The following is a 144,179-nucleotide window of genomic DNA, read 5'->3' on the forward strand; positions in this document are numbered from 1 at the left end:
GAATGGTGAATTGAAGATCACTCGATGGAGACAAATGGTTGCAAGATTGAAGGCTAAGTTCATACCAGGAGACTATGAATTGGAGTTGTTCAAGAAGTTGCAGAACCTGAAACATGATTGTGAAGGAATATACTGAGGAATTATACAAGGTGGTGATTATATCTGGACATAGAGAGATGGACAGAGAAAAGGTGGTGAGTTGCATTAATGAACTTGCTTTTAACATTCAAGATGGGATGAGTATCTTGAAGGTTTCCATAGTTGAAGAAGCTTAGTAGCATGCTTTGAAGGCTGAGGAGAAGGTGAGAAGAAGACAATCGAATAAGGGAAAGGAGAAATTCAAGATGAATGATAGTATGAAGAAACTGGTTGAAGAAGAGGAGTCAAAACCTAAGTGGAGTAAAGAACTAGAACAAAAGACACCGAGGAAAGGTAGCAACAATATCAGTAGAGAATTTCCTCGCAAATGTTTCAAGTGTGGAGAAACCGAACATAGATTCTATGAATGTAAGCAAGGAATGGCAAGAAGTTGTGTGGCAAATGAGGAACCAGAAGGTGATGGTATCGGATCTGACTGTGCATCGGAGCAAGGAGAATCCCTCGTGTTCAGAAGAAAGGATACCCGATCTACTCAGAGGAAGAGTCTTTTCTAGATTGTGTGCAAATTAGGTGGTAAGTGTTGCAAGGTCATTGTAGATAGTGGAAGTATTGATAATTTAGTATCTGAGGAGATGGTTGTGAAGCTTAGGTTGAAGAGGCTTAAGAATCCTTGTCCTTATGAGGTAAATTGGTTACAAGATGATTAGAAGATAGAGATAAAGGAGCAGTGTTTGGTGAGTTTCAATATTAAGCCTTTCCGAGATGAAGTTTTATGTGACGTTGTGTCTATGAGTGTTTGCCATGTCTTGTTGGGAAAACCTTGGCAGTATGATAGAGGGGCTATTTATGTCTGTAGAAGAAACCTAGTTACTATTGAAAAGGATGGGCAAAAGTTCACATTGATTTCTTTGAAGGAGAAAGAGAAGGAGGTAAAGAATCCGAGTCTTAAGAAAAGTTGCAGTACTGAGAAACCGGTGGCAGAGGTTATACCAAAAGATTTGATAGAACTGGTTGTAGAGGTTATACTAGAGGGTTTGAAGGAAGACCTGATAGAACCAGTTGTAGAGGTTAAATCAGAGGCTGACATGAGTTTACAGAAGGATCTGACGGATGAACCTGATGGACAGATGGAACCAGTCGACATAGAGCTGATGGTGACAAACTGGATGAAGTCTTATGGCAGAGCCAAATCAGAGTTGCAAAAATAGAAACAATGTGCAAATTTGAAGTAAAGAAAGAGAAACAAAGGGAGTCAAAGGTTAGAGAAGCCGATTGAGGCACCAGAGGAGTTAAAGCAGAGGTTGATAGATATGGAAGATGTTTGGATTAAAAATGAGCATGGGATCTTCATTTCGAATCCTTTTAGATGTTCATGAGTTGCCTCTCATGGAACATCTTTTTTTACCTGGTTTGTCTAATGCAAGAGCATCCCCGGTCGATGAGCAATCTTGCATCAACCAAAAAATTTCCTTTCAGTTTTGTTCTTATTTAGTTCTTTGTGCAGTTTTCTATGTTCTTAACGATTGGTACCAACAGTTGCTTGTTCTTTGTGGCAGATCTTATTTTCGGTTTCCAGACGGTTTCATGTGCTTGATTCCATATTTTCAGTTCATTTGGGTTTTTTTCCGGTCAGTTATCACTTCCAGTTGACTGTCTTTGGGTTCTGGGACAGTTCCTGTGCTTACTAGTTGGTTTTCCTCCATTAACAGCGCGATTCTTGTCGTGTGGATCCATCTTTGGTCTTGTCTGATGTTTTTTGGTGTGTGAGCGACCTTCCTGCTGAACCGCATCACTTGGTTGTTATTTTCTGAAAAGATTTATCTAATTCTTAGGATCGAACTAATTACATGTTTCATTTTCCTGCATTGGTGAATGTAATCTTATGAGGCCGACTCGGATGTGTTTCGACGAGTATAAATATATTATTATGTAATCAATTGTGAGGCAAAGAAAGTAGAACTTATAATAAGGATTGAGATTCGCATGTTGTGATCCGGTTGATTCTTAGAGTCCCAGTTGGATTGTATCTGGCTTGAAGCCTGCATGTAACTAGTTAACTACCAGAGGTTCTTTGATGATAATATGATGATTGCTGGATGATTGCCGGAAGTCCTAAGACTTTAATATGATTTGTTTATGTGAATTTGTTATGTTTTCTTGTTGCTTTCATTGTGTCTCTCTAGCTGCATAAGCAGGTTGACTCTTTTGAGGGTTTTTACTGGTTATGGCTGCATTGCTTGTTCTCAAGACCAACCTTGCACCCTCCTCAAAACCGAGTGACACAACCATAAATTGACAAAGTTGAACCTCACTTACACAGAGTTTTGAAAACTACATCACTAATGAAAATTAAACAAAATACTTGTCCATACAACTAGAGAGCTTGAATCAAATCTATCTTTTTCTCTTGCGTGTTTTCACATTTCAACCTCTTGCATGATCACATTTTGCAAATTCATTGTTATTAGCTTTGCGAACTATAACATATATGATGTGAATTAAAGCTTAAATAGAAACATTCATTTCACCACCCTGCAATACAACATTAATTTAATGAGCTAGTTGCTTATCAACTTGCATATTAAAATTTTCTCTCACACAACATACATACATAAAAATATCACAAAGAAAAAAAAAGGAAACAAAAAACATAAGAACATTAGAAGACAATTAATTTTTTGCTTGATGACATTCAATTGATTTACCACAATGCAACTTATACAAATTAGACATAAAAAACCATTAACTAAATTACAACATTCTAATGAAAAAGAAATAAATACATTATATTTGAAATCATAAAATACCAAAGAAAAAACACTGACTTTAAAAAAATTGTTTAATTTTTAATTTGTACAAATTTAAAGACAAAATAAATATAAAAAGATAAATCTAAGAGGGATGAAAGAGTGTAATAACTCTTATCGACTAAATTTACATCATTTATAATTTTTTTATTACATAAAATAACCCAACTAAATTAAATCCAAAACTAAAGGAAACATTAAAAGCATGAATTTTCATCATATACGTAATCCATCCATACATTAATTTAGCTATAAATTCTCCTCACCTACCCCAACCTTCTACCTACCATTCGTAGGTGTTAACACTAAAACACAATCAAATAAATAGTTTATAAATATTATTTCGTGCTTTGACATAACATATGATATCTACACATTTAAACATATTTTTAACTAGTTAATGCACACCATTAGAACTAGCAAAAGTCAAAATCTAATTTTCAAATCCTCATCATGCAATGCCCCAATCTTACTCTTGAGTTCAAGACTATTGGGATAAGGTGACAATAACCTTGCAATCCTAAGCCATTCACATATATTTTAAGTTCTTTGGAAAGTGTTCCCTAGGACACATGAGCAAAATATTTAATATTTGTACTTTATAGCTAATTTCAATTGCATTTTCAAGAGGTGAACATTAAGATGTGATAAATATAAATTAAAATGGACAAAATCCATTCTTTCCCAATTCCACTTTGAGACATGAAGGTCATGCATTAGGTGCTAAGTTTGGGAAGAGAAAAGGTGTCCATTTGGGTTTGGTGCCCAAGGAGGAGTCACTTGAAGAGTTTTATTATTTTATCAACTGACTATTCATTCTCCAACGCATGATTTTTTGCAAGTGGCTTTTGCCCTTTATTTTGGGAAAACAATAGTGGGTTTTCTCTCCCATTTGGCTATAAATTGGAGCCAACACAAAGATGTTTCATCACAAGTTTCTTTGAGGTTTCCAAGTAGTTTTGACTTTAGTTGGAGAAGTGAAGTGAAATGCATTATTGCTATGGTCTCTTTTTTGAAGATAAATAATATACTTGCCCTCGTTCTTTGGTAGACTTTTTCCAAAAAAAGGTTCTCCACGTAAACTTGATGTCTCTTTTGGTATTGCGATTTTGTATTCATGTTGAATTGTGCAATCACATCTTTATTTCAGATTTGGTAACCTTTTTAGATTTGTAATCACATGAGAAAGTTAATATTGTGGGCTTTCTTCACCTTGTTTCTCAACAAAGATGAGCCATGCACTGTGTACAAAAACAAGAAACACAACCATAAATACACATAGCCAAACCTTACTCACACAAAGTTTTGAAATCCACATGCACTATGAAAATTAAACACAATACTTGTCTATGCAACTAGAGATATTGAATCAAATCCATCTTTTGCTCTCATGTACCTTCACATTTCAATCTCTTGCATGAACACATCTTGCATTCATTTCTATTAGCTCTATGAACTATGACATTTATGATGCGAATTTAAACTTAAATAGAAACATTAATTTCACCACCCATGACACGACAATAATTTGATGAGCTAGTTGCTTATCAACTTACGTAGTAATTTTTTTCTCCCCGACAATATACATACATAACAATATTACAAAAGAAAAAAGAAACAAAAACATAAAAACATAAAAACATTAGAAAACAATTATTTTTATAGCTTGATGACATTTGATTGATTGATCACAATGCAACTTACACACAATATACATACATATAAACATTAGAAGACACTTTTATTTTAAAAATAAATAAATAAAAACCCATTAACTAAAGTACAACATGCTAATGCAAAAGAAACAAATAGATTATAGTTAACAACATAAAATACCAAGAAAAAAGATCGACTTTAAGAAATTCGTTTAATTTTTAATTTGTACAAATTTAAAGACAAGAAATATAAAAAGATAAATCTAAAAGAAATAGAAGAATAATAACTCTTATCAATAAATTAAAATGCATCATTTATAATTTTTTTATTACATATTCAATAACCTAACTAAATTAAATCCAAAACTAAGGGAAACATTAAAAGTATACATTTTCATTATATACCTAACCTATCTTGTATCCATTAATTTAGCTGTAAATTTTCTCCACCTACCCCAACCTTCTATCTCCCATTCGTCCAACTTCACACTCAAAGAATAAAAAACACAAACTTTCGAACAAGTGATAATTACAATTTACAACGTTCAAAATCCCTTTTTTATTTCGTCCATAACACTGAAAAAGAACATAATAGCCAATACTCTCAATAATCTACCCACCAAAATTGAACACTTAGATTTTAAAAAGGACAAAAATGAAGCATTTTTTCAGTTTCATAGCAAAAACTCAAATTTGACCGACCTATCAGCCCCCAGCTCCACGTGGTCGTCAGGAAACCCTACACACCAGAGGTCAAAAACCTCGAAAATCAATACACAGTGTGTATTATCCATCGGTGGGTATATACAACGCCCTTTTTTGCGGTCTCCCTGTGTTGTATCGCTCGAAACGGATCAATGGCAACGGTGAAGTATCTGCTGTTGTTATTATTCGTGGGATATGTTGGCCAAATAGCCAGGGGAGACGCAGGGGTTGAATCCCAAGAGCCCCAAACAATTGTAGCAGAAAACCCTAATCCTGCGCTGTTGAAGGAATTGGAGAGTCTGAAGCACGAAGTAAAGAAACTCGAAGACAAGGCACATTCTTTAGGTACACTTAATTTTTGGCTGTTTTCTGTCCAATTCAGAAGTATTCAGTGATTGTTCTTTTGTGATCTAAGTAGTAATTATTTTCCTTCTGTTCGTTGCTCCAGAGGCTAATAATTTTTGTTTTAATTTTACGGCGAATCGGTTTAAATCGTATGATCTTGTGTTTACACAATATAACAGTAACCTGGTATTTGTTCGTAGTTTAATTTATTGAAATACGGCAATAAATGTTAATGGAAAAAGGCCTTTGGAAAGGAGCTTTGAGCGAAATTTAAAACTATTTGACTTTTTGTCCATCATTGGGATGGAGATATGTATTGAATTACAGATTAGACCCCTTTACATATTGTGAAAAGCCTTAGTTTGGGTCTTGGTTATCTGTATCTTTCCAGGAATAAACATATTTCAGATCGTATGAAGTTCGGTTCATTAGAGAAGGTTTGTTTTCAATAAGGCATAGGTAAGGTGTCAACTTCACTGAATTATGATTATACAAGCTGATTTTTTCACGTGACAGAAAAGTGGGCGAGGTTCAATTCATGTAGAAATTATAGTGGTGTTTTTGGGATTCCTACAACTTTTTATACTGTTGTATCGAGTCATTTCAAATCTTTGGAAGGGTCAATCCAGAATCAAACAATCACTTATTGATTTTGGAATGCATTCTTATACGTGGATTTATGCTTTTTATCATGATCGAAGGATAGGGTGGGAGCAAAACCCTCATAACTGAAGAAGCTAAATAGAGAAAAATGTGATAGAATGTTAGGATTTAAACTAGTAAACTGTAGAAGACAGAATGTGCTGGGATGAGTGGCTTCCAGTAAAGTCCAGTTGCTTCGCCCTTTTGTTTGCAGGTCTGGTATCACTCGTGCTGTGATTAAGTGCAATCCCTGGGCTGCCAGGATTGTCCGCTGGATGTGAATTAGTGGCTATCTCCTGCTGGCCATTTTATCGAGCAACCGACCATGAAATAGGGTGGGTTAGAACCACGGGCGTGCATTAGAATCTTGAGTCTCTCTTTCTCAATATCTAAACGTGATTATTTTTGGAGTGAGTTTCCCTCCCATGACATTTTACAATCATCATTTGAGTGCCGTGTTATAAATGATTGTTGTGTTACATATAATTTGCAAATCCAGTTTCATTCGCCACACCGCCCTTGTATCAAGGATTTATTATGAGATAACTATTCTCACACATCCACAAATTGATTTCATCACATAGAACTCAGAACATAGTGGCACACCAGCTGGGCTTCAACTTCAGTCGTTGTTGCAATGAGTGCCCCATATTGCCAAGCCATGGCTCTACAAATGCTTCCAAGGGAAATTAGATCTCTACCAGTACATGAACAAGGCTTCCGATGGGAATATATTACTTGTTTGGTTTGGTGTAGCAGAGGATAACCGAACCACAACATTGAGATGCCGCACATGGATCGGCATTGTAAATAAAGATTCATAGTACCTGTGATACCATTATTTTTAGAAAGTGTCTTATCACAGAAACACATCAATGTGGGTGGGCATTGTCTAATGAATGAGTAGTTATAGTCTTTAGAAGGCCTCACAGATCAATTGGTCCATCAGTAGATTATAATTGTTCATTGTTGAAGGGCTTGGGCTTCTTGGATTTTGCTCTTGATATCTGTTTTACCTTTATTCTCGTATTTTAATGTTGCAGAATCGACAATTGATGAGAAGAATGATGAGTTAAGGAAGAAGGACTCCACCATTGCCGAAAAAGAGAAATTTATTGAAGAAAATTCAAAAACTATCAATTCACTGCAAAATGACATCGAAGCAATTCAGGTTGTACCCTACTCAAGAATTAATGAAACACTATTTTTTTATTGTAATGTGCATGTTTAAAGTTTTTAAATATGAATTATTCACATGCTTTTGATGCTTCAATTTGTGCTGTTCCTCTTATACTCAAGATCGTTCAAAAATACTTTTGGTTTAATTTTGTAAAGATTTAATTCTAGGCGTTTATCAAGGCTTTTCTTTTAAGAAAAATAGAAAGAAACTTGAGCATATTCATGCACAATATATTGTTGCAACATAAGTTTGATTATCAACTTATCTGTCTGACACTCAGGAATGACCCTGCATGCTGAAGTGTGAGCCAACTACTACTTGGAAAAATTGGGCTGTCCTTGTTTAAGCAGAACCCTACCAAAGAAATTGTTGCCTAGTGAAATCTCTGCAAAATATTTTTCAAAATTCATGTTTATTATGATTTGAAGAATGAATATATGTGAAAAATGCAAACAGTTTGTGTCTGGATTGAAATCTTTTTAGTGGCAGTGAGTCAAAAGATGAGTCTATTTAATGAAAAAATGGTTGTAAATTGGAAAGATCTGTGAGTCTAATCATGTACTGCCAATAATAATTATGGTTTTGTCTAGTTTCAACTTTTAGAAGGATACGTTGGATTTTGAGGCTTAAGTTGTTGCTAGAACCTTGTAACTATCTGTAGTGTCTGAATGATATGAATACTGAGAACAGTGGGTGTCAATCATTCCTTGGCCCACCAAATTCGGAATGTTTTATCTATATTATTATTGTCAAGAGACATGTTAAAGAGTATCTGAAAGTGGTTAGCCTGCTTGGATTTTATCTACTGTGGATGCTATTTATGGAAGCTTACACTGTTTGAACCTTTTTCTTATTTCAAACAATTGCAACTATAATTTTTGTGGTCTGAGGACCTATGGTCATTACAGACAACTGTAATGTATTTTTGAATATTTTTGACAACATATGCCAAGCTCATATTCAAGATGTATTACTAAACATTGTAGGCAGTTGACTACCCTGGAAAGCTCTAGGATGACCTTAGAGATTGGTATGAAACTTTATGAGGGTAGAGATGATCACAACATGGAGATCATACAAATGAAAAACGTGTGCTTCAAGAACTTTCCAACGATGTATGATATTGAGGAACCATGAGAGCTGAGCACATGTTTAATATGCATAGTGATCTGGAGTTGAGATTCTCTGGTAACTGCAAACAATACTGACTCCAAAGTGAAATGGAATGAAGTTACATTAATGTTCACTAGCAAACAAAGTCAGTTGGAGTTGAAAGTGTGGCCAATAATGGCAGAAACGAGGGTGTGTCTAAATGAATTCAGGAAATAGGAAATGAAGATTGACCAAATTCAAAACTTTTAATGGCTTTTACTTAGAAGGCTGAACCCTAGACCATGTACTAGAGACACAGATAGAGTAATAATTGAGTAGACCCTAACTTGGATCTAAATTACAGGGGGTGACTGTATCTCCGTCAATCCACTGAAAGTGCTAGTACTCAGTGGAAATGAACATTATAACACACCTCACTATGGCAGTGAGAGTATAGAGGGACCACAAACATCGGCATGATGAAGTTGCTGACAACCTCAAGCCAAACACAATGACTCTGCCCATTTAATTCAGCTAGCAGTTTGTCCACCTGTGCAAAATGCACCTAGGACACCAATTTCCCTTAACTTATCCTCAAGCTCATTGGCATTACTGTCAACCAAAATAGGTATGGAGGCAAAGCCTCCACCTTCCACCCTTCAAGCCAAAGACTTTCCTCATGCCCTATCTCTGCTTCTGCATTTACCAGAGAAGTAATTGTGAATTGATCTAGTAAAAATAGCTGCAAAAATTATAAGAGCATAGCAGCATTAGTGAGATGTTATTCTAGGTTAGTGATTTAGTTGCTACAAAGTGCAGACTTTGAGTGCCTTCCTATAGTGACAACTTGTTCTCCGAGAATGCATTTAACAAGTCCTAGAGCAACTGACTCATTCCAAGAGAGAATGCATTGAAGATGTCTGTCCAACATCCACTTGCACACCATTGCACTCCTCCATTTGCTTCTCTACCATGCCTTGCCATAGATCAACAGTACTCCTTGCCCATATGCCAAACAACTAGAAACACTTGGACCACCACCACTCGACCATAGCTACATCAACACCTCTAAATAATTGCTTCTTCCCTAGACACCACAGGCTTACATGTTCATTGTTGCACTATACAGCTGCCAATCAATATATGCCCTTCTTAACAACTTTTTGTCTTCTATATCAAACCTGCAATCGAGCAGCTTTCATTCCTAAGATTCTAAAAGATTACCTTCGCTAAATAATATAATTGAAAATGTAAACCTGCAAATCTTAGCACAAAGGTCAACCTATTTTGAATAGATGTTTTTTGGCCAAGGAGGCCTAAAAGAAAGCAAAAATCATATATTTTTCCACATATTCACTTATGACTTTATATTGGTGTTATTGGCACTTGTTTGATGCCTTTGTTGACCAAACGGTCTGCTACCATATTGAGATTTCTTTTACAATAATTGTAATTGATCAACTTGGAATTCTCCCTAACCTTTTCACCTCCTGTAGTTTGCTACCATATTGAAATTTCTTTTGTAATTATTGAAATTGATCAATTTGGAATCCTCCCTAACCTTTTCACCTCCTGTACATATTGATTCAATTTCCAGCTTGGACTACACCCCTTGTTAATAGCATTTATCACAAACGTAGTGTCTCCAACTATTAGCCTGGACTATTTTGAGTAAGTGTTCTCAGCCTGGTAATTAAAGCTTTCCATTCAGCTTCATTATTTGTGCATATACCTTGAAAAAGGGAGCTTTTGTGTAACATTTTCCTTGACGATCCCTAATCACAAACCCACCACGTGGCCATGTTTTCCTTTGTAGCACCATTTAATTTTAATTTGGTTAGACCCTTAGGGGAGGATTCCTCTTCTCCTCACTAGGATCTACCAGACTTTTGCTTTTTTTGAGCTTTTCTATTATTATTTTCTCCAATCCCTGGAATGGGAGATACTTGCGCCTGTTACTTCCAAGGGAAATTATGTTTTAACCAGAAGTTGGGCTTTTTAGAATCCAAAAGGCTCACATACCTGACTGAACTTGGGGAACCTCATCCTGATAGGCTTCCCAGATTAAGAACAATTTGAATTGGATGCTTTTACATCCTATCGTTGATTGAAGGAATGCGATAAATTTTCCCTCTTGAACTCTTGCTCCACGCCATTTTTTAAATCTAATTAATATTTCTTATTTATATATTTCACATTTTTTATTCTTTAGCAAATCTTATATTATATATATGAACTTTTTTGTGTTTCCAAGTATCCATTTCCTATTTTAAAAAGGGTGTACCGGTACTGGTATCTCTAAGTACTCATCTCTCATACTAGTACTATGCAATGTCCCATTTTTCTCAGAATCACTCATTGAGACATTTAGTCTATTTTAGACTAAATTGAAGTAATAAGGGAATAATAATTAATTAGATGTTATTAATCCTAAGTTATCTTGGGTTATAATATTTAATTAATTAGGCTGGACCTATTTTAATTATAAAGTGAATTTTAATATGAGTGGAGAATTAATAAAATAAGTCACTTTATGAAAAGGGAAAATAAGAAATAAAATAAAATACAGTGAATCTTCTAGAAAACACTTCTAGAAAGTTCAGTCATGGATATATAACGATGAGAAGGCAAAGTCATTTTTATTATTCTTGACTTGTTATTTTTGAAGGAAACTTTTCCTTGAGAGCTTGAGAGCTTAGCTTGCAGGTTCAGTAAAACCTAGGACGGAAACCCTAGAGGATTTGGCTGTTTGGACGAAAACTTAGATCAGCCCACTTGGTGAATTCATCTCAGAATTCACATTTGCGCTTCATTATTCAGTTTGGAGAGATTCATGGAGTTTCAGAGTTATATCATTGCTGGTTGACATATTGCCAGAAGGGTTTTGAGCATCATTCTATTTCATTCTGGTATGTACAAACCTATTGATAGGTCTGATGTGTGATGGCAGATTTCTGTGTTGTATTTGGTCATGTTTGGCCTTTGTATTTGGTCATGTTTGGCCTATGTATTTTGATGTAATTGCATGTTCAGAATTTCTGATTTGTAGTAGCAGACTGAATAATTCTGAAATCAGATTTGTTCCATATATATGTTTGCATTTTTGATGTCATGTATGGTTGCATGAGTTCTTGATTGAAGATATTATCATAAGGGATCATTATTGGCATATGTGTTTGCTGTCCACATTTGTTGTAACCAGAAATATAAATCAGAATTCTAGGGTTTGGACCAGGAAACTAAAATGCAGAGAATTAGGGCAGAATTCAGGAAATTATGCTCAGAGTTATAGTGCATATCCTATTCAGGTTATTACATACTAGTTTCCTAGCAAATATTGATGCAAAGCATACAACACATATCCAATAGCTATGTTTCCTACCTGAGTTATTGATGGCAAGTTTTGCTCTGGTATAAACTCTCACTTGTTTTTTAGTGTTATGTATACTTCAGCTAGCTTGTGTTGATGCTAAGAGAGGGTTTAACAATTAGCTCTGTCTTACTCTGCTGTAGAAAAAAGGAGCAGGTGATTATGAAGCAGAGGCAACAAAGGCCTATGTAAGGATTGGTGAATTGGAGAGACAGGTGAGGTAACAGAAGATATAGAGAGATAATTATGACTTCTCTGTTGAAGGAGGACTAGATTCTATAAGTTAAATGTTCAAGTTTTGTAGCTTTTTTTTTATGGCAAAAGCAATGGATTCTATGTTGATTGCAATGTTACAAGTTCTTTTTGAAAAATTTCAGGTTGGCAAACTTGAACAATCTTTAAGTCAGCAAAAGCAGAAGCGAGAATCCTTAGAGTTGCAGTTGAGTGAAGCTGAGAGCAGAGCAAGAGAATTTTCTGTAAAATATGAAAAGGTGGGAATATGCATCAGAAGGCGATTGGGCTACTTTCTGATAAGTAGTGTCATATACTGTATTATAGCTTGAAATTACTAAGCGTATGCATAAATTTTTTTGTTACACATAACAAAATTGGTGGGAATGAAGACATTAAGACTTTATTTTGTTTCGTTGCATTAGCATGTAAACTAGTAGTGTTCTCTCTTTCATTTCTTCACCTTTTCATTTAAATTTCTTCTCATTCCAAGGGAAGGACTATTGTCTTAAAAATGTTGGCTCATTTGTAGTGTTAGCAATGCAATTATGATCCATTAAAATAAATTTTTCAATTATTCTGATTCTATTTTTTTTTTGTTTTGTGTGTTTTTGAAATTATTATTATATGGTTTTTTTAATTAAGAATATTTGATGAAGAAATTCTGTGGTTTATTTCAATATTGATATTTGTTTTCATTTCTAAATATGCATTAAATCTCTTCTATAAAATATCATTGCACCAATGTTTTTATTTTTCTTTAATATTCTTTTGTTATAAGGACATAAGTGATAAATTAATATTACATATTATCACTTGGTTTCAATGCCTTTTATTTATTTTTTCTCGTCTCTTTTGAGTGGACAGCAACAAAGATGAAGACACAGACATGCCAAAACCAAAATTTTTAAATTCTCCATTATTTTGTGCAAATTAAAAAATGCTTGCTGTCATAACTTGTTCCAGATGATTCCATTGTTCTAGTGCAGGTCTGTCCGGGATTAAGTTTATAAATTTTCTATACAAATATGAGTCTTGTGCCATGCACCATCCTAGGCTAAGATATTCTACTTGCTACTATGGAAATAAATTGACTACTGTTTTTGGGGTGGTTCACTTTCATTTTGGACACGTTGTTGGAATGGCTTCTGTTTATTGATTTAGTATTTTTGGCTTTTTGTGTAAGAGTTCTTTTAGCATAATTTCCTTTTTCCTGTTACAGCTGGAACCATTGCCAATTGTAGTGCTTGATATTGAATAGTGGCTATATATTATTTTTTAATTTGGTTAGTAATTGTAAATAGAATCATGGTACATGAGAAACAACCACTACCCCCTTGTTTTATGAATAGTTTTATTTATCATACCTACAAACTTTCAAGATTGAGTGTAACTTGATTATCAATTCATGAATGTGCAGCTGCAAAAGGATCTTGCTGAACAAAAGACCCGGGTGCAAAAAGCTGAGAAGGCTTTCAAGCTTGCTGAGGTCTTGTCCCTGCACGACTTTTACATAAAATAGTGAAGATGAAATTTTTATTTCTTAATTTTGAATATGTTGTGTTTACAGACAAAAATGCTTAAAGCTCAAGCAGAAGCTAAGCTGAAGGCAGAAGAGATGAATAAGGTAATAAGTTTTTGCATCTTTTTTTTTAAACATATTGTTTATGATTCAAACTATTTCTTCTTCTTGAATTTGTTTCATCTCGTTGATATTCCATTCCTTGAGGAAGTTCTATATTTTATCAAAAATATAGGCTTTAAAAATGTTTTGTAGTCTCTTGAATGATGGGTCAGAAAGTTCACTAGAAACAACATACCAAGAAGCTTCAAACAAACTTTTCATATGTTTTGGGGGTTGATGTATGCAGTGTAGTTACCAGAATGAGAAATAAGAAACCACAACTGCAACTACAGCATGACAGTGACAATGTTTTGTAGGTTGTGGATAAGAAATGGCACACACAGATATACTGAATTTAAATATTTTTTATCATCTAATCGTGATAAAATATGTTGAATGAACATGAGATGATAAACAACATATGCCAATGTTGTCTGATTTAAAGATGAAGTCTACAGATCTTATTGGTATTTGGAGTAGTTTTAAGTGTGATGGTAAGAGGAAAGGGAGTTGGAGTAAATACTAAATCATTATGGAGCATGGAATTGGGGAAATTGGATCATTAGCTCTAGATGATTTTCCAATCAGTTTCAAACCCGTGAATAACAGAAGGAAGTAGAAGGGCAAAAATGTATTCAAACCCGTAATGTACTGCTGAAATCAAGATTTCCATTGGATTTAGGAGTTGAATAAGCACATTAGTAAAGGAAGCAATGTGATGAAGATATTTATTACCAGCCACTGATCTGATGGAAATAATTGATGGCTCTTCTTATTTTGCAGGTTTATAACGTACATGCCTATTTGCAGTTGGTGAGCAAAGTGAAAATAAAGAGGGAGCCTTGATGATAGAAAATCTGAAGCCTTAAATATTACCGTTTTACTTCCAATCTCTGTCAACGTGTCACCAAGAACCTGCAAGAATCAGTATTCAACTCAAAATCCTAAGTAGAAGTCAGCAAACCATGACCACTGTCTTTAGCAACACATAATAACACTATCTACTGAACACAACATCAAAAAAATTAAAGAAACAGAGAGCCATACCAACTGAAGGGTACTCAGGACATAGAAGCATAGAAGTTCAAACTGTACTGCAACAAAATTAACATAACAGTAAGAAAAAGAAACCTAGATCAATCTCATCTCTACAAAAACCCAAAATATCTTAGTGACTAGCTAGACATTACCAAACTCCTGCATCCAACTTCTAGTCAAGCTCTCTCAGCTCCACTAGCTTCTTGGAATCCACTGGCAGCGTATACTATCTATATCTCTCTCTGAAGGTGTAATTATCGTGCAATTCTGAGCCTAGTCTGCATTAGCATGGTTATGACTTAAGAGTTGTCCTTTACAATAATTGATCAGAACTTCTTTGAGCTGCCAATTTTAAACCCTCCTACAAGGCCACTGCCTCCTATTTATTATTTCTCAGCACCTACCCATCTATAATGAAGATTCCTATCTGCACCTGCAGGCCCCAGTTTGCCTCTTTAGGTGTCATTAAAGTTCAATTTCAAGAAACCAAGGGGCAAAAATACCTATTTTATAAACTCCTGGTTATAATTGAGGGAATTGGCAAGAGTCTAGTGTTCTTACAGCTTAACAAGCACGACGCCTATAACCTCTGGGCTAACAACTTGCCCTGTTCCAGTGATCTTTGCTGGGTTTTGAACTTAGAACCATTTTTTTGCGTCTTCCAACGAATTAACCACACAGCCTAAACCCTGGGGCCATTCCCCCTATATTTTACCAGGGGGCATGACTTTTTATCAGGAAAAGTATTGGATTTACTATCCATTATCTTAAGTGATTCTGCTTTCAACCCTAGCCTTCAAATACATTGATAGTCGTAATATTCAGTAGTGCTAGTTTTTTAATAGGTAATTAACACAACTCTAATCTTTCTAGTAATTTCTACTGATTTTGTTTTTGTTAATGTCTCATGTAGCACTTATAGTAAGGTCTTCATATGAAATATCTAGGGTATATCACATGGAATGAGACATTTTGTATATTACAAGAATACCAATATATGAAATACAAATTCCAAGTCTGTCTCAAGTCCTTGTATCAAGGAAGCTATGTGACATTTTCAAACTCAACTTGGCATTGACTTACTGTTGTGACGTTTTCACACATCGCCCCATTGCAAATGGGGACCCCTACTTTTTTTTGCTTTTTAGGGTTTGTTTTCTAGGTCTTTCAGGGTTTTGTTAGTTGGCCTTTGCATTTTGAGTGTCGCCAAGGGGATCACATGGATAGCAAGTCAGGCTTGAGTGATGAAGTCTGAAAGTCCTGGTCCTGAAATTTTAATTCTGAAAGTCCTGATCCTGAAATTTGGCTAAGCCTGGAAAGTCCTGATCCTGAAATTTGACTAAGTCTGGAAATTGAAAAACCTCCAAAAACTAGATTTTGCAATATAACTCCTGGAGGTCTGAAACCACTCTCAAACATCTTGAAAGTATATATGGAATATAACTTAAAGTATAAGAACTTATACTTAAATGTTATATTCCATAAAATTATCCTGACGGAGAGTTCAAAAAGTCAAATTTCGCTCCTGACCCTTGCTGAGGATCCAGAGCGAATTTCGCTCCTAACCCTCTCAGGAGGTCCAAGGCGAATCTTGCCCTTGACCCTTCCAGAGGGTCCAAGGCGAAAATCAACCTAGGACTCATTCCTGGCCTTATTCGACCAAATTTTGATTTGCAAAGCATTTTGTTTGGACTTTGGAATTGATTGAACACCTTGAAGAAAATTATGAATTTTGGCCAAGGAAGGCAATTTCGCTCCTGACCCTTGCTGAGGGTCCAGAGCGAAATTCATTGTAGATTTCGTTTGCCAAGTCGCTTGAATTTGAAACCTTGTTCCTGGCCTTGAAAATGATCTTACCTTGCCCTGTGAAGTGATTTGAAACTAAAAGATTGAGCAATTTAGCCTAGATTGTAAATTTCGCTCTTGACCCTTGCTGAGGGTCCAGGGCGAAAATGTTGTTTAAGCTTATTTCTCGCTAATTTTGGCTAACTCGTTTTGTGCAGGGTTTTCCGGAGAGAAGATTGGATGTTACTGGATGCATTTGAAAGTTTGAAAGTTTGAAAAATGGTGAATTTTGGGCAACAAAGAGAAAATCGCTCCTGACCCTCTCTGAAGGTCCAGAGCGAGATTCTCAAAAGTACATTTTTCTTGCAAAGTCAAAGCAATTTTTATGGTTGGAATGGATGCGTAGAGGTATGTTTTACCCATTGAAGAAAATTTGGAGGGCCAACAAGAGGTAGATAAGCTTGAAATTGAAAAATCGCGCCTGACCCTCTCTGAGGGTCTAGGGCGAAATTCTCCATGAAGGTCATTTTTAGCATTGTTGTGATCAAGATGAGGTATTAAAGGCAAGATGAGCGGTGGAATGAGCATGATGAAGCCCCCAAACTCGCTTAAAGATCAAGAGATGATGTTTTATACCTTAGAAGCGATTGGGAGTCTAAAGAATAAGGAAATATACCAAGAGGCAAAAAAGGCGCTCCTGACCCTCACTGAAGGTCCAGAGCGATTTTCTTGAAAGACACATTATTTTATCACTTGTTGGGCTTAAAGATTTATTCATAGCATGAAAAAGGAAAGTTCTTCATTATCAAGGTGATTTCAAAGGGAAAGGTGAGAGAAAATAGCTTAAATTTGCAAAAGCGCTTTGCAAAAGCGCTCCTGACCCTCACTGAAGGTCCAGAGCTAGATTCTAAAAGTATAATTTTCTTGCAAGGACAAAACAAGTTTTGTGATTAAAATAAATGGAAGAGGGTGTGTTCTATCCGTTGAAGATAATTTGGAGAAACAACAAGGCATGGACAAGCTTAAATTTGCAAAAGCGCTCCTGACCCTCACTGATATGTGATTTCTAGAGGCATATCAGATATGGCTGTTGCGAAAATTGCATAATCAACTGATTAGAATTTGATGGAGTTTGACTCCCTGCAATTACGAAATCTTTTCTATTTCTATTGAAAATGAAAAACTGCTTTGCACTCATTTTCCTTGAATGAAAAAATGGGCAACCATAGTGTTATGTGACTTCATAGTCTACTTGTTCTTATGCTTTTTGTTTTGTCTGTCTTTATTCATTAAATAATAGTTCACTGGATATGACTTGTAATTATGTGCAAACAAAATCTAGATGCTTCAAAAAAGATTGTTATTTTTTCCTTAGGTTCCAATTCTACATATTTATATTTAAAATGTGACCTGAAATAATTGCAATTTTGTGCCCCAAATTTCTTAACTGATACCTAAAATATTGTGATACTGATCAATATACTAGCGTCTGGCCATTTTGTTATTTCACTTATTTTTGGCCTATACGTTTTTCTTCCTATTACCAAAGGAACTAGCATATCTATTTTAAACATAGTAGCAAAATATTTCTTGGGAATGATTTGGCAAACCAAGACATAAAGATTTATTTAAAAGTCAGGAAACCCAAAAAAGCAAGAAAAATAGATAAAATTGCTGTCTTTTTATTTAAAGGCAATGCAATTGCATAGAGACAGAGACATTGAAGAGTTTATAGTTACACCATGAATTTAGAGTATAGTTTTTTTCATTAGCTTTCAGTTACATTGCACAATACTACATTAGTACATAGTTTTGTTTTGAAGTTCGAATGTGAAAATGTACACAAGCTTACGTAGAAAGTACAGGGTAGGTATAAAGTAAAGCAAAATGGAGTGAGCCAACGACTCTTTCTGCCACTAAGCACACTACAATAGATTGTTGCAGGTCCTGATGATGGAGCCCTTGGGGCATACCCTTTCCTAATCATCAATGTCATTAGGATTAGATTTGGCATCTCTTGAGATATCAAGTTCAAATCCCCTCATTTTGGGATCTGGACATTCTCAGGATGTAGGGACTCGAAGGGGAAGCCCCTTTGTTGTCCTACCGCCACCACTTGATATTCAGGGACATTTCTAGGATGGCCACCTTAGGAGGGTATATTTTCGAGATGTCCCCCCTTTTGGGGTTTTTTGATATCCCCGAGACTCCCAAGATTTTCTTGAACATCTTGGAGACTTCTAGGCATCCCTCGTGGCAGATAGCTCTAAAAGTTAACTTTTTTAAAAAAATCAAAAAGTTTTCTTGAATGGTGTGCCACATGATGTAACCCTAATGACCTAAGGGCTGTATTAGAACCCTAAACAAGCACAAAATTTATAAATAGGCATCTAACGCTCATCCTGACTCACTCCAAAGCTCAATAACAAAGTATAAAGTTGCAACAATCTCTAAGAGTGAAAAAAATTGCAAATAAGGGCATTAGGATTGAGGAATAGTGAGAGGAAGAGCAAGAGCAAGAGTGACATCAATCCTTTGTTGATTCAAAGGGTTCAAAGCATTATTGCAGCCTCAAGTTAGGCTTTTTGTTCACGACTTCTTAAATATCTATTTTCCATAGTTCAATTCAGTAACTAATTAGTAATTACTAATGCTAGTTGACAAATTGTTGTGACCATTTCACACATCGCCCCATTAAAATGGGGACCCCCTCTTTTTGCTCGTTGTTGCTTGCCTTTCGCTCTGCTTTTTAGGGTTTTGGTAGTTTGTCAGTTGTCTGGATTTAGGGTCAAGCCTTAGGGTTTCTGTTTTGTCATTTTCAGGCCAAAGTCCAGTCAATTTTGAGAGTTTTTTTCGAGTTTCCTTTCGTGGGATGCAATTTTGAATAAAGTGAATTCGCCAGAGGTTAAGTGAGTTGGTTTATTTTCAATTGGAATTTTGAATGAAGAGTCTAAATTTGTCTAGGTGTGAATGATGAAATTGCGAATTTTGTCCAATTGAGCGATTTTGACCAAATTTTGAAAATTTTGATATTTGATCCCGGGCATTGAAAATGACTTGTTTTTACCTTGTGAAGTGATCAAAATCCCGAAATCATGATATTTTGGCCTGTAGGAGCAAAATCGCTCCTGTTCCTCAGTGAAGGACCGGAGCTCGTTTTCAAAAATCTTAGTGTCCCTGCAGGATCAAGATGATTTTTCGAGTGGAAGTGGTAAAGGGAGGCGTGATCTTTCCGTTGAATATAATTTGAAGAATTTCATGAGCACGGAAATGCCCCAGGAGTGAAAATCGCTCCTATCCCTCAGTGGAGGACCGGAGCTCAAAATCGAACATTGCCTTGTCCTTGCAGGATTTAAACAACTTGACGATTTGAAGAGATCAAAGGAGATATGTTTTATCAATTGAATATAACTTGAAGTGCCTTCGTGAAGGAAGACGGACCAAAAATGCAAAGTTCGCTCCTGTCCCTCAGTCAGGGACCAGGGCGAAATTCAGTGTAGTTCCCGTCCCTCTCCCAGGGACCAGAGCGAAATTCCTCATAGGGCAAAATTTGGGTGAAGATTGAGCAAGTTTTGAGTTTGAGGCAAGAAAGGAGGATGAAATGAACCCATTGAAGACAAATTGAAGATTACAAGACATCAACGAGAGACTCAAATTGACCTAGGCGCTCCTGTCCCTTAGTCAGGGACCAGAGCGATTTTGCCTTAGGTCAAATTTCTCGCCAAGTTTGAATGAATTCCAAGCCATGGATAAATGAAGGGATGCACAACAAGATCGTTGAAGATAAATTTTGGGGTTGGCAAAGTGTAATTGAGCTTGCACATGAAAAATCGCTCTTGTCCCTCAGCCAGGGACCAGGGCGAAATGTTAGTTAATTCGCCTTTCTTCAAAGTTTAAGATCACTCCAAGTCAAGATACAAGGAGGCAAGGACATTTTGAAGCGTCTTGACGAAGGACGAAGTTATGAAGATCGCCAAAATGAAGGATTTGCACTAAAATGTCTAAATTCGCTCCGTCCCTCAGGCAGGGACCAGAGCGAAATTTTCAAATGAGGCCAAATTTAAGTTGCCATTCACATTTTAAATGTTTGAAAGGGAGTAAAAGGCATCGTTTTGCACTTTGAAGACAATTACAAGTTAATATGATGAAGATTTTGCACTAAAAGCCCAAGTTCGCTCCTGTCCTTCAGTCAAGGACCAGGGCGAAATTCAGTGTAGCTCCCGTCCCCCTCCCAGGGACCAGAGCGAAATCTTCATGAAGGCCTAAGTTTTGAAGGTTTATCAAGTTTCAAGTGGCCAAAAGAGATCAAAGGACCTCATTCTTCATAGTGAAAGTGATTGCAAGTTGGTAAGAACAAGGATGAGCCCAGGATGCCCAAATTCGCTCCTGTCCCTCAGTCAGGGACCAGGGCGATATTTACCATATTGGCCAATTCCTTCAAAAATCATGCCAAGTCAAGGTTGTACAAGGTTGCACAGGTGTCCAGGTGTCTTAAGAGGATGATATACAAAGAAATTAAACATCAAAAGGTGATCAATTGAGCCAAGGGGACAACATCGCTCCTATCCCTCAGTCAGGGACCAGGGCGATTTTCACAAGATCATCCATTTTCCTTCAAAATCATGACAAGGCAAGGATACACAAGATCAAGGATATCGTTTGGAAGGCAATGAACAAGAAACAAAGGTTACAAAGCGACAAATTTAGGCCAAGATACAAGGTTCGCTCCTGTCCCTCAATCAGGGACCAGGGCGAAATCCATCTAAACATCAAAGTGCCTTGTTAACGGCGAGTAGAACAAGCATGGAACGAAGGGATAATATTGTTTCTTCCTCATGATGAAATTTGGTGATCATAGAAGCTAAGATCAAGGAGAAAACACCAAAATCGCTCCTGTCCCTCAGCCAGGGACCAGGGCGATGATGGTCACAAGAGGCATTCATTTACGAAACCAAGTTAATCAAGTTCGAGATTCCTTGCAAATATGCTAGTTTCAACGTGAAGATGATGGTTTTGAACGTCGAAAGCACAAGAATCAAGGTCAAAAGGGTAATTCGCTCCTGTCCCTCAGTCAGGGACCAGAGCGATAGGTTCGTATCTTTCCCTTCTCCCATTTTTTGGCGCTAAAACAATTTTTTAAATTTTATTAAATGCTAGGAAAAAATCGATAAATCAATTGATAGCATTTAAAAATTGCGCATAAGCATTAATTAATTAATTTTGCCTATTTAAAAATCGAATTAATTAAAAAGCGATGGCATTTAATTAATTGATTATTATTTTAAATAATAAAATGGGGCGCTTGGTGTTTATTTGTTTATTTTATAAAAGTCGGCCCTTGTTATTTATTTAAAAATCATTTTAATTTCTTTATTTTGGCAAAGTCGGCCTAGAGGTAAGTGGGAGGTGAGCGCCTATAAAAGGAGGGTGAAAATTTTCATTTTCACATTATCATTTTATCATTTTCCAAGTGCGATTTTGGAGAAGTGCGATTGGTATTCAAGTGGAGCGAATTTCCATTCCAAGGAAGGCGCAAACATCATCAAGGGAGTGCGAACTTGAAGTTAAAGTAAGGCGAACTTGCCAAAGACATTAAAGATCACATCTAAGGCATCCCAAAGGTGGCGAAGTTGCTAGCTTGAGAGAGATCACGTTGAAGTCACCAAATTTCGAGTTTTGCCTAGGCGATTTTCTTCATTTTTGCATTTTAGAGTTAAGCTCTCAAGTGAGGTATGGCGATGTGATCCCTTGTTTTAAATTTTGAATTTTGATCGTCATTGCTTCAAATTTTTGAATTTTGAAATTTTGAATTTCAAATAGCTCGATCGTTTTTTTAGGAAATGATAACTCAAAGACTTATCATGAAGTTTCCTAAAATTAATCTTTAATCTAATCTATGTTATGCATTGCAATATCTAGTTACTTATTGTGAAATGTTGTGTAGGTATGGCGACCCCAAAGGCGGGAGCATCCACCAGTCGTCCAGCTCTCATGAAGGAAGATCAAAAGACCGAAGAAGTGGAGACCAAGATCGTGTCTAAATGGAGCAACATTGGAGATACCAACTTAGGCAACTTCAGTACGAAGAAATTTTGAGAGGTCCCCTACATTGGCAAGCCATCACCTGTCGCCCGGAGGATAATTGAAAGTGGCATCATTAAGGCGGCCGGCTTCCCTCCAGCAGTATAGTGCCATGAGTTGATGATCGAGTGTGCTCGTCATTATGATCCCCAGTCCAGAACGATCGTGTCCAAGGAAGGAAACACTTTAGCTTATCTTTCAGAGGAAGCTATAAGTGAGGCTTTCCATCTTCCAGAGCACAGAGATATGATCTACAAGAGCATAGAAGGAGCCAGGTCAATGTACGAAGATGATCCAGATGCTTGCCTAAGCATCATCAACAAGAACTGGTTACTCAAGAGTCGTCCTCGCCTGAGCAAGGTACCGAACACACCACACAGGATTGATTTCCAGGAGGAGTACAGAGATTTGATTACAATGCTCAACCGAGTCACAGGAGCCCCTCAGGCCTTCTACTTTGAGAAGTGGATGTTCTACTTCATCCAAGTGATAGTTCAGGGAAAGGGAACAATTCATTGGGCTAGAATGATTAGCCATTGCTTGGACGTACAGTTGAGGAGACTCAAGGCTACCAAGTCCTTCCACATGAGTTCATATGTTATATATGCCTTGATTAGGAGTTTCGAGTACGCAGGACTACCTCACAGAGGAGTGATTGGAAGAGGACCCGGCGAGGTCAAAGTTTGTGATTCCTATGTTCACTTGCATCATCCGCCAGGAAGCAACTACAAGCTAGTTAATGATACCTTCACAATGAACATTACGAGGACGTTGCAAGGCGGGATCCACAGTAGATTATCTCAGGACGCGCAGGAACTAGTAAAGAGGTACGGTGCTTGGTTTATCCAATTTCCGAAGTTCACTTATATCAGAGTTCATGGATGTCCTTCACCTCCATACATGTTGCCGAGATATCCGACAGACAGAATTGTGTTACTTGAGGTAACAAGACAGTTGGCAGCTTATGCGAAGGCATTCAGACACAGGCATGGGAATGGAGTTCCGGTACCTATCATATTGGGCAATTCAGTTGAGGTGTGTCCTAATGCTTTAGCCATGGATGACGCAGAGAAGGAGTTAGCTTTGTATTCCTTTTCATTCTTTGCTTTGAGGGAGAGCTTTGATCCACATGGATATATAGAGGAGACAGTCGGTAGGAAGTTTAAGCATGAGTTTCAGATAGAAGATTTTATGATGAATCTCTTAGACGATCTTGAAGTAAAAAGAAAGATGCATTTTAGATTGCCTTTGGATTTCATCAGGAAGTGCAAGATTTACAGAGTGGCCGACCAAGCTCAGGACAGTGGCAGACATCTCCAGTCATCCTATGATCGAGAAAGTAAATCAGTAAGGTTAGATTGGAATGAGCCCGAGGTTGTGGATCTAGATGCTTTGATGGCTCCAGTCTTGTCTTGTACTCGCAGATGGGTTGATGTGCAGCATCAGAAGTTGAGAGAGCAAGGCATAGCTATGACTTTCACTTTGGAAGAGAAACCAGCCGAAGGTGGAGCTAGTGTAAGCGAAGGTAATCCTAATCCCAGAAATGCAAATGAAGGCAACCTTCGAAGTGCAAGTGAAGGCGATCTTCATCCAAGAGGCTCGAAGAGGGAAGAGAGACTGGGAAAGAGAGAATCTTCCAAGAAGAAACAAGAGGCCAGCCGAGATCGTTCATCCGGTACATCTTCTCGACAAGAGAAAAGGACACTTGAAGTGGAAGAGTCTATGGAGTCGATGGTTCAGAATGATAAAGAAAGATAGGTACCTCAAGGGTCACCAAGTGGATCTCTCCAAGATTATGAGTTGCGTGAAGACAAGAATAATGACGAAGTAACATCTCCTCACAGAGAAGAAGAAGTATTGCATAAGGAAATACAGGTCAAAGAGACAAGGTCAGCCATCTCAGATTGGTTGAAGGAAAGATTAACCAAGGTGATCGTAATAGAGGACGAGGACAATGTAATTGATTTAGAGAGCCTTGTTGGACATTCTCAGGAAGTGACGGAGAAGAGAAAGGCTACCAAGATGTCCAAGATGATTAGAGATGAGACTGGATCTAGAAAATTACAGATAGCTACACCGGCAGTGGACAAGTATGAAGGTGAGATCTTAGCAGAGGAATATGATATAGAGACATTTGAGCTAGGTCCATCCACAGCCGAGCAGACACTAGATGATGCCACCGATTCGTTTGAGGCATTGAAGGACAAGCTTAGGGAAGAAATGGAGAAGAATAGGAAGCTTGAGAGAGAGGTCGGTGCATGGAGAACATATTTCAGCCATCTCAATCAGCCTTTAGGACGTCAGGATCCAGCAAGATCACCCATACAGGCACTTCCCCTTCAATCAATTGGTGAGGCAGAGAGATTCAGGAGTATGGTCCAGCGTATGAGTACTTGGATGGATAAATCTCATACAGTTGCCGTAGAATTTGCAACAAGGATGATGCAGACCATTCACCGAGCTATTCAGGTTCTTGAGATCATCCACAATTTGATGATAACGGTAGCTGCTTTTGCTCATACCAAGGATGTTATCATTCCTGTCTTGAAAGTAATTAGACAGGCATCGAGGAAGGTCTTAGCACAGGAAAAGATAATGGATGGAGGACCTCACAGTTTACTTCAGTGGTCAACCTTACTCCAGATGAAGGAAGTTCTCTTTGAGGACATCAGTACTAGATGCAGTCATGTTGAGGAGGTGATCAACCCGATCCAGGACAGAGTATTTGAGGTACTTCGTACCATTCTCGGCAGGAGGATCGAAGTTGAGACAGATGTGGATTTACAGGAATTGGAAGATAGGATCAAGGTCATCTTTTGCAAGGATGCTAATATCACAGATGAGCAACAGGACCAGATGTTTGCTACCATGCTCTTGATCGAAAAGACCAAGGAACTTGAACTTACATGGGACGCAGCTCTTCTAGATGCATTTGATCAGGTCATCCACTTGGAAGAAAGAATGAAGAATCTTCCCGAGATTCCAATTGCTGAGATCGAGGGAATCGTATCAAGATTCATTGCATATGCTAAAAAGGAGCATTGGAAAGGGAATAAGATTCTAGATGAGAGGTTGTTATAGATGACATGGCACCTTAATTGTCATTGGTCTATGTCCCCTAGATTTTCGTGCCAAATTTAATAATTGGCTATGCATTTAATGTTGTGCAGTAAAAGGGGAACTTTTGTAATGAAACCCTAATTAGGGTTTAGGTGTCATAATCTTGGCCATTGATCTGCTTTTGATCTGGACCATTCATTGTAATTGAGGATGCTATTTATACCCTCATTTCATTTCATTTTCATAATTAGGTGTGAGAAGAAGATTAGATTATTGATGCATTAGAGAGATTAGAGTTTAGAAGCAATTTACTTTTGTAGCAAGATTGAGTTTTGAGGAAAGAATTCAAACAATTGTTGTACATGATGACTTTGGAATCAATGAAATATTGAAGTTATGGTGTTTTGTTGCAATTCTCTTGGTTATCTTCATGGTTGTTCATTTTTCTTGAAACATTCTCAATCAAAGTAGTGTGTTAATTCGAAGGACAAAGTGTTGGACTTGATCTTTGGTAGGATTCGCTTTCCAAACCACTAGCTTCTTGCTGATTGTAGGAATGCCTTGCGTGGTCAACTGGAGAATACTTGAATCACTTAACCTTCAATCATTGTTGTATCTTGGATATGTACCTTCGTGGCAGTGTCTTTGATCTTTGATGTATTGAAAAATTATTTGTTATCTTAGAAGATCGCATCAATTTCAATTGAGTTGTTACTTTATGGCAATGTTGAAATTGGTTGAATATCACCAAGTATAGTCCACATCAAGTCATTCTTAGGGTTAGACTAGATTAGACCTCTTGCAACCCTATCCTTTTGTTATTTTTTGGAAAGCTTGTTTAGTTTAGCAAAATCTTCGGCAACGTAAGGCCCCTTGAGGACACAGCAAATCACAACGACCACTGGTGCTTATCCACACGTAGAGACCCTACTTACAAGAACATTGGAGTCATCCTAACTGATCCTTCTTGCGATATCTTCAGCAGTTAGCGACTTTATTCAAGAGAGGATAAGATGCCTTTGGGTATTTTATTCTGTGTATGATTGTGTATAAAATACACGTCAACACAAATTTAGTAATTTATTTAGGGGTTTGCAATTTATATTGTTGCAAATTTCAATTTAAATCCATTATTTTAGTTCAATATTTTATTATTTAGATTCTCAAGTTTTGTCAAATTTGGCCTTAAGCTGTTGTGTATCCTTTGCATTTGTTATTTGTGCAACCTAAAGTAAGAAAAACAAAATTGAAATCCTTGTTTGACAAAGGTTAAGAATAAGGATTCTTATTTGTGTGTCCTTCGCTTCTATGGTTTGTGTGACTGAAGTAAGAAAAATAAAAATAAAATCTTTATTTCTTAATCTTTTGTATTATGCATGGTTTGAATTTTAATTTTAAATTATAAATTTATAAATTTAATGTCTTTTTTTGTAGTGTCTATGAGTATGAGTTCTCATAGCATGAGTGAGGATAAGATTGAGCCTTGAGAGATTGAAGAAGTTGATTACGCACTCGATGAAAGTATAGAAGTAGAGAGGGGTGAAGCCACTAGTTCCATTGGGATTGCAAATGTTAGTTGCCTTTCCAAAATGTTGCAAAATATGCTAAGGGTCACTTTGATCCTAAGTCTATTTTAAACAATTCACAGCTAAGTTAGAAGTAAAACTTAGGACATTTGGGGGCAGTAGACTGTGGAAGTGCCACTTTGTAAACTTGAAATTCAAGGCAGCATTACTAGAAGTAAATTTAATGCGCACCTCCTTCATATTCAAGGCAAAGGTTTAGAAGTATGTTAAAATTTGGCACAAAACCTGAAATATAGAGTTAAGTAAATTATGAGGTGTAAGTGAAGAAATGACACCTACATTAGCTTCTTTGAAGGGGGAGGAGTCTTTAGAGTTCTACTTTTACTACTTTGCAAAGACCAAAGTGCATATTCAAGTTTCTTCTAGTTTAGGGGCTGAAGTAGCATAGTCTAAGGGGAAATGTAGGGTGACTAGTGATGCTCCAAACTTGCTTGCAGATGTATTCAATGTGCAATTGAAGGATGAGGTAGATGATGCTATTGGCAAATTCTTCTTTGCTAATGTCATTCCATTCCATGTGGTTCACTCTCCTTATTATAAGTAGGTTGTGGCAAAGATAAATAATGGTGGGACCATCATATGTGCCAATAGGGGAGATTAAATTGAGGACAACAATCATGGATAAGAACTATTCCAAGATTAATATTTTAATGGTCAAAATGAAGGAAACATTGGTCACAAGTATATGTAGCATAATCATGGATGGGTGGATGGATATTAGGCTCATCAATATCATGGCTACATATACAAAGGGCCTTTATTTTCCTTAGCATCATTGATTGTTTAGGGCATCACAAAGATGCCAATTTTCAGTTTCAGATCTTTATAGATGCTATAGAGGAGGTTGGGCTACAAAATGTGATGCAAGCATTGATAAATGTGGCTCATGTGTGCAAAGTTGCAAGGAAGTTAATTGAGGCAGCCTATATACATATTCGGACTCGTTGTAGGCATGTCATGAATAATGCACTCAAGGACATGGGAAAATTTGGTTGGATGAAAACAATTGTTAGCGGTGTTAGAGATGTTGTAATGTCCCCACTTTGAAATACAAGTTAATGGTAAATAATAATAATAAAATTTAAAATTAAAATATACGTATAATTGAATATAATTAAATTTTAATTAAGTTAATGAATGGTCAAAAGACATGAAATGAAAAGTTGTGACTCCCTCAAACATGAGGTATAAAAGGGAGAAGAGAACCTCATTTGAGGGGGATAATTTGGGAATCAGAAGTGCAGATCTGATTTAAATAAGGAGTGCAGAACTGATTATGAAAGGTTGTGTCCCTTTCAAAGCGCAGAAATAATGAGTCACACTCTTTCAAAGGTTGCTGAGGGTGAAAGGGTGTGTCTCTTGCCAAAGTGCATACATGATGAAGAGGTGTGACCTCTCCCCCACATTGAGTGATATCAAAGGAAAGGAATCAAAAGCCTCCAGGGATATGACAAACGATGAGACCAAATCAGCACTGTTATTAAGTTACGGGCATTAACATCCTGGTTCTTGGTGGTATGCATGGGGATGTGCTTAATGTATGAAGCCTGATAATATTCTTATGCAGAATTTAATAGTAATATCAATATAGACTGCAATATGAATGACAGTCGTACTTAATTCTATCTATATTCATAATACATTGAATTTAGTACACTTCTAGCCCATTCCTTAATTTGTCATGCTCCCGACCTGATATGCAGTGAACAACAAACCGATTGTTGAAATTGTCTTACAATGTAAGACTTCACAATTTCATGAATCAAACACAATCGCTTATCACATGAAGTTTGGTTTGTTAGACAGCGTCACAGCATCAGCCTAAAGGATCCGATCTCTTCTATAATGCAGCGACCATATGCATCATAATTGATTTAGAGGTGTGATTACATTCCTAACAACTGATTAGTTCACATGGATTAACAAAGGGGCAGCTGTCAAACCATGAAAAGGTGCATCCCTCACAATCATTGCAACCAGTGGAAAGGGTCACGACTCTCCAATGTCCAGGGAAGGATATAAGGGATCAATCCAGCACTCAAATCAGAGCATGGAACAACCTTGTAAGAGAAGAGAACAAAGAGATCGAATCTGCAACTATTGTTAGGATAAGTCGATATTCTGGATTTCCTACTTTCAGAAATAAAGGTATTCCTCCCTTAACCCATCCATAGCTTTTAAGAATCAAAATCTAGGGTAAACTAGGGCTTTTTACAAAAGGGGACATTACAGATGTACAAATGTTTATCTCCTATCACCACATTTCACATGCACTTGTTAGGATCATCTCCAAGAAGGAATTCTTGAAACATGTAAAGATTAAATATGTATCATGTTTCATTCTCTTGGAGAGATTTCTTGAGTTGCAAGAGGCATTGCAATTAATTAATATGATGGCAGAATGAAATCAGTGGCGGCTTGAGTCAAGACAAAGTTGGGGAAAGCTTGAAGTTTTTTGCATTTTTGCTAGCAAAATACTCTAACCCAAAACTTTGAATTTTTTTTCAGCTTTAAGGTTAGGTTTAGGCCATTAAAATTCTGCATTTAGGGCTAGGATTAGGGCATAGAAACTCAAATCGTAATGGAAAACTTTCAACATTTAAGGTTAGGGTAGGGGTCTTTTTTCTAAAATTCTAGCCCTAACCTTAAAAGCTATTTTTTAAAGCATTTAGGTTTAGGGTTAAGGCATCGAAAGCCTAACACTAAACATCGGAAAAAAAATTTAGCATTTGATGTAGAGTTAGGGTTTTTTATGTCCAATTTGCTAAATGCTGAATTTTTTTCAGCATTTAAGATTAGCGACAAGCTCTTTTTCTAAAAGCATTGAGGGTTAAGATTTTGAGGTAAAAGCTTGGGGAGTTCTAATTTTAAATGCTGAAAACACTTTCAAAATTTTTAATTAGGGCCAAGGCATATTTTATTTTTTATAAGCAAAACATTCAAAAGAAAATCTATGTATCTAGAGGCCGAGCTCAATCCAATGTAGCACAAACTTCTTGTCAAGATCCTGCTTTGCATCCTAGTGCACTAAAAATCTAGAGAAACTGTCAAGAAAAGCTTTAAAATGTCAAAAGTGCTAAAAAATGTATGTATATCCCAAACCTTCTAAAAATCACCAAAAACTTGTATTTGATCAGAAAAGGTGAGTTATTGGTGAATAAATGAGGAAAAATTGGGATAACTGATAAAATTGTGGTAAAATAATCTTTTGGGCCTTTTTTTCAAAGCAAAGAAGTGGCTGGTGTTTGGAGTTGCAATAAATAGCATTTTCTCACGATTATTTGAAATTTATGCTACTATGATTTTAAATATGTCATGCTGTAGCTATCCTAATTATTATTTTATGCTACTATGATTTTAAATATGTCATGCTGTAGCTATCCTAATTATTATTTTATGCTACTATGATTTTAAATATGTCATGCTATAGCTATCCTAATTATAATTTTACATAAGGTTTGTGAAAAATAAATTGAATGAAGAATGATTCAATAATCGGATAATCTATTCAACAATATACAAGCGTATATAAAGAGATTACAAGGATGATGTTCTAAATTAAGAAAAAGTCGTTTAAAGTGAACTACTAAAAAGCTAAACGCTAAATAAAGCTTAAAAGTTAATTAACTAAAAAGAAAAAACTAAATGTTAAATAAAGCTTAAAAGCTAATTAACTAAAAAGCTAAATGATCATTAAACAAGGAACTAAATATAGGTGACTAAAATATAATTAAATATTCCAATACCCTCCTTTAATGGTCATTCTATCTACTAACTACCCTGCAGAAGACTTTGCAGGTCTTTTGATCACAAACGAAAAGAACACTCTGCTGCGGTGGAGACCCTCCCTAGATTTGAAAAGTGTTAATGACCAAGAATACCAGAATCCATCCAACTTGACATTGGGTAACCAAACTGAAACCTGAAACCATGATTTTGAGGAAAAATCGGCAAACCCTCCAAAACTGAAGATACAAATCATCATTTTTGTGGAAAAAAATGGTAAAAACCCTTGAAACGATTTTTGTGGAAAAAATCGAACAAAACCCGGAAACTTAGCATGGCAAGACCCAAAACACCACATGGTAAGACACCAAACATCATGCGGTAAAACATCAGACATCATGCGGGAAAACACCAGACAACATCACGTGGTAAAACCCTGATTTTTGAGAAAAAAATCAAGCAAAACCCTCCCATGATTTTTTATGGCAAAAAATCAGAAAACCCAACCAATGACAAAATAAAAAAGCATAGAAAGGTTGATGACTCTTCAAAATTCTTTGCAACATGAGCCTATACCTGCTCCTGAGACCCTCCCTGGTTGGACTTTTGATCAACCAACCTCTTTTTGCAGAACTTCTGGATATGCCCAAATCTACCACAATAGTGACATGTGAATCTTTGCGTGAACCCCTCCTTAGAGTTGTGCTGCCCTTTCTGCTGTGCATACTCACCTTTGCCCTTTTCCTTGGCAGTAAAAGCTTGTTCCACACTGACACTGTTACTACCAAACTGCTGCTTCCATCTATCTTGTTGTAGAAGCTTGGTGCAAAGATCAGGAAACTTCAAATCAACACTAGTAGAAGAGATATTGAGCATGTCAATGAAATGCTCGTACGAGAGGAGAAGACTTTTCAGCGTTATCACTACCATATCCTCTTCCACCATGGTACGACCAATAGCTTCCAACTGGTCACTGATCTCCTTAATCTTCGTAAGATGTGCCTGGATGGATGTCTTGTCATCCATCATGATAGAAAACAACATATTCTTCAAGAAGAAAGCTCGGCTCTTGTCGGACGTTTCATGAAGATCCTTCAAAAGATCCTAGATCTCTTTTGCTGTTTTACCTGAAGGCACCTGTAGGAGTTGATTATCTGACAGAGAGTTTGATAAGCATGACAGCCTCTCGATTCTTCACATCATGTTTATCTTGATCATCACTTGCTGTTGTAGGACGAGATTCCTTGCCCAAAACAAGCTGATCAAGGCAACGATACTCAAAGATGGTAAGCATACGCTGTTTCCAAGTGTTGTAGTCGCAGCCGTTGAACTTTTGACTGTGTTCGAACATGATGTTGGTTAATGATGCCATCACGGAAATTGAGGATATTCCATAGTTTAATCAATTAATTTATTAATAAGTAAATTGTTCATCTATCACACATCCACAATAAGTTTACAGATCCAAGCCCTTATCTATCTTGGGACCATGCCCTCAAGGTTTATGGGTTGCTGATCCCTACTTGTCTTGGGATTAATCCTATTAATTGGATTTAGACCTCCTCTCTTTGGAACATCTCAATTCCCAACCTTGTGAATACTGACAGCAGATGCGAGGATTATACCCAAATATAATCCTACTCGCCCTGTAAAGTCCCCTACTTGGTTTAAGCTTGTTTTGACCATTATTTATCTATTTCCATATAATAATAAGTCAAATCTATCCTAACAAGAATGAAATCGGTGATATTCCATAGTTTAATCAATTAATTTATTAATAAGTAAATTGTTCATCTATCACACATCCACAATAAGTTTATAGATCCAAGCCCTTATCTATCTTGGGACCATGCCCTCAAGGTTTATGGGTCACTGATCCCTACTTGTCTTGGGATTAATCCTATTAATTGGATTTAGACCTCCTCTCTTTGGAACATCTCAATTCCCAACCTTGTGAATACTGACAGCAGATGCGAGGATTATACCCAAACATATTCTTCTTACTGTTTATTATCTTATGAGTTCTTTCTGATTTAAAATCTAATATTTTTATTTGTCTGATTACAAAATATTATTTTCTATATATCTATATATTCATTTATAGATATTATTATTATTATATAAGAAAATCACTGTAATAGTTATAATTATTATATTTCCATCAATTATTATTAAATTCTTATAATTATTAAATTACTATTAATTATTATTAGATTCTTATAATTATTAAATTCTGTATAAAATCATCAGCGGGTTTCATAGATTAAGCATACATATTAAGCACGATCCTATGCATACCACCAAGAACAAGGATGATACCGCCTGAAACTTAATGACAGTTCTGAGCTGGTCTATATCCCCGAGTGTTCGTTGCCATGCCTTATTTTTCCCTTCATGTTTGTTGATAATGAAAAATGGCTCGCAAGACGTTCCCGTATTTTTCTTCCTCCCCCTTCAATTAATTACCACAAACTCTTTATATTGTGGGAGAGGAATCATTCAAAAGACATGTTAGCTTCTTTTAGGAATCACTGCCTTTAATCTAAAGTGCCTTTTCATAATATACTCAATGACGTTTGTTATCTCAATAATAACCATGTATCAGTTGTAACATTGATATGTTGATAGGACACATCTGATCTTCTTCATAATAATTGGTTTGCTAATCAGATCGTGTCTTTTGGGTAATATAGGAGGCATTGGTGATTAGTTTGCTTGTGTAATTGTCTCCCATCGAAACTTAGTAAACCACTCCCTATTATTGCTGATGATTAACATTAGACTTACTTAACCAATTTATTATTGATACTGACTAATTATCATTGTCTACAGCTTAGGGGACAACTCTGACACCTGCAGTCCCCTTAGTCTTTATTTATTCTGCAGATTATTGATGAGGATGAAGGCAGTTTTTATATTATTTTTGTTACATATATTTTCTGAATTTATTTATTATTATATTTGTTTATAATATTTCTAAATGTTTATAATATAATATTAATTTATTTTATTTGGATATTTCAAAAATATTATTTATTAATAATATATAATAAATAAATATTAATAATTTCAAATAATCATTTGTTGATTATATTAATTTGTAATATTAATTGCTTCATTTAGGTTATAAATAACGATCAAGGAGGGGACCTGACACACCCTGATTTCTACAATTCAAATTGGTCCAACTTACATTCAATGAACAAGGTGCCTTTCTTGCCTCTAATGCCCCAATTGTATCCTTTAAATTGCTCAAATGCCTATATATTCCTTGTCATTCACAATTCCTTGGATTCCTTAAGAGTCCTTGTCACCTTGAGACCAGTAATTTTCACATTTTTCACTTGGATGTGCTTATTCATTAGCTTTATTTGTCAAGGAGAGCTCTCAATTGATTGGGGAGATATTATTAGTGACAATATTCATAATCAATCAGTCAATCTTGAAAAACCCAATAATTTTATACATCGTACCTATTTTATGCAATAGTGAACAATAAGCCATGGCCAATTAGGACACAAGGTGTTTTTGATAACTTGATTTAGATCTTTGATTATTAATTGCAATTTACATTGGAAGAAAGCAATAGAAAGTTTAGAATGTTGGTGTTGGAAATAAGCCACCCGGACCGACGATGGACTGGTCTAAGAGGGGCCAGTAGCTCAGTGGTAGAGCACTCCAGCAGCGTATGGACAGTCCTAGGTTCGAGTCCTAGCTGGTCCATGTCTCAACATGGTATCAGAGCCAGGTCCAGGCTAGGAGCCCCAAGCACACGAGAGGTGTGGCTTAAGGGGGGGTGTTGGTGTTGGAAATAAGCCACACCCGGACCGATGATGGACTGGTCCAAGAGGGGCCAGTAGCTCAGTGGTAGAGCACTCCAGCAGCGTATGGAAGGTCCTAGGTTCGAGTCCTAGCTGGTCCATGTCTCAACACAGAAGCGTAAATAATGCATTTACCATGTTAACCATGCGAGAACTAAATGGAGATATTGGGATTAGGATCTCTGCTTCAGCAGCCACATTGATAACATTGGATGGAAGCTATTTCAAATAATTTCCAAGGTTTACTTATACCTGCATAGGTGATTTTGAAGGTACTCAATGCAAGCTCCCACATTTTGCCAATGACAAGACTCTTCTCATTTAGGTATGTAGACAAATCAAAAAAATTAACAAGAGATGTAGGGAAAAGAAGTTAGTCCTTATTCCTTTTTCCAAATAGTCACAAGCAAGGGATATGTGAAGAGTCATCTCAAGCTTGGTCCACAATATTATCACACATCATATGGAAGATTATTGGGAAGATTATGAGAATGATTTTGAAGTTAGAAAGGGGGGGTTTGGAGGAGGATTAATTTGGACCAGTTAAAAACATTTGCTTCAGAATAGATAACTTATGGATGATGGGAGTGACTTGGTTGATCCTATCTTCAAGAATTCAATCTAAATGCTATTGCTGCCACCTATTAAGTGGGCTGGTAAAGAATTGACAAGAATTGAAGAGAGGACTAGTTATATATTGCGAAGATCAAAGGCATGACTCAACAAGTGGGTGGTTGAATATGCTGTTGGGAAGAATTCTAACAAAGGAAAATCATCACAAAGCTCAAGACAGGTGGGGGCTTCCTCAACCCACATTTTACTTCTATGTATATAACTTGTACAAAGAGTGGTTTAGCAAGTGGTAGAGATTTGAAGACCCAAACAAGAAACAAGTTCCCATTGACCCTTGTGGATGGGATGATATTCCTAGGAGGAAGCTAGAAATAAAGAAGCCTCAAAGTGCAATGCCCAAGGGAGGTTAGCCACCTCTCCCCGTTGTTGGTTCTTTGGAACAAGCTGATGGCACCACCTGATAATTTGTTACACCAGATCCTGTTTCTCTCGCATCCTCCTTGTCAACTCTGCAACAACCAGCTTTACCATCCCCTTGTTTATCCCTTCCTATTCCATCTAACTCTATTCCTCCCTTGGAAGTTCCCATCTTACTCCATCTTACACAAGTTCACAAATGGTTGTTTCCTATCCACCTCCACATTGGGTTCAACAAATGGTCTCTAGAAAGAGGCAAGTGTCAAATGCTGTTGTACCTAGTTTTGATGCTGTCAGTAACTTTCTCCAAATGATCCCAAATCCAAGAAGGCCAAATTTGCTTCTAGATTAATGAATGATACCTCCTTGAAGCAACATCATGTGGAGATTGCTAAAACTACCTTTGACAAGAATGAATAAAACACGACAGTACCAGATTATGAGATTTCCAAAGTGGACCTTGGTTCATCAACACATGAAGGGGATATCCATAATTTCTAGGTATCCACTGCCAAGTTAGTCTAGAGGACTGAAGAGGAGAGGCAAACTAGAGAGGCAATTGAAAGAATAGGTAAGAACTTTTACAGTGTATAGCATCAGATTCATTGTGGTAACAAAAAAGCGACATGCAAGTGTAACTCCTGTAGCTTCTATTGTAGTAACCACACCTAGCAAAATAAATAAGATACTATTGCCAACATAAATAAATATCAAAGTTATGGCAAGGTAATAGAAAGTTGGGTAGAACAGGTTATTTTAGATGGCCTTAAATTCATTGAAGAAGCAAGGAAAATTTAGATCATAATTGAGGCTGATGAAAACAAAATTACTAAGAAATGCATGCAATTAAGAGAGAAGAATCTTTATGGCAGGGCATGATAAGAGATTTGCTAGAGATGATGGCCACAGACAGGAACTTCTAGCTGAACAAGTTTTTACCAAAATAGAAGAAAATATTTCACAAGTGTTGTTTAAAAGTGTTGAATAGAAGTTATCAGTCCTTCAAGGAGCTCTTGAAAATTACAAGAAACCTGACAAGCTTTGTGGACAAATTAAATCAGAAGTTTGAGCAGACTTTTGGGCTATTAGCTCAAAATTCCTGAAAGAAGGTGAAACCAAACAATTAGATGTGGTTGAATTAAAGAAGAGTTTTCAGAAAATGATCCCTGAAGAATTGTTTAAGAAAGAAGTGTTTAACCTTGAAGTTATGAAGAGCCTAGACACTACTTTGCTCAAAGAATATCCCAAGAATTTGCCCAAACTTTTCAAGCAGAGTGTGGAAATGAACTACTCATTAAATACTTGGAAGGTTTGTTTGATGAACATTGTTGTCCCTAAGAGCAAAGTAATAGCTCAAGCTACTTGGCAGTTCGAAATTTGTAAAGCTAGGTTGGCCTTGCAGAATTCGGGAAGTCGAAGTTCTGAAGTAGGCAAGCTTTTTCTTTCTCAACAAATTTCATAATAATTTCCTTGTAACTTTATTGTAATTATTCATTTTACACAACCTGCTGTTATTACCACTTTAGGAAGTCGAAGTTCTGAGGTAGACAAGCTTTCTTTTACTCAACAAAGTTCATAATAATTTCCTCCTAACTTTATTGTAATTATCATTGTTACTTTATTTAACCATATATGGCTTAAGTTGTTTCTTTTTACGACTTAAAGTGGGTTTTAAAGTAGATACTATAATTTCAAGAATTAGTTATAGGACAGTTACAAGTTGGTCGAAAGGGAAGATGTGTATAGATACAAGCTATTTCTAAAAGAGGACCTTTTGCTCCTATTTCATTGTTGTACAAGAGTTTTGAGAAGACTTTGTGCTCTGGAATCCAAAGTAGTAAATAAATTTTTACTGAATTTTGTGTCTATTATTCTTTGTTGACCGTAGACTTCCATAGGTTTGTTCCACAATCTTTCTTTGTATTTTTCTTTACATGTGGATGCAATTTGTCAACTTTTTGAATTAATTTCAAATAAATTCTAATATGATTATCTCTATTTGTATGTTGGAAGTATCCATATTTCCTTACATTACTTGTTTCAAGTTATGTAAAATCTTATGTTGTTGAATATGCAGTGTAAATCAGAGAAGACTATTTTTGGCCCTTCTACTCTGTCCTCACTTCTTTCTGTACATGTAATCTAGTCTTTGATAAATCCTGAAAATTGTCTTGTATAAGCCTGTGCAGGATTTCCCTCTTCCTTATCTTCTTTTTTCTTTTTTGCCCCTTTTGTGCTTTTAGGTTAAAAGCAGAAAAAAAACCTAAAAACCCCAATCACACAAGGGAGCTGCCCCTCTCAAATGCATAGGGAGATTGTTAATTGTACCCATGGTTGCCACTTTACCATGTTACTTGGTTGGGACAAATATCATTTAAGTGAATTATTTGGTTCTTTGTTCCAACTTCACATGAAATGTAGTTCTCAGCTATTACGGGTATCACTCAGCTCTGGATATATAATAGTCTTTAATCCTTTAGGAGATTTTATGTAGTTATTAAATGGCACATAACATGGAGTAACTTCTCATCACCATCAAAACAGTATTATATTTCTTGGCTGAATAATATTCTTGTTGAAGGAAAACTGTTTTGATAGGTCAGTCTTCTTGAAATGTAGACCTGATGGTATGCATACCATTGCTGCTTATCAGGTGCACGGAGCCTGGTTACCACCTTGGCTTGTAGTTCATTTCGGTAAATTTCAGGTAAGTGCATCTAAATGAATTCATGTTTTTGACTGTTATAGCAATGCAAAATTAAATTTGCATCTGGTGCTTGTTTTAAATTTTTAATAACTTTCGTCTTTGGATAGGCATTTGTAACATCATATTGGGCAAGCCATGTGAAGCCTGCTATGGATACTGTGCTGGATAAGGTAATTTATTTAGCGAGTTTGAAAATACTTGCTTTTGATTTGTTCATATGATGTATCATGGTAGTGCCGTTTTTTTCTTGTAGACATTCAATTGACTATCTGTTGAATATCAGGCATCAGAAAAGGCTGCTGCTGCTCATGACTGGGTGAAGCCACATCTTGAAACGACACAGACTGTATGTAGATTCAGTTCTATGTTTATTTCAGTTGCCTATAGTCACAGTGGTTAATAATGTTGCATTAGTAAATAGAATATGTAACTTAAAAAAAAAAGTCTCGTGTGTGCATATCTCTGGTCATCCAAACTGGCAAGATCATGATTGGTTGGCCTTGCACATGATATTTTATTTGCTAAAACTGACCATCAGAACCAATTTTTCATTTTTTAATCACATCTTCGATATAGTTTTGAAATATAGACAAAACGATATGCATGTCAACATGTGGCAAATGAATAGCAAAATTGTAAGTCTTTTCATATAAAAAGTGCTGCTAGGGAAAGACCTTACACGTTTGTGACAATATTCGAGTCTTGCAATTCTTGAACTATTTTTAGCACCATTGGATATATTTGTTTGATACCTGCAAATTTCAACAGGTTCATGCAAAGGCTTAGATTAGATTCTGTATATGGTTTCTTTTTTTTTGGGTCTTTATTCTCCATGCCTTAATCATACTCTACTTTGTGTTGTTGAATTAAGTTTCTGCCCATTGAATTGAAAGATTCTCGTCAAAACTTGTAGCAAAATGTTGAACTGGGAGGATTTCATGCCTACATGAGATGATGAAATGTATAAACTTACACAAAAGATAGCTTGAAATTATTGTGTTTACCCTTCTGATTATAACATCATAAATGCCAGAATTGATCATTCAATGCCATTTCTAGTTTATTTGGCGGTCACGGTGGCTGGTTACCATGCACTGTAATGAGATGGTTTGGTGACTTCAGGGATACTTGAAGATGGTTGTTGCATTTGCAATGGCTGTTTTCCATGCACTACAATGAGATGGTATGGTGACTACAGGGGCAATTGAAGATGTTGTTGCATTTGCAGCATTTCTTAGTCGGGCTCTTTGCTCAAGAAATAAACAGATCTACAGGGAGGTAGAACCCTTTGGTGCAATGATGCCTAATTGGTTGTCACTAGTAATCCTATGCATATACTTACCTGATAGGTAGATTACAACCTTGAACAATGTAGAAAAATGAAAGGTATCTGATATTACTGTCAGCATAACAGAGATTCTTTTAGTTTTAACAAGTTGATCAACTGAATACAAGGCCCCTTGAGAAATGCAGGTTTACGTTGATGATTAACTTAAATGGATTCTCCAAGATGTTTTTAATTGATTATAGAATCCTTATTTTGCAGAAAATAGAAATTTAATCAAAGAAAATTGATCAATTAAATGTAATTCAGACAGGTGCTAAAATCTACTGGGCAGAAACATAGAAAGATCATTAGATTATCAAGAGGATTACTAATTACATGCTTAAAATCATTTGGTTGCATCACAGAACATTAGATCTTCATGAAATTAGAAATATATTTTACTAGCATTCAAATTCAAGTTTCATGTAGAAGAACATAACTATCAAATCAAAAGGTACATCATCAGCATTGAAAATTAGCCAAATGTTGCTGTATTAATGTGAAAAGAATTTTTGCAATTAGTTTTGAGTGCCTTTCCTGCAGGCCAACAGAATAAATGACAAATCATAATCTAACACATGGTTAACCAAATAACTTTGGATCAATAGCTCAGAAATGAGCTTCCTAGGTATAGCTTAAGGGAACGATGCTTATCCAATGGGTAATTGACATTTGTACCTTTTGTTCCATTTACATATATGGTCTTTCTTTTGCACAGGCACTTGTTTACGTCTTTTAAAGTCACAGTCATGGTTAAATATTTAATGTGCCTATGCAAAACACAAGACTTTTGAGCCTAAAGTAGAATAAGACAAACACATAGAAGAATAAAGAATGAGGTACACGATTGAAAGAATAAAGAATGCTAGCAAAACATCTTACCTAGGTCCACTTGGGAAAGGTATGCTGCCATCTTTTCCCACTGTGGATTAGAAGGAAAGTACACAACAATGCCTTGATGAGTTCACTCACTGGTGCCCTCCATGGAGCCTTTGCAATTGAGGTGAAACCCTTCACAACCATCTCAACATGGAGCTTTAGAGAGATGATTCCTAACACATTGTTTGCTTCTTGAAATGCTAGGCGATCATTTTCATTTATACTCTGGCTAAAAACATGAATCAGTTATTTTATGTCTCTAGCCATTCAGGCTTAGTTCTTAACAATTCCATTCTTACCAAAGAGTGGTTGCATTCTAGTGCTTATCAGACCATTCGAGGCCTCCATTCTGTTCTCTGTGTTTGAAATATGTGCCTCTACCCTGTTTATTTGTCTACTGCTCTTCTCAACGGCCTTCAAGGAAAGTTTGAGGTGCTGCCCTGAAGGGTATCCCGTTTCTTGACTTACTTCATTTGCCATGTTTGTGAACAACCCAAATTTGGGAGACCACATGCGCTTAATACTGGCCAATTAGTAGAGGCATTCTTTTCCTAGTTGGAGATCATTTTGGCCTTATTTAAAAGCAAAAAAGAATTTGCAAGTTTCTCAATTTATGCCAGCCTTGGCTCTAGGAGATCTGACATTGTCTTTTTAAAATGGGCTTTGAGGGATTCCTGCTTCACTCACTTTCACCCTAACCTTATCCTTTCAATAATTAGATCCTAATGATATTTCTAAGCTCCTTAATTTTGATGTATTCATCATTGCTAATTAGTGCTTGAAGCTCTACTGGCTGTTGGTTGTACAGCTCATAAGTTTTTGCAACTTAAATAATTTCTAGGTTGTTGTGTTGTTCATTCGGCTTATTTTTCCTAATGGGTGGTAAGAATAAATTCTCTCTGCCACTTCTACAACAATAAGGGTCCCCTTGGTTTTTGGCCTTGTTGTTCATGAGGCTCTTGCTATTTGCATGGGCTTCTCTTCATAATTGTGTAAGTCTTCCCTTCCTCCAACTGTTTGTTGCTCTTGCTTTGGGTGTGATCGATATATTTATAGGGGCCATTGAAAAATGTCTCCATATTGTGAAGACAGCTATCAATTCATGTGAATGCACCATGGTAGGAATGATATTCCTTATTTTTGGTGGTCATTGTTTAAAATCTTTCTCAATATGATTTCTTTTGCAAACTTAGATTAGTCAATATAGTTATTTGATGAATCTTCTATGTCTTCAAAATCATGGGGAAATCCACTCCATTGACCTGTGGCAATCCTTTTATATTAGATTTTTTTTGGTTTTGCCTCTTGTATGTCTAGGTCTCCAAACAAAACTTTTGCAAAATTTAGGTCATCACTTCAAGAGCACATCTATGCTCCACTGTAAAATCCTCCATTCCTAGTGTAAAGCCTATCAATGCTTGTTTGCTTGCACCTGCAAAGTCTTCATCTGCTGACCCCAATTGTGTGATGAACTTGCACAAAATTCTCAAAGAGATATGCAATGGTAGTGCAAATGGGGCCACTTCTAATCCATGTAGTAGAGCTAATCATCCCAATTGTTGCTTTGGATAAAATGGTGTTTAAAAGTGGTAGTGTCTTGAAATTTTCATGGAAGCACGACCCAACCTAGCTCTATCAGCCAAAAATGATCTTATACAATGGGCCTCAAAATTTCTATACTCAATTGTTCTTGTTGGAATTTTTGTCGTTGATGTCAAGGTTTATTTGAGCTTTAATTGAGTTGCTTGCCTTCTTGGTTGAGCTGCCTACTTGTCTGCCTGGTTGAGCAGCTTGAGCTGCTTGGTTACCTGCTTGAGGTGCTTGTATGCTTGCTAGAGCTGCCTGGGTGTCTGGTTGAGCAGGGTGTGTGTCTGCATCAGCAGTGTGTGTGCCTACTTGTCTTAGTCAGCAGCTTAGTCAGAGTTTATGCCACATCATCAGTTGAATTTTCAAATACGACAACCTTTCTTTGGTTTCATCAAATATTTCTTTTTCCATGACCCCACAGCTGGAGTGTTTTGTTTTGGGAGACCGCTCCGATAATTCTTTTCAAAAGGAAAAATCGATTCATTCTTATTGTGGGAGACAGAATCTTTTACATGTGTTGTGCGAGCTGCATGAGGTGGAAGACTTTTTTTTTGCAGAGTTCGTGGAGGACGTTGTTTGCAGAGTTTGTGCCTATTAATTTAAAAAAAAAATTAAACAGAGTCAATGTTTTTTTTAAAGACCAGAAAAGACGGCATTAAAAAAACTAACCTTTTTCAGATTATTGGTGCTGTGTAATCATGTCATTCACATTGAGGTGGCAGAATTAAATTCATTGTCTTCATAAAAGAAGATGCTCTGAGATGATGCTCTTTTTTCTTGACTCCACACTAAGCTGAATTTTAAATGTGTCGGCAAATTTCCTCTTCAGCTGGGGATGCACAATTAGAAGATTTATTCAAATCACGTTTTTTTTTTCCAGATATACGTTTTGAAAAGAGAGTTATTCAGCATCTTTGGAGGAGACAAATTTGTCTTCAGCAGATTTTGTGCTCTTAAAGCATTTTTAATTTGTTTTGATTAACATTTATGAGAGTGCGTAGTGTATGTTGTAGCACAGAAGTTACAGAATTGTTTTATCGTTTTGAATAATTTTGGAGCTTTCTATTAGAATATTTAATTATATTTTAGTCACCTATATTTAGTTCCTTGTTTAATGGTCATTTAGCTTTTTAGTTAATTAGCTTTTAAGCTTTATTTAGCATTTAGCTTTAGCTTTTTAGTTAATTAGCTTTTAAGCTTTATTTAGCGTTTAGCTTTTTGGTAGTTCACTTTAAACGACTTGTTCTTAATTTAGAACGTCGCCTTGTAATCTCTCTATATATGCTTGTATACTGTTGAATAGATTATCCGATCATTGAATCATTCATTCAATTTATTTTTCATGGTATCAGAGCGGGTCAATGGGATTTTTTAAAGTTTGGCGAATTTTTTAATAAAAATTCATGCCCTTCTTTTTGGAATATTTTCCAGATTTTTTTATTGTTTTTTTATTAAAAAAAAACGATTTTGCTTTTTAGAAGGCTTTTTGAGGGTTTCTGGTTTGTGGGCGAATTTCTATGTTGGGCAGCAGTTCATGTTTTTTTTAGAGTTTTGGAGATTTTCAGGCCTGCAACTTGGAGTTTTTTTTTGCAGATTGAAAATTTTCCTAGGGTTTCTGCAATTTTCGACTAGGGTTTTGACCCTTCAGTTCAAGTCAAAATCTTATTTTTCTTGCATATTCTTGGTGGGTTTTTCAAGACCTCAACTGGGTTATCATCAGATTTTTTTGGGTGCATCGTTTTTCGTGCCTCAATTTTTGAGCCGTCGGATCTGCATTTTGTTTTCAGATTCTTTGTGGGTTTTTTGAGAGCTTTTCTAGGTTGGTCTAAGATTTTTCTGGGTGCCTCGTTTTCCGCACCTCGAATTTTGTGTCAGCAAATTTGCCTTGGAATTTAAAAACAGTTCACAATTTCTGCTATTTCTATGGACGTTGGGATTTTTGCTGTTTTTTTGGGCACCATTTATGCTATTTTAAGTTTGCAGAAATTTATAATTTATGGATTTCTTCCAAACCTCGAAATTTGCACCTTAGAATTCGTGCCAGAATTCTCCTCCAGGGTTTCAGATTTTTTTGTGCAGCTGCTTCTATTTTGATTTTTGAATCAGATTCTTTTGTCTCATGCTTTCACTAGGTTGACCTTGTTCAACCTCCATTTTTGTGATGGCATCTTTGACCAACATCATGTTGGAACACAGTCAAAAGTTTAACTGCCACAACACCTGGAAACAGTGCATGTTCATTGCCTTGATCAGATTGATTTAGGCCAGACCTCGTCTTACAAGTCCCAAGGTTTTCACGATTTTTTCATGAAAAATTGTTTGTCGGTTTTTTGATTTTTTCCCAAAAAAATCATGGGAGGGTTTTCACGATTTTTTACTCAAAAATTGTTCGCAGGGTTTATAATTTTCCCTTAAAAATTATCTCATCTGTAATCCGCGATATTCGCGTAAGATTTTAGTTATCTGGGTTTTATCGTTTTTTCCCACAAAAACGATGATTTGTAACCTCAGATTTCTTGGTTTTTCGATTTTCGATTTTCTCCACAAAATCGTAAATTCTCTTTTCGAAGGTTCCTATTTCAGGGTTTGACGGTTTTTTCTTCAAAATCGTGCTTTGTTGCAGTTAGTTTGGGTCGCACCTGCCAGGGCGAACATCTGCAACTGTGGTATCTTGCAGTCAGTTTTGGAGTTGGTACTCTTCTGCAAAAGGGTTTGCCGATTTTTCCTCAAAATCATGGTTTCAGGTTTCAGTTTGGTTACCCAACGTCAGGTTGGATGGATTTTGGTATTCTTGGTCCTTAACACTTTTCAGATCGAGGGAAGGTCTCCACCACAACAGAGTGAATGACCATTAAGGGAGGGTATTAGAATATTTAATTATACTTTAGTCACCTATATTTAGTTCCTTGTTTAATGGTCATTTAGCTTTTTAGTTAATTAGCTTTTAAGCTTTATTTAGCATTTAGCTTTTTCTTTTTAGTTAATTAGCTTTTAAGCTTTATTTAGCGTTTAGCTTTTTGGTAGTTCACTTTAAATGACTTGTTCTTAATTTAGAACGTTGTCTTGTAATCTCTATATATACGCTTGTATACTGCAAATGATTTGATGAAGATATACGTGTTGGGGGGTGAAGATATCGGGTTGGCGGATAATATTTTGGGCGTGTAAGGTTTCTAAGAAAAAAGGCATCGAAAAGCATTTTTGATGTGTTTTTATGTTTCTTTTGGCTATACGAAGCTTCCTGTAGAAGATATGATTTAAGATATCGGTGTTGGTGTTTTGTTTTGGTTTTGGTATGCTGGGCAACACTGATGATGCTGTGTGACTACGTATCGGGTTGATGATTGGTTTGGCGGGAGTGGTGTGTGTGTGCTGTACGTTTTGCATAAAGGCTGGGAGTTATTGTGTTAAAAAATATGGGGATGCAGTTCTAAAATGAGTGATCATAGAGATCGTTTGTATGTGGAATTTACTTTGATTGTTATGGATTGTCTGGGATTTTTTCTAAGTTGTGGCTGGGAATGATATTACTACAGTCTTCAATTATATGGAGGAGGAAATCGAATAAAGGTAGTGTTTTTAGTGTGCTTGTTTCAGATAAAGAAGAGATTTTTTTAAGTGGTATGCAATCTTTATACTTACTGTGGTGTGAAGACAATTTGAAAAAGGGAAGAGAAGCAGTGAGTTCAAATCTTTAGTTTTGTTTGTCCTATCAGAGGTTGGTGCCTTATCATCTCAGAGTTGGTGCTCTTACAAAGGTTGGTGCCTTTGTTGTGAAGAGTTGGTGCTCTTGGAAAGTAGCTCACTTATGTAATCTGGATTGTAGCTCATTATTTTGAAGCGAATAGAATTCTTTGTTGCTATGGTTTTTTACCCGAAAGGGTTTTCCACGAGAAATCTCTGTGTTCATGTTTGCTGCTTGTTTCTCTTATGTTTCATTTGGTTTAATTATGAAAATTGGTCATATTAAAGGCTCAAATACTGATTCACTCCCCGCCCCCCTCTCCATATTTGCTGTGTGCTTCTCAGTTCTATTACATTGGTGACACATATGCTTGGTCTACATTAGAAACAGTTTTTGAACAATTTGTGAAGTTGTGGTATCATTGTCAAGTTGGAATACCTTATCAAAGTTTGACAATGCCAACACTTGTTGCTCATTGACCTTTCCAACAATTCAAAGCTTTTTTTTCTCCTATTGTCTATGTAAATTCTCTTTTGTCTCCTTTCATGGTCTCACTTATTGTCAGACATTCAATTGAAATTTGTAATGAACTTTCTATAAAAGCTAGCCAAGCCATGAAAACTTCTAATCTTTTCAACATTCTCTAGTGTAGGCCAACCAACAATAGCTTTTACCTTTTCTGGGCCCATTTGTAAACCTTCTTTTTAGAGCACAAATCCTAAGCACTCTAGTTCTATCCTCATGAAACTACAGGTTTCAATTTGATCAACAATTCTCCTCTCTCAATCCTTGCAATACTAATTTGATGTGTACTAGGTGTTCCTCTTTAGATTACTTCTCAGTTATTGGGTTTGTCGGTTTTGGCCTCCAAACGCGAACCGGGTTTGCGCGGGTCCAGGTCCACGTCCACGTTGGGTTCGCCCTGGGTCCGGCTAGGGTTCACCCTTTTGATCGTCAAAAGGGTGAACCCAGAGAGAACCCATAGTCAAAAGGGCGAACCCTGGCCAGACCCGGGCGAACCCAAGCGTGGACCCAGACGAACCCACGGGCTGGGCCAGTCAAGTCACCAAAAAGTGACTTTTCCGTATTAAAAAACTATTTTTTTTTTTGCCTTTTTGGGGCCAAAAAGCCTAATTTGCCCTTGCAAAATGCATTTGAGACCCAAAACAACTTCATTTGCTCATCTACTCTCTCTTGGTTTCATTTTGGCATTTTTAAGGGCAAGTGATTATTTTTGAAGGAGATTGTTCGTGGAGTGCTTGGCAAAGGTGTAGAGCTTGCACAAAGGAGATTCAAGCACTGAAGGTAAGCATTTATCCCTATTCTTTGATCTTTTAACGAATTTTTTGAAGTTTTTTTTTTCAATTTTTTTTTAATAGAAAAAGATAAACAAGTTCTTTTTTTTTTAACAATGTTTTTTCATACTTGCATTAACTTCTACATTGTGTAATATTGCATTTTTTTTTTCTAATTTAAAAATGTTTAATTTCTTATAACAGCAAAAAAACAAAATGGCAACAAGTTCGAGTTCAGTGGGTGGGGGTTACAAGACAATAAACCAAAAATTTAAAGTTGATTGAGGATCTCCTTTATGGGATTATACTACAATGCGTCAACAACTTCCAGGAGGTGAGGATTTGAATGGGATTGTAATTTTTGTAAAACCAATTATAGGTGCTCGTATTATCGAGTGAGGCGTCACTTTTGTGGCCCTGCTAGGAAAGGGATTAAAATGTGTGAAGGGTCAGATGGGAATGGGTTGTCTGCAACACAAATAGCAGCATTCATCAAAGAACAAGATGTTGATCAAGCTATAACAAGACAAAAAGAAAAACTAAGAGCTAATCCATTTGCAAGAAAAACACCAATGACTTTACCTGATGATCGTAGAATACCAGAAAAGGCCCCCAATCACCCTTTCTTGAATATACCCGCCATGCAAGATGAAGTTGAAGTATATAATTCCCATTCTCGCAAAAGAGGCCCATTGGAGAAAGCATTCAAAATGGAATCAAGAGATGTTGTAGAGCAAAAACTTGCACGTTGCCTCTATGCCAACGGTCTTCCTTTTAACTTGGTAAGATCACCATATTGGCGGGAGATTGTGACACAACAATCAATGATGCACCTACTGGTTTCACAAGTCTTGGGTATGAAAAGGTGCTCACCACCTTATCGGCAAAAGAGAAGAATTTTGTAGAGCAATCACTGAAACCGATTAAAGATTCTTGGGTTGAATCAAGTGTTTCTATTGTTTCTGATGGATGGAAGAATGCCATAAACCGTCCATTGACAAATGTTATTGTAGTGTCCCCCAAAGGGGCAATGTTTTTGAGGGCAGTTGATTGTGAGGGGCAGCTCAAAGATGCAAAGTACATTTCCAGAATCCTCTTTGATTCCATAGATATAGGACATGAAAATGTTGTCCAAGTCATCACAGACAATGCAAAGGTTTGTAGGGCTGCAGGTGCTTTGGTTGAACAAAGATATTCACACATTTTTTGGACACCATGCACCGTACACTCCCTCAACTTGGTGATGCAAGCAATTGGCACTCAAATAGAGTGGGTGAAGGATATCTACCAAGAGGGTGAGGAGATCCAAATGTTTGTGAGAAACCACCATATGTCGCAAGCCATTTTCAGGAGCTTCTCGAGGTTGGAATTTCTGAAGGTAAATTTAATTTATATATTTAAATTTATTTATGCCATGTTTAATTTTATTTTATATTTTTAAAAATGTGTTAGACATATTTTTAACATGAAATTAGGTTGCTGAGACCCGATTTGCGTCACATACAATAATGTTGAGACGTCTTTTGAAGGTGAAAGAGGCATTGAGTGCCATGGTTATTAGTAACCAATGGAGTATTTGGAAGCAATCAAATTCAGAGAGGGCCAATAAGGTTAGGGATTTGATCTTGAATCTCATTTGGTGGGATAATGTGGAATATGTATTGAATTTCACTGAGCCTATCATGAGTATGCTCAAGTATTCTGATCCAGCTACAACATGTTTGGGGGAAGTCTATGATGGCATGGACACCATGGTTGAAAAAATCAAAGTCATAATAGCACAAAGAGAGGACCCCCAAGAAACATTTTTCAAAAGGGTAGAACAAATCATTCATCATTGGTGGAACAAGATGACCACGCCATTGCATCTCCTTGAACATGCTTTAAATCCCATGTACTATAGCAGTGAAGTACTCTCTTTGCCAGGGAGAACTAAACCATATAGAGATGTTGAAGTTGCTAGTGGGTACAAGCGGGCATTTACTAGACTCTACAGGGATCCTGAAGTGGTGGACAGTGTTAGGAAAGAGTTTGGTTTGTTTATTTCAGGAAGAAGTCATAGTCCTTGTGCCATTAATGACCAATCCAAAATGGATGGAGTTACATGGTGGCACCTCCATGGTCAAGATTTTATGTTCCTCCAACCTCTTGCAATCAAGATACTATCACAAGTAAGTTTTTTTACTTTTAAATATTAACATTTGTATTGTAGACTTTAGCTTTTAAGTTTTTAACATTCTTTAATTTATTTTGCATTTTTTTAATTTTAAGTTTCGTTGGTTTTCTCTCCAATTTCAACATGGTGCAAGTTCTTCCGTTGCTGAACGGAATTGGAGTACATACTCCTTTATCCACTTAGTGAAGTGTAACAAGTTGGCTTCATAAAGAGCAAAAGACTTGGTTTATATTCATTCTAATTTGTGTCTTCTAACACATAAGGGAAAACAATACAAGGAAGGGACAATGAAGCTTTGGGATGTAACCCTCGAGTGTTCCAACTTGGATGCAATTGTTGAAGATCTGGTTAGAGTCACATTAAATGATGATGATGAGATACCTACAACTGATGGAGCTAGTGGGAGTGGCACTTGTTTGGGTTCAAATGATTTTGAATTTGAACTTGGAGCAAATAATGATGATCTTGATCTAGATCCTTTTGATGATTGATGAACATTGAAGATAGAAGACAATTATTATTTTTGATTGTCAATTTTGTATTTGTAATGATTTTCGTTTGAATATTGAACCTGGACATATATGAATTGGTGATACATTGATATATGTTATATGGCATATGAGTATATTACATAATATGATATTATTGAAATTCTGAACTATTAATTGAAATGGCATTTGGCATTGATCAATGATGAAGTAGCATACTACTAAATGTATTTAGATTTGTAGTTTTTCCCATTTCTTTAAATTTTTGCATATATATATATATATATCAAAGAAACGTGACTCGGACTCGGCAAGGCCGAATCAACTTGGGAGCCGGACCTGGGAGTCAAAACTCAACTGGACTCAGCAAAGTGAAAAACTCAAGAAATTTAGAGATTTTTAAAGATTTAAAACTTTTTTCATGCACCCTTAATTAAATACACCTTAAAAACACATTAATATCATCAAATAGAAGCTAATTTGATTACATACACAAGTATACATCAATCACATAAGCATAAACGCAAATTTTAGCTGAAGGAAATAACAAACGTAGATATTTAAATATTGTCAAATGTATACAATATTACAAAACTCACGGAATAAAAAAATCCATGTCATCATACGATCAAATGTTCCATACAAATATCAATAGTAAAAACAACTACGAGCATATGGCTCAGAGGAGCTTGCACCCCCCTCTCCTGGCCTTGGCCCCCTACAAAGGCGTCTAAGGTAGGTCTTGGATGATTTGGCAGCCATAGCCTCTCCCTGTGACACCATGCCACCCTCACCATCATCAGGTATATGAATATCTGTGTCACTGTTTGCCTCTGAATCTGCTGTCTTTGCTCGTGCTCTCTGCTCCTCTGCCATGGCTACAACCTCAGCCTCTATATCTGCCTGGTCGACCCAATCAATGTCGTCATCACTAAAGACAGGTTCTGTCTCAGTGGTCTGCTCGGCTTCAGGATCAACCTCCTCTAGAATGATAGGGGAGATGTCAGTCTGTGCATTCCTTTTCATTTTGAGGTGGAGGTTGTAGTGAACAAAGACAAGATCGTTCATCTTCTCCACAAATAATCTATTGCGTCTCTTGGAGTGTATGTGCTCAAACATTCTCCAATTTCGCTCACAACCAGATGCTTGCTCAAAATGTGAATGGCCAACTCCTGAATATTTGGTGTTCTTGGGTCAAAAAAGCTCCACCAATTATCTGAATTTGAAATGAGAAAAATAAAAAAAATCAGTCTCACTCTCGACTCTCATTTAACAATATATAATAAAATTAAATTTGTGCCTTAGAATGTATTTTTACCTGGCATCATAGTTGTCGTACTTTCTTTGCAGATAGTATGAGAGAAGTTCTCCCCTCGAGCATTAGAAAACAGCTGTATCTCTCGCATAAGTTTAGTCTGAGTACAACCAACAAGTGCCATCTTCTCCATGACTGAGTACAGCCCACTAAGAACCTCCTCATCCGCCTTGAAAGTAGGGCTGAAATGGAATGCAGGATTCAGATAATATGCTGCTGCATGGATGGGCCTATGAAGCTGGTTATGCCATCGCCTATCAATGATATCCCAAATGGGATGATACCTGCTTTCATCTCCTGCATAGACGGATTTGATGGCCTCCTTGGCCCTATCCATGCCCTCATATATGTAGCTCATTGCAGGCTTTTCCCCTAAGTTATCGGTTCCGGTTCGGATTCAGGTTCGGATTCGGGTACGGATTCGACAATTTTTTTTTTTGGTACGGGTACGGGTTCGTCCGTACACATATATATATTTTTTAATTTTTATATATATATATATATATATATATATATGTTCAAACTTCAAACATCAAAATTATATATGTTCACAGTTCAAACATACAAATATGAAACATACAATGTAACTTTCCCATACAATGATACATGTCATAAATGATAACAGATAAATCATAAATCATAAATCCATAATTGCCAATGCCAATAAATATTCGGATATTGATATATCATAAATCATAAATGTAATATCATATTCATAATTTGCAAAAAAGATAATATTCAAGTTTCAAGTTTCAAAATGTGAAAATGTCATGACACAATAAAGTATAAAGTTAAACATTCAAATTACAAGCCATCTATGGGATTTAAATTCCATATTCATCTTCATCTGAAGCATCCAACCCAAGCCCACGGTCATCAAGTGGTTCAAATTCAGCATCAATTGAACCAATATCAAATGGAATGCCACTCCCACTAGCTATGTCTCTCTCAAATTCCATAACCGCCTCGTCTATAGAGACTCGGCAAAGTTGTGCAACTGTAGCATCTAAATCAGCACACTCAGGGGCTAGATCCCAATTCCTTGTTACACCCTCACTATATTCAGGGTCCTTATGTGACAACAAACGAAGGTTGGAGTGTACGTAGACCAAATCCTCAGCTTTCTTTGCACCCAAACGATTACGTTTGACTGAGTGGATGAAGGAGTATGTACTCCAATTCCTCTCAGCTGAAGAAGAACTTGCAACCTGTTAAAAGTTAAAACATAATTAGAAATTTATAAATTAAAATGATAAAATAAAAATATGATAGCATCAAATGGAATTGGAAAACTATAAAAACAAAAAATAAAAAGATACATACTTGGGAGTTAAGTTTAATTGCAAGAGGCTGCAAGTAAACGGAGCCTTGACCATGTACATACCACCACTCATCAGCATCCATCCCATATCTAGCATTAAGAGCTACAACATCATGATTTTTTGCAGATACAAATTGGCCAAACTCCCTCATGACAATATTTCTTGTCTCCTCATCTTGATATATCTTTTTAAAGGCAGCCCTATAGCTAGAAGCAACCTCTGCATCTCTATATGGTGGCACCCTCCTTGGTGTTGCAAGCATCTCTGCACTATAAAATTTTGGCGTCAAAGCAAATGCTAAGAGATGTAAGGGGGTGGTCATCTTGTTCCAACGGTTAACAACAATTTTCTGCACAACTTTGAAAAATGTTTCCGTTGGGTCATTTTCTTTTCTATTTATTACTTCTTTTATTTTTTCCACCATGCAATCCATGCCATCATAAATCTCGCGCATACATGGGCGATCAGTATCAGCGATTAGTATCAGCATACCTGATCATGCTCATGATGGGCTCAGTGAAATTCAAAACATATTCCACATCATCCTACCATTTCTCACTAAGGATCAATGCTCTTACTTTTAGAGCTCTTTCTGTGTGGGACTGCTTCCATACACTCCATAAGTTGTTGATGACCATAGAACTCAAGGCATCTCGCACCTTCAGAAGTCGTCTTAAGACGAGCGTGTGAGATGCAAATCGTGTTTCAGCAACCTAACATGACATAACAAAATACACAAAATATATCAAATGCAAGTCTATAAAAAATACAAATTTAAAACTAAAAAATTAAAAAATAAAATTTAAAATTAGTAATTATAAATTACCTTCAACAACTCCAACTTGGAGAAGGTCCTGAAAATGGCTTGTGACATATGATGATTAGTCACAAACATTTGAATCTCCTCGCCCTCCGCATACAGTTTTTTCACCCAATCAATTTGTGTGCCAAGCTTTTGCATGATTAAATTGAGTGAGTGTACTGCACATGGTGTCCAAAAGATGTGACCATATGTAGCCTCCACTATAGTCCCTGCTGCCCTACAATTTTTAGCATTGTCAGTTACAACTTGGACAACATTTTGAGGCCCCACCATGTCAATGCATTCTATCAAGATATTGGCAATGAAACTTGCATCTTTCACTTGCCCCTCACAATCCACTGCTTTCAAAAACATTGCCCCTTTAGGACACACTGCTATAACATTGATCAATGGCCTATTTTTACAATCTTTCCATCCATTAGAAACAATGGTCACACCTGTTTCCTGCCATGTATCTTTGATGACCTTCAACTGTGACTCTACGGATGCTTTCTCCTTTGCCAATAAGGTGGTTCTCACCTTTTCATACCCTGGACAAACATAATCAGAAGGTGTATTGCAAAGAGTATGCACCATGTCCCAAAAGTAAGGTGATCTAACAAGGTTGAAAGGAAGCCCATTGCCATAAAGGCAACGTCCAATTTTGGAATCTGCAATCTCTCTCAGTTCATTTTTGAAGGCAAAATCCAATGGGCCTCTTTTCCGTGAAGCCACAACATTCTGATTCTCTACTGCATCAGCTGGTGGGTTTTGCATGAAAGGATGTGAACCAGCTGGTCTTGTGGAGCCAATGCTACTAGAAGGCCTCTTAGACATTGAGCTTGGATGGACAAGAGGATGATCAGTCTTTGCTTTGCTACTTCTCCTATCAGCTTTCTCTTGTTCTCTAATATATCCCAAAACTAGAGCTTTTGACAGCCCCTTGCCATCTGATCCCTTACAAAATTTTATTCCACGCCCAGGGATGAAACAAAGGTGGCCTTTCACTCGAAAGTATGAGCTGGTATACTCAGTGCCACAATGGTTGTATTGCCAAACAAAACCCCCACCACTAGACACTGGCTTGATCATTGTTGTATAATGCCAAAGTAGTGAATCTTGATCAATTTTAAAGGGGGTATTTTTAGTTCGGACATTTGCAACTGAACTAGAGCTTGCACTTGCACTTCCAGTTCCAGCCGTTATATATGATTATATGAATAATGCACCTAAAATGAAAAGAGAACGCACAACATTATTGAAAAAAATTATTAAAATTTCGGTATTATAACCCCATACTATGCATACAAAGTGTAAAAAAATATACAAGACTTCTTTAAAAAAAATTAAAAAAACTTCTAAAAAAAATTTAAAAATTTGAAAAAAATTCAGATTCACTTACCTTTAATGGCTAAATCTTTCTTCTCCAGTGATTCCGATGCCTTTGATGCGTGTCTCACACCTTCGTAGTCGTCACCTTCGAAGAAAAATACAAAAACTAAGAAGCCTGATTGTAGAGAAAAAATCTTCAAAAATGCAAGTAGAATAGGTTGAATGCATGTTTTGATGCATGAAATGCATCATAGAGGGGCGGATTAGGGTTTAGATGTAAAAATAAGATTAAAAAAATTGTTTTTTAATTGTTTTTAATTGCTTTCTAACCCGTGGGCCCCGTTTTTGGGAACCCACGGGCTTGGGTTCACCCGGGTCCTCCTGGGTTCGACCTGGGTCCCACCTGGGTCCTGCCCAGGCGGCTGGGTTCCCTGTGGGTCCTGGGGTCCCACCTGGGTAAGGACCCACAGGGAACCCAGCCGCCTGGGCAGGACCCGGGTGGGACCCAGGTCGAACCAGGCTCGGACCAGGACTGGGCATGGACCAGGACCAGGACCCAGCCATTTTTGGCAAGAACCGGTAACTCAGCTTTTCCCCATCCGCAACTCGCAGGAGAACCACCAAAGGCTTAACAAACTGCAAAATTGCAAATATTGTGTAATTTATAAAAATGAGCAAATAAGATGCCCAAACTCGGCCGGCGTAAGGCAACTTGCACCTTTTTAGTTTTAATTCTTGAAGAAGGCTGACATCGGGGAGTACATTCCCTCTACTTGCAAATCTGACCGTTTGAATTTCAAATTTGGGGCCAAACTGCCTGGACAGAGGCACTAGGCGTCCTAGTCTAGAAGGATAGGGGTGCTAGCTGCCCTAGTCCCAACAATCTGGGCTAAAACAAAGGTCACTGGGTAGGGGATTGCACTAAGCTTCTGGAAATGGCCATGAAACTGAACAAAATCAGGCATGAATCTGGGGCATAGACACAACCACCAACGTGAGCCCAAAATGAGTGTGAAATCATAGTGTGTTACAGTTTATGACACTGAAATTATATAAGGATCTTCTCAGTTTAACTTATAAACCATTTCATTTGACACTAGATTATCTGTGCTACCAGTATGAATGATAATTTTACAACACTTAATTTCTGTCTTGCGTACTGTTTGGGAGAGATTTCTTCTTTGTGCTGGTCAATCTCTGTCCATACGATGAGATTTTAACAGAACTCTTTTCATTATCATTGATTTGTCTCTTACTGGTTAATCTACTTGTTTTTGTGATCCATTTGATTCTTCATTTACATGTGCAACTCTGATTTCTTCAAGTCTTCTGCTATTTCTTCCTTCAGACTAGGGACACTTAAATGCTCCGTGTACTTAATTTTCATAGTTAAAAGTAAAACAAGTACCTTGGAATGATCTTCCATCATCTCTGGAATATCTTCGTCTATATCGATCAAATCTTTCACTGTGGTATGACTTGTCACCTCCTTTTACTTCAGTGCCTCTGTCTTCTATCAAAACCTTGATGCCTACATCTTTGAAATCTACCACCTCTTTTTCTTTGTCTAATTCTATCTTTATGTCCAGCTCTAATTATCATTTTATAAAATTCACGAGCATAATCTTTCACATTCTTCTGTGTCTGCCTCAAATTTTACAATTTTTTTAATAGTTCTAATTGATAATATGCAGATATAAGCTTACTTTTCAATCTTGAAATCATTTTAATCCCATTGCTCTTTCATTTCTTTACCTCTCTTGTTTCTTTTCAATTGTATATCTCTCCATCATATTTCAGCATTTCCCTTTAATTTCATCTTCAAATCTAACCCTTTCAATATCCGAAATTTCCTCATACTTAAAATATTCTTCTAGATCACTTATCCAATCTGTTAACTCCATAAGTTTCAAAAGAATAATCAACTCTAGGTCTTTTACCAAATTTTGAAATGGTTTTCAATATCTATATAATTTGTTTTTGATTTATATCTTCTTTATATTCTTCCACAATTAGTTCAATAACACAGTTCTTTCATTCTATATATCATCGCTCTCATCATAACTAGGGTTAAGACTCTTTATCCTATTCTTGACAATAGCATCCAATTGGATATGTACATTCCTCATTGTCTTGAACATTTCTTCTATTCTTACAATAATATTGGCAACACATAGACTGTTGCTCACTCATTGTGGAGGCATCTTGATTTTTGGATTTGATGCAAATTGTCTCAAGTTTGATAATCTGTTTACAAACTTCCTTTGTACGTATCATGGGCAGCAATTCCTGAAGACATTTAATTAAAGTAAAGAGGTTCAAGACAGCGATTAATGATGAATAGTTGTGACTCTTTCAAAGGGCAGAAATCATGAAAGGTTGTGACTCCCCCAAGAACAAAATATAAAGGGGAGATCATTTCTTGGGAAAGGGGGGATCATTCAAGCATTCACCTACCAATCCATCAAGAATATCAATCAGCAAAAAGAAATCAAGCAATCAGCAATAAATCTAGCAAATACATCAAGCAATCAGTTCTGAATTTGAGGAAGTATCTTGCAAATAGGGAGGATGAAAACCCTTCCAAGTCATGAGGGATTAAGGACAAAAACCCTTATTTCTCTTAGCAAGTTTGGATGAAAACCCAAGTCTCGTAAGGAGGACGAAAACCTTCCAAGGTGGACTAAGAGTTCAAAGGACAATACTCTTAAATACTCTTGGCAAGTTAAGGATGAAAACCTTTGATATTGCCACTGTTGAGTTAGGGACAAAAACCTCTAATTGAGCAGATTTGATAGTATTTCCAAATAATTCAAGATATGATTGATTTTGAGAATTATGCTGACATAGAGATCTGAATATTATAATCTTTGACAAAGCTATTATCATTTTTAGTAAAGATTATTGTTTGAAGGCAAAAATCAGGAATATCCCAAAAAGGGGAGCTACATTTATTGTGGTTATAGAAAGAACTGCGTCAAGGTGATAGGACCAAGGAGAATTGCTAGGACTCAAGCCCAAGGTGCTCCAAATGAAGTATTTGTGTGGCTCAGGCAAGTTGGTAGCTTCAGTGACTTGAGGGATGAGGTGGTCTTTGAAGTAGCTTGAGAGGAAGGCATTTTTGGAAACTGGTAAAAAATTGTTTGATCTTTGATGTTAAGGCACTCAAGGATGAGTATAGATGAGTAGTGTTCGGTGAAGAATGTGAGTTTGAGGTGTCTGGAAAAAATACAGATGATATAGATCATATTCGCATCTGGGAAAATAGTTAAGAGATGGATAATGACATTTCCATCAGTGGGATGTTTACGGAGGAATTGATTTGCTGCAGTGAAGGTCATAAAGAGCCACCAGACATTTGACCATGGTTGTGGTGTGCTATAGAGCTTTCATTGAGTGCATGTCTTGGACAACTTGAAGGCTGCAAGAAGATTCTTTGGAGTCATGTTGAGGACAGGGGAGTATCATTGGATAGCGTCAGGGGTCAAGCAGTCATGAAATTGATGCAAAAATACCCTTGGAGGGTATAAATTGGCCCTACATTCTTTTTAAGTCTTGAAGTTACAATAAATTCATTCTATGGAGCTCAACTAAATGAATATGCCAATACAGTTTGTGTTAGAATTGGTCACTCAAACAACAAAAATTTCAAGACAGATAGACAAATGTTGCATGTGGAGTCTTAGCCAAGTAAACCTAATATTTAGCACCATTTCTAATCCACTCTGTTTTTTCAGCATCTCGCTATCCATGCACTTCAATGAGATGAAATGGCAACCATAGGGACACTTGAAGATGGTTGTTTCATTGTCTACGATAGCTTCTGGTTCTACACAACAACATACTGTCCATCTTATGAATAAATCTTGTAGAGTGCATTTGATTGCATCATTAGTGGTGGACATACTTGATAATATGTGATATTGGTATCTATCATTATAGATTGGTAGATTAGAACGTTGCATCTTTATTGCAAATAATAGATATTTTAGGAGTTTGTTGAAACCTATGATTAAGCTATTGACCTATAAAGGCATTAGTATACTGTTATAAAGGTCCATGGATTAAATCTTAATAGTTTTTTCTGTGCCTCAATTTGCTCGTAGAAGCAACCTGTGGTCAATTATTCACCTACAAATCAAGATTGAGATGCAGAAGCATATGATAAACCTTGTTAAATTGATCATTGTGCTGAATCAAGGTATTGTTTGCTTTGTCACTATGCACTTGGTGCTCACAATTTAACTTGAGAGAGACTGAATCTTGCCTGGTCTTTGTGAGAGGGTTCATACGCTTGGGACAATAAAATCAATGGTGAACACTTGAAAGCTTTCTTATACAATGTTTAAGCATTATTGGTTGAATGCTCATAGATTCAAATTACTGATTGTTGATGAACCGTACATATTCTATGTTGTAAAATTTCAGTTATCTCATATGATGTTCTTACATGCTTAAACCCTAGACAGGAAATTGTTAAAATGTTTTGCTGAATGCTTTACCTTTTCTGCATGCATGCATGTTAGTTTAGGTCATTGAGTTTTTCTCTGATGCATAGTAACTATGCTGCGATTCACATCTTTATGTTAAATACCTGTTTTTTTGAAAGCAGTATGTGCATAAATGGAGTCCTGTTGTGAAGGAGCAATGGCAACAAGTCATTGTTACAGTTGCACCACATGTGGAGGTCTTTAAAGCCAAGGTAATCAGCAGTTATGAGGTTTCATGGGATAAGATCAATCCACATCTCATGAAGGCTGAGGAATTTCTAAGGCCTCATTTGCAGGTATGGGCAGTCTTTATTGGTACAAGAATAATGTGAAGTATTTGTATTGACTATTAGTTGTCAATGTGGTTCGAACATTTTTTTTATTCATATGCACTCTTGTTATTAGTTTTCTTAATAATGATGTCTTATATCTTCAGTTAATGTAATGTTTGTCCTGTATGTGAAACAGACTGTTAAGGATCTTAGTGGCCCGTATATTGATCAAGTTGCCTCTGTTTCACAACCACATATCGATAAAGCTAAAGTTATTTTACAACCATACCAAGACCAAGCTATTCATGCCTATCGGAGATTTCTCACAACTGCAACAGACTACCACCATCAGGTATCATGTTTGTATAAGTTGTCATTATCAGCTATCTTGTTTGCATAAGCTCTTATTTTAGTAACAGCATCAGAAGATATCAGACTACTTGAGCTACAATTATAAAAGTATGAATTGCCTTATGTTCTTATGCAGTAATGCTTCCGTGATTTAAACTATAGGCAATTTAATATCTAATTAGTCATAGCCTGATGATTTCTCAGACTTCACAACTTGATATCAGATAAGTAGTTTGCACATGATCCTTTACATGCGCCTCAGTCTTCACTTGCCCATGCCATGAAAAATCATATTCATGCTTGGCTTATTTAGAAATGGCTCTTCTCGAATTGTTTTGTTTGTGTAAATTCTTGATGGATAAATATATACAAGTAATTATTTTTACAGTATCATGCATCTCCCTGAACAATAGTTTTATGATCCTATCCATTGCAGTTACAGGGCCATGTGAGAAAATCCTTAAAGAAGCACGAAATTACAGCTGCTTTGGCTACCAAAGAGCTAGTGTGGTTTTTGGTGTGTACAATATTTTATGCTGAATGTAGTAATATTTTTTTTTATGTGATACCAAGCAAGAAACTTGTTTACTTCTTGGTTTACATTTATTAAGTGGTTATGTGTATACTTCATGATGATTTGTTTCTTTGTGAGATTTGTATTTGTTATCCTGATAGCTCCCGCTTGCACAGGCATCTGCACTGTTGGCTTTTCCTGTGCTGGGCCTGTTCATGGTGTACTCCTCCTTTTTCAGGTAAATATTAAAAAGCATTTGTTGTTAGATGTGATATTTGAGATGATTATTTCTGAGCTATAAAATTGTATGGCAACTTCTAGTTATCAATGCAGTTTATGGTGTTTGAAGTAGTAGCAGTAAGAAAGTTACTTGATCAATATTACTTGTTTGGGTTGATGCAGTAGCAGTAGGAAGGTTCGTAAATCTGGTCGAAGCAGTCATACTAGCAATGCAAACAAGAAACATAAGCGCAGGCATGTTGACAAGTAAATTGGGGAAATTAGGTGGATCTTTTCTGCAATGTTGTTTTGTTGTATAACTTAAGATGTGTGGACTTGAAGATCAGAATCGTAGTTTCTGGATTAATCAAAGTGGCTTATTGGAAATGATGTACTCAGAGAAGTTGGGAGCATGTCATTTTGATTTATTGCTTCTGCAAATGAGGACTTTTAGTTTCTCGCAGCTCTGCATTGCATTTTTTATTTCATTGTAACGGTGAAAAGTTGAACTGTCTTCACGGCATGAAATGCAGCAGTGGGTTTGAAGGGCATAACAGATTCCGCTGCTTGTTTTTGCGTGTTCATATCAAGTGTTTAGTTTAACGAAGTCGGTAACAAGTTGAGAGATAATTCTTATTACCTTATGCTTTTTATTTGGATAAAGTTTTTTAATGTTGTCAAGACTCATTATTAACTAAGCGGTAAGTTTAGCAGAACTTCAACTGTTCGGTGAATAGGTGCAGAGGTGCCCTAATCTATTATTGACTCTTACTCATTGTAAAGAGAATGGTCTTCTTTGAATGTGTTCTAAGTTCTATTAGCCACGGCTAGCTAGTTCTTCATTAGGGGATCTTGCCGCTATTTTTGAAGAGAATATTTGGTAAAATACTGCCCCATTCAAGAACAAGTAGGAGACTCAACTGCAGAGGAAAACTACTGTGATTTATGATATACCGTATAGCCATTAATGCAAACAAATTTCAATTGGTTATTTTGAGTACATGTTTGTTATCTACAGGAATTGCCCACAGACACAAACCATCAATTCAGGTTATTATCTGCCTTTTTTCTGCTTTTAAGGTGTAAGCACACTTGCTCAAACTCAAAATTTAATTTCATTTGGCTAAACAATATTGAGATCATTTGGCTAAACAATATTGAGATAAATGAGTGATTCCATACAGATTTTTTAGGGTGTGATTATAATCATAATATTAAGTTTGATTCTTTTTGTTGGTAGATATTTTTTAAAGCTCCTGTAATCTGTATGTAAATTTTCATTGAATTTCTCATGCTATAGAAAAGTTCTTTCATGCTAAAGCTTGCTTGCACCAGAGTAGTACTGGGATAGGCAGCCTACTGGAAATCCCAATGCTTTGCTGTATGCAATTCATTCATGTTCATTTTGAAATAAGAGTCAAAAGACATTTAAAAATTATTTAGTCAAATTTTGAAAAATTTCACATTAGTCTTCAAACTGCTAAAACAGCATCTGCATGGCAGAAAAGTAGCTTATTCTTGCTGTTCCTAGTTGTTAGAGTCCGTTGCTTTGAAGGTTGTGTATTTTCTTTATAAAGTTTTCTTATTACACATCTAGTATTATCTTTGTATTTATTCTTTTTATGAATTTGATGTAAAGAGGTTTGAAAGTGTTGGTATTTGCTTTATTTATTTGACATTTGTACAATTTGTTTGTTTTAGGAGATTAGTGCATAATATTCAGAATGACCAATTCATTTCTTATATAATCTCACGAGGGATGAGGGAAAAGCACGCATGGAAGTTTACAAAATATTCATAATCTAAAGATCAACTAGACAAGCTACACGATAAAAAGATATATATTTTTGGGATAACTCTAATACAAAGAAAAAATTGAGTTTTCAATAGAGAAGCTACAAGATAAAAAGATATATATTTTTGGGATAACTCTAATACAAAGAAAAAACTGAGTTTTCAAATAATCTATGCCATAGTATTCACCAATAAGATATTACAAAGCATTTATAAAAGTATCTATATTTGCTTTTGAAACATCAATCACACATTTGATGCCATGTTTCACATATGCACTCACAAGAACTAAATATAATTAATATCTACTCATTCATCCAATTTTAACCCAACTTTAACCATTGAATATGTGCTAGTTTTTAGATTCAAGTTCACACAAATACAACCGAGTGATAAGGTAAAACCATGTGCGAGTGCACAAAACCATTCTCCATATTTGTTTTATGATACGAAGTTTTCACAATTAAATATTAATTTATTTAACACAAAATAATTAATCTAATGTTACATTTAACTTTACAAGTTGACCCAAATAATATTTAGTTTGGCTAAACATATTTCATAGATTTATAAGATATAAATATTTATTTTACTTAAATAAAACATCTCATCTTTTAACAAGGTGTACAACGCTTTTTAAATTTTTTTTTTTTTTTGTTGGATTCTTAAAGTTGAGATTATTTCGTAGGTTTGTAATAAATGTGATCTAGAGTTTGTAATATTTGAGTTCTAAAAATTACATGTTAAACTAATGTAATGTTGAATTTGTACGTTACATTGTTTAATATCTACAAATTGTGGGGTTTTGTGGGTTGACTATACTTGCACATTATATAGATAATGAGATGTGGGCTGTTTATATTTATAGATCTTTTATTGTTATGGATTTTGTTGGTTGGCTTTTTTAGTTCATTTAGTGCAGAAGAATTTTGGGTATGAGACATTTCAAATTTGTTTTCAGACCTATATTTGTAGCATGGAAGGCTTTGGATCATGGTTCAATGAGAGTTTAGCGCAGTTATAATTCTATCACTCTGGTTGAAGGCTGAAAATTTATTTTAGGAGGTTATCAGTAATGTAGTTAATGTTTTTTGACTTTGCGAGTGTCATTATTGTTTTTAATTTAGGAAATGTTTATCATGATGTCATGAGTAGCTTGATATCACTTTTAGTGGGAGCTTTGGTGGTGATTAGATTTGTTAGTTTGGTAGACTATCCTTGGTTTAGAGGATGGGTGTTATTGTGTTGTGGTGGACTCGTGATTACTAGGTGAAGTCTTTGACATGATATGGGTGTTGTTGGGAGTATAGATTTGTCCATTAAACATAAATGATCCATGAGGAAGATGCAAATTAAAATACAATGGTGAGTTCCTAGATTATGTATTGATTATGCAAAGGTGGTTTTGGTAGCGATTTGAGGGGGTTTTGAGGTTTTGGTTGTGCAACACTCATTTCGGTGAGGGAAGTTTTAGATATTGCATTGATATAGTCGAAGTTCAAATGGCATGAGATGGTCAATTGGGTGCTTCTTGATGTTGGATAGACTTTGTGAGGTTTAATATTTGTAGCATTGAGAGAGCACGTGTTAGAATGGTGGTGAGGTTTCAATAAGAAGATTGAGGAGCTAGACATAGGTTTAACATGGATTGATGGGATTGTTAACAAATAGAATAGTTTCGTTTTCTACTGGGACCATTTGTCACAGTATCATTTGATAGGTGTCACACACCTTGTTTTTAAAAACATTTTTCTTTCATCCTTTTTCTTCTGTGGGAATGAGTTCTGAACTAAAGATGTCAGTTTTGGAGGGATAGTTTGAAGGGTTATTGGCATGGTTTCTTTTTCCTTTGTCTCCTTGTGAGTTTGTTAGGAGGAATAATTTTGAGTGTAGAGGATAGTTTCATACATTCCATTTTCTTGGGAATGCTTGTTAGTTTGATTTTCCTTTGCTTGACATACTTGCTCCCTAGTTTATTGATCTAATGTTATATTTGACGATGGGGTTGAATTGTTGGATATTGTGAAGGCTTCTCTATTTGGGGTTTTGGGAGGATATCTAATTTGTCATAGTTAGAGCACTTGAAGGTGTTGGTAAGATATGCCATACGGTATGGTTAACACATTTTTTTCTCTATCCTATACTACTTCTTGGAGTTTTTTTATTCACATGACATTGGAGTTGAGGTTTGTGGGAAGCTATTGTGGTCACTATTTGTGGCACTTTACTATTATCGCACTTGGGCTCTTTAATCTCTGTTTTTTTGATGTAGAGAATTTGGCAAAATTGTGGACATCAATGGTGAGAGAGCAAAAAACTATTTGGAGAAAGTACGGTTTAATTTGTAGTAGTTTGGTTGAATTTGTAGATCTTGTGTGCTCTTTGATACTAGATAATTTTGATAACTTGAGGTGCACACTACATGTGAACGTTTTTGGACTTTGGATGTTGTGCTTTGCATCATACTAAATATTTTCCAGGCAATGAGGGTCTTAGGGAGATATTGTATAAAGGTATTTAAGTTTCTTGTAGATATTGTATAAAGGTATTTAAGTTTCTTGTATGCTTGTGTTTGTTATTGATGGAGATAGATTTACATGCGAGGAAATCTATATATAAGGACTTTAGATTGTAGTTTGGACTAGGTATGTCAATAACATGGGTCTACTACATGGAAACTACTCAAGCCTATTTGTAAATATTTGGATTTGATGTTTGTGTTTAGATATCGAGTTGAAGCAGGATAGAATGACACGGTGAAAATTATGTGTCATAGCATAGCTAGGATCTTATTTTTCACGTGTTAGTATGGAGGAAGAGAGGGCATTGATTTAGATGGTGGTCACCTTGGTTGATGTTGTAAACGCTTTGATGAAACATGAGCATAGTGGAATTCAAATGGTTTATTTTTCTAGGGAGATCATCTCTTGGATGTTCAAGTTTATGTTTTGATCCCTTATGTAACATATATAAGAAGAGAATATTGAGAAAGTTGTGTTGTATATCTTCCGTAATAATTTAATATTTTTATTTTGTTGTGGTGCATCTTAGGGTGTGCTTATTGTTGCCATGGTTTTAGACCCCATTTTTTTAAACGGTTGTTTTGCTCATTTAGTTTGACAAATGCCATTCTACCTCAAAAGCCCCTTTATGACCATCAACACTTAACCATTTCATGTATTATTGGGCTTTTTCGTTAGTTGCAAAATAGTCATTGAACTTTGACGAGTTTCTCTCAACCCCTAGGAATCATGACATGGTTTAAGACTAATCAATGTTCCTTTGGTTTTAGAAGTTTAAAGTCTTTGTCGGTCTACACTCAAGGTTTTAGAATTGATGTCGGGGCCTGACGAGGTTTTCACAACTCGTCTTGGGCCTGACAAGTCTTTTGGATCCTCCAAATAATTTCAGTGTCTTTTCCTCTTTAAGTGTCACTAGTAGATTGAGTTATAACAACTATGTCAAAGATCACCACAATTTTCACAACCCAATGTGTTTCTGAAATTGTTCTTTTTTTTTCAAAAGGAAAAGTTTTCTCGTTAAAAAGGAAAGAGGGAGAGAAAAGGAAATTAAAAAGGAAAGTTTTTCTTCAACCTTATTGGGTTTCAACATGAAACTCATAACCCAAGGGAACATGATGAAGAAGGAAAAGAAAGAAAAGACAAAAAGAAGAAATGGGGAAAGGAGAGAAAAGCGAAATTTTTGAGGATGAAGACTTAGAGGTTGTGACAACCTCATCGACTATTGACAAGGTTTCCACAACCTAGCCAATGGCCAACATATGATCTAAAGCCTAACTTACAAAGGTTTCAAAGTAGATAAAATTAAAAGGTAAATAAAGAGGTAGAAAAGAGAGGATGGTTTTTAAATCTATCGGTTTTGACTGGTTTGAAAAACCCAATGAAAATCTGATACTTATTAAAAAATGTGGAATTTTTATTTTGCACGAACTCATCCCACATTAATGGTGTGCTGAATTTGTTGTAATTAATGCACAAACATAAAGAGAGTACTATGCCCTAATAAGTCAATTTTGAAGGGAATTGCAAGTGACTGAGAATATTTTAGAGAGCTCTTGAAACAAAATTGAAGTGCAAGATTGTGCATTGCTGAAAGCAAATAATTATTGCATTTACAATCATGAAACAACTATCCATTGTTAATTGCTAGAAATTTAGTGTTACACTAGTACTGGTGATTCTTTTTCAAAATTCTCAACACAAAATCAACCAAAACAAGGGGAAAATATCAAAATTTCTCTAGAAATGAAAACCATTAATTTTTAAGATCAAATATGTGAAGATGAAATATAAATATTTGGGATACAAACATATTTTTGGTTTAGAAAGTACATTGCCCGAAATTGGAGACACCAAATTGGGCACATTAATTTAGATGAATTATGGGAAAGGGTTAATCGCTCAAATAGACACCCCATTACATAGAGGTTAGTGGTTTTCTCGAAGTCACTGCATTTTCAGTTGCAATGCAATGTACATATTTAGTTCTCAAATGCATAAATAGGTATAACCTAGAGACTAGGGAGATAAAGAATAATGATGACAAAGTCCTAGTTACTCTAGATCAAGTAATGATTAGTAAATGTTTTAGGCTCCCAAAAAGGGAAATATATGTAGATTGGGACACTGCGATTTCATAATCATAATTCGATGAGAAAAAGGAGCATTATAGAAACATAATTTCCAAGGAGTGGTTTGCGGTACCCACGAAAGGGCAAGCCTAGTTACCCAAGACTATACATAAGTCTCATTTTAAAGGGGAAATCCTTGACATCATAATTTTATTACTTAGGTTGTAGGGCAATATGAAAGCACATGGCTTTGAAAGTTCAATGTTTTTTGTAGTGAAAATCACATACATATGACAACAATACCTAGATTGGGCTGGTCTAATAAACAATAGGCTCCATTCAATGATTACAAGCTTTTCTCTCAACAATTTTTTTTACATGTCATCCTATTTTTTCTATGCACTAGCCTACACCAAGTAGTGACCTAGGCTTAGACATGTTGAGCACCATGACAATAACATCCAGATTTACTACCTTGACTCACAATTAGAGAAAAGCTACTTCAAATTCAGAAGGGTGAGTGATGTATTTACAATGAGTTTGGTCAGAGAGTTGCAAGCATATTTAGGCCAAAGAAATTCAACTGAAGCCATTCAATTGATCAATTGTTATGGAAGCCATTTCTTGGAGTTTCAATTTTTCACCTACATTAGAATAGGAGGCTTTGATGTATTTCCACACAAGTGTCCCAAATATGCTGAAGATAAATTCATTTTGATTGAAATCTTCAGGTAGGTCACTAAGGTGAATAGAAGGTGTGTTGAGAGAAAGAAGGAAATGATTCAATTCCTTATTGGGCTTGGACACTATATATGCAAGTCACAATTAGATGTATCGAATATTGAAAGAGCCTTGATACCAATGTTTCTACTTATGATCACTACAAGTTTCATTTTGATAGCAGAGACTTTGTGAAGCATAATCTACACCTATGCCCCACTTTCCATCACATGCCAAATTTGGAGGATTATTGGGTAGATTGTTTGGGTGATTATGTGGTAAGGAAAAGGAGCTGGATTAGGATAGGCTTGGGGAAAATCTTAACCTTTTAGTTAGGTTGGGACATAGAGGGAGTAGAAGATGACAAGTTAGATCTCATTGACCCCATCTATACTTCTAATATTCAGATACAACCCATAGTTCCTATCGAGGAGAGAAACTAATCATCCCAATTTTCTCTTCGGATAAAATGGTATTTAAAAGTGGTAGTGTCTTGAAATTATCATGGAAGCACACCCCAACCTAGCTCTATTAGCCCAAAATGATCTTATACAATGGTGGCACTTGCATTTAGATCTTTGATCATCTATCCCTCATTCTTTGGGTAGTCATCCTAGAGATCAAGTGCTCATCCAAGATGAGAGACAATCTTAGGAGATGGATTAATAACTTATTTTTCATGTAGATCTTTGTTTTGTTATGTTTCATTGGTATGCTTGATGTGTTTGCTCTTGTTTGGCTGATCCACACTTTTAGGTTATCAAGGAGTCTTATTTAAATGAATTTTATTTGTAGACACCTATTTCTGTCCACTTAATTAAATGAATTTTATTTGTTTAATTATCATTTATCCAACCATTAATTAAATGAAGATTTAATTAATGCATCCTTTCTTCTATTCAACTATTAATCAAATTTAATATTTAATTAATTAACCTTTCTTCAATTAATTGAATAAATCCCTCTTCCATATTTAATTGAATTTACATTTAATTAAATTCATCTTCTCATATAAATAAATCAATATTTATTTATAAATTACCCTCCTTGTGTTTCTCCACAAATGCAAGTTGCACCCATTAATTGAAATAAATCATTTTATTTTAATTAAAAATCCTAATTACCCTCCCACTTGCATTCTCCTACAAGATCCACTTGTATCCTAATCATTCTTTGAGAACCTCCTAAATCCCACTTAATTAAATTAAATCAAATCCTATCCTAAACATTGTCACATTCCTAAGCAAAAAACAAGTCACTTCTCAAACCCCCAAAGTCTTCAATAACCATTAAAGACTCTTACATAAGCCATTAAGGGTTTTCTCCCTTCAAACATGTTAACCTCCAAAGTCTTCAAAAAGCATTTATTGCTCTTACAAGACTTCACTTCTCAACACACTAACCTTTGCACAAGAGTTTGTCCATTGGACAAAGTCTTTATCCTTGGATAATAGCTTTATCTGATAACCTCGCCCACATGGGATTGACCACCATGTCTACTCAAACATTTAATGCTTCTTCCCTCTCCTCTCAAGATTAAATCTCATGGTGACACTTGTCAACATGGGATTCCGTTGAAAATCTCATATGGATTGAAAATCATTCAATCCTAGCCTTTCTTAAGCCACTTCAATCTTGGCCATCCAATTGACCATTTCTTCTATAAATAGCTCCCATTTCTTCATAATCTGAAACCCAAGTTATTTGCATCCAAGCTATAGCTAATTTCTTGTGTGCAGGATATCAAGGAGTCTTATTTGCTTCCTCTTTGCAAGCTTAGTCATTTAGGAGCATTGTAGTAGTTAATAATCATGTTTAGCATATCATGTTAGTAGTATATCATCTTAATATCATTTTCATGCTAATTTAAATATCATCCTAATCTCATCATTTTGAACCATATCATAACTAGTTTCATATCAATATCATGCTAAGACCTTAGTGACACTTGCATTTAGATCTTTGATCATCTATCCCTCATTCTTTGGGTAGTCATCCTAGAGATCAAGTGCTAATCCAAGCTGAGAGCCACCTTGATTTGAAGGATCCTTGGAGATAGAGAACAATGGAACAATCTTAGGAGATGGATGATTAATTTGATTTGTCATTTAGATCTTTGTTTTGTTATGTTTTTAATTAAAAAAGCAGCGTTAACTAGGGCATTGACTCTTAACAAAAAGCAACATCAAGAGAGATGATGTTGGAAGAGAACCACAACCCAAAGGCGGAAAGGAACAAACACAGGGACCTAACCAACCAGGGAACAAACCCCACTCAAGGGGGGGATGGGCCACCCAAACCCCCATGAGGGGGGGGTATGGGATAGGGGAGAAGATTTCCCCTTACGCCTATGAGCAACCACAAACCAGGAAATGCTAAGATCCACCGGAAGGGCCTCCACAGGGTCAACAACACTGGTGACAACAAAAGGATGGAAGAGGGTCGTAGGGGGCTTCATAACATCAACAATAATAGGTTGCTACATAATAGCAGTAGTAGAAGCAGATCCAACAACAGGGGAGACCTGCAGGACAAGAGAAGCGGAAGTGGGGGCCTCCAGAGATGAGGCCACAAAAACATCAGTCAGAGCAACATGAGCCATGAGGGGCACAACATCATCCTCATGGGAGGAGCCAACAGACGCAAAATCCGTAGCATTTACTGTTAAGTGGTTAGCAGTAGCATTCTTCCACCAGGTAGAAACTCCTTTGTGTTGTGGAGAAGAGCAACTCGAAGCAAGATGACCAGTAGAGAAGCATCTTCTGCAGCGAAAGAGGAGGCCTTCAAAATCCAACAGTTGTGACCAAGGCCTATCCCCCACCATAAGAACCACATCAACCGAGAGAGGAGAAGAGATGTCAATTTCAACAAGAATGCGGGAAAATGTAGTGTGTTCCATTGAGGACGTATCATCATCGACCTTCAGGAAACGACCAATAGAGTTACCGATCGCCTCATAGCAAGAGTGCTCCTAGAAATGAAGAGGGAGATTGATGAGCCGAACCCAAAATGGATGCACATTAAATGGTTCAGTGAGAGGGTTGAAAGAGGTTGTCCAAGGGTTGATGGATAGGAAGTGCACTCCCCAAGCTCAAAGCTTGCTCAAAATCAAATCCCTATCAGCGGAAGAAGTGAAGGAAGCAACAAAAAATCCTTTAGCACAGGGAAAAAGCTTGATATTGAGAGCGACCAAAGGCTGCCTGTAGTCACTTACCCAATGGTGAAGGTTCAGTAGGGAAGGCCAAAGCCCAAAGAATCTGCACACCAAAGCATGTTTCATTAGTATGCTTGATGTGTTTGCTCTTGTTTGGCTGATCCACACTTTCAAGTGTACATCACATCAAGCATACCAATGAAACATAACAAAATAAAGATCTACATGACAAACCAAGTTAATCATACATCTCCTAAGATTGTTCCATTGTTCTCTTTGTCCAAGGATCCTTCAAATCAAGGTGGCTCTTAGCTTGGATGAGCAATAGATCTATAGGATGACTACCCAAAGAATGAAGGATAGATGATCAAAGATCTAAATGCAAGTGCCACTAAAATCTTAGCATGATATTGATATGAAACTAGTTATGATATGATGCAAGATGATGAGATTAGGATGATATTTAAATTAGCATGGAGATGATATTAAGATGATATACTACTAACATGATATGCTAAACATGATTATTAACTACTACAATGCTCCTAAATGACTAAGCTTGAAAAGAGGAAGCAAATAAGACTCCTTGATAACCTACACACAAGAAATTAGCTATAGCTTGGATGCAAATAACCAGGGGTTTAGATTATGTAAAAATGGGATCTATTTATAGAAGAAATGGTCAATTGGATGGCCAAGATTGAATTGGCTTTAGAAGGGATACGATTGAATGATTTTCAATCCATGTGAGATTTTCAACTGAATCCCATGTTGACAAGTGTCACCATGAGTTTGCTTGAGAGGAGAGGGAAGAAGCATTAAATGTTTGAATAGACATGGTGGTCAATCCCATGTGGGCAAGGTTATTGGATAAAGCTATTATCCAAGGATAAAGACTTTGTCCAATGGACAAACCCTTGTACAAAGGTTAGTGTATTGAGAAGTGAAGTCTTGTAAGAGCAATAAATGCTTTTTGAAGACTTTGGAGGTTAACTTGTTTGAAGGGAGAAAACCCTTAATGGCTTATGTAAGAGCCTTTAATGGTTATTGAAGACTTTGGGGGTTTGAGAAGTGACTTGTTTTTTGCTTAGGAATGTGACAATGTTTAGGATAAGATTTGATTTAATTAAGTGGGATTTAGGAGGTTCTCGAAGAATGATTAGGATGCAAGTGGATCTTGTAGGAGAATGCAAGTGGGAGGGTAATTAGGATTTTTAATTAAAATAAAATGATTTATTTCAATTGATGGGTGCAACTTGCATTTGTGGGGAAACACAAGTCGGAGGGTAATTTATAAATAAATATCGATTTATTTATATTAGAAGATGAATTTAATTAAATGTCAATTGAATTAAATGTGGAAGGGGGATTTAATCAAATAAATAAGATTTATTCAATTAATAGAAGAAAGGTTAATTAATCAAATATTAAATTTGATTAATAGTTGAATAGAAGAAATGATACATTAATTAAATCTTAATTTAATTATGATTGGATAAATTATAATTAATTAAATAAAATTCATTTAATTAAGTGGACAGAAATAGGTGTCTACATTTTGCCCCTCTTTGAAGTGACGTGTGACCACATGTTGATTCAAAGAAAAATTGCTCGATATGTTGCCAAATTTTTTGATTTTGATGCCGTTGCAATTTTTTTTTGATATGGTGCCCCATACATTGATTTGGATTTTGATATGATAATGAGATTGATTGGATTTGCCCCAGCATGTTGAGATAGGGAAGTAGGATGTCCCCTCGAGAGATTGTTCATGCATTAAAGGCATGAATGATCTCTCGAAAGAAGAAGACTGTTATATGAAAGATAGAAGACTGGATAGTTGATGACATGCATTGGTTTGATTGGATTGATGAGGTTAGGATCAAGTCTGGTTTCAGAAAGGACACATCCTGTATAAGACAAAGATGATCAAAATGTTTGATTTCAGGAAATATATATCCTGTATAAGATGAATATAGATGATCAAAACGTCTGGTTTCAGGAAGGACACATGCTATATAAGATATGGTAGATGATAGTTGGATGAATGACGAAGATATTAAAGTGAAGAATGATGCCATGATGATGCGATATATATCATATGATGGATGCAACTTAAATGATGATGATGATGATGATGATATGCAATTAAATGCAATGATTAAATGATATGCACAACTAAATGCAATGATTAAATGATATGAAAATAAATGCAAATTGAGTGATATGATATGTACCGTCTGAGATAGTCATCCTTTCGATCAAATTTGCGATGCTTCCTTTTTATCATCATTGAACTTTTTGAAATGTTGAAAGTTAATACAAGTAGCATGGTGTATTTGAACCTTGATGACCTGAGTATAACTTACATGGATTTTGATATTGCAAGATGACACAAGTGTCGTGGTATAATTGAACCAAGATGACCTGAGTGTTGCTTGCGTAAAACAGACAAGAGTTAATCTTTGTCCTATACAAATTCGAAATGTCCTCAGCGATATGCTTCCTTATCACATCATAAGACAAATTTGCATAGTAATAAGGTTTCACTCACAAATAGCGGACTAAAATATCAAACTCCTTCCTTACTTCTCTAGTTCTAAGACATCCTTGAGTTGCTTAGGAGATTTGATAACCAAAAATCAAACTACTATAGATGAACATGCATGCTTACCTATGTAACTTGTCAGATAAAAACATCTTGCCAGATACATCATTGTTTGGTTTTTTGGATATCCCTTGGTGTGTTTAGATCTTGTTTTGATTGTTCATCATTGAGTTTTACGATCTTTGTTTTGTGAGATATGTCTTTTTTGTGTGTGGTTGTTTGCCTGTTTAAACCTAAAAAGGTGAGTTCCCCCCAACAAAGTTGGGATTCTTGGCCCCTAGCCTTAGACACTACTTTCGATAATGGATATGTACACTGATTACCAAGATATGGTGAGATATGATGCAGATAGCTTCAAGGACAATGACTAACACTAAGTGTGTCCAAGATTGTGCTGTGTTTAAAAAGTTTGGTTAATCTTTGCTGATAATTGAGATCATATGGATGCGAAAGGTATGATATATGTACTGATAGATAGAAGAGATAGTAGATTAGTTAGATGGATACTGATCATTGTCTTTTTTTTTGATTGCTCAATGTGATGGTTGATAATGATGTTTGGCTTCAAAGAGTGAGTTCCCTATGTAATACCGATCCCTTTGGTTTCAAGTGTACCTTTCCTTGTATAAGACATGTTGATGTTGATAGATTTTGAGTGATGGATTGATTAACAAGACATGTGATCAGTTTTATTGCAGACGTTGAGAGTTTGCCTATTGTTGATTTGATTCGATGGATGGTCTATGCATTTTTCTGTCCTTAGTTTTGATCAAGATCTAGGATGGAAAAGGGGATATGGATATGGATAAGAGAAACAAGATCATATATAATGATGGATTTAGATAAGGTAATGGATATTTGAGGAAGGATAATGGGAGATGTGGTAGGAAGAATAGAGTGGATGAAACATGCCCCCAAGTATAGAGGTCTCTATTTTTGAAAAAGGCGATATGTGAGATTGTCACAACATCTAGCACCACCTGAATAAATGTTCCTAAAAATTTCAAAGATAGAGACCCAAACCACACTTAGAACCTCTAGAAAATTCAACCGAACATGTTTAGCGACTAGGAAGCATACTCAAAATGGAAGAAGAATCCCAAACTGGATCAAGGTATTTAGTCTTTGATTACCCATGTGTGTGCAAGTGGGTTCATTACGACTCATATGATCATTGTAATCTTCAAAATCCAACGTGGCTAGCTACACGAGTTACCCTGACTTCAAAAGCATCCTGGATAGAGCCTCGCTTCTAGCGAGCATACATAGCCCTGATGAGGTTATCGTTTTAATCTCACAAATATTGCTCCATTGCCATCCAAGAGTCCATAGCCCCAATGGAGTTATGTGCATGTTCCCAAAGCCAAGCATTTTGATATTACATTTAATTGCATTTTTCTTTTCTTGATATTTATTTTCTTGATCATGTTTTTGATCTTTTGATATTACCTTTTTCTCTTGTCATTGATTCTTTTATGCATTGGCTCGTAAGCAATGAAGCTCATGTGGGTTTGAGAGTTATAGTGGCACTGAAGTAGGATTTTGGATTTTTGACTAGCCACGTTTTCAACTAAGAGATCACAATGATTTAAAGAAATTGATTAAGTGTATGAAATATAGTAATAAAAAATATGTTGGCACCAAGATATAATAAGTGGTTCCATTCTGGATTGAGTATGCATCCTAACCAAAAGATAGTGTTAAAGAGGAACAACTTTGGATTCTGAAGCTTTTCATGAATAGATATCTAGGAAATGGACTGAACATAAGATTGAGAATGGGCAAGCATGTGGCAAAATGACACAAACACCTATCTCATAGATGAAAGATTTATGAAAAGGATTGAATGAGAGGGATGGAAGGATGAAAAATATGTATTGTATAATGGATATGATGTTGGAATATTTGTGCCAAGGATAGATGAAAATTTCTTCAAGATGAATGTTGGCACACACCTTGAGAGGTGGTGGAGTGATGAAGGAAACACAAATTTTAGATTTTGAGATTTTGAGGGAGGAGTGGATGTGGATTTCTGGACATAAGGACCCAAAATGGATGAAAGAGATGATGGAAGAATGGTTTTGGGAAGTGGAAGATGTGTAGGTAGATGATTGAAGGAAGTTTTTGGAGCTGCAAGGCTAGATGCTAATTTTGTTTTTTCTTTGGATTGTAATGCTTTTATGGACAACTTAGGAAGCCACATAGTTTTTGATTTTTTGTTTTTCTTAAAGGGATTTTGTATCCTTTTGGATATTGCTTTTTTCTTTTGGATCAAAATTTTCTTTGATTTGACGTGTCTTTTAGATTGGACATGTTGATCTTTTTAGACTTATGGATTTTATTCTTGACATCCAAATTTATTCCAAAAGGAATGGGATTCATGGATGGATATGAATGATATGGAGGTATTTTGGATGGGTTAATGTAAGGTCCTAAGATGGATAGAAGAAAGGATGGCTTTGACTTTGGAATGAAAGGACCTAAAATGGATTTGGAGGATGAAGGGATACCTTGATCTTGACTTGGAATAGGATCATTTGAGTTTGCGCTTTTCTCTTGATTTTGAATTTGATCATTGAAGGATATGAAAGGGATATGATGATTTTTATTAAGAGGTGGATGTTGAATGAGACTTGAAAGTACACTTTGCTCTTGAGATGAAAGCAGATCATCGTGGATGGAATACCAAAAGCTTAGGGGATCATCGTAAGGTTCTTGATAGGTGAGATCTTGATAAAAAATGGGATTAGATTGGAGAGTCATGATATCTTGATCTTGATTTATGCTAGGAATAATTTCCTTTGACTAAGCTTCTTTTTTTTCAAGCGACGAGGGATGGTCATACAAGTGATCGCAATTTTTTTGTTCTGGATAGGTTGATTTGAGAACAAATACCTTGCTTTGACACCCAAGCTTACTAAGTCGAATATAGGGTTCGATATTCCCCTATTGATGTGACTAAGTGAGTCAAATGATATAATAAAGTTCCCTCATTTTAAGGATGATGTATCTTGATAGTGAAAACTAGATCGATTTGACTAACTTGAATATCTAGACTAAGTATTTTGATGTTGATATTTGTGCAACTTGGATCACTAGTTGATATTCCTCTGATTTTGTTGGTGTAGTGTCATAAAATTGCGACCCTTACAATTTGCGACCACATTAAGGTCTTCACATTGGCGATTTGAATCCCTAAGCCTGATCAGAGACTCGAGACTTGCTAACCCTCAAAAACTGCCTTTTTTGCCCTCCGCACTGCCTGAACCTGCTTCATGTCCTAAGACAAGGGCAGGATAGGGGTGTGGCGCCCCTATCCTCCTAGGATAGGGGAATGTTTCCCTTGTCCTTTCCCTATTTTGGGCCCCCCTCTGTCCTATCTTTGCATTAGACATTGCATAAAGTAGGAAAAACCTTCCCTATGTTGGCATGTGATAGAAAATCAGTCAATTAACCCTAATTGGCGAGTATATAAGTCGCATTCGCCCTCCCATTTGCATAAGTTCAATAGGTGATAAGGTGGGCATGAGATCAAGCATTCAAGAGCATTCAAGTATTCCTTTCCAACATTGAGCATTCTCAAGTCTCCCTTCAAGGATAGGTGTTGCATTCAAGTCAAGAATTCAACCATTGAAGAGGAGATCCCTTTCAACATTCAATTCAATACAAGAAAATCTATCTACATTCCATCTACAACCTCCCTTTAGGTGACTTACATTCCAGTCTTTCATTTATATTTACTTGCAAGTACATTCTTTCGTCATTTGGTTAATTCCAAAACTGGGCTTTGACCTAAAGGCAAACCCCCAATCCCAACCCCTTTTCCTCTCTTTTTTGTGTGTAGGTTGCAGGTGCGCAAATGTGTTTGTAGATTTGGACTCCATTTGTAGAGGCAGAAAAACCCTTTTCGTTTCATGGATTTTTCGGAGGACTATGGACACTTTCAGCATGATCCTGACAACTTTTCCTCAAATTCGTAGGGCAGCTTTGTCTCGACATATTATAGCTAGATCTAGGTGCACAACTTCATCTCACACTTCTATCTCAAGTTATAATCAGTTCTTTTCTACTTTTACACATAACATAATTCAATCATTTTCTATTCTAAAAGAGGGGTTAGCTTATCATTTCTATCCCATTATCAATTCATTTAGTATTCAATCTCTGCCCTAAGAGATTGGATCTAGTGAATTCCCCCCTCTTTTAAATGTAATGTGAATAAGGTGTTTGAAGGAAAATCTGCAGTAAATCTTTCATCTCTCCTCGGAGGGAAGTAAATCTTTCCTCTTGATCTCTCCATCATTCACCCTTTTTCACCATTACATTTTGGTGAACCCGACGTCTTACATGCTTTATTCTGAAAATCATTGCATATTTTTCATTTACAAGTTTAATTTTTCTGCAAACTTAGCGATTAATTCATTCAAAACCCTAGTTTTTAAAATTGAAATTGAACTTGTGTTTTGCAAAAAGTTGCTATCTATTGTTTTAGATCTGAAAATTGTTTTGTTTGTCAAATTCAATTTCTTCATTGGCTTGTTCAATTTGCAAATCAAATTCACAAAATTAAGAGGTTAATTGTCAAAGCCCTAATTTTTAAAAATCATCTTGAAATTGTGCAAAAATTAAATTTCCATTTAATTTTTTAGATTTGTGACTATTTTCCGACTTATCTTCTGTCCTAAAATTCAAATTTTCAATTTCCCTCCTTTTTCAAAATTCAAAATTTTCAAAATTAAGTGATTAGGTCCTCAAACCCTAATTTTCAAATTTAATTGAATTTTTGTGCAAATTTCATTCAATTTCAGTTTTCTAAACGTTTTTCAAGGTGTCCCTATCCATTAGGTTTGACCCTTTTCAAATTTTCAATTCAATTCCTCATTTTTTTTCAAAACCCTAATAGGGTCCTATTTTCCCATTCAAACCTTCATTTCGCCTATCTAGAGATTGTAAAATTCGCCAATTTTTTGGGGTTCGCTTTAAAATCATCGTAACTTTCATCCTTGAAAAATTTCAAAAAAGTTGGTCGGACCGTGTGCACTTTCAACACGGTCTTTGGCTTTTTTCCCAAAATTTTGAGAGACAGTTATGATCGTATTTAAAAGCTTAAATCTAGAAAATTGGCTGATTTTGTCAATTTTTTGATCCCTCTAAAATAAAAAATACCTTCAAATTTCAAGAATTTTAAAAAAATTAAGTGGTTGATTATAGTCTGCCCTGATTTTAAAAATTCTGAAATTAAGTGGTATCCCATTGGCCCTAATTTTAAATACCAATTTCTTTTCATTTATCGTCAAAATTATTTTTGGAAATTGTGTCATTTTCTTCTTCCAACAAAGTCAAATCTTTTAATCATTATTTTCTCAAATTTTGCATTATTAAATTTTTGTGCACTTTGTTCCTATTATTCAAAATTCAAATTCAAAATTTCCAATTTTATCTCTAGTGCACGAGTTTCAAAACTATTAGTCCTAGCAACAATATCCCCGTTAGACGAAGCATTAGAATTAAGGCTTCCCAGGGTTTAATTACTGAGAAGATGGAGCATAATTTGGGTGACTTCTTTAATGAGGATAATGCCACTTCTTCCTATCCTAATTATGTCCCTATCTATCCAATTGATGAATCCCATGATGAACAAGAAGAATCTTTGACTAGAGTTTCCATAGATTAGCTTTGATAATTGGACAATCAATTTGATAACTTTCAACAACGGATGTCCCAAGAATACCCTAATAGTGAAGCTCTTCCATTAATTGAAGGCCTTAAACGCATGATTCAAAGTGATAAGAATAGAATTGATATATTGCGTTGCATTGCTCATATTGTTGATTCTAATGTCATGCCTATGAAGAGTTGTGTTGAGAACTTAAGTTATTCACAACCTTCAAATCAAATCAATTCTTCTATTCCTTTGTCTACTCCAATGGCTAGTATTCCTACCTTCACTTCAAACATCATGGCTACATCAACTCGAAATGTCATTCCTACAACAATTGTTCATGGGGGAAATCCCTCTTCTTCATTTAATCCTCCATCTTTACCTATGTCTTCCATAAGTATTCCTAATATCCCTCAACCAATCTGTGTGACACAAGGGGGCAATTCATTCAACAATATTATTCCTCCTTTAAGTGCCCCATTTCCTACTCAATCATCACCTATGCCTACTTATCATAATATCCCACCACCTTATTCTCAATCCATGCCTTCCTTCAATAACATCACACCACCTTCTCAATCAACCATCTCCAACATCAATTCTTCTACCGAAGTGACAATTAACAATCTTGCTCAAACTGTGTCTTCCTTACAATAACAAATTGCTTCCATGAGTCAATACAAGTTTAGTGTGCCCACATTTGATGTTGCGAGCCCACTTTCTCTTGATATTGTTAAAGCCATCCAACCTAAGCATGTTGAGGTCCCTCAATTGGAACTCTATAATGGAAAAGGTGATCCTCTCACACATGTTAAAACATTTCAAAACTTGTGTACTGATTTTGCTTATGATCAAAGATTACTTGCAAAATTATTTAGAAGAACACTAAGGGATAAGGATTTACAATGGTATTGCTCTTTGCCTTCTTATTCTATCACTTCTTTTCAACAATTAGCAAATTCTTTCATTCAACAATTTCAAAACAACATTGGTCATACAATCACTTTGACTAATTTAATGCATTGTAAACAAGGTGTTAAAGAAAAAGTGACCGATTTCATTGGTAGATATAAGCAGTTGTGTGCTCAAGTTTCTTTTCCTGTACCTGATAATGATATTCAAGAATTTTCATTTCTAATTTGCAAAAAGATATCAGGGAAAAACTTCTTTTGTCTGAGTTTACTTCCTTTCCGCAGTTGTGCACAATACTCCACAATTATCAACTAGCCATGAGTCAGATGGAGCAATCTACTCCTATGGCTCTGAGTGGTAATGGGGAGAGTTTTCAACAACCATTTGTGAAGTTCAAACCAACAAAAAGCTTCATCAAGTTCAATGATACAATCAACAACATCAATGTGAATGCTACAATAGGTGTGCCTCCTATTTCTGAACTCTTTAAAAGAGAAAGACAATTTACTCCTTTGAATGAATCTTTACATACTATTATGTCTCAGTGGTTACAAAGAAATGTGATCAAACTTCCTCCTATCAAACTAGTTGACCCATCTAAGCTTGCATCCCCTTATTTTGATAGCAATTTCTTTTGTCAATTTCATCGTCAACCAGGTCATGACACTAAGAAATGTTTTGCATTGAAAAGTAAGATTCAAGATTTGATTGATAATAATACTATATCTGTGGTAGGAGTGAATGATAAGGGAAACAAATAAGTAGCCCCTCCTAATCAAAATCTTAATATTTTTACTGATCCTTTACCTTCTCATACCTCTAACGTGATTGAGATTGAACATACCTCTTTGTCTCCTTCAGATGTGACTACCACTGTTCAAAATTTGGTGAATATGGTAGAGAAACAAAGAAAACCTGAGGACCTATGTATCATATTTGACCTGAGCGAGACCATTAGAGCACCCGATGGGCCTTTATACATAGTTGCAAAGATTCAGGAAATGCCTTGTCATGGTATGCTTATATATCCCTCTTGCATGGTTAATGTCATCGTTGAGGTATATTTTTACTTTATGTTTGCATAAACCAATCTATGATGACTCTAATGTGGTTGTGAATTTTTTTGATGGATTCTCTTGTCCTACCATTGGTTCTATCACCCTTCTTGTTGAAGTTCACACTAAATCTATGGATGTCCACTTTTTAATCATTCCCTCTTTCGAGCAATTTCGTGTGAAGTGGGGTCACCCTTGTCTATCTTCCATCAAGGCTATTTATTCTCCAATTCATAAGTGTTTGAAATTTCCTCACATTGGAGAAATCATAATTGTGAACCATATCTTATTTCAACCATCCGAAAGAAGTCCTAGTGTTCCTATTGATCTCTTTTGGTCTAAGAAATTTCAATCTCTTCCACAAAGGAGCGATTCTCTTTTCCAATCTTATAAAAAATGGAAGAATGATATGATCTTATCCTTGAGTCAACCTAGATCCCCAACAATTGACATTCCTATCCTTCTTAAAGATGAAATCCTTCCCCTAACAAATAGGACTAATCTTCCTCCTAAGGAAAATCCTCAACATTATTCCCATGGATATGACTATACCTTCTTGTAAGAAGAACAACAATACTCCTCCTAAGGTTAGACTCATACCATGTCCTCATGATGGACCTGGTCTCCTTCCTACACCTAATATTCTTGCTTTATATGGCGCAGTTCTACCTCCTTGCTCTTATAGAGAGAAGAGGCCCGCCTCTCCTGTTGTCCAACCTACAAGACCACAACCTAAACCTCCAACTATCAAAGAGGAGATTGTTCCTCCTTTCATAACTATTCCTCCTCCTTCTCAGTCTTCGACTAAGACTCGATGAAATAATTGTGCGAGAGACCATCGACGAAGGTGTCGTTCTCGAGCTTGTGAAGTTGCTCCTCAAACCATTCAATCTCCCAAGAATCCAACAGTTGATATGATTCCCTTTTCTCCTAAGCAAGATGTTGAGCCTGTTAGGCCCAATATGGAAAGCTAATGTACTGAGAGGGGAGGGGTGAATCAGTACTTCAAAACATTTCTTCAATAATAACTTTATTGTTATGCATAAACCGAATAGTGTATTAACATAATATAAAGCTAAAACAAATAGATAACAATCGTACATGATTCACTCCATAACACATATATTTTGGTTACGCAAAAACTCTTGGTTAGAGAGAAAAACTGTGGTGGGGATGGTACCCACAACTTCACTACTGCAATAATAAAGAGTGCTCGGTTAGAGCTACATGTTTAGCTATTTCTGATAGCATACCCTGTTAGGAGTAACAAGATCCGTTAGATCTACCTTGCTAAAGGATTTTACAACACTTCATCTAAAATTCTGCACCTGGTTAGAGGCTTTACAATTTATAGACTTGATTAGAGTCTTTTACCTTGTTAGAGGTTTCTCTTACAACTTCAAAATATTACAATAAAACATTACAAATATCTGCAACTTTACATCTAAAATGTTATAGCAGATTCTATGTGCTCAGAATAAGATTACCTTGCTTGTAGCATACCTCGGTAAGCCATATAGTAACTTGGTAAACCCTTCTGTTTACTCTGTTCTTTGACTATTCTCTGAAAACCTTCTTCGTGACCTCTGTGTCTCTATAATAGTCATAACACTTAGTGCTTTCACATGTCTTGCTTCATATATCTCTGTATCATACTTTCTATCATGCTACATGTATCTTTGATCTCAATTCATGTTGTATAAATAGATCTCTTATGACGGTGATCTAATTCATTGCTTTGATCTTACAAATACGATTTATTGAATGAATAACCATACAAAATATTTCATTGGTTAGATGACTTCAAAATCATACACAATCTTTAAGTGCGATTTCCAATGTGATAATGGTTAGATGTGCCTCGATCTTGTAACACGTTTTCATATGCATGTCCAGGTTCAATGAATCTCGTAACATGTTTCACTCGGTGTATATTAACTCGGTGTGTCATCTTTGCTGCTCGGTAGACATGTAATGATACTCGGTAGACAACTTGGTGTATACTACGCTCTGAGACTACTTTCTTCTGTAACCAACTGGACTATTCATACTGACTGAATATTTCGATAGAGATAACCGACTAGAGTATATAGAATAACTTTGACATAAAACTAATGGAAATCTGATACGTAGTAACAATCTCCCCTTTTGACATTAGTTGAGATGTTTGACAAAAAAAACTACTTTCAAAGTTATAACTCAAAAATCTATATACTTGCAAAATTTGACTATACTGACAGTATATACAATAGTAAAAAATATGATATATCCAGATATACTCCCCTTATCGATATACTGTACAAAACTCTGATTTTGCATGCTTGGTGATCTGTTCTTGTTCTTTGCTTACTGTTCTGTATACTGCTCGGTTCACTGCTCTTGGATACTCTGCTTACTCTGCTTGGTATACTCCCCCTATATACTATACTCCGAATACTATATCACTCCCCCAATACTATATTGTATCACTCCCCAAAAACTATATCAATACTGTATCACTCCCCCTTTTTGACAAACATCAAAACTTAATTACCATTCGGGGGTGGTAACTGGTCAAAAATGGATTTGTACTTGGTCTGGGCATCGGTGAGAGCAACAGAGAGGGCATTCTTTACACTATCCATTAAATAATTCTGTGCTTGAATATCAGCCAATAATGATATTAAGCCATCTAGAGTGCTTCCCTCTTGTGTAGTAGATAGAGATGTGGCTCAGTTGATCTGTTCTTGGAAGGATGAAAGATGGGGAAGGTGTAATGTCTGAAGTGTCATCATGTCCATCCTGATCTTGTGTTCTTCATTTCTTAGGTCCAATTGTTGAGCCATGAGCTGTTGTAACCTTGTATAAAAATTCTGAACTAAATTTGGCTTTGTGGTCAACTTATTTGAGAGATCGGTGATCTCTTTCTCAATTGCCTCTGTTTTATTCTTAATGTCTTTAATGAATAAAGAAAATGTGCAGAGTTTCTGAAATAAATAATGAATGTGCTTGAGTTGAGGAGTCAACTCAGCAATAAATTTGACAAGTTTAACTTTGCCAATAGCTATAGCTTTCTGTACCTCTTCTATCATTTTTGCAGTGAGCTCTTTGTCTTTTAGCTTGCTCAAATACTCCGATGCATCTACTCCAGATGTCTCTATCTTTGTTAGGAGTTCATCCAGTTGAATGTGGATGGCTGCATCAGTTGACACTGTAGCTTCAGGTAGCATATCTATTAGGAGTGCTTTTACCTTTTGAAGTACTTTATGTTTCTTTTGAATGGCCATTTGCTTCTCTTGTTCGGCCTTTGCTTTGCACAGTTCACCGAAATCAATGAGTGCTTGCCCCTTCAATTTTTCTATGTCTACATTGGGCAACACTATTGGTTTTGACAAATCAATTTTAAAAATATGCTTTTTCACTTTCTTTTCTTTACCTTTCACCGATGGAACTAAGACAATGGCTTGTGAGGCTTGATGACCCTCGGTAGGTTGCTCAGTAGAGGCAATACTTTGATCAGTTACTTTAGCCTCTGTAGAGTCCTGTGGTGGCTCGGTACTTGGTGTCTCAGTTGCAACAGTCTCAGTGTTAGAAGGTGCTTGAGATGTCTGTTCTTGAGTAGTACCTTCTCTTGTTGTAGACTTGTGACCTTCGGTGCCTTGCTCCATGTCATGAGGAGTTTTCGGTTGAGACAGGTTGCTTGACTGGTGGATAAAGCTGAACTTGTTCCAAGACTGATTCACTAGATACAAGTTTTGCATATGCAGTGCCTTCTATCATTTCCTGTTCCGATGCCTCTGTATCCATGACATCTTCATCTATTTGAATGGTGTCAGCAGGGTCTTGTTCGGTAACATCAGGATCTTGCTCGGTGACATCGACAATTTCAACTGTAGCTTGCTCATTGGCATCCTTGATTTTAAAGATTTCCCGCCACTTTGCTTTAGTCTCATTTTTGACTTCAATATATAGCCCATTCATCAGTTTTAAGGCTCTCTGTTTGACAAGAAACATTGAATTGTAGGTTGTCAAATGTTCTTTTATTTCAGCTACTGACATGTCAGGAAAGAGATGGACCAGACTTCTTTCTCTGATTTATTTCTCCGAGTCCATTGCATACTTCCACCTATTATCAATATGCAGATACAATTCATTTGGAAGTGACTTAGCTAGTTCCAATGGAGCTAACCGGAACTTTAGAAGTGTGCAGATGACAACTTCTTCAATTTGTCTCTTCTCATCATTATTCCTGGTTTCATACTTGACATATCTAAATCCTCCAAATCCACCATATTCTTTCAGATTAGCACATAAGTTTTCAACACTATGTATATTTACCTTCTTTCTTTTGACAATCTGGAATTTGCTTGCATCCTCTGATTCAGTATCACTAGACTCTTTTGCCAAAATGAGTCTCCGAGTAGATTTCTTGTATGTCTTTGTTACCTTGGGAATAGTAACACTCTTTGTTTTCTTACTCGGTGAAGCTGTAGAAGCTCTAGTGTTAGGTCGCTTTACTGGAGTTGGAGTCGGTCAGACCCTTGATGAATCTAGTTTCTTTCTCTTCAACACTTTTCCCTTAGGCAATTCAGTGCTCAGTGTTATAGCTACCTCTTGGGCTTCAGATTACTCTTCGGTAATGGCAATGGTGCCTTTGACAGGTGTAGAGGAAGAGTCTTCTCTAAATTTCTCTGACAATGCCTTAATTATCTTTGTTGCCTTTCTTGTAGCTTTGGGTACTACAATGCTCATTTTTACCTTTTCCTTTACTTCCTCATAGGTACCATACCTAAGCTCGGTAGCATGTCTAGGAAATGTAAGAAATGCATCGATTTGCTGTTGTGTGATGTCAAAATCAATCTCGTAACCCATCAGTGACAGAGATTGAGTCCTCGGTTCCACAACATTCACATAACAGTAATCAGTGTCAACTTCAAAACATATATCATTTTTGTATTTCTCCACTAGTTGGGGTGGAATCCTATATCTGTTATGCATTTTCTCTTGAAATTTACTGAAGTAATCATTCATAATATCATTGAAATTATCACCAAACTTCTTGACGAAGTCATTTATCTGATGGGTGATTGGTCGGTGTAGCTCCCAAACAACTTTACCGACTAATGGAAATAATTTTTCAAAATAGAAAAACATGCATACAAGTAATGATCCAAACTTTAGAGTATTAGCTGAGTTGTTCTTCTTTGGCTTCCTGATGGTGTTCAGATTTTCAAATAGGTTCTTCAGCAACACCTCACATAGGTCAATTTTCATTCCCTTTTTCACAATTTTGTAAGCCAAGTCTACTGCTGCACAGGGAACACTGTTTTCCCTAGCTGATTGGAAGAAACAGTAGCCCATTACTCTAATAAAAATTTTTAATTCTTCATCAGTGACATTGTTCAATTTTAATCCTCTACAATCAGATTCCACTCCGGTTAAACTGATCAATTCCTTTTGTGATATCATCTTCTGGGCTCGAGCATGATCATAAATGGGGTAACCGGTAATCAGATGAATGATTTCCTTGGTAATCTTAAATGGTTGCTCTTCTAACCACATGAAATCATCATGAACTCTACTCTGAACAAACTTGACCCATTGGGGTTTGAACACATGGGGATAGGTTAGGGCTTCAGTTAGTCCCTTGATCTTGATGTGCTCACACTTGCTATTCAGTTTACCATCGATACACAACTCATCATAGGTGTCTTTGATTTCAACATGACCGAGTTCTTCAACACGACATTTGGTGAAGAATCTCACATCCTCGACTAATAATACTCTATCCAGGATGAGTGAAAAGGCGGTTTTGTCATCCGGTTCAGAAGCAACTTTGGGAGTCAAAGAGTATTTTAGTGAGGGCTTCTCTACAATCTTGACAACTATGGGATCTTGGATCTTGGGCGCCATTGTAGATTTTGAATAAAACCTAACAAAGGATCCTTAGGGTTTCAGGTTTTCAAACGACTGATGCTTTATACTTAGCAGATAATGGCAACTAGATAAGATCGGTAAACCAGCTTAACAATGTGTTGAGATTGATGTAAATACCTTGAATTTGCTTTGAAGGAGGTTTGATCGTCTTAGAATTGCTTGCTCTGCTCTCTCAAAAACTTGGTAAGTGAAAATGACTGCGAAAATACTTTTAAGTACACAAAATACCTTATCGGGCTCCGTGCGGGTTAGGTCAAAAATATTAAATGCACTCGATTCCTCTTTAACCGATTTACTCTCCTTTTTCTATTTTAACCGAGTAACCAAACTTCCTTCATTTACCGACTTGACAGGCTTCCTGTATTCACCGACTTGACAGGTTTCCTGTAAAGTGCTACAAAAGACTTTGACAGAATTTCAAACTTACTAATACATCTTAATTATGCAGATTTTGAATTAAGTACATAATAAAATAGGAATTGTTAAGATTTAGCCTTGAGAGAATGCAATCCCTTCATACCTTTACCGATTAATTTGGAATAGGTGCACCTAACTCGGTAGGTAAGGTGCTTTCTTCATTTGACACAATTTCCTTCTTTTTCCAAATCATCTTTAATTTTTCTTTTATTTCTTCAGTGTCTTTTTGAGGTTGATCTCTACAATCTCTAGCTAAGTGTCCAACTTTGTGACAATGAAAACATACCATACTAGGATTTCTCCATGATCTTCGGTTGTTCATCCCAAACCTTATAAAACAGTTGGCACTTATATGTCCATATCTCCCACAACATTCACACCATATCCTTGTATTGTAATCCCATGGTACTGCAGAATACTGTTGGTAAGGATCTGTGTGTGTTCGGTAACCTCTAGCATTTGCTCGGTGTGCATACCACATATAGTTCTTTTGCTTAAACCAGCACTTCTCGGTACTATGTTGATATCTATTGCAATTTTTACAAAACCCTTTGAATTTTGCCTTCTGATAATTGTTAACAGACTTTGTCCTACATTGATTAGATGTGTGACCAGATTTATTGCAGTTGTAACAATAACCGTTGGACTTAGTGACATTCGGTTGCTTACCTTTTCTGATTTGGCATATGTTAGTAGTGTGACCTTGATTTCCATAGTAGTTGCAAATAGGCTTCTTTCTTTTGATGTTCTTCTTGATTCCAGCTTGCTTTGATGATTCTCCTTTCTCAGTAGTATGAATTCCCTTCTCGGTAGAGTCTTTTCCTTTGTAAAAGAGTCCTGCATCTTTGTTGGGTCTTATTGTATTCAGTTGCTCATCCAACATCTTTGATGCTTCATAACTCTTCTTCAATGTTTCTTTGGATTTCTTTTCTGTTTCAAGTTCATTGGTCAACCTTGATACTTCAAGTTTCAATGCTTGATTCTCATTATTTTTCAGATCTGCTTCATGATGTGCATAACCTAGTCGATCTGACAGGTTTTGTTGAATTCCAGTCAACCTTGTGATTTCATTATTCTTATCAGATATTAAGACTTCAAGTTGTTGTTTCTCTCTTTCTAGATCTCTTACTTTATCCTTAGTTGTCCTCAATGCATCAAGATTTTCAGTCATCTGTGTGCTGAAATGTTCATGATCTCTTTTCATTGCTTTTAGTTGATCAGCCAGTGCTTTGTTCTTTTCTTTCAATACTCCAATCATTTCTCCAGTCTCTTCAGATATACTATTCTCAGATGATGTCTCAATTTGTTCCACTAACTCTTGAGAGTCCTGCAAATCATCAGATAATCTTCTTCTCACGTTCAGAGATTTTTGCATTTGCCTTTGCATGTCTGCAATCACTTGATTAGCATGATCCAACTCTTCTTGTAGATACACAATTCTCCAAGATTTTTTATAGCCTTCCATTGATAAGATCTTTCTCTTTAGGCAGTTAAACCCTTATCCAAGATTCAAGATTTGATACCAATTGTTAGCCCCAATATGGAAAGCTAATGTATTGAGAGGGGAGGGGTGAATCAGTACTTCAAAACATTTCTTCAATAATAACTTTACTGTTATGCATAAACCGAATAGTGTAGTAACATAATATAAAGAGAAAACAAATAGATAATAATCATACATGATTCACTCCATAACACATATATTTTGGTTATGCATAAACTCTTGGGAAGAGAGAAAAACTATGGTGGGGATGGTACCCACAACTTCACTACTGCAATAATAAAGAGTGCTTGGTTAGAGCTACATGTTTAGCTATTTCTGATAGCTTACCCTATTAGGAGTAACAAGATATGTTAGATCTACCTTGCTAAAGGATTTTACAACACTTCATCTAAAATGCTGCACCTAGTTAGAGGCTTTACAATTTATAGACTTGATTAGAGTCTTTTACCTTGTTAGAGGTTTCTCTTACAACTTCAAAATATTACAATAAAATATTACAAATATCTGCAACTTTACATCTGAAATGTTATAGCAGATTCTATGTCCTCAGAATAAGATTACCTTGCTTGTAGCATACCTCGGTAACCCATATAGTAAGTCAGTAAACCCTTCTATTTACTCTATTCTTTGACTGTTCTCTGAAAACCTTCTCAGTGACCTCTGTGTTTCTGTAACAGTCATAACACTTAGTGCTTTCACATGTCTTGCTTTATATATCTCTGAAGCATCCTTTTTGTCATGCTACATGTATCTTTGATCTCAATTCATGTTGTATAAATAGATCTCTTATGATGGTGATCTAATTCATTGCTTCGATCTTACAAATATGATTTATCGAATGAATAACCATACAAAATATTTCATTTTTTAGATGACCTCAAAATCATACACAATCTTTAAGTGCAATTTCCAATGTGATAACGGTTAGATGTGCCTCAATCTTGTAACATGTTTTCATATGCATGTCCAGGTTCAATGAATCTGGTAACACGTTTCACTCGGTGTATATTAACTCGGTGTGTCATCTTTGCTACTCGGTAGACATGTAATGATACTCGGTAGACAACTTGGTGTATACTACGCTTTGAGACTACTTTCTTCTGTAACCGACTGGACTGTTCATACCGACTGAATATTTCAGTAGAGATAACCAACTAGAGTATATAGAATAACTTTGACATAAAACTAATGGCAATCTGATAAGTAGTAACAAAGCCTACATCTCCAAATCATAAGTTGTACAAAACATGTGATGGTTTTACTCCTATTCGTGTTCGTGGTCCTCTTTCTATAAATCTTGATGAAGAAATGAGTGAAAATGTTATTCATGATGGAAATACAACTTGTAATGCTTCTGATAGTGATTATGAATATGTTGATGTGGACAAGCATTTATCAATTGAAATTTCACAAACCCTAATCCTAGCTCCTAGAATTGAACAAAGTGACTTACCACATGAGCATATTTCTTGTTTGGATCTTGTGATAGCTTCATCTGCTGTGATTGATGTTGCTCCTCTAGCATGTTTCTCTCCTTCCTGAAATAGTGATCAAAAAGATCGGGAGGTTGATGTCGTGCTAGATTAGCAATTTTAGCATTGTAGATAGTCTCTCTCTCTCTCTCTCTCTCTCCTTTCTTTCTCTTTTGTGAACATTCTTCTGTGTATCCCTATTCTTATTTATTTTTACCTCAATGTCTACTTGAGGATGATGCAAAGCATTGAGATCTCTTTTGGTCTCTTTCATGTTGACTTGAAAGACATCCTCTCCTCCCTTTCTTCTAAGGTAGTGTCCTGTCTTTGGGGAATGATGATTATTATATGCACATATACATATATGATATACATGAGTTATCATACAACATATTGACCCCAAGGAAAGAGAAAATAGCTCATGTTTTGTGTTCATTATCCTTGGGTTTATTCCTCGACTGGGGGCTAAATCCTTGTGATAACGTGCTCCCTCTCTTCTCTCTCTCTTGGGTGTATCCTTCCTTAAAGAAATCACTCCCGATAAAGTGTGCGCGATCGATTTAACTTAGCTTTAAGCCATTCCCCACTTAGTTCATTCCCCTCTCACCAACCTTATGAGCTTCTTGGGAGGGTAGGCCTACTAAAGGTTTTATCTTATAGCAAGAATTGAAATAAAGCATTCAAATAGTGAGTTTTGTTGAGACATGGACCAGCTAGGACTTGAACCTAGGACCTTCCATACGCAGTTGGAGTGCTCTACCACTGAGCTACTGGCCCCTCTTGGACCAGTCCATCGTTGGTCTGGGTGTGGCTTATTTCCACCAACACCCCCCCTTAAGCCACACCTCTTGTGTGCTTGGGGCTCCTAGTCTGGACCTAGCTCTGATACCATGTAAATGTTTGTTCAATTTACAATTCAATATGCAAGATGTATTCTAATTTTATTCTTTATATCTATGTATTTTATCTCTATTATAATTCTGACTATCTTCTTTGTTTGGCAGGTAAGAGGAGTATTTATCGATTTCAATTTCTCAAATGCCAAATGATATATATATATATATATATATATATATATATATATATATGAGAGGGGAGGATCAAGCAGTGCCTTGACCAGTCATGTCTTATGGACATGACCGATCAAGACACTACTTGATCGCACCCTTTGGTATATAATATCAACCGCTGTTAAACATATTTGTTAGCCCAATATTAATTGAAGTTCACGTAACATATTTACTAACCCAATATTAATCGGGGCTCACGTAACATATTAACATATTAACCGATATGCCAATCGATATTAATGATGGCATTTGGCATTGCAAATTAACCGAAGTGAATCGGTGTCTATGTTAACTAACACCGATCACTAACTAAGGGTTATATTCATTAATCGGTGCATACTATGCCACCCGATAGCAATATAATAATCTCTTGTTGAGAACACATCCGATATAGATCGTGATAGATGGTTAATTAGATAACTATCGTTGATTACCAATAAGCCATGATATGATTATCAATATTAATGGTATCAGAGCCATGTCAATTGTTGGGGATCTAGGTTGACTCAAGGAGAAGAGAGTATGCATGCTCCACAGGAAATGTTATATGCGCTAAAACTTTTCTTTGTATTTTCAAGGCGTGAACCTGCAAAAAAAATTGTTAGAATGAGTGGGCTGCCCCACGGCTGGCACCAGAAATGTACACCTGAAAGTGTGGATCAGCCAAACAAGAGCAAACATATCAAGCATACCAATGAAACATAACAAAATAAAGATCTACATGACTAAACAAGTTAATCATCCATCTCCTAAGATTGTTCCATTGTTCTCTAACTCCAAGGATCCTTCAAATCAAGGCAACTCTCAACTTGGATGAGCACTTGATCTCTAGGATGACTACCCAAAGAATGAGGGATAGATGGTCAAAGATCTAAATTCAAGTGCCACTAAGATACTATCACGATATTGATATGAAACTAGTTATGATATGGTGCAAGATGATGAGATTATGATGATATTTAAATTAGCATGAAAATGATATTAAGATGATATACTACTAACATGATATGCTTATGATATGCTAAACATGATTATTAACTACTACAATTCTCCTAAATGACTAATCTTACAAAGATGAAGCAAATAAGACTCCCTGATAACCCGCACACAAGAAATTAACTATAGCTTGGATGCAAATAACTGGGGGTTTAGATTATGAAGAAATGGGAGCTATTTATAGAAGAAATGGTCAATTGGATGGCCAAGATTGAATTGGCCTAAGAAGGGCTAGGATTTAATGATTTTCAATCCATGTGATATTTTCAACCGAATCCCATGTTAACAAGTGTCACCATGAGATTTAATCTTGAGAGGAGAGGGAAGAAGCATTAAATGTTTGAGTAGACATGGTGGTCAGTCCCATGTGGGCGAGGTTATTGGATAAAGCTATTATCCAAGGATAAAGACTTTTTCCAATGGACAAACTCTTGTGCAAAGGTTAGTGTGTTGAGATGTGAAGTCTTGTAAGAGCAATAAATGCTTTTTGAAGACTTTGGAGGTTAACTTGTTTGAAGGGATAAAACCCTTAATGGCTTATGTAAGAGCCTTTAATGGTTATTGAAGTCTTTGAGGGTTTGAGAAGTGACTTGTTTTAGCTTAGGAATGTGACAATGTTTTGGATAGGATTTGATTTAATTAAGTGGGATTTAGGAGGTTCTCGAAGAATGATTAGGATGCAAGTGGATCTTGTAGGATAATGCAAGTGGGAGGGTAATTTATAAATAAATATTGATTTATTTATATCAGAAGATGAATTTAATTAAATATAAATTGAACTAAATGTGGAAGGAGGATTTAATCAAATAAATAGGATTTATTCAATTAACAGAAGAAAGGTTAATTAATCAAATATTAAATTTTATTAATAGTTGAATAGAAGAAAGGATACATTAATTAAATCTTAATTTAATGAATGGATGGATAAATGGTAATTAAAAAAATAAAATTCATTTAATTAAGTGGACAGAAATAGGTGTCTACAGATACAGTTAAGGATTCCTTTTCCGTTTTGAGTATGTTTTCTTCTCATGTGATTTAGTTCGTGAGAAATTAACCATAGATTTAGGGTTTGGAATGAGAATTCTCATCTAAATGTTCAAGAACATTTCCCTAGTCAAGTTTCCATTTGCTTGCATTGCACACACCCCCATTTAAAAATAATCCTTCCACCTTTTCCCTTATCAGGCCTTCTTGGCTTGTCATTTTCAGTCCTTCCCATCTCAGGGTTATTTTTGAGAGAGTTCTTTCCTTTAGGTTATGGAGGCCTAATGTTGATCAAGTCCTTTCCAAAATTGAAAAAAAAAAGTTGTTGAAAATCTAGCAGAAAAGGCTAAAAGTTAAGAAATTCTGTTGAAAGTCGATAAAATTTCAAAAACTGAGGCAAATCCATGGACTCATGGAATTTCTAAAATTCCTTGATAGGGTGAAAATCCTTAAGTTTTCAAAAGTTAGGGAAATCCATGGACTCATGGAATTTTTGAAATTGCTTGACAGGGTGAATATCCCCATGTTTTCAAAAGTTAGGGAAATCCATAGACACATGGGATTCCCAAAATTCCTTGACAGGGTGAAAATCCTTAAGTTTTGAAAAGTTAGGGAAATCCATGGACTCGTGGAATTCTCAAAATTCCTTCATAGGCTGAAAATCCCTAAGTTTTCAAAAGTTAGGGAAATTCATTGACTCGTGGTATTCCCTAAATTCCATTAGGAACACAAATTCTTGAAATTCTAGGAGGAGGCTAAATTCTCAAAATTCTACGAGGATCCCAAATTCCTAATATTCCATGAGGATCTCAAATTCTTGAAATTCCATGAGGAGCCCAAATTTCCAAAATTCTATTAGGAGCTTAAATTCTTGAAATTCCACGAGGAGCCCAAAATCTCAAAATTCCATGAGGAGCCCAAAATACCGTAATTCCATGAGGAGACAGTTGGTACCTTAAATTTTTGTAAAATTAAAGTGCCTTTGCATCTTTAGTCGATGATAGTAACTAGAAATGGTCCTTGTCACATCTACCCAAACCTTCTTTGGTGATTAAAATTTTGTAGCTTGATGATAGTCATGTGAAATCCTTTGATGAACACTTTTTGTTACATATATGAGCTTGCTTTCTAAATTTCATAGCTCTAGGATCAACTTTGATATGTTTTTTAATACATTTTCGCTTCAGGAAGACTTAAGGCAAATTTGAAAATTCTAAGAGCAATCCAGTCCATGTTTTGGCTTAAAATGCATACAGTTTTAGTTGCAAGACATTATGAGTTGAAATGGTTTGAAAATGATTTTTTTAAAGTCGAGTCCATTAGGGGAACCCAACATATATAATGGCTTTATAAGTTTTAATTGGCCAATCTTGCAAAATTAGATATTTAGTGCTAGTATATTTGAATTTACTCTTCTGAAAGGGTTCACAACATTGAAATGATAGTTGCTCTAAAGTGCCAATGATGTTGCAGTTCATTATTAAAATATGAGAGAACAAAAATCATTTCCAGTTTATTTTGATTTTTAAATTTAATGATTATTTGACTCATTTAGTGATTCAAATAATAGCATGGATAAACTATTCATGGGCGAGGGTATAATCTTGTGAGAAAATTAAATTTACACTTTTCAGTGAATTGCTTATTGAGGATATGTTGGCTTATGAAAGTAAAAAGACAAACTATTTAAATAATTATTTTAATGATTTAAATACACTATTATAATGGCTAATCTTTTTCTCCTTTAGGACATGTGAAAATCTATGGAGGAAACAATGTGAAGGTTTAGTACAAGTGGTTTTACATATTTGTGTAGATTAATGATGGGGGCCTTGAGGTTATGTGTGCATTTGTGCAAGGGTTAGTTGGGATGTCGTCCTCCTTTGACCTCTTTACTGACTTGATCATTTTCAGTGAGTGATGCAAAAAAAAAGAGATCACTTCTTTGTTCCTTGATATCCATGTGTCTCAATAGCACAATTTTTAATAAGGACTGGGAAGAACATCTTGCAAAATATTGATGTATGATCAATTTTGTGTGGGTTAGCAGGGTGTTGACTAAGGTCTATATGCACAAAATAACTTTAGTGCACAATAATTTTCTTTAATCCATGTGGTTTCATTATGCCTTTGCATGTGATGTAAATGGAAACCATACTCCATGTTGTGCAAGTGTGGTGTTCTTGGTCATTAGCTTGATTTCTTGATGTTACTTTGGAGAAAACTATTGCACATCAACTAGAGTAAGACAATCATAGGATGGAGTGATAGGGTAGGGAGTAAAAATGTTATAAGGCATAATTTTGTACATGTTACATATTTCCACCATCTAAACGCTTTTGAGCTGTAATTTGTTTGTTATTTGGATATTAAGAAGTCAATGGTAGAGATTATCTTAGTGATATTATTTATATTGGTAGTTTTTTTCATTGATGTCAACCCTCAACTTGTGTGTTGTCATTAATGTTATTTATATTATGGAGAGGAAATTGGAGATTGTTGTAAGTATAGTTATGATGTTGTCCATTAGTGTCAACCGATAGTGTAGTGTTGTCATTGATGTTACTTTGTGCAGTTGTGTGCATAGCTATGGCAGAGACTGCTATGATGGATATTATTGGAATTATTGTCATTAATGACTTCTTTTTGCCATTAATGACATGCTAACGACAAATCTTATAAAAATATATGTTGATTGATTTCAACTCTTAGCTTATGTTGCTATTGTTGATGAAGTATATGTTGTTGTTGATTGTCGCTAATGATCAACTTTTATTGGAGATTGATGTCTCAGGTGGTGACAAGGTGTTGTCATTCAAATAAATGCGCAAAAGGTTGATGAAGATTCAGATGAATGTGTAGATGTATAATGTGTGAAGGTGTCTCTTGTGGATGTCCACCCTTTTGATGATTATATCCATATGTAATGAGTTGTGGTATGATCTTGATTATTTTGTATGGCTATTAAAAATGATAGTGTTGTTGTTCATATTTGACAAGATAGGTGGTATCATGATGATATCATATTTAGATGAGGACTCGAATCATTAATTTGAGAATCAAAAGCATTAAGATGAGGATTAGAAGCATTAAGATGAGGATTGGAAGCATGATGACAAAGTGATATTTTTTGGATGCTCTTGTGTATACTTCTAGTTGTTGTAGTATCTCTTTCATTGCTTTGAGTGAATAAAATGTTGTTAAGGCGTTCAGAAGTTGATTAAGAGTGTAATTACATAAGAAGTATGTTGAAGACAATTCGGAAGAACAATCCATAGTCCTTCGCATTCCTTTGCATTGGAAAATATGGTCTTGCAATCTTTGACATAATATTTATGCTTTGTGGATGTTGCACTCCTATCTTTTTAGGTCCCTAGTGTTGCAGTTGATGTTTTTGGTGATGAAAGAATGTTGGTAGTGTGTTGATTGGTTAGGGTTGGTCCTGAGAATTCTCTACATTAATGTTCCTATTATTGTCGCTTGGAGGATATGCTTATAATTTTTGTGTAGTATCTCAATTTAGATTTAAAGTGATGAAATATTCTAGAAGTATGTCTATCAATTTTTATCTCATGGATGTGTTTCCTGACACTCAAATAATGAAGAATTCTGTGTTAGTTTGGTTCTTTTCCAACTTGCTTTGGCTTGATAGTATGGAAGAAGTGTATGACAATTTTGTTGAGGGTTAATGTAATGTCTCTATGTGGCCTACATGATGTTAGATGATTTATTTGGTGTTGAGTTTCAAGGTAATTTATAATTATTTGAGTGATAGGGCCTGTTCCCTTGCTTGTGGTATATCTTTTGGGGTCTCCACTAGTATTGGAGTTTGTGTTGAGTTCTATTTGGGTCCTACTATGTCGTGTGAGGATCCACATTGCGTGAATTCATTTGGAATAAGTGTTTTTGGGAAAGTTAGTTATGTGCTATACATTTTGCCTACACATTACTTTGTTGGTGACTTTAGAGGATGTGCACCAACATGTGTGATGTTTGGGACTGCATTGGATGATATGTTATGATGTTTTTGGTCCTCTCTATCTCTAGGATAGGACCACTTTCATCGATATTATGTTTTCATGGCCAACTTGTTTAGATCACTCCCGGTACCCTGTTCTGGCTGAGCTAATTGATGTTTTGTAATGATGTAAATGATATATATATGTAGTGTCATAAATTGTACACCCTTTCTAGGATGGTATAATTTCACACTTAGGTTAGCACCCACCTTAGTGTGTTTTGCATCTTGCATTTCTCATTCCCCTTTAAGCATTTAATTAATTAATTAAATTAAATCTAAGGTCATGTCTCATCACTTTACACATTATAAAGTTGGGTTGTTTACCCTAAGTGTGCCCCTTTTCATCTTATTCCTCCAATGAATCATTTAATCATAAACCCTAATTATGTCTTATTCTGACCGTTTAGGTCTAATTTCGCATATCAAAACATCTCAAAATCAGCTATAACTTTGGGATGTGCTCTAATATCATCATATCTAATGACCCCAAAAATTTGGTAAAAAGTTGGTCCAACCATGGCAGGAATGCACATGGTCTGCCACTTTTTCCCTGAAATTTCAGGAGCATGATCCTATATTTTAATAATGCTTAACCCCAAAATATTAGTAGGAAATTCAAATTGTAGGTTGGCCTAAACATGAAATTAAGATCTAGGGTTTCATACTTAAGATCTATCTTTCTTCACTTGAAGGGGTCTTCTTCTAAGAATCTAAGAGCAGGTTTTTGGAGCATTAGATCCTTCTTTATAGTGAAAGAGTAGATCTTTGAAGTCTTCAATAACATTCAAAATTCATCCATCAAACATTCATCAAGCATCATTTTATCAATTGGGGGCTTTTGAAGATGTAGAAGAACAATAGGAGATCACTGACTGACGATTGGCTTGTACCTCTCCCTTGGGGTTGGGTATGGTTTCATGTTGTTTTCATGTCTTTGCATAAGCTTCATTCTGATTCATATTCATTCTTTAGATCACTTTGCATTGTGGATTTAGAGCATTCACTTTGTCTATTATAAGCAATTAGGGTTTACTCTTTAGGGTTGCTCTAGATTGTTTGTTTTCATCTTAGGATCTTGAACACACATTTTCAATACATTATCGTCTATTCGTGGAGGTGGAAATCACCAATAGGGGGGTTTGACTAAGGAAAAACCCTATATAGCTACCCCAAACCTTCCCTTTTCAGATGCGGGTGCAAAAATAGGCATCCAGAGGCAGTTTCAGATCTGGAAAAGGTATCAACACCACCTAGAAGTCTCAGAAGTGCAAAAATCTATCAAGGTCAGGGGTGTGGTGCCTTGGTCCTACCCAGGATAGTGGCATGGTTCCATGGTCCTGCCCTCTATCAACAGGACTTTACAAAATAGTACTTTGCAGATCTCAAAATCCCTCCTGTCAGTTGCAGCTCTAGAATTGCAGAATTAGGATAGTGGCGTGGCACCCTAGTCCTAGAAATTTCTTCTCAGATTTTAAACACAGGTGCACCTCTGAATTTTCCTTCTGATCTATACTTTTCAACAGTGTATTAGTTGTTCTTTGATCTACATTCTCGATTAGGATTTCCTTGCTTTCTAGGTTAGATTGCATTGTACATCATTTCTCTCTCTCATTTACAACAAAGGAATATAAAACCTAAGAGTTAATCCATGAATCTCTCTTTCTGATAAGAAGTAGCCAATGTGCATTACCTCCCTAGGCTCTTTTGTATTCCATGAGTGTGTATGAGATTGGGATTAGGGTTTCCATACTTAGTCTCACTTTTTCCCCTACACATCTTTGGTGAACTTGATGTGAATCCAATTTCATTTGCATTGTATTACATTGTTAGATCTAGATCTAGTTTATTTCATTTGCTTTCAAAACATAAAAGAAAAAAATAGAAAAAAAGAGAAAAAAGAAAAAAAAGAGATAAGTTTCTTTCATTTTCCTTGCATTGCGTGTTTAAGTTTCATGCAATTTTCATTTCAAAATGTTAGATTTCTATTTGCAAGAAGTTAATGCTTTTGATGATGCATGCAATTGTGTTGATTATGAGTTTGGTAAGGATGAATTAGATGAATCTCTAGATGATTTTTTAACCCTAAACCTTCTAAACCTCCATTTTGTCAAAAGTTAATCAACCTTGTTACTATGCCATTTCGTGGTGATGAGAAAGCTAAGTTGAATGATCCCTCTAATGGGTATATTCCTATCAACTCATCCACTAGATCTAGTAACATAGTTGATTCCAATGATTCCCTCTATGATGTTATGTCTCCTTTTAAATCCAAATATAAGCCTTTCAATCACTATGACCATGCTTTATTGGATGATTCCCTTGATGCCTTTATGTCTCTACCTAAACTTTCAAACAAGAATAATGCATCTAAAAAGTTAATCAACATGATCAATGTGAATGAACATAGAAAACCTCTTTTTGTTGTCCAAGGTGCTTTTCCTTGTCCAACTTCACTTCTTCCTAATCAACCTCTTTTCACGATTCAAGGTGGATACGGTTATGATTCCTTTAGCACTCCAAACAAACCCATCATTACCGTTCAAGGAAGGAATCCCACTAAGAGTCCTTATAGCTATGCTAGACAAATTACTAAGGAGAGTTATATGCAGTTGCCCACATTTATAACACAAGAAACAATAGGCAACCTAATCCTCCTTCGGCTGTTCTGAATCCTCTACCTGATCCTCAACTTATTCTTCCTCAAGCACCTCGTATTTCACAAACTCTTGGTAAGGAATATGATCTTGTCGAACAACTTAAAGCTACTCCTACCAAGATTGATGAATACTAAGAGGGGGGGGGGAATTAGTATACCAAAAAATACTGTAAACAAACGCTTAAACAATTTAGCAGATAACTAGTGCAACTAATTCACTAATAAACCGGTTAAGATGAATGCAAACCAAATAGAAAACAAAGCATTCAACCACAAGAGCACAATCACCATAACACAAGATATTTGACATGGAAACCCAAATGGGAAAAACCACGGTGAGCAGAAACTCACAAGTAACTATCTGCAAAATAGAAACTAGACCAGTTAAGGTCATACAATGTTCTTCACCAGAACAGATCCTGTTAGGAATCTAGATCTCTGTTAGGATATAAGTCCTGTTAAAGACTACCTTGTTAAAGGATTTCAGATCCACAGTTGTGAACCACCTTGTTAGAGGATTTACAAAGGCTTTGCTAGGCCTACCCGATTAAGGGTTTCAAACTTGTCGAAGATGTGAGTAATCAACAAGTGAGTGATCTAGCTAATAGCACAGTCTGCTTAATTAGATCCTTGATAGCTCATTGTTAATACATTTCAACATTACTCTAGTCTTCAATATCTCCACACTCTAACTCTTCACATAGACTTAATATTCTCTACAATGATCACACATAACCTCCTCTATCACACATCTCTCAGACTCTTTTTCATACATACAAACCCTAGACATGATGTCCTTATAAAGGAATCTGATTTCATGTCGGTCCAATAGGATTAGACTAAAAGTTCCTAGGTTCAGTGCATCTAGACACATTTGGTAACACGAGACAAAATCACTGCCAAAGTGTCAGTGGATGATAACTCATCACACATTACCGAAATACCGGTTGGTAACTCATCACAGAGTAATACCGGTTAATACAATATACCGATTACCAGTTGTCAAAAATGAAGACTGGTAAATCAAAGTGTTAACTACCACTTTGTTCCTTCATACCGCTTGAGCTCTTTGAATCGCTTGGGTCTTCATACTGCTTGGGTCTTCAGTCAATCTGTGAGTGGTAAACATCTTCTGCAAAACACCGATAGTCTAAAGACTATAATACACAATACCAGTTGGAATAGTTACTGGTTGAGTCATAACTCATACATCAAGAAAGTATGTGTCCATCTTAAAGAAAGTGTATGTCCATCAATGACAATCAAAACATCATCAAAATGCCATCAATCTCCCCCTTTGGCATTGATGGCAACACTTAGGAAAATTTTGACATCTAAGTGTTTTTACAACAAAAAATGCCATAATCAAAATTACTCCCCCTAAGCATATACACTATCCCTTTTTGTAGAAATTACAATATACACTACTCCCAAAATGAAAGTATACAGGAAATGGTAACATTCACCAAAATTTTAATGTACTACTCCCCCTTTGCCAACAATGACAAAGTAATGCAGAATAACCCCTGTTTCTCATTATCATTAAAAATAGAGTAAATGTTTATGACAATAAGAAATGAAACTTATCAAAAACATATTTAAAGTCCTTCATAAAAGTTTTCATGGACAATGACCATGAATCAAGTAATGAGGTAGCGACCTCACTTTCAGTCTGCATCGGGAATACCACTTCTTCCATTGCATCAATGGTACTCATTTCTTGAGTTACCGTGATGGCTTCCAGATTGAGAAAACATTTCTAAAGAATTTGCAGTTTTGGCAATACGACCAGTTGAAGCTCCTGCAAATCTCTGGTCTAGTTATAGATTTCTGATTCCATTCTGGTAGTCTGAAGCTGATACTAATGAATGGTTTGCCCATATGTAGTGAATGAATCATATGGCATCTTGAAGTTTCTTAAATATGCCTGAAACTTTGATTGGAGTTTATCTTTTTGTTTGAGCACATCATCACAAAATAGATGGGGTTGGCAGATTTTACTCAACAGTAATTTACCTTCACCCATTGCAACACTGATATCATTATGCTATTTCAGTAGTTGTGTCCGTAGCTCATTCATTTTCTTGACTAAGGCAAAATTGAGTGCCTTTTCATGGTTCTTCTTTGCAGTGGCTTCAACAACATCTTCTAAGCATTGTACCTAATCCTCCACTACGGTACAAAGAAGTTTTAGCTTGGATAGAGAGGAATCAGTACTGGGGAGGTTAGTACTAGGAATCAGTCTGGTAAGGGTGTCAACTATAGTTTGTATGACATCCCTTTCCTTCTTCCTCCATAACTCTTCCAGTCTTTCCTATGCCAGTTTGATGCCTCACAGTAGCTCGGACTCATCTGTTGATTGAAGGTCAATTGGACTGGTGGTGTTAACTGGTTTGGCTTGACCATCAGTTGCCTTAGGAGTCTTTGCCTGTTTGTTCCTCTCTGCTTCCTTCTCCTCTTCTTCCTTTTTCTTATCTTCCTCCTTCTTACTTTCTTCTCCCTTCCTTTTGTCTTCTTCTCTTCTTGTTTCCTCTTCTCCTCTTGTTTCCTCTTCTCCTCTTCTTGTTTCCTCTTCTCCTCTTCTTTCTTTTTCTCTTCCTCTTTCCTCTTGTTTTCTTCCTGCCTTGCTTTTTCTGCTTGCTCTTTCTCCACTTTCTTAGCCTATTCCTTGTCCCGTTTCTCTCTTTCTGCTTTGTCTCTGTCCTATTTTTCTTTGTCTTCTTTTTCTTTATCTAGTTTCTCTTTCTTTGTGTTAGGAGTGATATCCTCAACATCTAATGCATCCACATCAATGGGATCCATTTGCTCTGTCTCTTTTTCACCTTCACTGTTAAATACTTCATCCGGTTTACTTGAGGATAGGTCCGGTTCTTGTTCAGCCTTCATATTGGCCTCAGACACTTGGTGTAATCTAACAACAACTTTTGCATGTAGATGTGTGTCCTTCTCCACTTCAGAAGCTCTGCCTTCTAGCAGCCCAAGTCTTCTCCTTCTCATGAAAAAGAGGCCTTTGTTCTTATCCATTATCTCAAATAATTTTGAATTCGAGGCATCAGGAAATTATTGTGCAAAGACTTTCTCCCTTATTTCTTGTTATTTGTCAATGGCAATGTACCATTTATTATCCAAAGAATTATATAAAGAATCAAGTGTCACCGATCTAATTTCTGATGGCGACCGGACATTAACACATAAATATTTAATGATTTCCTGCTCTACTTCTTCTTTCTCACTATCAGTAAAATCATCAAAATATTCTTTTAAATCATCAAGCACTTTCCTCTTAATATTCTTAATAGTCCTCTGACAATGTGTCATTGGCTTAGAAGAGGAAATATCTATATTTACCGGTGTAGAGGTTGCAGGTGCATTAACGGTAGATTTTTCTTTCTTGCTTGTTTACCTTATCTTCTTCGGTTGGATTTCCAGTTTAGTATCATTTGACTCCGGTGAGCTGGTTTTGGTTTTCCGCTTCCTCTCAAAGACTTTAGCTAGAACAACCTCAGGTTTCTTCTTAGTAGGTGACCGCTTGGTCACTTTTGGACTGACAGAGGTAACCAGTGCAGATACCAATGGTACTGCTTTGTCCTTTTTCTATTTTGGTTCTTCAATCGGTGTGACCCTTTCTAAGTAGGTATCGGTTCATTTTTTCTTAGCGTCTATTGGTGAGGCAAGTAGGGTAGAGGCATACCCGATCAACATGTTGTACATCACTTCATAACCCATTGGTTCAACTTCTTCCTTTCTGGGTTCCACTGCTTCCATTATGCATTCATCTACCTTTATTGTGAAGCAGATGTCATCTTCATACTTCTTCACTATATCACCAGATATCCTCATTCTCTAGCTCATTTTCCGCTTGAATTCATCAAAATATTTATTAAGAACCTCAGGTTATCCAGTTCCCACTGCTTGAAGACTTTCCCTAATTTGCTTGGAAACCGGTTGGTTAGCAGACCATTGAACATCACCTACTCCAGGGAAATAGCCTTGAAAGTAGAAGAATAGACTAACCAGAAGTTGTCCAAACCTGAACCTTAGAGCATTGTCTTGTTTGATGGACTTTAGATTCAATAGCAATTGCTTCTGCAAATAGGTACATAGGTCAAATGTGGTGTTTTCCTTTATCATTCTATAAGAGACATTCACCGTAGCAGTAAGGACATAATTCATTCCGCTGGCATAGAATATCCGGTATCCAATCAACATGCAAGCATACTTCACCAGATCATCTTTGATGGTGTTGATAGTCATCGCCCGTTGGTCACTCACAGAACCGGTGAGCTTAGTCATTTCAGTCTTGGCGACCTTCCTTAGAGCTGGTACCTCTCCAATGTTACAGAAACTGGTGACAACATGAATTGCCTCTGGTGTGATGTCATGCATGTGCTCAAGGTACATATTATCCCCATGTACTCTGCTAAGGATGATGCGGATGTGTTCTTCTGTGAACTCTTCCAGAAAATACACCACATTATTCAGTTTCATCTTCTCTAGGATGCTATATTCAGGTTTGATTTTCTTGTCATCCCCATAGAACAGACCTAACTGGGAATGAATCACTACAGATCCTAGGTCTTCCAATTTACAATCAATATATCTTGAAATATATTCCTCAGCTATAACTCCGGTGAGTATTTGGGATAGGGCATTGTATTTCATCTTCTTTTGAATAAATTTAGCTGAATCTATAGGTGCACTAGAACTAGAGTGTGATGCAGAAGCCATGATAAGAAAGAAATTCAAGAAATACCTTCACAATCTAGAATTTAGGGTTTGCCAATGTCGCTCACAATACACCACTTCAGTTGCTGGATTACCACTTTAGTGTTCTTCACTAATAGATTTAAAACAATCACTGGATTCCTCTACAAGATTTTGAATTCACTTTGAATCACTAGACGAATCGCTCTTTGTCACTTTGCTCTTGAAAATTCTTTGCTCGAAAACAGATAAGTGAAAAATGATGACCAAAATCCTTTTAAATAGACTTTTCACCTACCATAATAAATGCATCACCGTTAGGGTACAAACCCTAATTTTACCTTTTACCACTTCTAGTCTTCTGTCGATTGACAGGTAACATATATCGATTAAGGTCTTTACCGATATAAACCGGGGGTTCGAAACATTTCACTGATATGTTCCTTCTAAGCTTTTTGAAGCTCAGTTTGCCGGTTCAGAGACTTCCACACTAGGTGTAGAAACCGGTTCATCCTGTGACACTTCTTCAGGTTTCTTTTTCCAAGTTTTATTCATTCCTGCTTGAAAGGTTTCAACATCAATCTTCCCTTTTGGAGTGATCGGTATATCATCCGATAGGTTCTTTCTCAATCTGCAAGTTCTAGCAGTGTGTCCCGGTTTGTTGCAATGATAGCATACCATTCCAGGTGTTCTCCATGGTCCATTATTCATACTACCATTCTTCCTTCTACATGTTGCAGCAGTGTGACCGCTACCACGATAGATCAAACAAGTTGCTCTCCAACTGGTTTCCACTTGATAACCACCTGACAGATGGTCATAGGTATTGTACTGGTTGGGATTTCGGTTCATAGAAGGTTCTGGGATAACTCTTTGAGTCCTTGGAGGATGTCTCCTAGTGTTGTGCAAAATTGACCTGCATTCAAATGCTCTATGCCCAAACTTGTTACATGCATAACAATTTCCATTGAATCTATTGGATCTAGGCTTATTGTTTAGAAAATAAGGAAAATTATTGTAGGCCTTGCTTCTACACACATTAGCAGTATGTCCTTCTTTGAGATAATTAAAGCAAACATGTTTAAATTTTTGCTTACCTTTGTCCTTGGATGTTGGTTGCTTCTTTGATGCTTCAACTTTTATTCCAGAGGTCTCACGTTCCTCATACCCAGAGAAACCAAGTCCAGTGGTATTCTTTACCGGTTTTGCTGATTCTAGCTTTTTCTTTAGTTTAGCAGTACTCTGATTGAATTTGGAAGTATCTCCTTTGAATCAGTAAGTTCTTTGGAAATAGCAGCTTTGGATTCCATCAAGGTTGCATTCTCAGAAATAGCCATGTTTAGTTCACCTTGCATTTCTTCTTTTTCCACTTTACTCTCTTGGAGGTGAGTGGTAAGGGCACTGATTTCTTGCTTCAGCTTGGAGATCTCATGATCTTTGTCTTTTACCAGATCTTCAACTTTCCTTTTGTTCTCAAGCTCTTGACACATTCTGATAGTCAGTCCTTCCAACTCTTTTCTCAGATTAGCTTTTGATTCATTCAGTTTTTCAACTTCTCCAACTAGGGCATCCATGTTTGCTTCATGAGAAGAGCTATTTTCAGTAAGTTCCATCAGTTTCTCAGCATGCTCTCTTCTTTTGGCCAAAGAGGCTTTATACTTGACTTTGAGTTCATCATAGGCTCTCTTAGTCTGAGTGAGATGATGAGTAAGTTCCCTCACACTGTATTCCTCCATATCTCCTTCCAAATGGTTAGACTTATAGAAAGATTGGCTTTGATACCAATTGATGAATACTAAGAGGGGGGGTGAATTATTATACCAAAAAATACTATAAACAAACTCTTAAACAATTTAGTAGATAACTGGTGCAAAAAATTCACTAATAAACCAGTTAAGATGAACGCAAAGAAAATAGCAAACAAAGCATTCACCCATAAGAGCACAATCACCATAACACAAGATATTTAACATGGAAACCCAAATGGGAAAAACCACGGTGAGAAGAAAATCACAAGTAACTATCTGCAAAATAGAAACTAGACTGGTTAAGGCCAGACCGGTTAAGGTCATACAATTTTCTTCACCAGAACAGATCCTGCTAGGAATCTAGATCTCTGTTAGGAGATAAGTCCTATTAAAGACTACCTTGTTAAAGGATTTCAGATCCACAGTTGTGAACCACCTTGTTAGAGGATTTACGAAGGCTTTGCTGGGCCTACTCGGTTAAGGGTTTCAAACTTGTCGAAGATGTGAGTAATCAACGAGTGATCTAGCTAATAGCACAGTCTGCTTAATTAGATCCTTGATAGCTCATTGTTAATGCATTTCAGCATTACTCTAGTCTTCAATATTTCCACACTCTAACTCTTCACACAAACTTAATCTTCTCTACAATGATCGCACATAACCTCCTCTATTACACATCTCTCATACTCTTTTTTATACATACAAACCCTAAACATGAAGTCCTTATAAAGGAATCTGATTTCATGTTGGTCCAATAGGACTAGACTACAAGTTCCTAGGTTCAGTGCATCTAGACACATTTGGTAACATGACACAAAATCACCGCCAAAGTGTCGGTGTATGATAACTCATCACACATTACAGAAATACCGGTTGGTAACTCATCATAGAATAATACCGGTTAATACAGTATACCGATTACCGGTAGTAAAAAATGAAGACTGGTATATCAAAGTGTTAACTACCACTTTGTTCCTTCGTACTGCTTGAGCTCTTCGAATTGCTTGGGTCTTCAGTCAATCTGTGATCGGTAAACATCTTCTACAAAACGCTGATAGTCTAAAGACTATAATACACAATACCAGTTGGAACAGTTACTGGTTGAGTCATAACTCATACATCAAGAAAGTGTGTGTCCATCATAAAGAAAGTGTATGTCCATCAATGATAATCAAAACATCATCAAAGTGTATTTCACAAACTCTTGGTAAGGAATATGATCTTGTCGAACAACTTAAAGCTACTCCTGCAAAGATATCCCTTTGGGATTTGCTTCAAACTTCCTCGACTTATCATGGAATGTTACAAAATGCCTTAAAAACATTGAATGTCCCACCTATAGTGACATCCAATAATATGGCTTCCTTGATTCACTCTATTACATCACCTAAGGCTCAGATTGTGTTTACACAAGATGAGTTGCCTTCTAGTGAAATTCAACAACAATATGATCCCTTAATGATTGTGGTTACCATAAATGATAGCACGATAAGATGAACATTAGTGGACAATGGTTTTGGCCTTAATTTTTGTAGCATTAACTTTTTGCATAAGATCAATATTGATACATCTCTTATCAATTCTGATTCTCTCACTATCTGTGGCTTTGATAATGTTGCTAAATCTTCACTAGGTATCATCACCTTGCCTGTTAAGGTAGGTCCTGTTGCTTTACCTACTCCTATCCATGTCATGTCTGGAGAGTTGACATACAACTTGTTGTTAGGGAGACCTTGAATTCATAGCATGCAAGTTGTTCCCTCTACATTGCATAGGCAAATCAAGTTTATTCACAACAACACAACATATACCTTGTTAGGAGATAGGAGATTTCAAGCTTGTTTACAAAGATCAAGTTCTATATCCTCTACAATCAATTCTTCCCCAACTATCTTAGACAATTCCTCTAAAGCTTCTACTCCGATTAGTTTGACTAGTTCATCAAACTTGTCTCCTATATCTGGATCGATCCCCGATGCTTCCTCATGTGGACCTAAGGTTCTCAAGGAAGAATCTTCTTAGCCTGACTCTACAATTGAGAATACATTCTCTCCTGAACAAATTTTTGCAGAAGATGATTGGGGATCCCTTGATTTCAATCCTACTTTTGTAGGGATATACAAAATTCCCCCTAGAGAACCTAAGGTCGAAAAGAAGAAAGAAGAAGAAGAACCTAAAAAGCAATCTACTTTGTCTGGGCCATTGAGCAATAACCTTATGGGAGCTTCTCAGATTTCATCTCCCTTAGTTTCTAGTTTAGAGGATTTTGATCCTTCACTTTTTGAAAATCCTCCTTCTTTGGAAATGACCAACCTTTATGGTCCTGGTTTTGATTTCCTGGCTAGGTGTGGATATAATGGAAATGGATTTGGTGCTCAAGAACAAGGGATTAAAGTCCCCTTGGAAAATAACTTTCATGATATGACATTTGGGCTTGGTTATGATCCTTTAAAGCGTATTGAAGCCTCTAAGAGACCATCTATTAGTGTTAATGCCATTTCTATTTTTCTCTCACTAAAATATCCAAAATATATTTACTGTGACCCTTCTTGTGTCTTTGCTTTGGATGTTTTTTCTACCAATGATTCCTTAGCTGAATTCTTGGGAGCTTATGACAACCTTCCTCATTATTACCATAACCGCAGTTTTCCCTGTTGTCTAAATGTGGAAGCTTACTTTGGGAAAGAAAGAAATAACGATGAGATAGTTAAAGAATTTCCTCAACTAAAAGACGCTCCTCAACAAAGAAATCTCCTAATAAATGACACCATTGATATCAAGATGGATCCTTATGTTGAAGATAAGATCATCAAGATAGGGAAATGTCTTGATGAGGAAGAGCAAAAACAATATGTTGAGTTGTTACATGAATTCCTTGAGATCTTTGCTTGGAAATATTGTGACATACCTGGTGTAACTCCTAAGATTTTCACTCATAACATTGTCGTAATTCCTGATGCTAAACTTGCAAAGTAGAAGATTTGAAAGATTCACCCTAAGGTGGAATTACTTGTTAAAGCTGAGATTGAAAAATTATTGGATGCTGGATTCATCTGTCTTGTTGATTATTCCCCATGGATTTCGAATATTGTGGCTATGGCTAAAGTTGAAAACAAGATTAGGATGTGTACTGATTTTTGTGATTTGAACAACGCCTCTTTAAAGGATGATTTTCCCCTCCCGAATATTGATATGATAGTAGATTTGGTAGAAGGGCATGCTTTAGTATCCTTTATGGATGGTTTCTTAGGATATAATCAAAATTTCATCAATCCCCAAGATCAATATAAAACTACTTTCACCACTCCTTGGGGTACGTTCTGTTGGATTGTGATGCCTTTTGGATTGAAAAATGTAGGCGCAACCCATCAGTGTGATATGACTCTTATTTTACATGATTATATGCATAAGACATTAGTAGATTACGTAGACGACATCTTAGCCAAATCCATTCTTCGTATAGATCATGTTAAGATCTTTCATCAAATCTTTGCGAGAATTCATAAGTATAACATCTGTTTCAATCCTCGAAAGTGTGTTCTTGGTGTGGATAGTGGAAAACTATTAGGATTCATAGTTTCACATCGTGGCGTTGAGGTGGATATGAAGAAGATAGATGCTATTGTTAACATGCCACCTCCTAAGAATGTCTCCCAACTAAAAAGTTTGCAAGGAAAGATCCAAGCTATTCGTAGGTTCATCTCTCATCTTGTGGATCGTACCTTTCCCTTCACATTATTGCTTAAAAAGAATATCACTTTCCAATAGAACGAAGATTGTCGTCAAGCATTTGAAGACCTAAAAACTCATTTGGCCAATTCTCCAATTCTTCAACTTGTTGGTCCTACTAAGCCTTTTCTTTTGTACACCGCTGCTTCCTCTCAAGCTATTGCAACCTTATTGGCACAATGTGATAAGGATGGTAGAGAATGCATGGTTTATTACATAAGCCATACTCTACTCAATTACGAAGTCCGATATTCTACAATAGAACAATAATGCCTTGCTTTAGTCTTTGCGACCCATAAATTGAGGAATTATCTCTTGAATGCTGATATCTAGGTTATCATTAAGTTTGATCCTCCTAAACATCTTTTGTCCAAAACTAATCTTTCTAGAGGTTTAGCTAAGTGGGTTATGATGTCGACCAAGTTTGACCTTAAGTTTGTCTCACAAAAAGCAATAAAGGGTCAAGCGTTTATTGATCATTTGGTTGATACTCCTTCACCCTTCTCCGTACCTAATCCAGAGTCTTTACCCAATGAATACATTCTTTCCATTGAGGTTGATGAGACTTGGGAACTATAATTTGATGTCTCTAAGTGTCGTACAAGATCAGGGGTAGGGTGGGTCTTAATTTCTCCTAAAAAGAAGCCTATTCCTTTATCATATCGTCTCAATTTCTTATGTACCAACAACATTGATGAATATGAAGCTCTTATAGTTGGAATTAAAGCAACCTTGGCCTTGAATGTGAAAAATCTACATATTTATGGAGATTCTCAATTAATCATAAGATAAGTGACATGAGTTTATCAAGCTAAGCAAGACAAATTATCACAATATAAAGATCTATCTTTATCCTTGTTACAAGACCATGGAGCCCGTTCCTCAAAAAGATAATGGACATACTGATGCGATGGCATGTGTTTCCTCTCTTGTGTATCTAGAGGACCCCTTGGTAGATCTTAAATTTACTATTCACAACCTTACTTCCCCGATTATTATTGATAATCCTAGTGATGTGGCATACTATTGCATTATAGATTCTAATGAATGGTACTCGCATGTCGTGAGATATTTGAGTGATGGTACCTTTCCTAACTCTGCGAATAAGAATACTAGGGCTAGGGTTTGTAAATTGGCTGCTAGATACATTATTGTTTCTAATGTTCTTTATAGGAGGGGTTATAATGGTCTTCTTCTTTGATGCTTAAACAAGGCTGAAATCCCCATTGCTCTTGAAGAAGCACATTTAGGTGTTTGCGGGGGGCATTTTGGGGGCAGGTGTTTAGTTCAGAGGTTTCTTTGAGTGGGATATTAATGGAAAACCATGGAGAAGGATTCCTTTGCGTTTGTTAAAATATGTCATCAGTGTCAACAAAATAGCAATTTAATCCATGCCCCTACCCAAGAACTTCGATCACATGTAGCATCCCCTTTTCTACATGGGGTTTGGATGTTGTTGGTAAAATATCTCCTCCCTCATCTCAAGGACATACTTTCATTATAACTGCCACTGATTACTTTACGAAGTGGGTGGAAGCCGTTCCTCTTCGATCCACTACTGCTGAAGTAATTTATCAATTTATTTTGGAAAACATCATTTCTTAATTTGGGATACCTTCCAACTTAGTTTCAGATAATGGAACGTCATTAAAAAATAAGGATGTGAAGAAGTTTCTAGAGAAATACCATATTCAACATAAATTTTCTACACCTTATTATCGTCAATCAAATGGTCGAGTCGAGTCTTCTAATAGGATAATTGACCAAATTCTTCGAAAGAATGTAAATAGGAATGGCAAGGATTGGCATACTCAATTAACCTATGCTCTATGGGCTTATTGCACAAGTGTACGCGTTGCTATGGGTTGTACTCCTTATAATCTTGTTTATGGTGCTGATGGCATTATGCCTTTGGAGTTAGAAATTCTTTCTTTGAGACTTTCTCTTAGGGGTATAGTGGATGATGATTCCTATAGAGAGCAAAGACTTCAACAACTTGAGATTCTTGATGAACGTCGTATAAATGCCCTCAAGCATATTCAAGCGTATCATAATTTTTTTTAACAAAGCTATAATGGTAAGGTTATTCAACGTTCCTTCTCGATAGGGGATTTAGTCCTTTATTAGAATCAACGCAATGTGAATGCCTTACTTGAGGAAAAAGGAAAATTTAGTCCTAATCGGCTTGTGATGGGGAGGGGTTCTCAAAGAGAGTCTCACCTTGCTCAATAGGAAGCTGAGTGATATGTTAGTGGGCTCCTTTCACTCTAAACTACTCATTTAACAAACCAAAACACTCAAACTCTCTAGGAGTGCTCCATATCAAATTGTGCTCAATAGTTGCTCAGGCATGGTTGAGATTCAAAAGGGTAAGTCCAACCTCAAACTAAGAAATCCTCTAACAGATACTTGCAGGGTTGTAGTAGGTGTTTTTAAGGTATTTAAATGCCAATCAACTAGTTTTACAATTTGATTTCCTTCATTTCTTCATTGCTCCTACTTTCTCCTATTTTCTAGGCCTTGTAGCCCCAGAGCCCCAATTAGCCCTACCTAACCGGTTTTTGGGGAATTGTTCAAAAACTACTCAAAGAACCTGCCAAAATATTTTGTGATCCAAGTACCCTTTTGGATGAAATTTTGAATCCATCATATGAGATGGTTAGGTCTGTCCGTACAAGAACGAAACCCAAAAATGGCATTTATGAAGGGTTTTGGGACTTTGTTGTCTCCTTCAAAGGGTTTATTGTCTTCCTTGCTCTGTCACACCTCCAAACTTCCACATAGGCTCTGCCAAACATTATTTAATCATTCCAAACACTTGTCATCTTCATAACTGATCATCCTTGCAAGCACATGCAATATTTCACTCATTTTCCTAACCGAGCTATGAGTGAGCTCGCTTAGGAAATGATGGAAAATAGACTTTCAAAGACTTCAAAGCCAAAAAGAAACTTATTTACACTGTACAAGGGTTCCATGGATTGATTCCCAAGGGTTATTGAGGAAAAGTCAAGGGATTTCAAGCTGGAACCATAATTGGGCTCTTAAACCCCTGCTCAGGCCGAGAGAAATGTAAAATCAAATACACACTTCAAACCTACACTAAAAACAATCACAAACACCTCTTGAGCACTATAATACTATTTATGAAACACTCATCAAAGAAAAATAGTAGAATCAATCCATTAAGTACGGGCTGCTGCTCAAAAATTGAGGAAATGCTAGGTAAAATCTGTAAAAAGTCTTCACAACATATTCAAACTTGCTCAAGGCCTTTGCCAACCTGTTTACATTCCTTCTTAGAGCATTTTATATGCCAAATGGATCCTAACCAACTCTCCATCGGTTGCCTAACCACCGATGTGCTCAAAGATGCAAAAAGTTGCTCAAAAGTAAAATGTTGTCGAGCAACAATGACAACTTTTGCAAAATGTGCAATTTTTACATTTCATGCATTGCCACTCATCCTAAACCACTTAGAATGACCTAAAAACACTAAAATGACATGTCTAAATTCCAAATGAGGTGTTACAAGACATTTTCCGTGAAAATGCAAGTTTGTGCCATTTTAGGCTTACAAGGGCTCATAAACCAAATTTGAGTAAATACATGATCTAGTTGACATTCATCCTTCAAATGCATATCAAACACACATGTGGACGTCTGAGTAGTCCATTATTCACAAAACTAATCCAAGATAAAGACTGACACACCAAAATCTAAAAATGCATTAAAAACTAGGTGCTCCTGCACCATACTCCCCCAATGAGAAAGAAGTCAAGTAACCCCGTTAGGAAACAAAGAAAGGGGAAATCCAAGCTTAGAAAAGTATAACTCAGGTACCCAAGTAGCCTCAGATGCTAGTGTTGGCATTCCAATTACAATAAGAGATTGTTGGCATTTCAATAAGGATATTGAGAAGGTTGTTGATGATTATGGATATAACTGATTAAGGTGTTTACTGTCTTAATATTATTATTTTGTCATTGATGTCAAGAAATTGATTTTCTAATTCAGTATGATGTTGCCATATCTTAAGAGGTATAATCTGATGAGTATAAAGATGTCGGTAAAAGACACAAAAAGAATGAGATGAATAAGGGGAGGAATAAGTTATTCAATGGGAAACTATTACCGAGTTAGACAATGATGAGATCATGATGTTTAGATTGTTTTGATATCCTACATATGTTATTGATTGTAAGGTTAATATTATACTATGTTACCAAGCAAATAACCTAGTCGATAAACCCTAAGGAACCTAGTCGGTAAACCCTAAGGTTATCTCTGTCGGTTAATGAAGGTAGAATGTCTACCGAGTGAAGTTTAGTATTTATTGAGTTGCAACCGAGCTATAACATAATGCATTGAATGAATAAAAGCATTATTTAATGAAGGAAGCTGATGAGCTAGTTATGATTAAATGATTGGTATGCCGTGCATGAAGTTTGTTCAAGAATCTATGGCAAAGGAAAATTGGCACGAAGATCTACAGCTCAGATTGAACCGCAATACACTAGCACAAGTTCCAAGAAATGTATGCAAGTTCCAAGGTGGGGTAAATTATTTTCAGATCGAAACCTGGTCAAGTTTGAAGATCTGATGGCTATGATTGATCATGGGATATGTGATCAAGGAGATTAAGTGGTTGGCAAATTGTTTATAAATAAGGAAATGTTGATAAACAATGTATGCAGGCAAGTGTATGCAGAGGGATGCTACATAGTGATTACTGAGCACTAAAGCTTGAAGACCTATTTGAATAACAGAGTATAGAGCCCAGCAGATGGACAAGATAAGTCCTATGACTAGATTGTATTGAGCAAATAATAATCTGCTTTAGCATTTTTGGATGTGAAGTTGAAGATAGATTTTTATTACTGTTATTTTGTAAAGTGACAGAAAATCTCTTAACCGAGTGGACTTAACAGTGTTATTTGTAAAACCCTCTAGCAAGGTGACATTCTGATTGAGTGTTTGAAATCCTTTAACAAGGTCACTTCTAACAAGGTGAAGATCCTAACAGATCTGAGGGAAATCCCTTAACTGGGTCACATCTAGCAATGTGTTTGTAATCTTTAACAGGATTTGCTTTTAACTGAGCATACTCTAGAAGAGTATATTTCTTAGTGGGTTTGAAATCCCATAATGGTTTTTCCCTATTTGGGTTTCCACGTTAAATTTGGTGTTATGAGTGTTATGATGTTTATATGCTTATGAGTTTGCATGTTTAGCAGTTTTGGTTATATTACTGAAGTATATGTTACCGAGGTTGAATCTATTTTTTTTATGGAAGATTAAGTTTGTATGATTCACCCCCCCCTCTCATCTTGTTAGCTTGGCATCTGTACTTAACATTAAGTATCAAAACTATCAGTTGGAAGGTTCTACCATTTGATCAAGTGCTCCATATAGACAATATGCCTTGTCTTCTTGATAACTCTAGAATCTAACACCTTCTCGGCTTGTGGCATGGTTGCAGGTGGCAAGTGAAGGTTTGAAAGTGCTTGAGAAACCTCTAAGACTCTACTACATTCATCTGGAAGTGTGCCCTTATATTGCACCAAATTTGCAACATTGAAGATGGGAGATAAAGCCATATCTCAGGGTAGGTCTAGTTTGTAAAGATTTGTTTCCATATTTTGCCAAGACCTTACAAGGTCCAATCCTCATCATGTGATGTTTACTAGGGACACCTTTTGATCTGATTTATGAAAACCAGATTACGATACCTAGTGTGATACTTGCGGTATTGTAGATTTCAACACAAAAAGAAATTGACAACAAGAAGATTGCAAACCAAAAACTGTCTCCATTCTATTCAAAATTGGAGTTTATACAAGTCGAATGTATCCCAAGGGTCACACAAATCCCTTGGAATTTGAAATGAAGAGTCATCATAATGTTTATTACAATTAAACTATTAAAACTATCAAAATTATCAAAAAAAACTAAATATAAAATTTCAGTCCACTTTGAGAAGGCATAACTTTCTCATCCTAGCTCCGAATTACAAACCATTTGATGCATTGGAAAGGTACTCAAATAATCTAGAACCAAATTTCAGAAACATCAATGATGTCTCATCATGTTTCCACCATATTTGTCCAAAAATGCACCAAAGACCCTCAAAATTGCAATTTACTAAAACATATAAAATTTTGGAAAAATTAGATTTCAATATTTTCCCAATTTAATCCTGATCATTCCTCCCCCCTTAAGAGGCAATGGGCCCCATTGCACTAATCTGCTGCAACAGATGAGGAAATTGTTCTTCAATTTGTTCCTTAGTAAGCCACTTGCCTTGATGAGAATGCTGACCAGCTCGAACCACCCGATACAAAGGGATTTTCTGATTTCTCAAAGTCTTGAAAATGGCTTCAGTAACATGGTCACACTAGACTGGAGCAGTAGTAGAGGGGTTTAACTCTGCAGCTTGAATGTATTTAGTAGCTTGAGAGATATCCAATAAAGGAGGAAAATAGGGTCTCAACAACTCCACATTGAAAACTGGATGCAGTCCCAAAAAGGATGGCAAATTAAGTTCAAAAGCATTCTCACCAACTTGTTTCACAATACTGTATGGTCCATAACGAAGAGGTCGAAGCTTCCTATTTGGTCCATGCAGGCGCTCTTTCTGAAGATGTAACCATACCTTGTCACCAACCTGAAACTGATGGGGAGTTCTATGTTTATCATGTCTTTCCTTATACTTCTGATTACTCTGCTCCAATATCTCATAAACTTGTTGTTGTAGGTGTCTAATGTTATCAATGAATTTTTCTGCTTTATCTACCTCCTTGTCACCATTCAATGGACTACTAGAATGTAGAGATGGTATTGCTACATCCATAGGTGCCAATGGCTGGTACCCAAGAGAAACGTCAAATGGACTGTGCCCTGTAGTACTATGGAGTGCACGGTTGTAGCTGTGTTGCACATAGGGTAAGCTTTCATCCCACGTGCGAGGATGTTTTGAATGATACATCCGTAAAATATGAATAATCATTCGATTCACCACTTCTGTCTGCCCATCTGTTTGGGGATAGAATGCTGTGGACTTTGTCAGTTTCGTGTCCATTTTAGCCCATAGTGCAGACCAAAATTTGCTGATGAACCTGCTATCCCTATCAGAAATAATGGTTTTTGGCAAACCAAAATGAACCCACACATGTTCAAAAAATAGCTTGGCAGTATCTTCTACAGAAATCATCTTTTTACATGCCACCATGATAGCCATTTTAGAAAACCTATCTACCACAACATATACACAATCATGCCCCCGCCCGGTAGTTGGAAGCCCAGACATAAAATCCATTGAAATAGACTGCCATGGCTTATCAGGAATAGGTAATGGTAAGTATAGACCCAACTTACGGTTTGCTGGTTTTGCAATCGCACAGGCTGCACAAGCTTGTATATGTGAAATGACATCTTGCTTCATTTTTGGCCAATAGAAATACTTTTGAAGGATAGCAGTAGTCTTACCAATACCAAAATGTCCTGCAACATGACTGTAGTGAGCTTCCCATATCATTTTCTTCCGTTCTTCGGTGGGTACACATATGTGACCATTATGGCAAAGAAACCCATCCTGCAAGTGAAAATCAGAGACAGATTTTCCTTCTACCAAATTACTATAGATGTTAGCAAAATCAGGGTCAGTACTATATAGTTGTTCCCAAGTGGATGATTGATGACCGCATGAATCCAACACTATTGTCAAACCTGCAATTGGAGGCCTACTCAAACAATCTGCCACCTTGTTACTGCTTCCTTTTTTATGATGAATGTTGAGGTGAAATTGTTGTAAATAGACTGACCACCGTTGATGTCTATCATTTTGTAGCTTTCCTTGTGTTTGCAAGAATTGGAGTGGTTTATGGTCTGTATGTATAACAGTTTCTTTTCCTAGTATATAGTGTTTCCATTGTTTGCAAGCCTGAACAATGGCATACAACTCCTTATCATAGGTGGGATACTTACGTACTGTATCAGAAAAAGTTTCACTGTGATAGGCAACAGGATGCCCATTTTTTGTGAGTACCGCACCAAGAGCATAATCTGATGCATCTGTTTCTATCTCAAATGCTTGGTGTAGATCTGGAAGGACCAATACTGGTGCTGAACATAGTCTTTTCTTTAACTCCTCAAATGCTTGTTGTTGTGCCTCTGTCCACTGAAATTTTGCTTGTGCTCCACCCCTGAGTGATTGATTAAGAGGCCATGATATGTGTGAGAAACCAAACACAAATCTACGATAGAAGTTGGCTAAGCCCAAGAAGCTGCGAAGCTCTGTGAAATTTTTAGGGGATGGCCAATCTTGAATTATTTGAATCTTTGCTGGATCAACATGAACACCCTCATCGTCAATGATATACCCTAAGTATTGAATACTCTGCATACCAAAAGAACACTTCTCAATGTTGGCATAAAGTTTGTGTTTTTGCAGAGTTGAAAGAACTTGTTCAACATGCTGCAAATGCTCAGACCAAGTTCTGCTAAAGATGAGTATGTCATCCAAATAAACAACTACAAAGGAATCAATGAATGGTCTAAGCACATCATTCATCAATCTCATAAATGTGGCTGAGGCATTTGTTAGGCCAAAAGGCATGACCAACCATTCAAACAAACCTTCCTTAGATTTAAATGCAGTCTTCCACACATCTGCTGGATCAATTGGTACTTGGTGGTATCCAGACTTCAAGTCAACTTTTGTAAAGAATTTAGCCCCCCTAAGTTGGTCCAACAAATCATCAATTCGAGGGATTGGATATCTATTTTTAACAGAGATTTTGTTTAATGCTCTATAATCAATACAAAGCCTCCATGTCCCATCTTTCTTTTTAGCAAGGACAATTGGACTTCCACAAGGTGAAGCACTTGGATGAATGTGTCCTTTCTGAATCAACTCCTGAATTTGTCTCCTAATCTCATTATTTTCCAAAACTGACCTCCTATATATTGGCTCATGTGGTAGCGGTGTGCCTAGAATTAAATCAATAGAGTGCTTGACTTGACAGTGTGTTGGTACTCCCACTGGTGGTGTAAACACACTGTGATATTCTTTCAAAATTTTATCTATTTGATTTTGTTGATTCTCTGTTACCTTAGCATGTGTATTAAGAACAACTGACTTTGTTTGTTCAGGGCGAATCATGAGTACAATAAAAGCTCCAGTTTGAGCAATCAAGCGTTTACATTGTTTAGCACTAATTAAAGATGTAGTTTGTGTTGGACATACCTCTGGTATTTGGTACCTCTTCTCACCAAGCTTGATTGTAACACTACGTGGCCTTGACTCATACACCCCATGCCTCTGATACATGTATGGCTGCCCCAGCAAGACATCACATACATCCAATGGTGCTACATCACATATCACTTCATTCTTGAAAGGCTTGATTGAATATGGCAAACGACATTGTTGATTGATTTGAATATCTTGTCCCTCATTCACCCATCCCATAGAGTATGGTTGTGGGTGTCTTGTCACTTTCAAATTTAATCTTTTGATTGCCTCCCTAGAGATCAAATTCTTTTGACTCCCACTGTCAACAATAAAATGTAGAGGCTTTCCATCAACCCACATCTGTGAATGAAAAAGTCTCTCTTCATCTTCACGGGGAAATACTTTAGCAGTTCCAACTACGACATATGGGTTTGCTTCTATGATGGAATCATTCTCCTCTTTCTTAGAATTATCTATTGGTGACGATTCAGGTTCAGCTTCCTCCCCTTGTATTTCTGTCATCAAATTTTTAATACTTCGACAATCCTTTGTATTATGGGTTGGGGACCTATACATCTCGCACCACATGCCTGTGTCTGTCTTTTTAGTAGACCACCATGTGTTCTTGGGTGAATTTGAATGAGGTTCCTTGGTCACCTGTTTCCCTGCAAATTTATTGCCACCTTCAGCCCTTGGCTTGTTGTTTGCAAAGTAGTCCCTCTTCCCTCTTTGCTTGGATTTTTCTTCAATTTTTGTAGCATATTTATAGGCAGTTGCCAATGTCTCAATATTTAAAAAATCCATCTCTGTTTGAATATACCTGTGAGGTCCACTCCGATATTTCAAAATTCTATGCTTCTCTGAATCATTAATACCGAGTTTTGTTGAAAGTGAATGGAATGTATTGGTGTAATCTTGCATAGACTGATCCCTCCTTTGGCGAAGAAGCTGCCATTCTATGTATTTTTGTTCATATACATCCTCCGGGAGGTAGGCTTCTTTGATATATTCCACAAATTCTCCCCATGTGGGCTTCTTATCAAGAGATAGTATAAAACCATCTTCAGCAACTGATTCTTGTTCTTTATTTGCTACTTTGGTTTCCCATGCTAATTTCACATGGGTTTCAGCTTTGAGGAGAGCAAATGTTATCTTTTCAGCATCTGAGAAATTATTTACAGAAAAGTACCTATCCAACTTTGATAACCAGTTATCAACAGCTTCAGCATTGACCTTTCCTTCAAAATTTGGGATGTCGAAATTGACCTGCACTTTGAAAGGGGTATTTCCATGAAATGGTGTTTCAGATTCAGAGGGTTTTTGCTTCTGTAGGAGGTATGAAAATTGACTCATCATCTCCTCTCGTTGCTTATTTAAAGCTTCCTCGACCAACTTCTTAACATCATTGTCTGACATCTTCGATTGTGTGCGTCTCAAAGGTGGGTATTTTGACAAATCTTGTGTATCCAATCCTAATCTTTGGTAGGAAGACCTTGTGTAAATTGGCATAAAGGAGCGTTCCCACTCTGATACCACTGATCTGATTTATGAAAACTAGATTACAATACCTAGTGTGATACTTGCGGTATTGTAGATTTCAACACAAAAATAAATTGACAACAAGAAGATTGCAAACCAAAAACTGTCTCCATTCTATTCAAAATTGGAGTTTATACAAGTCGAATGTATCCCAAGGGTCACACAAATCCCTTGGAATTTGAAATGAAGAGTCATCATAATGTTTATTACAATTAAACTATTAAAACTATCAAAATTATCAAAAAAAACTAAATATAAAATTTCAGTCCACTTTGAGAAGGCATAACTTTCTCATCCTAGCTCCGAATTACAAACCGTTTGATGCATTGGAAAGGTACTCAAATAATCTAGAACCAAATTTTAGAAACATCAATGATGTCTCGTCATGTTTCCGGGCACCATATTTGTCCAAAAATGCACCGAAGACCCTCAAAATTGCAATTTACTAAAACATATAAAATTTTGGAAAAATTAGATTTCAATATTTTCCCAATTTAATCCTGATCACCTTTCTAAATCCTTGCTTTGTTAAAATGAACCATGATCGAATCCCCAATAGTAAATTGTATATCCTTTCTTTTCTCATCTACCTTTTCTTAGATCATTTGAGAGGTGTCAAGTAGGCCTGTCCTAACCTACTCATGAATCTTTTGCATGGATTGAGCCATATCCATAGCATGTCCACTCTATTGTCCCATCTTTCCAACATCTCTGAGATCCAAAACACCTCTAGGATGAAGGCCATACACAATCTCAAAAGGACTCTTACTGGTTGATCTATTCACACTGTCATTATAGGAAAACTCAGCTTGATGGATGATCTGATCCCAAGCTTGTCCATACTCCTTTGTCAAACATCTAAGAAGGTTTCCAAGTGTTCTATTGACCACCTCTATTTGGCCATCTATTTGGGGATGATAGGCTGAACTGAAAGACAATTTAGTACCCAATCTCTGCCATAAAGTCTCCTAAAAATGACCAATAAACTTTGCATCTTTATCTGAGATAATGCTGATAGGTAAACCATACATTTTAATAACTTCCTTGAAAAATAAATGATCTATATGACTATCATAATGAGTGACCTTACATGGAATAAAATGGGCCATCTTGCTAAACCTATCTACCACCACATAGATGCTATCAAAACCTGATTTGGTTTTAGGCAAACCAACAACAAAATCCATACTTACACACTCCCATGGTTGGTTTGGAATAAGTAAAGGCTGATACAGACCAACATTGGAAGAGGTACCCTCATTTGGCAAACCACACATTGCTCCACATATTTCCTGATATCTCTTTGCATCTTAGACCAATAGTAGAATCTTTGGACGAGTTCCAAAGTCTTATTCAAGCCAAAATGTCCACTTAGGCATCCATTGTGCTTCTCTTGCATCAAATTTTCTCTCATAGACCCTTTAGGTACACATAGCTGTCCTCCCTTAAACAAAAGACCATCTTGTAAGGTGAAATCTGCATATTCACTATGAAAATGGTTTCTAAACTCTTGACAAACCTTGTAGGCAGTAGCAAAGTCTTCATCATCTTGATATAACCCCTTGAAACTTTCCACTCCAATGCTCTTGAGCTGCACTTCTTGCACTATTAGCAACCTTCTACTTAATGCAACAGCTACTTTATTACATTGTCCCTTCTTGTGTTTAATGGTAAAGGTATATGATTGCAAATACTCTACCCATTTAACATGCCTATGATTCAACTTTTCTTGTGAATTGAGAAAGCTAAGAGCTTGATTATCAGCATAAACCACAAATTCTTTAGGCATAAACTAATGCCTCCATTTCCGAAGAGATTGAACAAGTGCATACAACTACAAATCATAAGAGGAATATCTTTTCTTGGTATCATTGAGGTTCTCACTAAAAAATGCAACCCGTCTATTGTCTTGACTTAAGACTGCTCCAACTGCTATTTTTCTTGCATCACATTCAATGGTGAAGAGCTTGCCAAAGCTTGGAAGAATTGGTACTGGTTGAGTAGCCACCTTTGTCTTTAAGATATCAAATCCTCTTTTTTCTTATTTTGTCCATTGAAACTTGGTTTTCACACCTTCTTTGATAGCATGGGTGCAGATATCTCACTAAATCCTTTGATGAACTTCCTATAGAATTGTGCCAAGCCATGAAAAATCCTTACTTCACTTGCTGAATTAGGTGTAGGCCAACTAATTATGGCTTCCACTTTAGAGGTATCCATCTTCAAATCACCTCTTGAGATTACAAACCCAAGGTATATCAATTCCCGTTTCATAAACTCACATTTCTCCAAATTGATGGTTAGTTGCTCATCACATAGTTTCCTCAATACAATCTCTATATGCTTAAGATTTCCATCTTTAAACTTGCGAAAAATCAAGATGTCATCTAAATAAACAACAACAAATTTACCAATATAGTCTTTGAATACTTCATTCATGAGTCTCATGAATGTGCTAGGAGCATTTGTGACTCCAAATGGAATAACAAGCCATTCATAAAGTCCTTTTGTGATCTTGAAGGCTGTCTTTCATTCATCACCCTCCTTGATTCTGATTTGGTGGTAACCACTCTTGAGGTCTATCTTGGTAAAGTATTTAGCACCTCCTAAACAATCCATCAAATCTTCAATCCTTGGAATGGGAAATCTATACCTGATTGTAATCCGATTTATGGCTCTAGAATCAGTGCAAAGTCTCCAAGTACCTCCCTTCTTTGGGGATAAAACTGTGGGTACTATACATGGGCTAATTCTCTTCCTTATCAGTCCATTGTCTAATAGTCTTGTATTTTCTTAGATACCTCCTTGTTCTAATCCAGTGTCATTTTATAAGCTGCATTATTGGGCAATGAAGCTCTAGGTATGAATTCAATCTGGTGACTTATGGAACGTTGAGGATGCAAGGTTTCTAGTGTTCGATCACTGATAATGTCCTTAAATTGATTTAGGACCTGCTGCAATTCATTGGGAATACATGCTTTCTTCTCCTTGCTTTCTTCTTTTGGTTTTGCAACAATTGAAAACCCTACTCCTTCTCCTTCCTTGAGTGTGTTAATGAACTCCTTCTCACCAACTAGAAACACATTAGGACCCTTTGATCTTCCCTCTTCTTGTTCTCCTATGGACTGAATTTTATAGGTGATTCCATCCTTTTGAAAAGCATAGGCATTCTTCTCCCCATGGTGTATTTCTTTTTGGTCAAACTACCTACCTAGGAGTAGGTGGCAAGCATCCATTGGTAAGATGTCACATAAGATTATGTCCTTGTAGCCTCCTATAGTGAACTCCACCCAAGTTTTTTCATTCACAAGAACATGCTGCCCCTTGTTGAGCCAAGTAACCCTAAGGATCACTATGTGGTATTATTTGTAGGTTAAGCTTCCTTACTGCTTCCTCTAACACTATATTATTAGTGGACCCTGAATCCACCACCACTCTATCCATAATCTTGCACTTTATCCTAGACAAGGATCTCCTTTGGCTAGGTTCCTCCTTAACCGGTTCTTTAATTAAGACTCTCCTTATCATAAGATTCTCTCCAACCTCTGAATCTAGACTCACTTCTGATGCCTTCATGTTTGTTGCATCTTCTTGAGCATAATTTACTCTCCTCTCACCTCCTTGGGATGAGGAATACTTTTCAGGACATCTATAGGTCAGGTGTCCAAGTTGATGGCAATTGTAGCACTTCATTGTGGCAAAATAGGACCCTCTTCCTGATCCACTAGACCTTCCTCTACTAGAGTTGCTAGACCCCGTTCCTCTATAGTTTCTCTTGCTATTGGAGTCCCCACTTTTCTCTACCAATTTGGATTCCCCTTGGGATCTTTGGTCTAAACTTCTTCCACCATAGCTACTTATATGACCTCTACCATCTCTTCCCCTACCTCTGCCTCTATTGCTTTGCTCTTGTTTCTTTTTGCTCCTCTTCTACCTTGAGTGCCAGTTGATAGCACTTATGAATAGTACTAGGGAATAACAAACTCAACTCTTCTTGAATATTCCATCTCAAGCCATTCAAGTACCTAGCTACCTTGATTCTTTCATCTTCCACCACCTTGGATCTCAGATACAGCTTCTGAAATTCCTCAGTGTAGCTGCTCACATCTAGTTCTCTTTGTCTCAAGTTTTGTCTTCTCTTGTGCAATTGGATTTTATAGTCTTCAGGGATGTATGCTTCTTTGACCTTGGCTAGCCTTCCTTTCCAAGTGGCTATTGGGTTCTTACCCTCCTTTTGCCTCTCCTTTTGGATGAATTTTGACCAAGTCAAGGTTGCTCCTCTGAATTTGGATTTGGCTACCTTCACCTTTTGTGCCTCACCGATCCCATCACATTCAAAGTGATTCTCCAATCCTTCAATCCATTCCATGACTACTTTTGGTTCCATTTTTCCACAAAAAAGTGGCACTCTTTCTAAGGATTTAATGGCTGTAAGGAAAGGATCCTCAGGTAGAATAGGATCTGGTTTAGGTGTGCTATCCTCTTCTACTACTTCCTTACCCTTCCCTTCATTGAACTTGATTGTTACTTTCTCAGTCTTATCTTCAACCGTGTCTAGTTTGCTTTCCAACTGTTGTAATCTTACCCTGAGGAGTCTATTCTCTTCCTCTTGATCTTCTACCTTCTTGGCTAACTCTGCATTGGTCACCATCCTTAGACTATTTTCTCCTACTGAATCAGTCTCTGACATGAGCTGTCTTCTTCCCAAATCTTAGGTGCTCTGATACCACTTTGACGGGGAGGGGTTCTCAAAGAGAGTATCAACTTGCTCAATAGGAAGTTGAGTGATATGTTAGTGGGCTCCTTTCACTCTACATTTGTCATTCAACAAACCAAAACACTCAAACTCTCTAGGAGTGCTCCCTATCAAATTGTGCTCAATAGTTGCTCAGGCATGGTTGAGATTCAAAAGGGTAAATCCATCCTTAAACTAAGCAATCTTCTAACTTATACTTGTAGGGGTTGTAGTAGGTGTTCTTAATGTATTTCCATGCCAATCAACTGGTTTTACAATTGGCTTTCCTTCATTTCTTCATGGCTCCCTCTTTCTCCTATTTTCTAGGCTTAGTAGCCCTAAAGCCCCAATTAGCCCTACCTAACCGGTTTTTGGGGAATTGTTCAAAAAGCACTCAAAGAATCTACCAAAATATTTTGTGATCCGAGTACCATTTTGGATGAACTTTTGAATCCATCAGGTGAGATGGTTAGGTATGTCCGTACAGGTACGAAACCCAAAAATGGCATTTATGAAGGGTTTTGGGACTTTGTTGTCTCCTTCAAAGGGTTTATTGTCTTCCCTACTCTGTCATGCCTCCAACCTTCCACATAGGCTCTTCCACACATTATTTACTCATCCCAAACACTTGGCATATTTACAAATGATCATCCTTGCAAGCACATGCAACATTTCACTCATTTTCCTAATCGGGCTATGACTGAGTTTGCCTAGGAAATTATGCCAAATAGCCTTTCAATGAATTCCAAGACAAAAAAATACTTATTTAAACTATACAAGGGTTCCAGGGCTCGAGTCCCAAGGGTTATTGAGCAAAATGCAAGGGATTTCAAGCTGAAACCATAATTGGGCTCTTAAACCCCTGCTCAGGCCGAGAGCAATGTAAAATCAAGTACACACTTCAAACCTGAACTACAAACAATAAAAAACACCTCTTGAGCACTAAAATTCTATGTACAAAACACTCATCAAAGAATAGTAGTAGAATCAATCCATTAAGTACGAATTGCTGCTCAAAAATTGAGGAAATGCAAGGTAAAATCTGGAAAAAGTCTTCACAACGTATTCAAAATTGCTCAAGGCCTTTGCCAACCCTTTTACATTCCTTCTCATATCATTTTATATTCCAAATGGATCCTAATCAACTCTCCCTAACCACCAATGTGCTCAAAGATGTAAAAAGTTGCTCAAAAGTTGTAAAATGTTGTCGAGCAACAATGACAACTTTTGCCAAAATGTGCATTTTAACATTTCATGCATTTCCACTCATCCTAAAATACCTATAATGGCCTAAAAAAACTAAAATGACATGTCTAAATTCCAAATGAGGTTTTACAAGACATTTTTCACCAAAATGCAAGTTTGTGCCATTTTAGGCTTACAAGGGCTCATAAACCAAATTCGAGTAAATACATGATCTAATTGAAATTCATCCTTCAAATGCATATCCAACACACATGTGGAACTCTGAGTAATACATTATTCACAAACCTAATCCAAGATAAAGACTAACACACCAAAATCTAGAAAATGCATTAAAAACTAGGATTAAAAACTAGGTGCTCCTGCACTTGCTTGGACCATACATTATTGTCGAGGTCTATGGATTAGGTGCTTACAAGATAGCAGACGTGGAAGGTATGCCTCTCAAGGAACCCATAAATACTATACAAGTTCATCAAAATTGGGTAATATGTTAGCATGTCTTCATTAAAGGATGTAAGATTAAATGATGTTATATTGTTTGGTCTACATTACTTCATTCTTGACAAGCATGTTTCATTACTATATTGTTTGTCTTGGATTCTTTTTATGTAAATTGTAATGGATTTACATTTCATATGTGTTAGCATGTTATACAATTTCTTATGTGTTAAGTAGAATTATATCATGTTGTGTTTAATTAAGAGTTAATCAAATTACATTAGTTATATAGTTCTCAGGATTAATATATTCTTCTTTTACATCATCAAATTAACATTTGATTAAATACTTAGTTATTTAATTAAATCACACATGTATAAATTTAGTCATGAAGCATTGAGAAATCAAACACATCAAAATTAAATCAGATATACATGCTCATTACTCAATGTGTTACTTATAATCTAAGCAATGCATATATTATTTTAACATATCCATGAGTATCATAATATATACATCAATACATCAAAATTATCTTCTATCCCTAGGACTAGTAGTTGGTGGCTAAATGCCCCCTCCTGATTTGGCCATGGGAGTGGCCCCATGGGGGTGTATCATGATACAGATTGTGAGGAGCTCCTACGATCCCTCTCCATCATGATCCCTCGGTATGTGGTTGCCTCTTTCTGTGACGCTGCTAGGTCACGCTCTGTCTGTCGTAGTCTCTCTCATAGGACCTCCACCTCCATCTGAATAGGGGAGAAAAGATCCTCGTGTTGTCTTGTATTCCTCTAGGATTTGTGTGCTATCTATGAGGAACTCAGAGTATGCACAATCACAATAAGGTCTGTCACTGCATTTTGAATCAGAGAACACCACTCCTGGATGGCAGCTGCATGATAGAGAGAATGTTTTTTCATCAGTAACATTCTATATCATCAAATCTAAAATGGGTAAGTTACAGATGTTAATCAACAACAAGGCACCTTACCTGGATCTCCCTCTCACCATTAGGGATCATGGAAAATGACTGCCTGAGACTGGGACTCACTAGGCTCTCCATGCTCGTACTCCCTTTGTATTGTAGGTGTGGGCCGGTGGGGACCAGGATCAGGATCCCTCTCTTCTTGCAATGGGAGACTCAGTGGATATAGGGCTCTGGTATCCTCCCTAGAGTGATGAATTATACCTGACTCCTCCTCATCCTCATCCTCCTCATCATCCTTGTCTTGCTCATCATCTCCATCTTGATCTCCCTCTCCAGTATCAGGATCGCCTCCATCTGCGCTTGCCTCCTGCTCCTCTGTGTCATCAGCCTAATCATTTGAATCATCCTCAGATGCATCAAATCCCTCTCTGTCGCTTGACTATCTCCATGGTCTGAGGTTCCATCTAGGGAAGTCTACTGGGAAAATGGCTCTAGGGTATGTTATCCCCCACCATGTGATGTACCATCGATGCATGCCTGAATCATCTCTATAATTTTTCGCTATGTACTGATCTGACCCATCTGAATCTGTGATGTTGATCTCATCACTGATAGGCCTAGGAATGGCTCCTAGCCTTGGAATCTCTCATGAGTGTCAGATGTACATAGGCACGTCAGTAGGAACACACTGCTCAAACCCGAACTGACACCGAACTCAATTGAAGTAGAAGGGAATGACTATATGGCTATACCATCACTCTAGTAGATGGTTCCTCTGCATGCTAAACATCCGTCTGCATAGCCTTGCCCATATGGACATCCTGAGGTAGGGTCTTCATATGATCCTACCTGTTATCAATATATCCAAGCTCAACCTCCAATATAGGAGATCACTGATTCTCCACTCACAGGTAAGAGGATAAGCATATACCCTAGGATGCTTTGGGACTATCTCTATAGGGGCTCCACTAGGTCTAGTGCAGGTAATATGCTCAAACATCCACACCTGTAGTAGCGTGCATGTCATCAGGCTGCATCCATGTTCGAACACATACTCCCCAAGGTCATGATAGAGATGCACAAGCATGCTCTGACCCCAAGAGTATACTCTCATGTGTCTCTTCATAGCTTGTATGGAATAGATGAGTCCTCCATGCATATGTGTGCGCACCCATTAGGGCACATGATTAATGCAAGGGTCACAATCATGAGTCGCCTCACCAATGGAACCTCGCCAGTAGGGTGTAGGAGCCAGCTGACCATAATGCGACCCCTCATATTGCTATGTATCACTATCCCCATAGCATATACCTTCTCTCTCCTATAATTCTCCTCTAATGGTAAGTGCAAAATGTGGTATACATCCTCAAGGGTGACTATCATCTCCCCCATAGGAAGTGAGAATGTCGGGGTGTCTGCATCCCACCTCTCCATCAGTGACATCAACATAGCAAAATGGAATCGGATGACTGACATGGTCATCACATCCCACAAACCCACTACATGTAGAAAATCCCCCTCTCCTGTTGTTAGCCTTGGGATCTCCTCCCGAAGGCTCCAAAAAAGTGAGACTGATGGTATGCTCACAAATGTACGGTAGTGTCTACAAAATGCAAAGCAATCTATCATCAGTGATTGATAAATCATCTATTATTATCTAATCAATGCAATCGTTATATCACTTCTAGCATTCATTGCCTGATCCTATATTGCTGTTGGTTGCCCCGAACAGGGACCAGGGCACCCTGAGTGGACCAAGGCACCCTATTGGGACCATGGCGCCCTACTGGGACCATGGTACCCCTTTGGGACCATGGCGCCCTAGGACCCCTAGGTTTCCAAAGGGAGGGCCCCGACCTGGACTAGGTGATGACATCATCACTTCTGAAAACTATGAAAACATGAAAAAGTCAAATGCAATCAACAAAAGGTCAACTCACCTCATTGAGTGGTCGACCGATGAGTACAGACTGGTGCATGATCTCCATCCGCGTAGGTTGCTCAGGTCGATGTCGAGGAATGAATGGCTTGTATGTGGGATCCTCTGCGGTGAATAGTGCCAAAAAGTTAGAAAGTGACAAATATAGGTGTCACTTTCATATTGATGTGTTATGCACTTTTTGACTTTAAGTTTTTAAATTAAAACCCTAATTTCTACACTTTTTCTTCAATCTATCATATCTTGAGCTAGGAAGCTCTGATTCTCGTACCATCGGTGGCATTGTAATTGTGAGCTCACCCTCTCGTGCTGCATTAGTTACATAATGTGCTTGGATGAGCAATCAAGCCTTGTTGTGAAATTCCTTCATCAAAATCTTTATCACAAATCGCTGTGAAAAACATGATACCCTGTTTCACCTGACTGATAAGGAAGTCGAAACAGGGGGGCATATAGCTACCCATGAATTTAATCACCTTCCTTAGTAATAATTAGGTGATTTTGTGATATAACATGTGGTTTTATAGGGTATGGTTCCGAATTGTGTACTGCAGATACCGCTGGGGGCTTCGTTCGACAACTTATGGATATATCCTTTTTCAAATGATGTTTACTTTTTTGTACTTTAGATTTCATATGCACGTAGTGCCATATGACCGCTAAAGTGGGGGCTAAATGTAGTGTCGTAAATTGTACACCCTTGCTAGGGGTGGTGCAATTTCACACTTAGGTTAGTACCCACCTTAGTGTGTTTTGCATCTTGCATTTCTCATTCCCCTTTAAGCATTTAATTAATTAATTTAATTAAATCTAAGGTCATGTCTTATCACTTTACACATTATAATGTTGGGCCCTTTACCCTAAGTGTGCCCCTTTTCATCTTATTCCTCCAATGAATCATTTAATCATAAACCCTAATTATGTCTTATTCTGACCGTTTAGGCCCGATTTCACATATCAAAACATCTCAAAACTAGCTGTAACTTTGGGATCCGCTCTAATATCATCATATCTAACGATCGCAAAAATTTGGTGAAAAGTTGGTCGAACCGTGGTGGAAATGCACATGGTCCTTGACTTTTTCCTTGAAATTTCGGGAGCACGATCCTATGATATAATAATGCTTAACCCCAAGATATTAGCGGGAAATTCAAATCCTAGGTTGACCTAAACATGAAATTAAGATCTAGGGCGTCATACTTAAGAGTTCTCTTTCTTCACTTGAAGGGGTCTTCTTCTAAGAATCTGAGGGTAGGTTTTGGGAGCATTAGAGCCTTCTTTGCAGAAAAAGAGTAGATCTTTGAAGTCTTCAACAACATTCAACATTCATCCATCAAACATTCATCAAGCATCATTTTATCAATTGGGGGCTTTTGAAGATGTAGAAGAACAATAAGAGATCACCGACTGACGACTAGTTTTACCTCTCCCTTGGGGTTGGGTATGGGTTCATGTTGCTTTCATGTCTTTGCATAAGCTTCATTTTTATTCATATTCATGCTTTAGATCACTTTGCATTGTGGATGTAGAGAATTTACTTTGTCAATTATAAGCAATTAGGGTTTACTCTTTAGGGTTGCTCTAGATTGTTTGCTTTCATCTTAGGATCTTGCACACACACAAGGTTCTTGCATACACATTTTCAGTACATTATTGACTATTCGTGGAGGTGGAAATCACTAACACAGGGGTTTGAATAAGGAAAAACTCTATATAGCACCCCAAACCTTCCCTTTTCAGTTGTAGGTGCAGAAACAGGCATCTGGAGGCAGTTTCAGATCTGGAAAAGGCATCAACATGACCCAAAATTCTTAGAAGTGCAGAAATTTGTCAAGGATAGGGGCGTGGCACCCTAGTATTACCTAGGACAATGGTGTGGTGCCATGGTTTTTCCCTCTATCAGCAGGACTTGACAGAACAATACTTTGCAGATCTCAGAATCCCTCCTGTCAGTTGTAGATCCAGAATTGCAGAATCAGGACAGTGGCGTGGCACCCTGGTCTTGAACATTTCTTCTTAAATTTCAGACACAGGTGCACCTCTAATTTTTCCTTCTTATCTGTACTTTTCAGCAGTGTATTAGTTGTTCTTTGATCTATATTCTCAGATTAGGATTTGTTTTCTTACTTTCTTTCTAGGTTAGTTTGCATTGTGCATCATTCCTCTCTTTCATTTACATCAAAGGAATAGAAAACTTAAGAGGTAATCCATGACTCTCTTTCTCTTAAGAAGTAGCCGACATGCGTTATCTCCCTAAGCTCTTTTATATTCCATGAGTGTGTATGAGAGTGAGATTAGGGTTTCCATACTTAGTCTCACTTTTTCCCCTACACAATACATAAGATCATTTTATTTTGCAAGAGTCTGGATCAAAGTGGAATGTGGAAGATTTGAATATGGATCAATAATTCTATGTGGTGAAAGTATTGGAGTTTCTTAATGGTTTCTTAAGGTAGTGAGTCAAGAGCAACTACATTTAAAGGGGATTTCTGGATGCAATGTTGTTGAAGGCTTATTCATTAAAACTCAAATATTCATGTATCTTGCTCAGAAATGGTGACTCTCCCTAGAAAGTCCTTTGTATCTTTCCTTGAGGAAGTGATACTTAGTATGAAGTCCACATAAATTTGGTGTTCTTTTGTACACATGTGTTCATTGCTTATCCTTCTTTGTTGCGAATAAACTTAAAGTTTAAAGTTGAATTTGAGTTAAAGTGTTAAGATTTATTCAAGAATGATTCAACCCCCTCTTAGTCTTAGGGTGTTTTCAACAATTGGTATAAGAGCCAAGTTTCTTTGAGGAAGCTTGACTGCTTGAGGAAAGATCTAGGATGGCACAAGTTGGAGCTCACAAGCCACCTTAGTTTGATAACACAAACTTTAACTTTTTAAAGTGCAGAATGGAAAGTTACTTGACATCCATAGGGTTTGGAGTATGGAACTTAGACAAACATGGTTATACATTTCCTCCCACTCTTCCAACTAATTCAACTAATATTAAGTTATATGAAAAATATAGCAAAAAAAGGAATACAATCATGAGTGGATTAGAAGATCCAAAACTTGTGAAGGTGATGCATTGTTGTACTGCTAAAGAAATGTGGGAAAAACTAAATAACATTTATGAAGGAGATGACAAGGTAATTTTGCAAGGTGTGTGCCCTTGGTCTTCTTGTGCCGTGTAGCGCTCGGGTTTGTGACATTGCTTAACCGCCTCTTGTGGATTCTATAAGTCTAGTGGTTGTATCGGGCATTAACAAGTCGATCTTTTGGTGCAATGACAACCATACTTCTAACAAGTGGTATCAGAGCCTGGGTCACAGGTTCAAACCTCCTCACTTGCATTGGGGGGGGGATTGTTGCAAGGTGTGCACCCTTGGTCTCCTTGTGCTGTGCAGCTCTCGTGTTTGTGACATGGCTTAACTGCCTCTTGTGGATTTTATAAGTCTAGTGGTTGTATTGGGCATTAACATGTTGATCTTTTGGTGCAACGACAACCATACTTCTAACAGGTAAGGCAAATCAAGTTGCAAAATTTTAAGTGCAAGTTTGAGAATTTGAAGATGTCTAAGGATGAAAACATTGCTAGATTTATTCTCTGAGTTGATGATTTAGTAACCAATATCAAAGGTCTAGGTGTTAAATTAAAAGAAGATGAAGTTGTGAAAAGGTTACTTATATCTTTTCCTAAATCTTATTATCCTAAGGTATCTGCTTTTCACTAATGCATTTGAGCTCAAAATCCGACGAAAGTTTCCAACGAAAGTGAATGAGTTTGTTGTTTTGTCGGATTCCTTTTATTTTTTAAAAATTTATGCATGATGTTCGTCAGAATTTCGATGAACATTTCCGATGAAATTTCATCGAAATTTCGATGAACTTTTGTCGAAAAAGTTTTTTGATAATTTTTTTTAATTTTTTAATTTTTTTGTACATACCTCACCCCCCTTTTGGGATTGAACTTGTGACCTCTCTTTTAAGAGCACAAGTTCTCTACCACTAGGCCAACTCAGGCTGTACAAATTGTTTTAATTTTTTTATAAAAGCATTGAGAGTTTTTTTATTCGATGGCATATATATATATATATATATATATATATATATATATATATATAAAGTAAATATAAATGTATATTTTATCAATATATATATTAATTAAATATATATGTATATTTAACTAATTTATGTATATATATACATATTAGTTAAATAAACATATATATACACATACACACATACATATTTAATTTATATATAAATTAATTAAATATACATATTTAATTTATATATAAATTAATTAAATATACATATTTAATTTATATATATAATTGTCTCAAAGGTTACATTTTGTTTGTTTCAAATACATTATGATTTTAACAATTTTCCCACTAAATTATTTTTTAAAAATTACAAAAACGTTAGGATTGAATTTTCCCACTAATTTTTCAATTAAATTTTCCCACTAAAAATTACAAAAGAAACAAATTATATATACTATATTTTTCCATTAAATTTTCCCACTAATGAGATGTGCATTGAATCTCATCCATAGGATGAATTCAATCTCCACAGTTGGATTCTAGGGCTACAAAGAAACTTAAAATCAAACAACAAAAAGGGAAAGGAGTTCAAACCCCAACTTTATTTTTGCACGTTGTAGCAACATTCCTCTCCTTGGAGGCGTGATTGGGGTTTTGAAGAGGGATTGATCTAAGAAGAGAGTCATGGTAAATTTTTGCTCATGCAAAGTCTATTGGAGATTGTTTTTTCACTATTTATTTTCAAATGTATAGCCTAATAAAAATATTTGGGATTTTGTTTGCAAGTTCCTTGCCCTCTTTCTAGGGTTTTGTTTGCAGTTTGAATATTCTTGATTTCCTCTGATTAGCCATAGTTTTCTTTTTATTTCATATGAAACATCTAGTTTTCCTCTTATTTGCTTTTCTCAAAGAAAACCCTAGATCTAATATGTCTCTTCTTTTTGTTTTTACATGCATCCAGGTATAGATCCAAAAGAAGTGAGATCTATAGAAAAATGGTGGCTATTTACTTATTTTTCATTTTTTTCCTATTTTGAAAGGGTTATGACATCCCCATGGGGGTGCCGCAGTCCCATGGGGGTTGCAACATCCCCCATGGGGGTGCCACAATCCCATGGAGAATGCGACACCGCCATGGGGGTGCTGCAGTCCATGGAGGCTACGACATCTGCCATGGGGGTGCTGATGGAGGCTGCGACACCCCCATGGGGGTGCCACAATCCATGGGGTCTGTGACATCCCCCATGGGGGTGCTACAGTCACTCGTTTGCAAATTTTTTAAAATATTTTTAATTCTTAATTTTTTAAATTTATATATATATATATATATATATATTTTCTATATATAATATTATATAGAGTATTATAATATTATATAATATTATATGTAATATTATATATATATTACACACACACACATGTTTGTATATATGTATATGTACCATATATGCATATACACAATAACTAGATCAAAATGATTTATTTATTTATTTGCGTATATATATGTTTGTGTGTGTTTTAAATTTATCTATGAGTTTGATGTTATAAGCATTCATATTCACATGGTGAAGGTCAGAATTTCTCTAGATGAACAAGTGCTTTCTTTATTATAACAAACATATTTTATTCAAATTCAAATTCAAATTTAAAATTTGAAGTCTAATTTTTTATATTAAATTTCAATAGTTTAAGTTGAACTTATTTAAACTTTATTTTTTTAAAACATATATATATATATATATATATATATATAGTCCAAAGATTAGCTTCTATCCATCTAAAAGAGAAAGAAGATATTAACCAAATATATAACACAAACCCACAAACCCAAAACTCAATCAATGACTAAATAAATGACTGATGTAGCCATAACTAGTGAAAACCCTCAAAAGAGTCAACCGACTTTTGCAACAAGAGAGACACAATGAAAGTAGTAAGAAAACATAAAAAATTCATACAAACAGATCATATTCAAGTCATAGAACTTCTGAAAATCATCCGATGATCATCATATTATCATCAAAGAACATCCGGTAGTTAACTAGTTACATGCAGGCTACAAGCCAAAAACAACCCAACCGAGACTCCAAAGATCAATCAGATCACAAGATGTGAATTTGAATCCTTATTCTAAGTTCTACTTCCTCTACCCCTACAAATGATTACATAATATCATATTTATACCCATCGGAACCTATCCGGGTCAACCTCAAATGATTACATTCACCAATGTAGGAAAATGAAATGTGTAATTAGGTCGGCCCTAAGATTTAAAAAAATCTTTCTGGAAAATAACAACTAAGTGATGTGGATCAGCAAGAAGGTCGGCCACATGCCAAGGAACATCAGACAAGACCCAAGATGGATCCACATGCCAAGAATCTAACTGGTAATGAAGCAGAAGAACTTTCCTGAAAACCCAGAACAACCAACCAGAAGTGATAAATGACCAGAGAAGAACCCAAATGAACTAGAAATATGGAATCAACCACATGAAATCGCTAGGAAAATACAAACAAGATCTGCCATGAAGAACAAGCAACTATCGGTACATATCGACAAGAATATTGAAAACTGCACAAAGAAATAAACAAGAAAGGAATTTTTTTTGGTTGATGCAAGTTGCTCATCAACCGGGGATGCTCCTACATCAGACAACCCAGGTAGAAAAATATGTTCCATGAGAGTCAACTCATGAACATCTAAAAGGATTCAGGATGAAGATCCCATGCTCATTTCTGATCCAAACATCCTCTTTATCTGCCAATCTCTACTCTATCTCTCCTAGTTCTTCAATCAATTTCTCTAACCTTTGGCCCCCTTTCATTTTCTTTCTTTGCTTCAGATTTGCATATTCTCCCCGTGTACTACCTTCTTTCTTCTGCAACTCAGGATTTCCTCTACCACAAGACTTCATCTAGTTTGTCACCATGAGCTCTCCGTCGACCGGTTCCATCTGTTTGTCCATCAGACTCATCTGTCAGATCCTTCTGCCAACTCATGTCACCTTCCAGTATAATCTCTACAATTGGTTCTATCAGACATTTCTTCAAATCCCATGGTATAACCTCTGTAACCGGTTCTGTCAACACTTTCGATATAACCTGTACTACCGATTTCCTGCAGCTTTTCTCAAGACTCAGATTCTTCACCTCCTTCTCTTTCTCCTTCAAAGAAATCAATGTGAACTTATGCCCATCCTTTTCAATAGAAACTAGGTTTCTTCTACAATCATAAATAGCTCCTGTATCATACTGCCAAGGTTTTCCCAACAAGACATGACAAACATTCATTGACATAATATCATATAAAACTTCATCTCTGAAAGGCCCAATATTGAAACTCACCCAACACTGCTCCTTTATCTCTACCTTCTGATCATCTTGTAACCAACTTACCTCATAAGGACAAGGATGCTCAAGCCTCTTCAACCCAAGCTTCTCAATCATCTCCTCAGATGCTAAATTATCAGTACTTCCACTATCTACAATGACCTTGCAAAACTTACCACATGATTTGCATACAATCCAAAAAATACTCCTCCTTTGAGTAGATCAGGTATCCTTTCTTCAGAACATAAGGGATTCTCCTTGCTTCGATGCACAATTAGATTCGGTACCATCTGGTTCTTCACTTGCCACACAACTTCTTTCCATTCTTTACTTACATTCATAGGATCTATGTCCGGTTTCTCCACACTTGAAACATTTGCCAAGAAATTCTCTATCGGTATTGCTGCTACCCTTCCTTGGTGTCTTCTATTCCAGTTCTTTACTCCACTTAGGTTTTGACTCCTCTTCTTCAACCGGTTTCTTCATACTATCATTCATCTTGAATTTCTCCTTTCCCTTATTCAGTTGTCTTCTTCTCACCTTCTCCTTAGCCTTCAAAGCATACTGGTAAGCTTCTTCAATTGTTGAAACCTTCAACATACTCATCTCATCTTGATTGTTAAAAGCAAGTCCATTGATGTACCTTGTCACCTTTTCTCTATCCATCTCTCCATGTCCAGATCTGATTACCACCTTGTAGAGTTCCTCATGATATTCCTTCATAGTCATGTTTCTTTGTTTTAGGTTCTGCAATTTCTTGAACAACTCCAGTTCATAGTCTCCTGGTATGAACTTGGCTTTCAACCTTGCAACTATCTATCTCCACCAAGTGATCTTTAATTCACCATTATCCACTCTGTCTTTCTACAACTCTTTCCACCACAAGGCAGCATGCCCTTTCAACTTGGTCTGTGCCAACCAAACTCTCTGTGGGTCCTTGACATCCTCAAACTCAAAGTAGTCCTCCAACTCTCCAATCCAATCGATCAGATCCTCTGGGTTCAATGTTCCCGAAAAGTTAGAAACCTCAACTTAATGCACTTTACTTGCTTGTGCTAATTCTCTTAGGAATATTTCCTCTCTCTCATCTTCTGGTCCTTCCACTTCCTCAAGCTATTCACTAGCTTCCTCATACTCATCCTTAGTGTTAGGGTTTCTTTGTAAACCAGCCCAAGCATTCCGGATTTCATTCCTCACTTTGTTCTTGAAGTCTTCCATCATTTTTTCTACCCTCTGGGGGTTTTTTCTCCTCCGCGACATCTCTCCTTCCACTCCGATAAACTACGTCAACTCAATAATCTGACTTCCAATTTTAATTGCCTCCCCTCGGTGATCTATTGAACACCCATGCATCCTACCTCCAATCAGCAATATATCCACCTCAAGGAATGCCTCAATGCTCGTAAATGGTTCTTCCACCAACCAATTGATAACCAACTCTGATTTCAATTGATGCAACCATAATTGGTGAAAACCCTCAAAAGAGTCAACCAACTTATGCAACAAGAGAGACACAACGAAAGCAGTAAGAAAAAATAAAAAATTCATATAAACATATCATATTCAAGTCATAGAACTTTCGATAATCATCTGGTGATCATCAGATTATCATCAAAGAACATCCAATAGTTAACCAGTTACATGCAGGCTACAAGCCAAAAACAACCCAACCTGGACTCCAAAGATCAATCAAATCACAATATACGAATCTCAATCCTTATTCTAAGTTCTTCTTCCTTTGCCCATACAAATGATTACATAACATCATATTTATACCCCTAGAACCTATTCGAGTTGGCCTCAAAATATTACATTCACCAATGTAGGAAAATGAAACATGTAATTAGGTCGGCCCTAAGATTTAAGAAATATTTCTGGAAAATAACAACCAAGTGATGCGGATTAGTAGGAAGGTCGGCCACATGCCAAGGACCATCAGAAAAGACCCAAGATGAATTCACACACCAAGAATCACATCGGTAATGAAGGAAAACCAACCGGTAAGGACAAGAACTGTCCCAAAAACCTAGAAATAGCCATCCAGAAGCAATAACTGACCGACAAAGAACCCAAATGAACCAGAAATATGGAATCAACCACATGAAATTGCTAGGAAACTACAAATAAGATCTTCCATGAAGAATAAGAAACTATCAGTACGTATCCACAAGAATACTGAAAAACTGCACAAATAAATAAAGAAGAAAGGAAATGTTTTTGGTTGATGCAAGATTTCTCGTCGACCGATGATGCTCCTTCATCAATGACTTGCATGACTAAATAAATGACCAGTTAACAACAATTGATGACTAAATAAATGACAATTCTTTGTGATTATTTTTGATGAACTTTTCATCGATTTATCAACGAAAACATAGTGCCACTGTCCGACTAAAGTTCGTCGAAATTTTGATGAAACAAATTTCGTTGAAAGGAGCGACGAAAAAAATGCTACAAATTTTTTTGGGTGTTTCATCAAAAAAGTGACGAACGCTCATTGAAATTTAGATGAACTTTCATCGAAACTTGGAGTCAAATGCATTAGTGATTGAAAAATGTAAGGATTTGGACACATATACAAAGAATCAACTATTAGGTGCTTTGATTGCCTTTGAGATGAGAGAGTTTGATGAAGTTTCTCCTAAAAGAGAAGCTAGATTGAAAGTCACTAAGAAGATTGAGGATGATGCTGATCAGTGTGAGGTTCTTGATGAAGCTGAAGCAAACTTCGTAAGAAGATTGAAGAAAGACACTAGCAAATACAAAGGTAAGTTACCTTTTAAATGCTTTAATTGTGGAAGAATTGGCCAGTTTGCTTCTAAATGTACTTTCAAAGAAGATAATAATAGAAGAGGAGAGATAGAGATAAGAAAGAGAAAATAAGTCTCTTTTCCAAGGAAGTGTTGGAGAATTGAGAAGATCTCAAGTCTACAAACAAATATTCATTCAAAAAAATCCACCAAGCTATTACATTGCCATGGCTTTATACAGTCATACAACTTATTACTACCCAATAAATAACTATTAACTAACACCTAACTAGCAACTAATCCTATGTGTAGCATCGTAAATTGTCCACCCTTATTTGGGTGGTACAATTCCACGCTTAGGTTAGCACCCGCCTTAGTGTGTGGCATCTTGCATTTTAATTTCCCTTTAAGAATTTAGTTAATTAAATTTATTTAAATCTAAGGTCCTCTTTCATCCTTGTTCACATCATTAAATTAGGCCCTTAAGCCTAAGTGTGCCCCTTTTTTTATCCTCTTAATTAATTAGTTCATTAAAGCCCTAAATATGTCCTATTTAGACCTTCAAGACTCGATTTCACGTATCTAAACACCTTGAAGCGTTGCACCAACCTGGGAATCACCTTATAATCATGATACCTTGCATCCCTAAAAATTTGGAAAAAAAGTTGATTGGACCATGGTGATTCACCATGGTCCCAACTTTTTCTCCCTGAATTTTGGGATCATGTTTTGGTAGTATTATAATGCTTAAATCTGACATGCTACAAAATTATATCATTTATAGGTCAACCTATGATAAAAATAAAAGTTAGGGTTTCATACATATAGCCTTTCCTTTCCTCATTTGAAGGATCCATCTACAAGAAATTGAAGGAGCCTCTAATAAAGTGAAAGTGTTAGGAAATGAAAGGACAACTGAGAGGGGGGGGGGGGGTGAATCAGTTGTCAATGAATTTCAACCCAATTATAACTTAATCAAACTTAATACTTAATATCGGTAAACCAAACTCAATGCCGGTTAACAGATTAGCAATTAATATCAATACCGATGAAACTTAATGCATGAAACAGAAAGAGAAACAACATCCACAACACATAACACAAATATTTTGACGTGGAAACCAGGTAAGGGGAAAAACCACGGTGGGAAACCTTACTCACAATTAGATGATACTACTGCAAATAGTATGTGTATAAAAATGGGGTCTGCACATGCAGAAAGGCCAACCACCTAGAGCACACTGCTCAAATGGGAGTCGCAATGACTGCAGTAGGATGGTTAAATCCTAGAATAATGTACTACTCAAAATAGCATATCCAATGCTGGATTTAGTATCGGTTAAGCTCTGATAAACACCTTCAAACCTTCCTTTAACCTTCAAAAGATGTCTTCTTGATTAGCTCTATGATATGCTCATATGATCTTCAATATTCGCACATACCATGACCATACCACAATTTCACATTTCATCTCAAAAATGAGATCTTACATTTTTACAAAACCCAAGACCAAATGTGTAGGTCGACTTACTAAGAATATTACAATTAAATCAATTACAAATAAGTCTTGATGCGATGCATCATGTCGACTCAATACATTTACAATAATATCCAATCAATAAATCATCTCCATAACGTGTCATGCTGATCTGGAATAGATAACGCATACCAGTCGATAACCTAGACCAATCTGCCGGTAACAACAAATATGTCAGCCCGATTAGACCAATAACCAAAACACCAAAACCAAGTATCCAAACCATGTTTTTGACATAATCAAGTGATCTCCAGATTATAACAAGTCATCATCAGTGCCGGTGAACCATATAACCTGCCGGTGAGCATATACCGGTGACTGTGCATAAGTCACTGACCTTGCCGGTGAACACAATGTGCTGGTTCAACAATAAACCAATATAACCATAGTGCCAAATCAACAATGTAGATCTCCAGAAGGATAAGTGTTGACATCAATGACAAAACTAATGCAACACATCCATAATACCAACAATCTCCCCCTTTGGCATTGATGGCAACACTAGATGGAAAAAACATCTAAGTGCCAAAGCATAATGCCAAAAACCAAAAACCAAGAATCTCAAAATAGATCAATACCAAAAATAAAAATAAAAATACAAAGAGTATATATCTCTCCCTTAATGAATAACCTCTCCAAAAGAATAATGTTTTTCCATAGATATCTCTCCCCCTTTGACATAAATGCCAACTCAGTTAAGAATAAATAACAGAACATACAACCAACTACTCCCCCTGAGAAGTAGCTCTCCTCCATCAAAGTCGGAAAAAGATTTCTCTATTAGTACCTGCCGGTTTGATACCAATCTCCAATCATGTAAGTCTCTGCCAGTGAGGGTATTACCCCAAGATGCTCTCTGAGATATTCAAAGGTTTCCTTAGGCAAAGGCTTTGTAAAGATATCTGTAATCTGCTCTTCAGTATTCACATAAAACAATCTTACTTCTTTTGCTTCAACATTCTCTTTCAAAAAATTATATTTGATAGAAACATGCTTAGTATTAGAGTGAAATACCGGATTCTTTGATATATCAATCGCTGCTAAATTATCACAATAAATGATTATCGGTTCTTTGCATTTTACCTTTATGTCCTTCAACATTTTCTTAATCCATAATACCCGAGTGCAATTAGTTGTTGCTGCAACATATTGTGATTCTGCTGTTGACAATGATGTACAACTCTACTTCTTGCTTATCCATGAAATCAATCTGCTACCAAGAAAGAATGCTCCGCCAGTGGTACTCTTTCTGCCATCTACATCTCCTGCCCAATTTGCATCGGTGTATGCACATAAATCAAAATTTTCATCTTTAGGGTACCATAAACCAAGATTTGTTGTACCTTGTAGATACCAGAAAATCCTTTTTACTGCTGATTCATGATTTTCTGTAGGATTATTTTGAAACTTTGAAACAATACATACTGCATTCATTATATCAAGTCTTGTTTGTGTTAAATACAGTAAACCTCCAATCATAGATTTGTATCTTGTCGGATTAACAGGAGCTGAATCATCCTTCAATGTCAATTTATTAGTTGTAGTCATAGGAATACTTACCGGTTTAGAGTTTTCCATACCAAATTTCTTCAGTAGTTCCTTCAAGTATTTTGTTTGACAAATGAATATACCTTTATCAGTTTGTGAAATTTTCTATCCTAAAAATAATTTTATCTCCCCAATCATAGACATTTCAAATTCTTCCTGCATTTTGTTAGCAAAGTCCTTACACAATCCATCTTCTCCTCCAAAAATGATATCATCAACAAAAAATTCAATAACCAAAATGTCATCATTAGTCACTTTGTAATATAAGTTGTTGTCAACATTACCTTTAGTGTAACCAAGCTTCAATAGATATTTGTCCAATCTAGCATACCAAGCTCTAGGAGCTTGCTTCAATCCATACAAAGCTTTCCTTAATCTGTAAACCATATCTTTATCATTTGTCAATGAAAATCCATTAGGCTGTTCACAGTAAACTTCCTCTTCAAGATCACCATTCAGAAATGCACATTTTTCATCCATCTGATATACTTTATAGTTCTTATGAGCTGCAAATGCAAGAAATAATCTAACTGCCTCAATTCTAGCTACCGGTGCAAAGGTTTCATTATAATCAATTCCCTCTTTCTGTGAATATCCTTTACAAACTAATATTGCTTTGTTCCTGATTACCTCACCATC

The 144,179-nt window shown here is 36.5% G+C and overlaps 1 protein-coding gene and 1 non-coding gene across 5 annotated transcripts; one reads left to right on the forward strand and one right to left on the reverse strand.

The window, feature by feature from the left end:
• Positions 1 to 5,185: 5,185 nt before the first annotated feature.
• Positions 5,186 to 61,598, forward strand: LOC131047394 (uncharacterized). Of its 4 annotated transcripts, none has more exons than XM_057981264.2 (15): positions 5,186 to 5,611; positions 7,297 to 7,424; positions 12,039 to 12,110; positions 12,273 to 12,386; positions 13,547 to 13,615; positions 13,697 to 13,753; positions 34,150 to 34,233; positions 38,491 to 38,544; positions 38,652 to 38,714; positions 38,828 to 38,890; positions 59,365 to 59,538; positions 59,711 to 59,866; positions 60,302 to 60,382; positions 60,556 to 60,617; positions 60,785 to 61,598. In XM_057981264.2, the coding sequence occupies exons 1-15, from the start codon at positions 5,419 to 5,421 to the stop codon at positions 60,867 to 60,869; spliced, it is 1,455 nt and encodes a 484-aa protein (XP_057837247.1). In that variant the 5' UTR covers positions 5,186 to 5,418; the 3' UTR covers positions 60,870 to 61,598. The 4 variants fall into 4 exon arrangements, with proteins under 4 accessions (XP_057837247.1, XP_057837245.1, XP_057837249.1 ...); XM_057981262.2 differs by having other exon boundaries at positions 5,189 to 5,611; positions 60,782 to 61,598; XM_057981266.2 differs by lacking the exon at positions 34,150 to 34,233 and having other exon boundaries at positions 5,189 to 5,611.
• A 29,510-nt stretch (positions 61,599 to 91,108) lies between these two features.
• On the reverse strand, positions 91,109 to 91,180 carry TRNAR-GCG (transfer RNA arginine (anticodon GCG)). The gene has a single exon. It is a non-coding gene; the product is annotated as a tRNA-Arg (tRNA).
• Between the last annotated feature and the right edge of the window lie 52,999 nt (positions 91,181 to 144,179).

The sequence above is a fragment of the Cryptomeria japonica genome, chromosome 2 (genome assembly GCF_030272615.1).
Source record: "Cryptomeria japonica chromosome 2, Sugi_1.0, whole genome shotgun sequence".
Classification (NCBI taxonomy): domain Eukaryota; kingdom Viridiplantae; phylum Streptophyta; class Pinopsida; order Cupressales; family Cupressaceae; genus Cryptomeria; species Cryptomeria japonica.

What these genes read in the sequence shown, in the direction of transcription:
- LOC131047394 (XM_057981262.2), top strand. Translation starts at nt 5,419, where the DNA reads ATGGCAACGGTGAAGTATCTGCTGTTGTTATTATTCGTGGGATATGTT. An exon ending in TTTCTGTAAAATATGAAAAG is followed by an intron (nt 12,387 to 13,546) that starts GTGGGAATATGC and finishes ATGAATGTGCAG; the next exon opens with CTGCAAAAGGATCTTGCTGA. An exon ending in AGGCTTTCAAGCTTGCTGAG is followed by an intron (nt 13,616 to 13,696) that starts GTCTTGTCCCTG and finishes TTGTGTTTACAG; the next exon opens with ACAAAAATGCTTAAAGCTCA.